This window comes from Poecile atricapillus, chromosome W (genome assembly GCF_030490865.1).
Source record: "Poecile atricapillus isolate bPoeAtr1 chromosome W, bPoeAtr1.hap1, whole genome shotgun sequence".
NCBI lineage: Eukaryota > Metazoa > Chordata > Aves > Passeriformes > Paridae > Poecile > Poecile atricapillus.
Window position 1 is genome coordinate 32,973,604 of NC_081288.1, and position 144,179 is coordinate 33,117,782.

General features: G+C 39.0%; 2 protein-coding genes across 4 annotated transcripts; one reads left to right on the forward strand and one right to left on the reverse strand.

The window, feature by feature from the left end:
- The first annotated feature begins 3,403 nt into the window (after nt 1–3,403).
- On the forward strand, nt 3,404–63,884 carry LOC131591622 (early endosome antigen 1-like). Of its 3 annotated transcripts, XM_058862506.1 has the most exons (29): nt 3,404–3,554; nt 11,164–11,256; nt 24,529–24,656; nt 28,185–28,239; nt 28,389–28,454; nt 29,296–29,335; nt 30,151–30,258; nt 30,345–30,466; nt 31,885–32,040; nt 34,461–34,577; nt 36,405–36,743; nt 39,901–40,050; nt 41,032–41,151; nt 41,374–41,577; nt 42,260–42,460; nt 42,665–42,778; nt 43,983–44,138; nt 45,879–46,018; nt 46,552–46,882; nt 48,305–48,406; nt 49,479–49,673; nt 50,916–51,098; nt 56,208–56,393; nt 56,832–56,963; nt 58,736–58,921; nt 59,224–59,462; nt 60,900–61,020; nt 61,364–61,462; nt 62,492–63,884. In XM_058862506.1, the coding sequence occupies exons 1-29, from the start codon at nt 3,531–3,533 to the stop codon at nt 62,612–62,614; spliced, it is 4,230 nt and encodes a 1,409-aa protein (XP_058718489.1). In that variant the 5' UTR covers nt 3,404–3,530; the 3' UTR covers nt 62,615–63,884. The 3 variants fall into 3 exon arrangements, with proteins under 3 accessions (XP_058718489.1, XP_058718490.1, XP_058718491.1); XM_058862507.1 differs by lacking the exons at nt 3,404–3,554; nt 11,164–11,256 and adding an exon at nt 23,728–23,805; XM_058862508.1 differs by lacking the exons at nt 3,404–3,554; nt 11,164–11,256 and adding an exon at nt 23,817–23,926.
- A 6,581-nt stretch (nt 63,885–70,465) lies between these two features.
- Nucleotides 70,466–92,711, reverse strand: LOC131592082 (pleckstrin homology domain-containing family G member 7-like). The gene is made up of 14 exons (XM_058863360.1): nt 92,474–92,711; nt 91,194–91,234; nt 89,254–89,349; nt 88,086–88,235; nt 86,008–86,103; nt 83,648–83,743; nt 82,278–82,391; nt 80,451–80,625; nt 78,949–79,064; nt 78,061–78,154; nt 77,507–77,586; nt 76,062–76,221; nt 72,088–72,185; nt 70,466–70,573 (listed from the first exon to the last, which is right to left on the reverse strand). Exons 1-14 carry the CDS (start codon nt 92,628–92,630, stop codon nt 70,466–70,468), a joined length of 1,581 nt encoding a protein of 526 aa, XP_058719343.1. The 5' UTR covers nt 92,631–92,711.
- Between the last annotated feature and the right edge of the window lie 51,468 nt (nt 92,712–144,179).

Here is a 144,179-nt window from a genome sequence, read left to right on the forward strand (position 1 = left end):
CAAAAATCTTCCAAATTTTGACCTTTCATAGAGTCATTGAGGTTTTTAAATGACCTTCAAGATCATTAAGTCCAACCTTTGACCAAATATCAGCATGTAAACTAAACCATATCCTTTTAACAAACTGTTCAACTGAGTTTCACAGAGCTCAGTTTGAAAGGACAGAGCTTGAGGAAAAGATATGGGTAAATTTGAAAGTTGCTTACTGAGAGTATATGGAACAGCACACAATGACAATCAAAAGTGTACATTTAAAGAGCTACAGAAAAGAAAACCAACCAGAGGCTGATACCTTTCATAAATAGGATATTTTAAAACAACATCTTGAAAAAATGGGATACTTTTCCAGTGCAGCACATCGTGAACCAAAGGAACTTGTGACCAACTGATTTTGAGGTCAGGAATTTTACATGACTGAAAATAGTCATCTGTATAAACACTGAAAACATGTAGGACAATAAATAGCCCAGAAACTTGTAGGCTGCAAGCGTAAGCAAGTATATGTACTGTGCATGTACCAAATGTGTTCCTTGCCATTTTCTACCAAATGACAGTTTCCTTGTAGCCCTCAGTTGGGGTAGAAGATTGTGTGAACACCAGTTCTTGTGAGCCATGGTCCAGACATAATTGCTTTTTATTTGACTATTTGCATAGACATTAAAACCAAAGAATAACTCCCCAAACTCCCAACAAAACCCTGAAGTTATCTATTGGAAAATCTGAGAAATGCTGGTGCACACCTGAGCCACCCTGAAAACTGCTTGTACAGTCAAAAGACTGATTTCAGTTCTGTACAGAAATAAAAAAATGCTGGCTTTGACAGATATGCAAGAGGCCGTTGTAGTTCAGACTCTCAGCCTTCAGCTTGTGTTTAAAGGATAAGGTACCTGTTCTCAGCTGGTTTTGGAAGAATCTTTGCTGTGATTGTGTTCTGACACTTTATACCAACAATCGACTCTTTAGAAAGGCAGCTTCTAACCCTCCAGTCACCAAACCCTTAACAGAGTTGATGAGCTTGCATAAAATGAAAGTTTACAGCTCCCAAGCCTGAGGACACAGCCTATTTACCAACAGCTGAATATTCTGTTGAATTTTAGGAGAGCACATGATATGAATTCATAGACATTACCATACACACAATACTTAAAACCAAGGACTTCCACTAGAAGCTGGACTTCTATTTTTTTTATTAAGTTGGACTTAATTTTTTTCTCCTGGATCTCTTTCCCAAAGGTGAGTTTTTATGTGCATTCTCTGGTACATAAAAGCAACCACACTGCAATCTTTCCTTACAGCCAGGATTCAGTAGGGTCTCTCCTCTCCCCGGCTACCTATTTAAATTTGTAGGAACTTAGTATCTTTGAGCCTCATCTGACTCTGCTGTATTTGAAATTGGCCCACAGATTAACAAGTTACTGAGGGAATGATGCTTGGACAAGGAGACAGATGCATGTGTTCTAACATCCACACAAGGAAAGGATCATGTATTTCCTTTCAAGTCTTGGTAAGAAAAGCCTCCTCTGATACAAGGCTTTTAACTAGTGTCCTCAAATTCTCATCTTCCTCTGAGCACTCAGGAATTGGTAATCTAGGAGAGTAAAAAACATTCTACAAAGATGGTTTGGTCAAGTTACTTGGGTCTGGCAAATTAAGCACTCTGGCAGTTTGTTGTGTGGGCTGTCACTCTTGTTGAAATACCTATAAAACTTGCAGTCATTTCTGTTTAGATTCAGAGTAAGTATCTATGGTTTGCCTAAATATTTAAAGATCTGTAGAGCTGTACAAAACCAATCTTGTTCCCATTATTAATCCCAAATACAAAATTCAGAAAAAAAACACCTAACTGCCAAATTTCAAAGCCATCTTGTACTATGGACACATGAAAATGATGTGATAGGTGTGGCCAAAGTCACCACTCATCAGCTGAAGCCATTACCAAGTGTGTGTGTGTGTGCTCTTAATGTGCTTCAGTTGTGGATCCAATGACATTAACTTGAAACACGCTGGAATCAAATTGAGCAAACTGAGTCCAGTCGCATAATGCTGCCATGCTTCCAGCCTCCAGCTGCAGCAGCCAAATTCTTCTGGTCATGTGCTCACAACTCATGCAATGTCTGAGGATTTTAGAGTACTTAGAAATGTCAGCTTCTGGGTAGAAAAATGTTTTTGATCTTTACAGCACAACTGGTGTTCTGCTGTGATATTTGTTCTGGTCGGCACAATTAGTCGTTAAATAAGTTTATTATTTACTCGTGACCCTTTGTCTGGCATCCAACATGTGAAAGTTACAGCTTTTGGATAGAACAGGGAACTGTAACTTGTTGAATTACATATTCTAGAGGGTACAGGTATTCCAGCAACTCTCCTGCCACATCTGATGTGGGGTTTTGCCTCAGCACCTGTGGATACTGATTCTTTCTCAGTTAAGCTTGTCAGGAAAATTAATCCACAAACACCAGCAGTTTATGTCTAAAAAGGAGACAGATGAGTGCTGTAACTTTATCCAAATAAAGGGAGACGTCATGGGGCATTCCCCATGGGGTTCTCTCAAAATTTTTAGGGGATGAAGCTCCTCCTTTTTATCCTAATTTCCCGGCTGCATTTTCCCTCTCCCTTTCCCCACTGGCTGAGGTACTTGAGAGGTACAGACTCCCTGAAACGCCTAAAGACCCCCTTCTAATGGGTTGTGCCTTTTTTTTTTAGGTTTTTTTTTTTAGGGGAGGTGTGTTTGTGTGAGTAAAATGTTCTTTCCTGATATTTAAAAAACATCTAATGGGTCATGCCACTAGGTCGTCTTTTCAGCTGAGGGCATATAGCAAGGAGTGTTCATCAGAATTAAAATTCCGGTTAATCATCCAAAGAAGTTTGGTTCAACATCCCTCACTGAACGCGAATATCTCAGTACTTTCCGTGCCACACTAGTAACAAAGTAACACTGCACTGCATTTGCGCTTCGCCTTCTTCAGTGAGCCCTCAGCATCACGCTCAGCCTGCGGTCCTTTTGCTTCTCTCTGCCGATGCCGGATTGGTGCCAGCAGCAAGGGGAGCCTGGGGCAGCCCCCGAGGGGAGAACGGCCGATGGCTGGGGCAAGACACCGCCGCCCTCTCCCTGCTTTCAGCAGCCAGGACACCTCTCGGGCGGCGGAGACCCCGGGCACAGCGCAGGGACAGGCAGAACTGCGGCGCTGGGCCCGATGCGGCGGGAAGGAGCCGGGCCGGGGCCCCGTGGAGTGATCGGTATTCGGAGCCCATCTCGCCCGGGCGGCAGCCCCCGGCCCACTCCGCACCTCTATCCCCTTCTACCTCCCCCGCTCCTCGAAGCCGGGCGGTGGCCACAGCCCCTTCCCCGCGGGACCCGCCCCTCCCCGGGGCGGAGCGCGGCCGCTGCCCCGCCTGCCCGTCCGCGGCGGCTGTCACGGGGCGAGCGGGCCGCACCGGGCTCCTGCGGGGCGGGGGCGGCGCTGCGCGGGGCCCCGCGGCTTCCCTTCGGCCTGGCCGCGGCCTCCCGGCGGCATCCGCGCTCTACCACCATGTTCAGGCGGATTCTGCAGCGGGTAAGGCAGCGAGACCCGCCCCAGCGGCGAGGGCGGCGTGTCGTGCCGGTGCCGCGCCGGTGCCGCTTCCTGGTGCCGGCCGGGCTCGGAGCTGCGCTCCCCGCGCCGGAGCCGGAGCCACCGACCCTGTCCGGCCCGTCCTGCGGTACAGTGTGCGGGTTAGGGCCGTCGCGGCTCCGGAGGCCGTGAGTTTGTCCGCCCCCGCCCTCTCGCCGTGGGACGGCCCGAGCCCCGACGGGACGGGACGGGCCGAGCCGGGCCCGCCGTCCCGGCTGGGGGCGGTGTCGTCGCCCGGGCTGGGCGGAGGTGCTGGCGGCGGGCGGTTCCTGCGGCCGGGCCTGTCGGAGGGGCGAGGGGCGGCCCTGCCCGGCGCGGCTCCTTTCCCTAGCGCGTCTCCGCCCGTCGTCGCGGCTGCGGCCGCCCGCGCATAGGGCAGGATAAAGGGAAGCCCGGCCTGGAGAGAGCCGCTGCCGGGACCTGCGGTGATTTCCTCAGGGCTGGCAGGCAGGCTCTTAACGCCGAGAGCCAGCCCGGCAGCCACCGTCCGGTTAGCTCCGATGTTGGGAATAGAAACCGGCTTTTCCGGCAGCTCCGCCGGGCTTGGAAAGCCAAGTTGTGACACTCGTTTATGAAGCCCTTCTCGCTTGGCCAGATCCCCGCGCCGGTGCTGGTCGCCTCGCAGTTGGCCTGCGGCTCGGCTGGGAGCTGCCAGGAGGCGCTGGCGCAGGGCGGGTGCCGGCGCGGTCCCGGCTCCGTGCGGCCGCACGGCGGGCGCTCGGCGCGGGGATGCACCGAAAAGGGTTGAGTCACGCCGGCGGTGGCAGGCAGCGCTCCAGATCCCGGACCGCGAGAGAGCGGTGTCGGTGTCACGCAGGAGGCACCCACGGATAGAGAGAAAACCCTCTGCTCTCCCCCTTTTATCTGCTGTTGCTTCTAAAGCGTGCTGTCTGTGACACCTCTGGGAACGGGTGTTTTATTGGAAATGCTGGCTTGCTCCCCATATCTGCCATGCAAAAAAGCGTTGCTACAAGAATTAGAGTTAGGGGAAATAAAGTAAGCATGCCACCAACTTTTTCAGTGTAAAACATACCTCGTTATTTTTTGGTCGTAGACCCTGAGCAGGTGAAGATCTCGGTCTGTTTGGAGCTTCGTGTTTACAAGGAACAATTTCCTTCCTGAAGCTTAATGGGAAGTCCTGCTAACAAGCAGGGAAACTTAGTACGGACCTAATTAAATATTGGCAGCAGTTTACTGGGTGTTTATTGATTCTGAGAAATACCAGGCCATCAAGGAAGGCTTCTATGAGAGAGGAAGAAGCTTCATACAGTGCCAAAGGATATTTGCCCTAAGTATGAATTCAGCTAAACATATCTTATGAAAATGTAAAGTCAGTCCAAAAGTTTTTGTGTGAGAAACAGACACCTTTTCCTAAAAGATTGAACAAATAGTTATTTTCCAGTTGCTCCTGAAAATTACAGGATTACAGGAGAGCTTATTGTCAAGAAAGGTGAAACAGACTTCTTCCTGCCTTAAAATTAAATAGAGAAATGCCAAGATTTTTGAAGGTGTTAACCTTTTAATTGCTGAAAATAACTATGCTTTTAAAAATTCACCTCATACATAAAGGGGCTTTAGGCATTTTGTAAAAATTATTGCATGCAGTACCTAGTACATACATACCATTTGGACTTGCACTCTGGTTGGCAAACTGAAAAATGCTTCTGCTGTACTTGGTATTTAAAAGAACCTTAGCTTTATGTCAGATATTTTAATAAAGAAAATAGTTATTAATATTTTTTGTGTGTCTCGTGCAGTAATTTGAAGGATAAGGAACCTCCTCTTGACCCTCTTATTGTCCATCGTTTGTATAGCTGGCAAAAACCCCCTGCCTTTCTGTCACTGAAACATAGCTTCTTGCATATGTTTGTTATATGATTGTAGGTGATGCCACCCTTTCTAGATAGAGAGCTAGTCATTAATGGTGATACAACTTGAGTTATAAAATTATGTTTTTGAAAAAGGAGTTCTTTATTACATTCCTTTTTATTGTAACTCAGCTGGCTGACAAGCTGCAAAGGAGGAACACAACAACTACAAAGATATGATTTATAGTTTCTGATTCCTGAAGTTTCAAAACATCAGATGTTTTGTTTTTATACTGCTTTTTTACCTTGATCACCTTTTTATTTCTTCCACAGTTGTAATTTCTGTTTTTAGGAGCATCTTCTCTGTGACTTTGAATGACATATTTTCAAAGTAGAAGCTATTATATACTGAACATTACTTACTTAGTTTTTGAGGTTAGTATCTCCATGCTGTCTTCAACTAGCTCCTCATTTTACATCCTTTCCCTACAAGCTTCTAAATTTTTTTATGAGTTTCTAAATTTTATGTGTGTTTTCAACATGACATCTCAGGGATCCACCAGTGTTGTATGTTTGTACCATAAACCTTCCTTTTGTACGTTGTTGCCACTTCCTGGCTTCATGCACTGTTCATCATGCTGATCTAGAAAAAGGTAGTTTTTCCCAAAAGGCATCTGCATGGAATGTCCAAGACACAACTTTCCTGCTCAAATAGTTTCATTTTTGTCAGTGGATTCCTTGGAGAGCAGTCTTTTCTTTATTGTGTTCAACTTTGATGCCCTTTGTGGGCATTGTGTCGTCTCTCTGTTGTTAATCTACTTGTGGGACAGTGGCAGTTGCCTCTGGCCTGTTAAAGCAGAGCTCATTTCTTGTATTTGCAAGGAGGAGGCTTTTATTTTCAACTGGTAGAAAACTGATTACTTTGACCTCCTTCTGAGCCTTCTTCCCATTGCTCATGATTGTTTAGTGGACGACTCATCTATTGGACCAGTGTGACTGCTATTTATGTTAGTACATAACATTTGTAATATGTTAATAAATAAGTTAGTTATAGAAAATAATGTCTCCATTATTTATCTTTAACTGAATGTCTACAACTGTTAGCTACTGTGCTGTGTTTGGGTGCTCTCTGTACTCTTCTATTGCTTTCTGTTTCTAACTAATGCTTGAGTTTTTGGTCTTGAGATCTTGGTGTCTGGGGGAGAACAGGGCTTTGCAGGCATTTCTATAGCTCAGGTACTACAGTCACCTTTTCTCTTACTCCAGACTCATGCACAGAGATATTTACTTGTCTGAAATCATTGCATCTCATGCCTGACTTATAATTTTCTTTTCATGTATACATGTTCACATGTATAAGTGCAGGGCTCGCTTGATAGCATATTTACTTGGAAGGATGCTGAACTGCAGCTGTGCCTCTGCCCTCTCCTCAGGAGTCAAAGGGGGCATGTGTGCCTCCTCCTGGGCACAAAAGTGTGCTTGTGTGAAACTGATGGCATGATGGGAAAGAAAAGCTTTATGCCCTCTGAAGTCAGGAGTCATTTCATTTTACACAGTCATAAAGCAGTGTCACACTGCTTTAAAGGTAAATGGTGTTACTGTTCTGTATGGCAAAATACACTGTTCCTGGCACTGAGACTTCTTTGGCAACAAGGGCTTTGGCCCTCTTACCTTCTCATTTTTGTGTCTTGTTTGTTGCTTCAGGAACTTTTCATGGTTACGTAGTACCCTGAGTAGCAGTATTTAAATCTGTGCTGAAAAAACTGTTAAATCTGTATTTTTTCATATTTTCTAAAGGCTTTACAATTTTTTTCAGTGGTTTTAATTTATTCTGAATTTAAAAGTGCAGAAAAGAGTGTTCTGACTGAAAGCAACGTAGCTATAGACAGATAAAAAGACTATGCAAAAATGGCTGTTAGTGGTCCGTATTTATACTCCCTCATCTTAGAGCATTAACTCAACTCATTCATTATATAATTTTCTATTCCTTTTCAGAAAACAAGCTGCAATCATTGTCATCCTTTTTGTTGTTAATGATGTTTCTTTATATTAGCTTGCAGTTTTGAGAAAACACAGAGAATGGCATTATGAAGTTTAGCATTTTACTTCTACAACTCTAGGGCTAGCAATAGAAACATATGCTTCTCTGCAAAGTAAACAAATGTAATTGACAGCTAGGAGAGAAGTATGCTGGATCAAAGACTAATTTTGCATTAGTCTTTCAACTCTGGCTATGCCTTCAGATGTTGAATGTTAATTTTGTAACTGTACATACACAGAAGCCTGTGTGGAAATTTTCTTTTTCTCTGGGATTAGTAAGTAATTTATTTGCTCCCCTGTATAGGCCATCTGAAAACAAAGAACATTCTGAGTCCTTTTGTAGATCACAAAGTCCAAATTGTTCAATATGTTGTGATTCCTTTTTTTTTTTTTAGTGGAATGTGATAGCACAGTGATACATGAGCATAGCATAACTGTGTGTGTGAACCGATTTGATAAGGCAGTGATAAATTAAAAAAAGACATTCCCTGTGCTCCATTCTTTATTTGGATGGTGAAGGATATTTAAATTACATTACAGACTTGAAAGATGAGTTAGTTTCATTTTTGATCTTGGCTTCCTTAACATTCTTCCAATTTTTTTATTTAATTTTTCTTGCTACTCTGTATATTTTGAAATTTATACTATGGACTATAACTAGAAAGTTACTTAATGTCCTCTTTCTTTCCTGTTTTTCTTTTCCTTGCGTGGCACTCACCAGAAAATGTTTCTAAATCTAGCTTGGAATTACGCTTTCTCTTTTCAAGAGCACACATTGATTTTTGAAAGGTTAAAAGGATTTTACCAGGTACTGTGTAATAATTTCTGTCATACAATGCATGCCGTAAGACATGCCATCCAGGGCATATTACTGTGATTATGGCATGTCTGGAGTGTTTCATAAAGTGAGTACTTTAAGCAAGCATGGAGTAATAACAGTGTACAGTGGAGCAATAACAGAAGAGCTTGCATCCTGGAGGTTGTAATAATCTCAAATTTGTAGTGCCAGAATTAGCAGAACTTAATGTGCAAATCTCATTGGAAAATGGAGTTGGCTCTGGGATGGGCAATTAACAGTGTACAGTAGTGTTGTATGAGGAGTTATGAGGTGAAGAAAATATTGTAGTTTGGGATGAAATGATTCATTAGGTATACTGAAAGTGTATGTTCAGATATTGCAAAAGTAGGGGTAGATGCTGACTGTCTAAAGAAACAGTTGGACCATCCCTTAGTGCCACTGAAATGTTATATGCAGTATTCTAACTTAGCTCTTTTCCTGGGAAACCTGGCTACAAGTTACCATTTGTTTTAGATACTATTGTTCTGATTGTCAATGGAGCACAATCCACATGTTCATTAATGGAGTTACTTTACTTGTATTTCAAAGCTTTCCTGTGGGATGTGTATTTCTGTGGGCAGCACTTCTTAGGCTACAGAACAATTGGGACAGGAAGGGAGCTCAGGATCTCCATAGTCTGAACAGTGAGCAGGGTCAACCTGGAGATCAAGAGCAAGCTGCTCAGGCCTATCTCATAGTGGAAAAGCTGTTCTTTACGTCTAGTAGGAATCTCTCATTTCAGTTTTTGTTTCTGGTCTTCCCACTGTGCACTGCTTAGACCAGCTTGACTTCCTCAGTTTGATGGCCTCTTTATGAGTGATGCTGTGGCTGAATTTTAGTACTCCCAAAGTTGTCTCTACTTCCAGGCTGAGCCAGCCATTCCCTCAGCTTCTCCCACAGGTTAGATGCTTCATCCCCACATGTGTTGGTGACCTTTTGCTAAAGTCACACTGGTTTCTCAGTGTTCTCCCTGGTCTGGGAGAGCAGTATCTTGACGTGGTCCAGTGGGGACTGTGGGCCAGTGGGGGGTGATCACATCCCTTGATCAGTTGGCTGGGCTCCTTGTTAGCAGAGTCCAGGCTTCTGGCAGCTGTCTCTGAAGACAGGGTACACTGCGGGCTCCTGCTCGGCTTGCTGGCTGACACGAGGCCTTGGTCCTTTACAGCAGAGAGACCTCTGTTACTGGCAGGAATTTTCCTTCCCTGGCACAGGACTCTGCATTTGTCCCTGTTGAATTGCATAGGGTTCCCCTTGGCCTGTTTCTCTTGGCATTTCTAGATCTCTCTGCGGCAGCCCTGCCCTTGAATGTATCAGCTGGTCCTCCCAGTTTGATGTCGTGGAAACTTGAAGGGTGTACACCTGTGGTCCATGCTGGGACCTTGATGTACCTTGTTTAGTGTCTGCATCAGTAACCCTGGGAAGAAGTACCAATGCCTTCACTTTGACATGTTTTGCACATGTATAGCATCTCTGCTTACCCCCTTTTTTGCCTCTCCTATTATTGATTTGCAGAGCTTGCGTTGCCTTGCCTGTTGCTTTTGTGTGCTGTACTAGAAGGAAATGGTGTTCATATTATCTTTTGATACAGCTTATGTGAAAAAGTCATGGAGTAGGAAAGCCAGAGTATGTTGATCACTTAACTGATGACCTCAAAGAAGGCTGGAGTGAGGAAAGATGGTTGTTTTCTCTTACTGTCACCAGCTCCCATAGCTTAGTGCTTCATTCCTCCTCACTTCCCTTTGGCCAGTCTTCAGAGCCTTTCCAAAACTGAAATGTATTTCAGTGGGAATTAAGTCCTCAATCAGTGAACCTGACCTGTTAGCAACATATTTTTTAGATTTGATAAATAGTAAAAGGCTGTTAGCTTTGTTGTCTGTTATCTTTTTTATCTATGAAAGTTGAAAATACAACTTTCTTTTTAAAACAAAGCAGGACATTATACTTAATATTCAAAGAACAGGAATAATGTCTGCTGTAGATATTTTATGAAGTTATAAAACTGATTTGTCTTAAAAAAAAAAGGATCTATTTGAGAAAGAAAATTCTCTAAATAAGATTTTTGAGGCACCAAGAACAAGAAACTAAAACTGCCCCTCTCTCTGTAGATTTCAATCTATATATTTAAATTCTTTATCCTCTTATGTTAAATCATAAAATCCTTTCTAGTGTTATAAGTATTTCCAGATGGGCTAAAATACAGCAGTAACATTATCCCATTTGAGATTGTCATACTGGAACTAGATAATGAACTGCTTGTTTTTTGTTGAAACTAGGATTGCATGTACATATTGATAACTTTACCACAGCCTTGATTATTTTTTTTATTTTTTTCCAAGTCAAGGCAGCTTACCTGTTTGTGTGCCTGTTGAATTGACAGGGTTCTCAAACTTTCGTCTTTCATATGTTTAAGAGCTTGTCCAGAACATAGACAAGCTATCAAGAAAGTAGGATGATACTAGTTTACTACTAATGCAACTTTTTAGATTGTAATTTCTGCTGTTTTCCTGTAGGATATAGTGATCTAATTTAATATCACTGAGAGTGATATAAGGGCAGAGTTTAACCAAAGTTTTTGTTTTGTGGTGAGCATTCATGAGAGGAAGTGGTTTAAAATCCTGGCCTTTGCTTCTGGTATCTGCTTGGTCTTTTATGGATGGAGAGTGTTGGATAGAAGCTTTTGTTGAAGTGTTGTGCTGAAAATGATATAGTTGCTTGTCAGCCTGTTCACTTCTTATGGAGGGAAAATACCTTTGTATTCCAACAAGTAGAAGAGAGGCCTTTGCATAGAATATGTACTGTGCTTTATTAAATATTTATTAAGTATTAAAATGTGGACTCTCATTTTTGTCTTCCCCATCTATTTCAGACTCCAGGTAGAGGTGGGTCTCAGAGTTCAGATTCGGATTCATCTGCCACACCTGGAAATGCCGTAGACGTGAACAACGAAGGCTCTTCAGAGGTACTGTGCACCATACACAGGACCGGTGTCTTAAATCCTGGATGCTGTTTCTTTGATCTGTGGAGCCGTTGCAGTAACTTTTGATGCCCTTCCTAAATATCAACTGTACTAAACAAATACTTGCAAATGTCATATTCTAAAAATTGTTTGGTATTTAAATAAAAAAAGGAAGACTAGGCCATGTTTATATGTAACTATTAATTAGGCTTATCTATCTAAGTGGTCACTAGCAATGCTTCCTGTAGTTCTAGAGATGAATTATTAAAATTGAGAGCAATGAGATGTAAGCTTAAGGCTCCTTGTTAATAAATGTTTCATGAGAGCTGCAAAAAACAAGGATTGACATTTTATCATGCTCATCCTCCAGTTTCACCTTGCTTCTGCTAAGATATAATGTGTACTGGAAGCCTCTTCCTTCTTGTGAAATACCAGATATATTTGGTTATATTTGATGTTGGAGTATAAATCCTATCAGTGTTTCATACTGAATACTGTTCCATACTTAATCAGCAGAATTAGTTCCTGGTGCAATCCTATATTGCAATGTCTTTGTTTTTCTACAGTGTTGCCTGACATTAAGTCTCAAAAGTGCAAACAGACTTCACTGGCTGTTGAAGCTCGTTTGTGCTAATGTAGCCTGATTACCTATCTTGAAAATATTTTGAGCTTAACATACAAATACAGTGCAAGGTTAATTACCCCTATTACAACATTAAAGGGAGCAAAGTGCCCTTTCTTACACTGAGTAAAATGTGTGATGATTCAAATACTCCTGTGTGTGATGTGATAAAAGATAAGGTAAACTTTCACTGTGCTGTTTAAAATCCTGTCTGTGCCTCTGCTTATTTCTTCTTTCTTGAAGCCTTATTGCCATCAATTTAATCAAACATTGCTGCATGTTATACATGTCACACATTTTTGAGTCCAAATCTGTTTTGTGTGCATAATTAACAATCCCTGAAGCAAATAAGTATTCTTAAATTGTAGACTAAAATCTTATTACTTTTGCAGTTGATTAAGGCATAAAAACATGCAATGAGATGATTACTTCTTTCTAAAGTTTGGCTAAAGTGATACAGTTCTGTTAACAACATTGGTGCAACATTGCTGACTGTACAGCTTGTGGCTGCCATAAGGTATCTCAATACTAATGGAGCAGTGTTTTCTTGATGTGGGAGCTTTCAGTGTGGTGGTGTGCCTGCACTATTGCCCCACTGGCTGTTCTTTCTACCGAGTCAAAACTGGGTCAGACCAAAGGCTGCCTTGTCACTCTTGATATGCAAGTGTTACATTAAAAAGTGTCTTTTAGTTGTCCATAATGTCTATAATTTCTTGCACTGAGTATTGTCTTTAACATAGCATTTCAAAGTCTGTTTGAAACTGAGCTCTGAACTTGGTGATGGGTTTTTAGATTCACATGTAATGCTACTCGAATCTGTTAGCCTTACTTTTCCCTCACAGTTTGCCTGAGGGCTTGTCTCTCCTGGAGCTTCTCTTCAGGAGCACCATAGTTGGTCTCTGCAGAATGTTTGCTGTTTGTTTTATGATGATATTCCTACCTGGTTCTCCATTGTTATGCAGTCAGAAGTCCATTAACTTGTTTTCACTCCAGTTTCTTGGCTAGATTTTTTAATTTGTATTGTTGTAAGATTCAAATGGAGAATAGTTATTAAATCTGTGCAGATTTTTATGTTTCCTTTCTCCTCAAGCCTGGTTGAAATAAATCCTGATTTTTAAGAATTGTAGTATGAAACAGAAGGAGTGAAATAGTCTGAATTCAGACTACTCAAACTGCTCAAGAAAAGGTAAAAATTTGCTCATGTCTTGTCTGTGACCATGTTGGCACTTCAGGTCACAGGTAGACCCATAATGAAATCTTATTCACTGTGCAATCTGTCCATGGGGGAAACATTTGAGTCTCTCATACCTTTTCAGCTTAGGTCCCAGTGCAACTCTGTCTGCAGTACAGGGTTGCTAAATATTCCATTCTTGCAGTGAGTCTACCAGTGATGAGATGCTCTCCTTAGTGTAATGTAACTGCGTTGACAGGTTTGCCTCAGCCTCTCCTGCTGCTGTTGCAAACTTGCTTATTAATTTATAGAGGCATTTCTGCAATCTCACTGCACCACTCCTCCCTCTTTCTCTGAAACATCCGAACACCCTTATGGGAAACCTTGTGATGGATGTGACATAATGCCTTGTAATGCTCCATTCACAATTTGTTATGCAGTTTGTTCCTCTGTCACATGAAGGGGGCACCAAGAGTGTAAGGAAAACACATAGTTGTATGCAGCACGGTCCTAGTTTTTAAGGCATGTTTTAGATTTATTTATTTTCATGTCCTCAATAATTCTTCCTTCTTGCTTTCTTTATGGTATCGGTATGGTTTGTGAAAGTTCTTTCTCCAAAAGGAAAACAGACTTTACTTTTGGTGACTGTAGAGAGCTTTCAGTATAAGAATTCAAACTTTTGATTCCAGATCTGCATTTTTTTTTTCTATATTAGCTTCTTAAAATCAAATATACATTTCACAGGGCTTCATCTGTCCATTGTGTATGAAAGTGTGTGTAACTTCTACTGATCTGTCTGAACATTACCAGAGTGAGCACCCTGGGATAGAAGGAAGACAGGAGCTTCGTGACCTCCCAGTTATTAGTGTGGGTCTTGTTTATTTTGTTTAAATAGCTTTGGTGATGGGCTGCTTCAAATAACTACATATTTTTCTGGTGTTAGCCTTTTATATTGTTTCTTTTTATTTCTTGCTTACACACAATGTGATTTCATATGCATGATTCCAAAGTATACACTCTTCAGAAGAATTAATTCAGGTCTAGTTTTCTGTTTTGCAGTTGTCTGTCACATGAGACATTTTCAGTATTGGAAGACTTGCAGTCACTGATATATACATTTTTTTTTTTTTAAACAGCTTTTTCTTGATTTTCTTATAAATAAGACTTTCCTTATTTGATTTTCTTCACATCAGACTTAGTATCGTGATAAGTATGGTGTTGGATCAGGTACATCCTTTGTGAAAAGAAATGTTTTGAGCTCTTAATAGCTAACTTTTTTAAAAAAGTGGATTTCTAGTGCAAGATAGATACCTTGGGTAAAAGAGAGCAGAGGGTGGTAATATAAAAACTCATAAATATCTCTTTTAGAACATGTTTAAGACCTTATGTATTGCAGCAACTTTATAAAAATAATTAGAAAAACAAATTTTTAATAGATAATCTTACTGGATGTTTTTATCCCCCCAAGAAAATGCAAAGGCTGTTTCAGCTAATAGATGTAAATTGTAGTGCATTTCTAAATTTTTTCCAGTTGTGCAGTGTAAAACTGCATGTTTAAACCAAAATGTGTGGTTTTATGCTGCAGAACTAGAAGAATTTAGATTCTGGAAGTTAACAGCCTCCAGCTGCACAAGGCTGTCTGATTCTTTTTGCTACAAACTGTGACAGAGTAGATTTGACTTCTGGGGGTAGGCAGCTTGCTGTGCACTAAATGGGTTTGTATAGAGGTGAAGTTTTGCATTATTTCTGCCCATGTTACTTTTGTTGAGTTTTGAAGTCTTAAGTGTTTATTCTAGGATCTATGTGTGATGTGATTTTATTTGGTTTGTTGTTACATTTGCTAGGTAGTGCTTTTTTCCTTCCTTATACTTGGTGTGTATTTGCACTGTATTTTTGAAGGGAAAACTTTAAGTTATTGGATGTTATTCTCAAAAATGATGGAAGGAATCAATACCTTGATTTTTCTAGAGAAAACTTGAACTGTCATTTCCAGTGTGAAGTGTCACCTGCTAAAGTGAGTAGGATCTGTGGTAAGACTGAGATGTGCCGCCCTCTACCAGTGGTGTGGGACCGACCTCCTCAGAGCCAGGGCAGCTTGAGTACGGCTTTTGATGGACTCCTCACTGCCTCTTGTTGAAGCAGAGGCTGTCAGTAGCGCTCTGTTGTGGTCAAGTCAAATTCTTATTTTCTTTATTATCTGATCACAATGCAAGTGCTGTACTTGAATAAGCTGTGGCATTCCTGATGTGCTGGTGTCAGTGGATCGTGGGATGTGAGCCATCAGAGGTGGTTTGATCACCTGAAGAAGTTATTGTTTTGTTTAAGCTGCTTGTGCTTAGCATATTTTATGGAGTTGACAGAAGGGTTCTTGCCCACTTTGACTTTTTGTTTTTCCACTGATTTTTTGTCAGTTCCTTGGTCAGTACTTTTCACTTGTCAAGAGCTGATTACAGCTTTTAACTTGATAAACCTATGTATTGACTGTAGTGCTTGAAATACAGATTCACTTGTTTCTAGCTGTTGTTGTTTCCTGCTGCTAAAGGAAGCTGTGTTTCTTTGTGCTGTGGTTCAGTAAATATCTGTAAGACGTGAGAAACAAGGAAAGCAAATATATGTGTGGGTTTTTTTCAAGTTGATCTTTTATTATATGAGAATGCCTAGAAGCATTGAAAAAGTGGGGAATTCTGTTAATAACTATAGTCAATACTAATATAAAAAGTTTAAAATGTTTGACTACTGAGAAGTCAACAAGCAAGCTGATTGTTTGCTGATGGGAAAGAATAGTTTGCATTTGTAGTGAGCACATTGAAACAGAAACACTGTCACACCTCAACCTCTGCCGTTTCTGGGACAGCATTATAACACTGATCAAATGTTGTCATCTTACATAGCAGACATATGAAACATTGTTCATTTTGCCTTATTTAAATTGTTTATGTTTAGTGGTATTGCTTTTGGATAGTACTGTGGGTAATATATAGTCCTGGGAAGAGTTCAAATACCTTTTGTTGGAAACTGCTGAAGAAGCTTGTGAATTCAGGATTTTTGCTAGTGAATTCTCCTTAAAGAAGGAGAGAGGATGTGTGGCAAGGCCAGTATTTGGTTACACTTTTTGAGACCTGAAAAATTGTTACTTAGTTAACAAAAGCCTTAGTACCTTGCATTACATGTTAGATTTTATGTGTAGTTTCTTTGTTAACCCTTCTTCCACTGATACACCTATTAGCTGATTAAAATTTTAGCAAGTGCCCCTCTGTTCTCCTTGGTCTTCCTTCCTCTCTGTCCTCCTTGCAGTGAGAGTTGGTCTTAGTTTTTCAGTCACAAGCATTCACACCTGCAGTGTCCTGTTGTGGGAAAGGTTTCTTGCCACTTGCCTACAGCCTGATTTATGGCCATCTTCTTGAACAGCTCTCTGCAGCCCTCTTTTTCAAACTGGGGGTTGAAACATATGATGACTGAGAAAGGTCATCATATGACCATATGACCAGTGAAAAGGTCAGTGTAATACTTCCCTTGCCCCTCAAGCTGTGGTGAAGCCTTGCTTTAAAATACAATGGCCTATTCAGCTGCAGGAATAACCACCAAAATGTTGGCAAATATCTGTCCTTGTATAGCCAACTTAACCAAACAAATGCTGTATGGAAGTCACACACATCACCCAAACATTGTTTCCCAACTTCCATGTATACAGTGGTGTCACTAACAAAAGCTGTGTGGTGGTTTCTGTTTTGTTTCCTTATTTATTTATTTATTTTTTTTTTAAGGAATGATAGCTTTCTAAACTGTGTAACTGTGTCCTGCATTTCCTGACGTTCTCTGTTGGATGTTCAGAACACCTAAACAATGAGTCAGTATAGAGGCATAGTTTGAGACTTCCTGTCCTGTTTTTATCTGAGGCATCCAAAGCAACCATTGAATAGTACCCCTGCAGCATTTAGAATATAGCAGCTGTTAATATCTGTTGTTGTATCTACCACTGGGCTAAATCTAAGACAATTTTCAGACGGTTCTTTTGGGTAGTCTTCATAAATTTCCAGTTGTTTAGTAAGAATGTGTTTCTTGGCTGATACAAGGAAGATATGACCTTGATGTTTTCTGAATAGGTTTTTTGTAACAGATTTACAGAGACTGTAAACTGGCATAGTAGTTGTGCAAAAATGTGTGGTTATTAAATCAGTCTTTGAAAAGACCACATTCTTCATGTTTTTTTTCCTGACTTGTCTCCTATTGTAGAATCTTCTTGACTGAAGATTGAATTGATTGAATCTTCTGTTTTTATGCATGCCCTTGGAATGTTGCAGACTGATACTGCACAGAACATCGTGTCAGTGCTTTAAAGCTGATATTTTATTCTCTTTTTGTTGCTTCTCCAATTAGGTTGTGATGCCTGTTTTCACCTCAACAGTACTTGCCTGCTTTACACATGAACAAAAATTATTGATTGAGTTACATTATCATATTAACTTCCTTCAACATCTGAACAATATTAAGAGGATGAAGAATTAGAGATTCTGATTTGATTTGACTTGGCCATGGAATATGACTTTTCCTTAAGAAATAGAGATCCCACCAGATTAGAATTTCTAATTCATGACACTATTGTATTCTTGTAGGTTGTGACACAATTTTAGTCTTACTCATCAATAGCAGTAAAAAACAAAAGAGAACTGAAGTAGAAAGTATGTTGGTTCTATTCTTCTTAGGAAGAGCCTAGCTTATTTTCTAGGAAGAAATCAATTCTAAATTCTGGTAGAAAATACTATATAAATACACCTTTGCTCTCTTTGTCCAGAAATTTAAATACTTGTAAAATTGAAATGGACTGCAGGTCTTAATTATATTCAACATGACCTTTTTACCTACTTTTCTAATGATTAAATAGAGATGTTATCTGAGAAAGCCACTGTCATCTTACTGTTTACATAGACAGAGGAAAGGGCTTTAACTGGTGAAAGACATGAAAAATGTCAGCTGTATTTTCTTTTTAACAGTATATAAAAGGAGTGACCTAATTTATTTATTCTTTAACTTAAAGTATTTAATGATTTTTTAAATCAATATGTAAGCCTTCTGAAATAAATTGTGAAATGCCCTTGCTGTCTAGGCAGACCATTTAATCTGCTTCTGAGAACTTCCTGAGGATTCACTTAATTGCTTTGATATATATTTGGAAAATACAATCTAGAAGCTACTTGATACATCTTTTCAGCTCTGAAATATCACTTATGTTTGTCTCCACTGGCCCTAACATATAGTTTCTGATCTTCCGTCATGTAAAATGTTTCAGACTTTAAATCACTGTGTAACTGGAGAATATATGTATTTTAGCTTGGACTTACTGTTTGAGTGCTGGTGAAGATGTGTATCTTGTGTTGAGGAAAATTGTGGAGGTTCACCTGCAGTGGAGAAGCATGAATGGTGAGCTTCCTAAACATGCTGGACTTTATTCACAGCATACAGCTTATTGTACCAATACAGCTGCGTGAGAGTTGCTAATGTAAGTCTGGATTCTGAGAGATGGGCAAACATAGGTCATGCCCAGAAGGTGTTACAGCCCTGGGCTTCAGACACTGCTATTGGCTTTTTGTTCATTCAGCTCACTGGAAACAGGCTGTAGCTGGGGGTGCTGGCCTGGTATTTCTGGAAGGTCAGTGGTATAAATTAGATACTCAAATCTATTTAAACTTAAAGCCTAGCCATGTGAATGCCAAGCATGTGTCATGAAAGTTTTCCATATGGTTAAAGTGTCAGTTATCCTGAAATGATTCTATGGGGCAGAGTTTTTTTAGTGTTTTTTTTTTTGTTGTTGTTTTTGTTTACCACAGTTCTTAAATATTTTCCGAGAATAGAAAACAGTAGAGCAGTGAATTTACATGGTTCTCTAAGCTTAACTCGCAATGTAAGTGCTGGAATAAAAATACAAGATGTTGCAGAAGCTTTGTATTAGTAAATGAAGTTCTGTGCTATATGAAGCTGTTAGTGCTATATGGCTCTCTACCACACACAGCTGTAGATCAGCAGCAATCATAGCATCCTAATGGGACCACTTATTCAATTCTATGCAGTATTAAAATGGGATTGAATACACTACCATCAGATACTGTGAGAAGGTGCTAAGGAAGCTGAGTTGCTACGGCTGTGACTTTAAAACTTATATAAAGTACCTTATTGGAGTCTAAGGACATGAGCACATCTGAATTCCATCCTGTAAAAACTGTTTGGTCCATGGGACTGTCCTTCCTGAGGTGTCATCTGTCTGCCAGGTAACTCCTGTTTTAATTTGTGAAAAAGGAAGTTTGAGTAAAGTAAGCTGTGCCTCTCCCTTATTAACTAATTAAGGAAAGATTTCATATTAACGCTAAAAGACCATTTCATTAAAGCTCAGGGTAAAAGAAGGGCAGAGAAGAAGAGATATTAAATGCATCTATATGTAGGGTGTCTCAGGCTCCAGTTACTGGTGATGGAGTCCTGGGAGTTGTTATGCTGGCCCTACCTAAGGTTATACACATTTTTTCAGTCAGATGACTAGTTTCTTGCTCCATTAACTGTGTTGAATAGCTCTGCATTGGTAGTGATTGGGGAGTAGACATCTACATGTAAATGTTGGGTTTTTTTTAAACCTCAGTTGGGAGCCTTCAGCTGATGGAAAAAAATCATTAAAAGTAAGACAATATTCTGAAAAGGCTGAAATTTTCAAAATACTTCACAGCCAACCCTATCGCCCCTAGTCCTACAGAGTAATATAAGGAGAAGAGAGAAACCCAGAGACCATTCAGTCCTACACATTCATTTTCTGGTTACATAAACTATTTCTGCATTCAGTTTAAAATTGTGTGAGGTTTAGTAGGACTCTATGGTATCCTGCAGCTGGTCTGGTTGTGTCTGCCTGTGGGGCTGGGCCCTGCTTTTGCTGAGCAGTCTGTTTTAATGTTGTAGGCCAAAGTTCTTCCAATAGTTAATAGCTCTCTAAATTATTTTAGTACAAAAAAACCCCAAACCCCACGCTAGTTTTTCTAGCAAGACTTTCCTTCTGGTGTTGCTTTTAGTATCCTGGCATAGTTCCCAAAGAATGCTGTCTTAATGATTCATACAAATATTAATGTTATCAGAAGGAAATTATTTACCTTGAATGGCTTTAAGGAGATAGAGCACTGAGAAGCTTAACTTTATCAAGCCTGAAAGTAAATCTCAACTATTAGAGGGGAAAAGTAGTTTTTTGTTCTTTGGGCTTATTTGTAAGTCTGTCTCAAGAAAGGTAAGTAAAAAAGCTTCTGGTGCTTTCATGGAGTCTGAGATCTTTGGTGAAATTTGGCATTTTAACTCAAGCTGAGTCAAGATGCTTTCTTACAACACTTTTTTTGTAGCAGTTTCTGTTCTGCTGTGAGTGAAAGCCATGTGTTTTAGAGTCTTGGCACTGAGGAAGGCCTGTCTCACTGCAAACAGCATGGTCCTCTGCTGATGCTTGATGCTTGGCATGGCTCATGGGCCTCCTGAAAGAGGAACATTTCCCTTGGGATCAGAAAACTGGGATTTGAAGTTCAGCGTCTCACTCATTTTCATTGGAATGCCTGGACTATTGGGTCAGGGACTATTTTGAGCTTTGTGTGCTGTCTCCTAGTTGGTTGTTTGTGCACATATATTGGGGTTTGGTTTGAATGCCTTTTTTTTTTTTACTGCTCTTTCTGTGTATTGCTTCAGAAATTTTGTGATGATCTCAAGAACTCTTTCATGATGAAAACTAGTGCATATAGTTGTTGTGCTTTATTTTTTATTCTTTGCGAAACTGACAGGCATCTGCAAAAATCTTTGAATTCAATAAATTGTCATTTCTTGGTGAGAAGATATAAAAACAAACCCAAGTAATCATCATTTAACTTTTTCTAGGTTCTTTCCTTCCTGTGTAAAGTGAGATAAAGCCCAACTAGAAACATCAGCTAGGGAATCTTGAATTATGGTGCAGTACTGAAGGGGATATAAGTGATGTCTTTGCTTTAATAAGTGAAGAATGTGAAATACCTTTTGCTTCTCTGTGGCTGTGCTTTATGCAAAGTAATTCCTAAGTACTATGTTAAAAGGAAACCGACCAAAATTCAAGATACACTCATACTTCTCTAAAGGAGTTTCTTCTCTAAAGGAGTCTGTTAATTAAGGTATCCAGGTGCAGGCTTACCGGGAAGGATGCCTCAGCTCCTCCCCCAGGCTGTGATGGCCAGTATTACATCTCTTGGTTGTAGCTACACAATCTCTTTATCCAAGACAGGTGTGGTCCTGATGTAGGAATATGTTGGACCTGATACTGATTCCTGCAAACTGACAGAAATATTCACAAAATTTAAGCATCTCAGACCATCAGGTTTCTTCCCCTATTTTTATATGTTTGTCTTTACAATAGTAAAATACACTTTAGAACATATTTACAAAGTTCATCTCAAGATGATTTTTTTTATTTGATAAAATATTTGAGATTTTTTATTTGGCTGTATTTAATTTTAATTTTTTTTTTTTAAGTGGTAAAATTAGTGACCCACCAACCCATTTTCCCAAACAAGATTGTCATTGGGGCTGATAGTTACAGATCTAAGAAACGTATACACTTCTGTCTGTTACTGTCTGCTGCCAGTAGGATCCTGATGATTCTGATTTTCCCGCTCTAAAGAGAACTGAATTAGTGCTGCTGACATCACAGTCGACACTGGATATTTTCGGTCTGGGAGGTGCAGCTGGTTCCTGGGTTCGTGCTGTTTGAGGCTCTGATGGATGAGTGGTAGTTGCCTGCATCTCTAGGAGCTGGTATTCCTGCCCACCTCTGTACAGGAAAGATGACATTTCCCATGGCAAGGGCGCCTTGTTGCTGGAGGGTGACGGCTCGCTCTGTTAGAGCCTGGATGTCAGACCTCTAGCAAAAGCTGCCTTAGATTAAGGGTGCGTGTGAGAGCTTATTCCAACAATGCCAGGTCCTCCAAAACTGAGGCCGGGCTTGATCATGACAGTGCTGGTGGAGAGCCTGGGACTGGTGGATGATGCACTCTTTATCTCTGCTTGTGTGAGATGAAAGCAGTTTCTAACAAGGAGAGAGGAGGTTTTGTCCATGTTTTCCCTCTCTGCCAGTGGCAGTATGCCTGCCTCCCCAGAGCTTCCATCCACCCTGCAGGCACATTCCCTTTGCTCAGCAGCTCTGTTCTGCCTCTGGCCCCTTGTCCTTGTGGACCTTGCCATCAAATCTGCCTGCCTGGGAAATCTTGGCTGGCTTTGCCCAATAATTGAGATGAATGATTGCTGTCCCCCTGGGCTAATTGCGCATGTAATCTATTCTTTCCTCTTCTCTAGGGCTCCTATTTGCACAGAATAAACCCCAAGCACAATAAAACCACAAAAAAACCCCAAGCAAAGAAACAGATTTTGCCGTTTAAATGAAAAGAGATGAAGGGCAAAAGGAAGGAGAGGCTAGAGAAATTTTTTACACTCATTCTTTCTAGATGCAGTTACTGGAACTATGAGGAACATATGCTTTTCTCTATGAACAGCAGACCTTCCCATCACTGGGAAACTAAACACAACACTGAGAACTGCTTAGTAGAGTTTCATCCCAAAAGGATCCTGTCATTGTCATTGTATGGAACTGACTGCTTTCTGTGTAAAGCTTACTAGGAAAAAAACCCAACCCTGTAGTTTATGACCCCCTATGGTTCATTGCCTTTTGCTGTGTGCCAGGAAATTCCGTCTGGTTCTTGCACTCAGACTCTCACTGGCATCCTATGCAAATTGTATCAGATAAATATTACTGGGAATCTAGTAGCTCAACAAATTTTCTGTATGCATACTTATATATTAATTAACTTGGTTTAATCTGAAGTGATACTGTGCTGATCAACTGTGCAAATAAATGGTTGTTAAGGTTAAATGCCTGTTTGCTGCTCAGAAGGAAGAGTACACTGTTTTGTTTGGTCTAGTTGTGACAAAACTAGTTTTCCATATGATATGTGGTGAACTTGACAAGTGACTGTATTTAGTCATTAACTTCTGAAACACTAAATAAGTAATAGAAGTTATGAAGGCTCTATTTAGAGCTTTGGCTACTTTTGAGTAGCTGAACATGGTAGTTTTCCTGGGTTAAAACCATGTAAATATTGTTCAATTCTTAGTGACTCATGAAACAAAATACTACGAATAACTAGTTAATAAATGAGTGCTATTTGTGGTTATCAACATGCACATCAAATATGTTCACTTCGTGCCAATATTTAAAGTGTTGTGGCTTGTCTGTTAGCATCCAAATGCAAAGTTAAGAGCAGAAGTGTCAAAACTCTTCATAAATCATATGTGAACCTGTGCTAGGTGAAGTGTGATAATCCCATTTAGAGGAGTGCTCTCATCTTGGATACTGGACAGCCTTGGTTTAATGTTGGAGTACACTGCAGTTTGTAGTGGCATAAGAAAGTTAAGGATAACATATAAATGTAAAAATGCATATTTGAAATGAATTAAAGAGACAGGGGGCCTTAAAAAAATTAAAGACAGGCTTACATGAGGTCCCTTTCACAGTGCTTAGAAGTACAGGGAGTCTTTAATGTGAGAAGAGGGGTTCAGCTCTTACTCTGGAATGTCCCAGTGTTGCTCCTGTGTTGTATTTTGGGCTGAAGTGTAGATGGGAATTGAGCTCAGAGCTGGCATGATAATCACATGAGCGAGGAGCCGGTGTAAAGTCCAGCAGTCAACACCAGATGTAATAAGCTGAAAAATTAGGTGGATGGTGCTTCTGGTAAGTGGCAGCTTGGACACTCCACAAATGTTTAGAGAAACATGAAGAGGAACATAACACTGTTTCCATTTGTGGCCTAATGGGTAGAAAGAGGGCATTGATCTGCTAAATTTCCACTCTGGTAAGCTTGTATATATGCTGGATAGAAAATGGATGATTTCTGATTTTTAAGGCTGTAGAGATCTGATTTTCTTGATGTGGTATTTATCTGAATGGCATTTATCAATTAATTATATGGAAGGTAAAAAGTGATTCTTAGTTGTCTGGCCCATATTAAAATCCAATATGGAGATAAATGGTTTATGAATAACTGTGCTTTAGATTGGGTCTTTATATCTCATTTTTCAAGACCAAACTCCAGGTGCTACCTTCTATTTGGAATAAGAATGTGATTTTATGGAAAGTTATATTGAAAATTGTTTTATTGGGGGGGTGGGGGGAAGAAATTGCAGAACAGTCCTTTTTATTTTGCTAAATAAAATATTGTTGCTAGTATGTAATGGTGTTGGGGAAAAAAATCACTGAATAATAGAATATACCTTTTGTAAGCATTTTTTAACTTTTTAATTTCAAAAACTGTTATTAGAGCATGAAAGAATTAGTATGAGTCTTCAAAATTGCATTTACTAGTCCTTAAATGTGCAAACAAACTTCTGTGTAAAAATAAGATGGAGAAGAAATGTGTCTCATATTTTTTTTGTTTGTTTTTCCTTTTTGTAATAGGGCTTTATTTGTCCTCTCTGTATGAAGTCTCATGGATCAGCAGAGGAGCTGTTCAAGCACTATGAAGCAGTTCACAATTCTGGCATTGATTCAACTCGTGGAGGGGAAGGTCATCTGTCACCGGAAAGGTGAAACAGTACCCATTTGTGCATGTGCTTTTGTGCCAGTGCTGCTTCTAGTTACACTCAAGGTTTTATTAATTTGAACTTATGCAGTCAAGTATTTATGTATGTCCCATTTGCAACTAGAACTAAAAGGCAGTTTGTAACTTATGTTGTCTGATACTGATCTGACAGTAGGTGAAAATCAGATACATGTGTTTATGGTACTATGCCACCTGTTTCTGATTCAGCAGAAAGTGCAGCATTACAGACCAGAATGATTTTTACAAGTGTGGCAGAAAAAATACAGGTTTCTCCTAATTTCTGACATAGACCTGAAATATCATTATTTGAGAGTGGAGCGGACAACCCTAAAGATAGAGAGGAAACCAAATTTTGTCCCTAGTTAATTAGGATATTTTCTGGGTAATTACAATATCAGTATTTGCCTAAATAGCTTCCCTTACTCTATATTATAACCTACTCTATATTATAACCTAGTTATTTGCAAATCTGTGTGTGCCAGTAATTCTCCTTCTGTGTTTCAGAAACTCCATGCTGATCTTCAGAAATCTTAACTAGTTTATTTATTTATTTATTTATTTTTGTCAAATCTGTATTGTTAAATACATCCCTAGAGGGAATATCAGATTGTTTTATTTTTGAGAGGAGGGATATGTAGGAACTGATAGTGTGGAACTTTCTCTAGAAATGTTTAACTGAGTAGTCTGAGCTGCTTTGGGAAGGTTTTTCTTGGGGGTAAAATTTACATAAGTTTCCCCTTGCTTCCTGCTAGTTCTTTTTCTGTTCAGTGCTTGTTTTTCACTATTATAAATAGCAGTCCATGGTGCTGTTTTGTCACAGGCCCCCAGACTCCCCTGGTTTGTACACAGGAGAGTCAGAGTGAGCAGCACAGAGACACACTGCACATGACCCTATGGCTTCTGCTGATCCTGGGAAGTAAACAGTTCAAATGTTTTGTCACAAGCAGAAATGTGAACCAAAATGACAAATAATTACATTGAAAGAAATACATATATTTATGTAGCTAACTCAAGAGAGAGTAGCTCTTTGGTGAGAAAAGAGTGTGGAATATAGCCTGTTTCAGTTGATACCCAAATACAGATATGCATCTCCCCAGTACTGAGTAAAGCTGGCAGGCCAGTAGGAACCAGCATTAGCAGAGAGCTTGGATGACTCCTTCCTTGTGGATAGCTGCCTTCTTTCTCTCCTGCTACCTCAAAAGAAATCAAAGTTGGGCTTTATACAGGATAAAGTGATAGGGTACTAGTGAAGTCATATCAGGCTTAATATGTGCACATTTATTCAGTAATGAATATTTCTTCTTTTTATGCCTGATTTAAGTCTTTTTGAAGTAATTTAACTAAGACTTGAAGTGATACTTTTGTTAGATAGTAGCATTCATATGAGGGAAATATTGGTCATAACTGTATTGTTTATATACTCTCATTCAACATAAATATGTTTTTCCAAGCCTTGGCATTTCATATTAAAAAAATACTGCAGCCTGCAGCGTGGAGCTACTCCACTTGCTCTCCATGTATGAAGCTTATGTGCTTAGGACCAAGATTGGGAGGTGAAATTCCATATGTAGTCAATAGGAAAAGTTAAATACTGGGAATTACACAGTTTCTTCTTCCTCCCACTCCCCAGTAAACTATAATAAATAAGTTCCGAGAGTAAGTCATGTAACTACCCCCAGTGTGATTCAGCAAGGCCATCAGTAGTCAGTGCTAGGGTGGAGGCACTGGCATTGCAAGTGGGAAACCTAGTGGACTGTAATGAAGAGACACTAAGGGTTTTCCAGATGGTAGGCTCAGATGTGCTGAGAGGAGAAAGGGATTGTTGCAGCACTAGCAGAAAAGGAGATTTGGTGAGGACTAGGATGACAGGAAGAAAAGCAAAGTTACAGTGTCTGTAGTGATCCCTTACACCAATTCCCCCCATGCATTTTCCTCTGGTTAAACTAAATTTAGGTTTCATTTTACAATGGTCTAGCAAAATTTTGTTGAGCTATCAAGGCAACCAGTGTAGAAGGCTCCTTACATTACAAACTCATTCCTTTCTCCTCCCCTCTGCCTTATCATCTACTAAAAACTAGCTTAATACAAGTCAAACCATTCAATCTATTGTGAAGACCAGAGCATCTTAAATGCTTTGGTATTGCAGGTCTGGTATATGTTCTGCCCAGCTTCAATACAGTTAACTGTTCCACCTGCTTTTTAATGTATAATCTTTGATCTGAATCTTTTCTCTCTTACTTGTACTGATGAGAAAGGGGCTCGCTCTTCACCCACAACCAATGTACAAGTTTTGGGATGCAGCTACACCTGCCTCAGTAAAGTTTTGCAAATCTCCAGTAAATATATCACACTGGCAGAAAAATGTGTACATAAAAAAATTTACCTCTGAAAAAAGTAAATCAATATCCCATGTTTGTTTTGTCATTAAAATTGGTCCACCTTGGAGCTCATGCTCCACTGGTTCAAACAGATGTTTCACTTGCTACTTGATGACCCTGACCTGATGTTAATATGCTAATGTAGATTGAATTTATTCCTTACCAGTTTAGATAAGGAATAACTTTCTTTGGTGGTTTCTTTTCTCCTAAGTATGAGATAATTTGATAGAACATCTGTGGAGGAGGGGATAAGGCATACCAGCAGCAATAAAACTGTATGATACAAAACAGAGATGATTTCTTGGCACCTCACATATATGCTCTTTGTAACCCTTAGTGTTGCCACTGTACAAACAAAGAGTATTTTTGAATAATTTTAATTACCCTTGTATTCTTGGTTTGGAGTGGCTGTGTCTGATTAATGCAACATTATCCTTGTGTGTATAGTTGTGCAAATCTGTAAGGAGACCTGTGATTTTGAAGGGTGCTGTGTGAATCAATTACTAGCAGTTATAGCCTTGGATCTTGTGTTCTTGCATGGCTGGAGAATTGAGCATGAAATTTGAGAATTTAAAATTTTAAGGCTTTAAATATTCAGACCATTAAGTGAATGTGTCTGTGGGGCAAACCAAATCATTGTGTGGATGAAAAATTATGTAACTGCATATTTCAGGAGTAAGATAGCATGCTGTCGCTTAGCATTGTTTCTTTACATTATATGGGAAATGGAGAAGAAACATGTCCTTTTTGTACAAAGGCATGCAAAGCAGTTAAATGTTCTGATGCATAGCTTTGTCATTCTGAGCTCATGTGGTAGAGCTGACACATTGGTTTAGATTTGCAGTCTAAATTCTAAATTCTAGATTTTCATGAGAATTTTTTTCATATCTATTTCTTTACTTATCCACTTAATATGTTTAGCATTTTTCAAGTGATGTGCAAAGTGATTTTAATCTGGTTTGTTCCAAGTTTAAAAGAAATCTAAAACTAAAGATTTATAATTATGTAAGTTATATTTATGTACTACATGGCTATCAGTCCAATTACTTAACACACATTGCAACTTGTATGTAACTGACAAAATATAACCCCTGTGTATTCATTTTCTCCACTCTGTGGATATATTTATTCAGAGATGAAGTATCACTGCTCCGACAAGAAGTCCAAGACTTGCAAGCTTCACTGAAGGTTGGAAATGTATTTTACTTGCACTTGGTTCTTTGTTTCAAATTGAAATGTTCCACTGTCTTAAGCAACCAAATTTATAGTCTCTCTCCCCATCTCCTTTTTTTTTTTTTTTTTTTTTTTTTTTTTTTTGTTATCATTTTACCCCTCAGGAGGAGAGATGGTATTCAGAAGAGCTGAAGAAAGAACTAGAGAAATTGCAGGGGCAGCGGCAGCAAGTAATTGCTTTAAAATACTTGAAGCAGGTTTATCGTCAGCATTGACATTGAAGATTAAAACCTTTTTTGTAAGGCACGTGGCCTGATTCAGTTAGTTCTGTAATTTAAATATTGATGTGTTCTTGAAAACAAAGCTAGTTATCTCTACATAATGTAACTATATATATATAAATGTAAAGAACGAAATCAGAATAGATAACGATTCTTCCATACTACTCACTACAAGTTCAGTTCAGACTTTTCCTTCTGTTGAGCTTATTCAGAATTCAGTTTATTAAACAAAATAAATTGAGTGTGGTGTTTCATCTTTTATGAGACAAGACTATGGAGTCTTTCTTGTAAGAACTTTCGAAAACAGCAGTGGTATTTCATAGATATCCAGCTGAGCTTAAAAAATAATGCAAGGCAAATTGTGATGTGTTGTGCCCTAAAGGAAACTCTGGCTTTTTTTTATTACTATGAGCTGCTTAGATGCGGGATAGTTACAAACCTCAGAAATTGCTTTCTGATAGAACTCCCTCTCAGGATGTACTTCTTGATGTCTGTAACCTCTGTTTTTAGGACAGATTTCTATCTTGAGGAAAGGGAGGGGGAGGGTATTCTTACTGGAACCTTATGAGTGAAAGCCTTTATAGTGTAGCAATATATGAAATGAAAAGTCATCTTGGCCTTTTCCAGTCTTCCAAATATAACTGTTTGAATTCAGGTATTTTTATACTGCTGTGCAGTATTTGAGCACAGAAGTCTTTATTTCCCTGTCTTTTCCAAAAAATGGATGAACTTTGAAAGTAGTAGTTTTTATTCCTGTTGTCTAATGGTGCATTTATTCTGTTTTCTTAAGGATTGTAAATCTGATGGATTGACAACAGCTACGTCTACAGGTGGCTAACATTTTATTATATTAATTTCTGCACTGCTTTGGAATTTATTTTAGTTTAGCTTTTAGGTAAATTAGCACTTCTGGTAAATTAAAGAGCTAGAAAGCTGGAATAGTACAATTACTGGCAAAAAAAAGTTCATAGTAAGATCTACTAAGAGCTATTCATGTTAAGCAGTAGTCTGTGGGAAATATCCAGGGCTCAGGGTTTGGAATTTTTAGAAGCAAAACAGGAGTTCTTCTGAATCTGAAAGCAGTTCTCATGAGACATTTTGAACACTTTTTTAATAATTTCATATATTCAAGAAGTCAGATGTATACTACAGCACTATACTATATAAAGTATAGCATTTTTCAGTGATGGCTTTGTGTAGTGTTTTTCTGTGCTCATTGCTGGCAAAGAAAACAGTGTTTTTGTTTGGTTTTTTTTTTTTTTTTTTGTTTTGAATTCCTGTAATTTTTCCTCTGTTTATCTCCATGAGGCATTCACAGAATAAAATTTTCCCTATTTGTACATAAGCTATCTAACTGATACTGAATAAAGTTTTTAATTGCAGTTCAGGGCTTGGAATTCAACATCATGTTGCAGTGATCTGAAGGGCAATTTGTGACCAATGAAAACCAATATGTACTTAATCCTACAACTAGGGACAGTGATGTCATGCTTGCAGATATTTAACTTCAGTAAAGTTTGCTAAGGTGATTGGATGTTAAGGGATTTTGGATTACATATTCACCTCTTGTGGTTAGTTAGGGGCATGAGGAACTGTATTGTCCTAATTCTTCTAGAAAATAATACTGTTCTTTTTATGGAAATAGAATCATTAGAACGGCAACTAGAAGAGATCCAAGTAGAAAATTTTAACATTAAGCAAATGAAAGACTTATTTGAGCAAAAAGCAGCACAACTGGCCACTGAAATTGTGGGTAAGTGTATTAGCATGGAATCTGATTCTCTTCTTTACTTGTGCAATTTGTGAAAGGGATCATTTATTCATCTTCTTTCTTATTAGATCTTAAATCAAAGTATGATGAAGAAATCAGCCTTCGGGAAAATGCAGAACAGAAAGTGACAAACCTGAGACAAGAACTGCAGAAAGAGAGAAGTACAGTAGAAGACTTAAAGACAGAGCTGGTATTCACATCACATTAATGTTTTCGTTGTTTTCAAGTCAAGGGAAGGGTTTATTTAAATGCTTGCAAACACAGTTTTAAAGCAGTCAAACTCTGTTGAACTTGAAGATGTCTGCTTGTGGGCTGAAAAAATTCAGAGTACCATTGTTTTTGATCCTCATTTTCAGTGTTTTTCCAGTGAGAAATTATATGTTGTTTCTGACATATATTGAAATTCACCCTGCATTACATTGTAGTCTTCCTACTTGATGCTCTACCCTTCAGCATTTCTGCAGTGTATTACATGTATAGATGTGCTGCACAGACCTAAACCTGGAGCATGCCATTGCTGACTTGCATGGCTATCTTTAGGTCACTCTTTTTCCATGAGGTGTTATGCTCTGACTATCCTTGGATTTTTAAGAAGTGCTCAGAGAGGTGTTTTGTGACACGGTGGCTGAAAAGTTGGCAACTGTCATCATCATGCCTATATTAATCTTGTCCCTCTTGTGCTTGGCTGACAACATCAATGTGTGTGTATTCCAGGATTTTGGCTGCTGATGACTTTTATATTCAGCCATGCCTCCAGGGAGCATTCCCTGTGACTCAGCAAGTTGGGCCACTTCTAAAGCAGTAGTGCAAGGAATTTACTAGTTTCTCCTACTCAGCTACTGCTTAGACTCTGGAGGAAAGCAGGATTTGTGTATCCCCCTTCTCCTCTGTAGCTGACTGCCCTCAAGGGCCTATTGGCCTTGCCCAGATGCTGAACCTATCCACTGCTCCCTGTTCAGTTGTTTCTTGTATTCCATTTCTCTTATCTTTTTTCTATTCCTTTTCTCTTCTAAAGATGCCAACACTCCTTTTCTCTGTTTTCTTTAGTGCTCCTAGTTGCCATCCCTCTCCTTTCCCTCCATACTGTTTCATGCTGAGGGGTGTTATGGTTCTTGAGATGCAATTAGCAACAGATTTTACCTGTGGGTTTGGTATGAGCCATATCTGATAGTATCTTCAAGACAGTGCCTTCAGCTGCCCTTTTGTTTTGTCTGTGGTGCTTTTCTGAAATAATTATTGAAGACAGGGACAGTATTCTGTACTGTCATCTACCTACATAAATGTTACAAAAATTAAATCTTTGAAACAATTTTCCATTTGTCAGATTTGGTTGAAATCAACAAGCTCAAGATTTAGCAGATAGAAACTGCAATCTAGCCCTTAAGTTCTGTTTTATTTGGGATTTATAAGCACTTCTCTGTGGTTCTGGGGATTTTTGGGGAGGTTTTTTATCTTTTTTTTTATCTTTTTTTTTTTTTTTAGCCTAGCTCTAATGCTGTATATGTTACCTTGTCTATAAATTGATGATTTGATAGATTTTTAGAAATGACATTGACACTGGAAGCATGTCTGCCAATGTGGTGTTGCTCACTACTCACAACTTTTCAGCTACAAAGGCCTGGTGTGGAAGATGTGGCTGTCCTGAAAAAGGAGCTGGTCCAAGTTCAAACACTGATGGATAAAATGACCCTGGAACGTGAAAGAGAATCTGAAAAGCTGAAAGATGAGTGCAAGCACTTGCAGGCAGAGCAGGCTAACTCTGAGGTAATAGTCATGCATAAAGATGTGTATCCTAGCTTGGCTGTGATTATCATATGAAAATGGAAAATAATAATTAATCATATTGAAGAAACATCTTTCTTCATTGAATCTTCTCACTTCTCCAAAAGTTTTGGTTATTCTGCTCTTCTATCGGTTAAGACTTCCACTTCCATACAAGCAGAGAAAAAGGTGTGCAGCATCTCAGATTTGGATCTTTAGGAAGAACTTTACTCCTCAAACTGTTTCAAACAGCTTCTGGCTAAAACACAGTTCTGCTAAATGTTACTCATAAGAAAATAAGAACTGGAAGTCCTTCATTGACACATTGGCTGCAGTGCTTGACATAAATTTTTGGCAGTGTTTCATCTCAGCTTTGCTCTTCAAGACCACATCAAGGACAGAAATTTTAAAGTGGTTTTTACTTCGTCCTTGGCTGTTTTTACAGGCTGGCTGAGGATACATGTATTAATATTGGGTTTCAAAGTGAGTATCTTTAAAATAAGGTAAATGCTCAGTATGGGTAGAAAGAACAAAATCTTATTAGCCCTATAAGAGCATCCTCAAATACTGCAGGAGAGGGATGTGAAGGACAGTGTAGTCTACAATTGCCACCTAAATCTCTTGGGTGTTTATACCTTTTTTCAGAGCTGTGCCTGAAACTGGCATCTACATCTTTCAGATGAATATTCATACTGAGCGGCTCCTTTCATCTTGAGGTTTTCACTATAGTGGCTCCTGCATAGTAAATGTGTTACGAAAACAGCTGCACTGCTTTGGAGCTAAGCACTGGTATAAATCTCTGCTTATTGGGATTTGCTTCAGTATCTTATAAATCTTCATTAAATGCAGCACCTAGACTTGATCGTTAACTTGAGTGTCCAGAGAAATAAACAAAATTAGTAGCCTCAATTGAGGGTAAATTTAATAAAACCAGGACTTGAGTCCTGATTTTGTGAGTCCAGTTTTTTGAGTTTTTTTTTTCCCTCACACTAAGCAAAGGCATTAGAAACACTGGAATATTTATAAAACAAATCAGAGGAAGTGTTCCTACTACAGCTTTTGTGACTGCTTATTTCCATCTTTCATCCATACATTTTATTTTTCTGCTTTCTAATAGAGACATTTAAATTTGGGTTAAATTTTTTGGAAAGCATTTAATTTTTATAGCAAATTTCTGTCATATCTAGAAGATTTCAAGATGTTATTAAATAAAAGCTTTCCTTTTTTTTTAATGGTTCATTATTCATACAGATGCATCAACAAGAAAATATTAGGACTGAATATTTACCTAGGATGTATTTCCCTGTTAAAAGAGAAATGCAGGATGGTCTTACTGAATTGTGAACAAGAAATGGATCATTATGCATTTGAATTATGATTCTAGTTGGAAAGGCTGCAGTGGTGTCCTTAGTTTTTGCACATTTTCTGCATTATATTCTCTCAGTATGAAATATCCATATTTTTTATCCATTGTTTTCTGATAACATCTTGGACTGTTTGGCCAAAGACTGATCTTAAGATGTGTTTTAACTAACAGCTCTGTTATGAAACAGCATTGTAAAGCACAGTGTTACAGAAAGTCAATTAACTATATGCAGTCATATACTGTGTTCTTATGTTCTCTTTGGTGTTTCTTTCTCTGTAGGAAGGTTGTAAATTGGATGGTCATTGTCTATTACTTCTGTTCTGCTTTTTTTTAAATTCAGTATTTATGCATTTGTGCTGAAATCTCTGCTTATGAGAAGAATATGAAAGAAAACTTCTTTATAAAGGTCACTGCTATATAGTGTATTTGAAATGAGTGCATTAATACATGACATGTTTTAGGGCAGCTGTGCCCTAAAGTGCTTTTTGTGTTTTCTTCCATTACTGTGTTCAAATACTGTGCAGTCATTGATATATTCTGTTCTGTACTGATCCTGTTTAATGGGGTAGTATTGTTCCTCTGATTATGCTGATCTGCAGGGTTGATGTGTCCAAAAGTCACACACCAAGTGTGCATCAAATGCCAGACTTGGCTTCTAGAGTCTTTTCCAGCACATTGCCCTTCCTAGAGTGTCCAAGATTTTGGCCATCTAACTGTAATGACTTGGAGAGATTTCACCTTTGGCTAGAACTGTGATAATTATCAGTAAATAATATGTTTTGATTTTCATCAGTTTTGGGTTCAATCTGGCATTTGCTATTAGATTGGGTCAGATTTTCATCTTCCAAAATAGAACATAAATGAATCTCAGCTGGGAAATTGTGCTCAGTGATACTTCTGATGGTGCTCTGAGCTTAGTTTACAGGTGATTTTTTTCCTTAGGCTTTTTATTTGTATAGAAAATTTATATTTATTTTGCTACCAGACACCTTGCTTTTATTGGATTATGCTTGCAAAACTTTGTTTTAAATGTGGAGTTTTCTGTTTGTCTTTTCAGGCTACCATTAACCAATTAAGAGCTGAACTTGCCAAAGGACCTCAGGAAGTAGCTGTGTATGTTCAGGAGCTGCAAAAACTTCAAAGTTCAGTCAAAGAGCTAGAACAGAAGAATCAGGTGAGAATGCTATTATTTCCTATGCTTCTCAGCTCACATTAAAATGGAAACACATTACATACTGCCTTTGGAAGCACTGAAGACTTAAATTCTCGCAGAAGTTGAGACTTCCTTTGCCATTTTGTTTAACAATTGGACTGTTATAGGACCATTAAGCAGAATTGCCATCTCACCCTCTAAAAGTAGTACCCCTGGAAATAATACATTTTTCTAAAAATCATAATTTGAAAGATAATCTGAGCTCTCTTCCTTGGTTTTCCAGTTTCTTAGCTTTTAGATTGTACTTCTGTCATATTTTTCAGGCCATTTACTTGCATCACGAATGGAAGAAAATGGAAATTAATTCCAGAAATTTCTCAATATATATTCTTTGAGAGCTGTTATCAGAGTTCTTTGAGCTTGCTGCATTTTGTATTTGTGTTTAGAAATCATGTGTTGTGGGAGCAAAAATGGAAATAAAATACATGCATTTACAAAGAGCCTTGTCAGCCTTGGAAAATAGGAAAAGGCAGGGACCAAACAGAGTCTATTTAATGTAACCTAATATTAAAGCATTTGCAAAAAATGTAAGAAGGTGCAATTAAAATTTGGTAAATGAAACTGCCTTTAGCAGGATGACTCGTTGCCTCACTAAATTGGGTGTGGAACTGTGAAGGTAAGAATTGTCAAGCTATAATTTTCCACAGACCAGCAACAATGAATCAAACTTTTGGCAGAAGTGTTGCTATACAGTATAAAGCACTTTCCTGAATCTGCTGATATTTCATTAGCAATGTGGAGTGAAAGAGATTGATGCATAAGTTAGCCACACATTAAGAGAGAGTCCTCTGCTATGTCAGCCAAACACCACATGAGGAACAGGAAGAGAAGTGGCAGTGAACTATGTTTCCTCTTTCAGTTTTAGTGACTTAAAGCACTTTACAGCCATCTCCTTATGCAGATTTTTGTAAGTTTTATAAGAATATTCCATAAGAATATATTCCATAAGACTAACATGCTAGCTAAGGAATTTTGGCCCTTGAGGAGTTGGACCTAGAACTGGAAAAGGTAAGACTAGCTTCCAGTGAGAGAAATTGCTTCCACTTTAAACAGTTTGTCATCCTTGCATCCTTGAAAAATCTGTCAGGGAGGAGCCATTATTTCATGACAGAACACATTGTATGTAGAATATAATACATTTGATATGAACATTGATTTATAATTCAGTTGCAAAGTGGGAAGATATTTCTGTGCACTGATGGGAAATTTTTCAAGTTCATGTACAACCTCAAGCAAGAAAGCTGTTTCTTACATTTTTCAGGGGGTTACTGAGAAGAACAGAGGTATATGTTAGTATATGTATAAGCATAAAGGATCAGTTCTTTGAGACCAACAGGAACTCTCTTTTTATTATTTTCAAAGAACAGTAATTATGGGGCTTGGCTTGCCTTGCAGAAGCCAATAAGGGCCTGTAGCTCAGAATGTAGCTAGCATGGAAAACTTTTCAGCTTTTCTCCAAGCAATCACAGTTGTAATAAAGTTAATTTGAACATTCAGGGGAAGCAAATTATTTTCAGGATATGGAAATAGAGTTTGTGTTGTGTTCTCAGTAAGAGGAAGTGAATTTATGTGAGAGTATGAAAAACAGTATTTCCACTTGAAACTGTGTGCTGTATGGGCTCCAGAACTGACATCTGTAATACAAGATACAGGTTAATATTTTCTTTAATGGTGTTTCTGAACACATTTTTCACTGATCAGCATCAACAGTTAGAAAGAAATTTGAATGATATGTTGAACAGCTGCAAGCAGAATTGTACTTGAATTGCTATGTAACTCTCTTCACAGAGTCTGACTGAGAAGCTTCTGAAGAAAGAACAGGACTACACCCAGCTAGAAGAAAAACACAATGAGGTATCTGTGAGTAAGAAGAATGTGCAGGCAAGTTTTCACCAGAAGGACCTGGACTGCCAACAGCTTCAGGCAAAGCTGTCTGTGTCTGAAGCCTCGATACAGAGATTACAGACAGAGCTAGGTGAGAAGGCAGAAGCAAGCCAGAAACTTAAAGAAGAGTTATCCGAAGTAGAGACCAAGTACCAGCATCTCAAGGCGGAATGTAAACAGCTCCAGCAGCAGAAGGAGGAAAAAGAGCAGCATGGCCTGCAACTCCAAAGTGAGCTCAGTCAGGTAAATTTCCTTAAGGCTCCTAGACCATCCTCTTTGAATGGTTCTTTAAAACCATCTCATAAGTTTTAAAACACTGCATATGCATATTTCTGATGAACATGCATTTACATTTCCTTATTTGAAGGAGGGTAATTAACCAGTACTTGTGTTTTACTACACTATAGGAAGTTTGAGAAAAGTGAGTCTTGGTTTTACATTAGAGCTGAACAGTGGTTGATTTGCTTTAAGTCTGAGTAGTGAATATAGTAGGAAATACCTAGTGTGAAAAGACAGGTCAACATGAAATCTTGATATTGCTTCCTTAGTGTTTCTCCCCAGACAACTTCACTTTATGTTGCTGATAGCTGAGAAAGCACCCAGAGCATACATCCCCCCCCCACCAGAACCTATTATTCTGCTGAGTCAAATGACTTAGAGGATTTTGTTACAACATTGAACATTTTGAAACGTGAGGCTGGTTGAATTTAGTTTGTTTTTCTATTTTTTTTTTTTTTTTGAGAGTAATGTGTTAGACTGGAGAAATATTTGGGTGTCAGTAATCATGTCCAGTCTTAAGATGTAAAAAATTTTATCTTTATTTGTTAGTATGACATACTTAATTTTAATCTTGCTAAAGCGTATTTATTTTATAGTGAGTGTTTCTGAGTTTTCAACCCTTTGTAAAATCTGAAACAGATCAAATTGCAAGCTCTTGTGTGTATAGCTTACCTTGGAAGAACTGTGACTTGGCTTAAACCACGTTTATGTGTGTATTACATGCCCAGAATGTCCGTCTCCCATTAGTCTTTTGTTAGGGTGAGAAGAGATATTATCTTAGTTATCTGTGTAGGAGTCTGCATTTTGTCAAACTGCCTTAGTCTGCCTGGGCAACAGAAGTATAGCCAAGAGGCTGAGCTGAAATCTGTCTTCAGCCTGAGAGGGGATTTTCAAGAAGGATTTTTGGGGTGGGAAAATGAAGGAGGAGGATGGTGAGTAAAGCATTGCTGAATGTATTCCTATTACTTCAGTGGAATTACCTTTTTATGCATGTAGTCCATTAGCTTACATTTAAAATATGAATTCTGTTTATGGAGGTATATGTACAGTTGTTCAATCAAATCTCAATTTTTAAGAATCCTTGTCATCTTCTCAAAATTCATTTGAATGGGTGCATCTCTGGTTAAGCCTGTACATTTTAGAATTTTGGCGATGTGGAAGAAGTGATCTTAATGGAAGAAACCTCAGTAATAGTGTTCCAGCACAACAGTAGGAGGAGGGTGTGGAAAAGAGAGTATGGACTCCTTCAGTTTTGAAGAAATGTTAATTGCTAATAAATTCTATTGAGAAAAATTGAATCTACTTGATTGTATCTTTTAAAGTCTAGATATTTTTTCATGATTTCTTTTGCATTCTGTAATATAGGTTAATCCTGGATTTTATGGTCCTGTTTACTTAAATGTCATCTTAAAGTTCTTAAAAAATACTTAACCATGCCTGTAATAAAAGTAACTAGTGTAAAATATTGTTTACTGATTTCCCTCTTTGCAAATATTTTCTCCTGGTATCAGCATAGCCATGAATAGTTAGTAGTTATCTTGTTGCACCCTTTCTTGAATAGATTTTTTTCCTACAGTTCTTTGTATTTTTGGTGAGGAGGAAATATTTATAATTTGGTGATCCTTCAAGAAAAGACAAATGTTCTTTGTTACTGGAGGAGAGATTATGGTCTCTTTCCTCACCCTGTCCTTCCTCTTCTCCTTCCTCTGTCCTAACTCTACAGTCACTGTTAGCAGTCAGCATCTTGGCCACATGTCAAACAGCTTTTCACTTATGATTTTTGTGGTTGTGGGCAGATAATTTAGCTTGACTTTTTAAGAAGGTAAGTCATGGCTACATTTATTTCCCTGTCTCCAAACCCTTTAAACTTTTGCATTGTGTGATAACTTGAGCTAAATTTTGACAGATGGCCCAAAGGACTTCAGTCCTAAAGTTAAATTCTTTGGGGAACAGACAGCAGGAGAGAGTCTTCACCTCCACTTAATGCCTGGGTGGAAAGTATAATGGTATCACTTTCCTTTTTCTGCTCTGCTAGGCAGCCAGTTGGTCAAACAGTGATTGGTTGCAATGACCAATAAAATTGGGCTGCCTTTTGCATAGATATTAGTAGGGATTTAAGGAAAGCAAGAGGGAAGGCTTAGGGGTATTGAAGGGAGGACCTGGAGTTAAAAGGTAAATGGTTCAAAGGCCTTGGACATAGATGCATAGGGGAGGAAGCTTCATTCATAGCTTTCCCACAACCTATGGAAAGTTCTTGCTGTGCTGCAAGGTCTTCATTCTCTGGTTTTGAACTGAGTTGAAAGGTCATTGTGTCCTTGAATGTGTTCATGTAGAAGTAGGCAGGAGGCAACCCAGGACCTGTTGTGGCAGTAGAGTAAGCTGATTTTATGAAAAGAGCTTTTTAGAACAATGAATTGTAAAAGGCAATCCTTGCACTTTGAAGACGGTGCAGTACTGCTTTTGATGACTGATAAAATCATGAAGCAGATTTGTGTGCAGCTGGAAGAGCACATCCACCTGCTTTCTCTTTGCTGCTGGAAAGTACTGGACTGTAAGCCACCAAAGTTGCTGTTCTTTTCAACCCTACACTGGCTGTTCATGTATCTCTTCTCTGCAGAGAATGAATGCCATTGATGTAGCCAGCTGAAGCTAAAAATTACACTCTTAGTATCCTAGCAGTGCAGAACAGTATATTGTGGGAGGCAGTGGAGCAGATAAAGGCAGGGTGCTGCTGGATCTACAGGAGTCAGTCATTGAACTGGATAAGCCAAGATGGCTCAAAGCATCACTATTTTACATGATAGTCCTTATGCTTTTGAAGGATCACCCTCTTTCTGTTAAATCTCTGTAACTTGTTTTGAAGGGCTCCTGTAGATAAATGAGAATGTTTCTGGGACCTTCCGACCAACTATTTGAATATCTCTTTTTGCGTGTGCAGTTGATGCTGTCTTTTAACATGGTTTGTGTTTCTGAGATGTATGAGGTACATGCATGACTTCAGAAGGTCATGGACTTGTTTTGCTCTGGGTTATGAAAACTTCACATAAACACTGAACAAAATGAGTCTAAATCACTGTTGGCTAAGGAATGACTGAAAAAGTGGATGACTCTTTTTTTGCAGTTGCACAGTAAACTCCTAGAAACAGAGCGCCAGTTAGGGGAAGCGCATGGGCGGCTCAAGGAACAGAGGCAGCTGTCCAGTGAGAAGCTGATGGACAAAGAGCAGCAGGTGGCTGACCTACAATTAAAACTTTCTCGTGCTGAAGAGCAGGTAGGAGTTTTTATGCAGATTCTATAGCTTGTTCTGGTTCTGGTGATAAGTCTGTACACACACTTGTGGTGCAGTTTATAAAATTCGTTCTTGTGGGAATTTATTTTGACTAATATTGTCAAGGACTTGCGGTAAAATCTGCTTAGATGCTACTTCTCTTTACAGATGTACATGTGTTTGTCATGCTTAACAAATGAACAAAAGTGCATTTTGCACTTACGAGCTTTGTCTAAAGGTCTTGTGAAAAAATTACTTAGGTGCACATTTGCCCATATGGGTAGTTTCATTTTTTTTAAGATAAAGCCCTACATGAAGAAAAAGTGAACATGGCACAGCAGGTCATTGATAGTTAATAATCAGTGTGGGGTGGATGGGCAGAAAACACTTGTTTTATTAATTTTTCATTTGTTTTAATGAATATCTTGTGTATGTTGCTGATTTTCTGCTGGCTGTAGGGGGATTGGCCAAATATCTGAGTGGTATGTTGTCAAAGCTTTAAACTTTTCTGTAGCTAATTTGCAAAGCCTTGATTAGTATAGAAGTGGAGAGACTGCTAAACTGAGTTGCTACTAAAATAATGACTGACAGTTGCTACTGAAATTGCCAAAAAAAGTAATAATTATGTTGTTTTACAGGTATCTATATTATCAGTCATGTTACATCTTAACAACTATTGCAAAAAACATACTAAAAATCTCTTATGTTTTAGATTATGACAGCTAAATTACATGCATCTGATAATTGTTTCATAGTTCTTGCTTGTGATAGAGAATCTCACTGATTAATTGTAATGAATGCTTTGATTAGATTTTGATCTAGCATTACAGGTTTTTGTTTTTACAAGTTTTTAAATATCCATGTTTACACTAAAATCTTTTATAGTTAGAGTGAACATTGAGTACAATTGGCATACTGAGTGGTGCTTTTTTCCCACTCAGTAGTCTGGTTTGTTTGGTATTTGGTTTTGGGTTTTTTTTTCAGCTAAAGGAAAAAGCAGCAAATTCCACAGAATTGCAGCATCAATTGGAAAAGGCAAAGCAGCAGCACCAGGAGCAGCAGACACTTCAGCAAAATACGACAGCAAAACTACGAGAAGCCCAGGTAATGTAGTTGTGTATCTTCATGTGAAAGCGGGTTCCAGGTTTTCATTGTGCTAAATACTTTTTCTTTCTAAAAGTGACTTTCAGGAATTATGTTAGTTTCAATAAATTAACTTACAGATCTGGAATAGAATATACGGAAAGTGATAAATTTATCCAATATTTTATGCATTAGGCTCAACTTTTAAGGTCCTTATAATTAAACTATCATATTCTTGTCTAGAATGATCTGGAGCAAGTACTACGACAAATTGGAGATAAGGACCAAAAAATTCAAAATCTTGAGGCTTTGCTTCAAAAAAGTAAGGACAACATCTCTCTGCTAGAAAAGGAAAGGGAGGACTTATATGCAAAGATTCAAGCTGGTGAAGGAGAAACTGCAGTTCTTAACCAGCTACAAGAGAAAAACCATGCATTACAAATACAGGTAAGAACTTGGAGATCTGTTTCTTTTTATTCATTCTCGTTATTGAATCTTGTTTCCTTTTTTTTTTTTCCTATCTCATCAGGTATGACTCTAATCTTTTCTATACTGTTCCATTTCTTTAAAACTTACTTTAAAGATCTTACTATAAATTTCACACAATTTGTGTTTTGGTGACTTCCATGCTACCAGCATAGGGAAACGAATTCCTAGATACTTCATTTGTACATATGTTAGTGATATGTACTTACAAATTGTTATATTATATAGCTATATAACTATATATATATTTTTGTATATGTATATACTTGTAAAAAACTATATATATAGTTATATATAAATAAATATAATATATATATTTGTTTCACTCATTTTAAAAAGAGGTTTGATTTCTGTTTTCAACAGCAAACTTCAGTTTAGCCTGTATCTGTTATCTCCTTAGTATTTTGTTTCTGTTGCATTAAGGCCAAGTTGACAATTTCCTTTTGCTTCTATTTTCAGCTGGTAACCTATTTAAATCTGGTGTAGTGTACCATATAGCTTTATTGTAATAGTTCAGGAAAAGAAATGTGATAGCATTTGGTCTCCAGAGCCATAAAAAAACACACTAAATTTTTTTACTTCCTTGGACATGCTGTTCCAGCCTTCTAATGTTTTTATTTTTTGTTTTTTCTTTCCACTGCAGGTAACACAGCTGACAGAGAAGCTGAAGAATCAATCAGAAAGTCATAAACAAGCCCAAGAGAATTTGCATGAACAAGTGCAGGAACAAAAGGCACATCTAAGAGCTGCTCAAGATCGTGTGCTTTCCCTGGAAACAAATATCACTGAACTAACCAGTCAGTTAAATGAAAGTAAAGAAAAAGTGTCACAACTTGATGTGCAGGTAATGGATCTCTGTGTTTTATGGTGATGAAAAATTCTGGTTGTGATTCCCCATTTGGGAAATGGTGCATTTTTCTACAAGGAGATACATACACTTACACATGCATACTGCTGATTTTACTATTAAACTTACTGGTGGCTAACAAAAAATTAGAATGAGCTATGATAAAACAGATGTTTTAGTGAAATACAATTTGTCTTTCAGGTAAAAGCAAAGACTGAATTGCTACTTTCAGCAGAAGCATCGAAAGCTGCTCAGAGGGCAGATCTACAGAACCATCTGGACACTGCCCAGAATGCACTTCAAGATAAACAACAGGTATTAAGTGACACATAAAGTTTCGGTGTTACCTAAAAACTGCTTAAAAGACTAAGAATAGTCTTTTTACATACTCAGTAAACATGTGAATAAGCACTGGGAAATGATTGTTTAGGATATTTTAACCATTCATTCGTTTCCTTTTGCGGCTCCAGAGCAGATATATTTTGCAGTGTAAAGAATCTACTTGGGGATCCATTCCTTGCTATAGGGTTATCATTCAGAATCTAAGCTTTCCTTAGGTATTCTGTAGGTATTATTCAATTCCTGTATGTATGGTATGAAGAAAAGATTGTAGAATGCACTCAGTAGAAGCAAAAACTCAACTCCTATTGTTGACTCACATAAATTTACTATCAGCTGCCGGTATTCACAAATAAGTCTCTGTGTGCCAGCTGACATAACAATTCAAAAAGCTGGTGATAAAAATTAAATGTTTTTTAATTTGTTTTAGTCCTAGTGAAGCATTTTACTGTCTGTTGAATCAAATATTTGCATAGTTAAAATCAGTGCTGCTGTGGTCTTTGTGGAAACATCCAGCAGATGTTAATGTGGCATTTTGTAGCATGGGAATGTCATTATTTTCTGTAAACAGGAGACAACTTTTTGCAGCCATTACATAATTAATTGATAATTACATCAGCTTCTTGGAGAGCAGTGAACTTTGATGTAGCTGTCATCATAGTGGTTACTAGGTGAATGTGCTCATGTCTCTTGAAGAATTTATTTGTTCTGTGTTGAACAAAATGTTTTGAAATCATCTCTGGTATTTGGAGAACTGAGCACTTCCATTTTATTTGCTTTCCTCTTTGATGGTTGATTTTATGACAAAGACATAAAAAAATTTATCTAGGTTTTTAAAGATTATTTTCTAGTTACTGCTGTACTAATTTGAGGATCTAGCCTTTATTACCTACAGTTCCTCTTCCATTTATGACTTGAAACACCTTTGTTAACATTTAGCCCAGAGCCTGTAAGGTTTGAGAGAATATTGAGGCTTTAAAATAATTTATTTCAATGAAACAGAGGGAATTTGCACGTGTGTTTGTGTTTCCCCTTTCAATTTCCTGCTCCTGAGAATAAAAAATAAACCATTATTTTCCTTGTTAATTTAAACACATTAGATCATTTAAAGCATATATGACATTAGTAATTTTTGAAGTTATTTAAAAGGTAGCAACCTTTGTATTTTTTTGTCACCCAGGAGTTAAATAAGGTCAGTGCTCAGCTGGATCAGGTTACAGCTAAGCTGAATGACAAGCAGGAATACTGTACTCAGCTGGAAGCCAGTCTTAAAGAGTACAAAGAAAAATGCCTTTCTTTAGAACAGAAAACTGAAGAACTAGAGGCTCAGCTTAAGGTTTGTATTGAACACAGTATCTGAACTTACAGAAACTGATCTCTGCTGCTAGGCAGCATGTGGTAAAAGCTGTGCTCAAATTAGGGGGGAAGGATTATATCAATACCGCTTCTGTTGGTTTTCTTTCTCACTAATGTTTCCTAATTTATTCCTGTTCTTCCATATCACATTAAGATAGGCCTATGACCATACTGTCATTTTCCTGTGTGGGTGCTTCTACCAACCATTTTGCCATGTAGAAATTGTTATGTGAGGGAACATGAATATGTCCCAAAATGAGAGTTTTGAAGTTTGAACATAAACACTTTACAAGTAGTGGCAGGGAATATGTGTTACATTGGCTAGCCCTGCTTAACACCGCCTGTCTGGTTTAATTTATGTTTGAAGCCTTTCAGTAGGCTTTTTAGCAAGATTTATTTATCACTATTTCATCTCTTATCTTGATCTGGAGTTTTGCATTTCAGTTCTGAAATCATTTTCTATTTTAAAGTCTGCATAATTCTGGCAGAAGGTTTGCAGAACTTTTTGGTGTTTTGATATAATAATATTTTCAGTTAAGGATGTTGATTAGTCCTAATGCTTGAGAGCTTTAAAATTTGGGCTTTGACCTTTGTTGACTATTTAAAAAAAATTCTTGGTAGTCAATATTCATAACACACCAAAGCATTTGATACAGGACTCATGGGAGCAATGCAGAACTGGTTTTGCAGTGTTGTCTGTCTGTTCTGAGGGAGGTTAGTAGTCTTTATGCTCAAGACTGAGTTGGGTGTTTTCCCTAGCTTTTGTGCTCTATAGGAGAGAAGAGAGATTGTTTTCCGTGTATGAAATTTTAAATCAAATGCTATTAAAAATTAAAGCTGTCATGTATTTAATTATCAACATAATTATTTTGTTCTTCCATCTCTTCTTTTGGACACTTGGGATTTTTTCTGCCTACTTTGATTTGTGTTTTTTCTTTCCATTCTTTTGCTGAAGTTTCACAACTAGCCAATAGACACAAATACTTGGGAGAAATACAGAGCTTCCTTGTGTATAATTTTATGAGGTTCCTACTAGCTGAAGTGTGAAACTGAGCAGGGTTGTTGATGCTGTCAACAGGAATGCAATTCTATCTTGACATCATCACCATTCTTTGAGATTATTCCAGTTGAATGTGTGGCATTTAAAAAAAACCAAAAAAACCCAAAAAAACCCAAAAGGCCCTCAGGAATTTTTTTTTAGAAACTTGGCCACTTTGTTTTATGGCCTCTGTGTGAAAGCAGAAGTGCCTGTAAAACAGCCAGTATGTTGAAGAGTCTAAACGGTGCCCATTTGCTGAAGGCTTCTGTGTTCTTTATACTCCATTTGAGTGAAAAAGTAACTATGGAAAAAAACAGAATAAAGCCCTCTTCCAAGCAAGCATAGAATTTCTTCACTGCTGTAGTTTGTGTCTTAGCTTTTGCTGTAAAGCTTTTTATCTATTACTGTGCAGTAAAATGCTTGCTTGGCCTTTAATTTAAAGATTCTTTCAGAATGTTTTACAAAACCAAAATAGTTCAGTCTGGAGGAGCAGGTGATGAGCAGGAGCTAAGTAGTGAAAGATAAATCTCAAAGTAATTAAACAAGTAGAAGATGTGTGAGAGTTGTGACTGCTTTCTACAATTAATGCTACTCACAGACTACATGACTCTGCTTTTTATTGCTATTTTTATTTTGTTGGCTGTGTTCTGATGGCTCTATCTTTTTATTTTTCTCTCTCAGAAACTTGAAGGTGACATTCTTGATGCTAGAGCAAGTAAAGACCAAGCCCTTCAGGAGTTACAGCAACAGCGACATCAGTCTGAAGAATTAGACCTCCGGACAGCAGAACTGAATAAGCAACTTGAAGCAGCAAGAGAAGCGTATGCATTTCCTGTTTTACAATACTTTTCAAAGTCAGACATAAAACTGGGGCAGTTTGGACTAGAGTTGAAATTTTCTGCTTTTCTCCTGTGATTTCATAAAGTCATAAATAAGTGCTGAGTCCCCTATGGTGCAAGAACTGTGTTGTATCCCACTTGTCTTTCATTCCATCTGCCATGTTGTCTCACAGGAATCACTGACTGCTGTGATTCACTACACTTCTTTATTTGATTCACTGCTCTTGTCAGCTAAATATCTGAACAGTTTGATGTAGTGAGGTTCATATTTAAATATGCATAGCTCTGTAACCTTTTTCAAATACAAATTTGAAATTTATGCATAAGCAGCAAAGGAGTAGTTACTGTTCATTATAATTGAGGAAGAAAGAACCATCTCAAAACTAGTTTCTGAAGTTGCTGTTCCATCTTAACTGGAGAGATGTAATGCCCATGAATGAAAAGAGAAACATTAAGGATACAAGATGACCTGAGAAAAAGAACTTTAAAAAAGTTTTATCCTTTTGTATTTGCAGGATGTCTAATGCTCAATTGGATTTGCAGAAGAAATCTGAGGCTCTTGACCAAGCAAACCAACAAATTTTGAAGCAGGAGGCAGAAAAGGCCGGTCTCAAACAGAACCTTGAGAAATCAAATCAAGATGCAAGTAAACAGCTCAAAGAACTTGATTGTAAAATGCAAGCAGCCACATCAGAGCTGCAACAAGTGAAATTAGAGAAGGACGCTCTATTAAAGGACCTTACAGATACCAAAGATAAGCTCTCAAAAAGTTCTGAATCCTTCAAAAAAAGAAAGGAGGAATTAGAAAAAGAAATTAAAAAAGGAAAAGCAGCTATGGCAGAAATGGTTAGTAGGTTCTTTAATTAGGCATTAAGTTTGGTGTAAATACATTCTGATAAAATGATTTTACTTACTGTTTGAAAACAGTGTACATATGATGACACTGCATGAAAATTTATTACTGTAAGGAAGACCAAATTGTGATTTTTAGTAGTTCATACATGTTTCCCAACTTAAATTTTTGCCTGGATATTTACAGTAGTAAACATCAGTCATACCACATAACAGGATCCTTGCTTTTTGCTGCATGCCTTTAACGTGGTGAAGAAGCTAAATGGAGATGACAAGTGGTGAAACAATTTGATGGGAAATGTCCCCCTTTTAAAAAAATACATCAACCATATTATAACAACACAAAGTTTTAGAACCTTTGCTAAAATGCTGTTGCATTGAAGAAGTTATTTTTCTGAGGCCATTTTCATTTCCTTTCTGAAGTCTTCATATATAGAACTTCCTGTGCACTTGCCTGGACATGCTGGAAAGCTGCATACTGCAGGCAGAGAGAGTAACATCATCTGTCATTTGGGGAATGCCTAGCTTAAGGTATTATTGAATTTTAGAATGGTCTTACAAGTGACAGTATAATAAATGCTTGACCACCAGAGCAACCTATTATGGTAAAGAAAGTAAACTATTAAAATAGTAGGGTTAAAATACACCTTTTTCTTACCTCTTTTGCCTTGGTGATATGATTTGGCACTATATGAATACAGTTGTTCTGACAGCCTTGTCTCAAATGTGGCAAGGAGTGTCTTTCTCATAGTCTTCTCATCTTACATGTCACCATTTTCCAGAACCCATTCAGACCTGCTTTTATTCTGATCTTAAAAAAAAAAGAAACCTGCTCCTAGTTATAAAGAACATTTGTATCTTACTCATTCACCTTTTGAAGAAAAGCTCTTTTGTTTGCTTTTCTTAATTACTGCTGTTTAAAGATCTGTTTCTCCTAATGACTTGAAGGATTTTCTCCCCAGTTTAGGACTTAAAGATAGTAGTCCAGATTCTGCTTCTAGTTCTGTAGTCTTTTGGAGGGTCTCCACTGGCTTAAATGCATAGTATTTGGGCTTAACATGTGGTTGCATATGCATGGAGGTCTGCAAATGTACTTGCTTGTGAGTTTTAGAACATGAGGAATGAACCTACTACTTCGTCAAGAAGGGGTGCCAAGCACAGCACAGGGAGACTCTCCCTAATCAGAAAAACTCTGGCACATGCCTGAGTTTATTAGTATAGGGCATCAAATGTGTGGCTTAGATTTGCCACATAAAGTTTTGAGAACTTTTGAGCTGAAAGTGTCTGCAGATGAGAAGGTATGATTTTTCATTGAAAATTAAAATGTTGCTTTTAAGGATATGTAACTCCTGCAAAAATACTCTGTATGTGGTCTGAGAAGCTAACAGGAATATTTCCTTGTCTTATGTTTTTTAGGAAAAATCTTGCCAAGAATTAAAACACCAACTTCAGATACAAACAGAGTCTGTAGCTAAAGAGAGGAATGAATTGAAAAATTCGCTGGAGAAAAAGGAGGGGGTAAGTTGTCTGCTTATTTTCAAAAATCTAAAAACAAATAATAAAAAAATGTTTAAAAGATTGATTTTCAGTCCCAGACCTGCTGGGACTGATGAGAGATAAAGAAGTTTCAATTCTCAAATTGTAAACTATCTTTGGCACTGAAATAAGGTGATACTAAAACTTTCCTAGAGGGTAATGTGAAGCTTTAAAATATAGGTTTTAGTCTTAGTTTTCTGTGCTCCACATACCGTAGCAGGGGATTTTAGTCCTTCAGGTTTTTTCATTAGTGAAACGGTTACTTGGTATTACTGTGCCCCCATTTTCTTTTGTACTTCCATACAATAAAAGTTGTTATTTCATATCCTTAGATCAATTTTATTCTCAGTCTTATTTAGCATGTTCTCAGTGTAGTTGACAGGACATTCTCAGATACCCTTCAAGGACTGAATTGCTTTTCCAAACTTTTGTAAGTCATTTTCTTGTGACTACATGAGGACCAAATGTACTTCTTTTTCAAAGATGAACATTCAGACCATGCAGTGTATCTGGCAGCCTGAAGGACATGTCTGCTTTCATGGATTTCTTTACCCAAGCCATCTTCTGTTCCCTAAAGGAATCAGGAAGGATTTGATCAGTGGACATAGTTTGATAGACTGTGATGGACGCTTACTGTCTGAAAGGGGTTTGCAGGTGTAATGGTAATTGCTCTGTGACTATTGCTGCTGCTTCCCTGGCTCCTCACTCATTCAGCTGAAGTGCTGTAGTGCTCAGTGGAAAGTGCAGAAGGATGAGCTTGGTGTGTGCTGCAGTTGGCAGCAGGAGAGCCCAAACCACTGCTGGTGTGAGAAAAGTTGCTGATCTTAATTTAGAATGGATAAAAAAAGACTGCTCTTGATCTCTAGGTAGTAAATTTGGAATAACAGATTATTTGAATGTGTTACAGTAGTTCTGAAAATCGATTTGCTAGTGTTCAACCACATATCTCTGAAACAGCAGTGGCACTGTGGGATGGTCTGATTCTGTGAACAGCATGTACAAATAGTGATTGAAGTTTAAATTATATACAGTTACTTAATATTTTTGAATACAGATTTCTAAGCAGTTGTCTATAGACCTTGATTCAGCAAGAGCACAAGTACTGGAAATCCAGGGTCTTCTGAAGGAAAAAGAAAAAAGCGAGCAACATCTCCAGGGAAAGCTGAGAGAGTTAAAGGAATCTTTTGAGCAGAAGAAAAAACATGGTGAGACACTGCAAGCTGAATTAAAAACTGCTCTTTTAGAAAAGGTAAGACTGTCCTTTCTTACTCTTATAAGAAAATGAATGTAAATTCCTCTGATAAATACTGAGGCTTTTATGTTAATAACTTTGTGATAAACTCTGTTTGCTGTAGTCTTGTTGGAAATGATTAGGTCAGGATGTGGAAGTAAGGTCTTCAAATGCTGTTGGAGATAGAAACAACAACATCAACAGCAGTAATGAAAAGAACTAGTGCTGAAATATGAATTCCATAGGAATTTGATTTTAATAAAGGGATAAAATAAGCTAGACTGAATGTGGGCTTTTTGCTTCAGGAGCAAAGCAAGACCTGCCATTTTCTTGTAAAGCAGTAGAATTTTGTGAGAGTATTTTTAGACAATCTCTGCAGCGTTTCAAAATGTCCATGGCAGTTTTAAACCAAGACTTCTCATATTATACCAAAAGAATTTATCTGACTAACAGTATGAAACTCATAAACCATAATGGAAAGAGTTCAAATGTCTAACGACATTAGGGAATGTTGTGCTGTGTGCCATGCACTGTTAAATATGGCTCCAGCTTTGGCTGCCCACTGCTACATATCCATATTTGTGCTTTAGACAGCCTGTGGAAACCTTAGGTCTTGGTGTTGTGGTTTAACCCAGCGATCAACTCCGCACCACAGAGCTGCTCAGTGACTTGGGAAGACAAACGCCATCACCCCAAACTCCCTTCCCTTTCTTCTTCTGCCATCTCCATATGCTAGGCATGATGTCATATGGTATGGAATATCCCTTTGGTCAGTGGAATCGGCTGTCCTGTCTGTGTCCTTTCCAAAATCTTGTGCATCTTCAGATTTCTTGCTGGTGGGGTGGTGTGAGAAGCAGAAAAGGCCTTGGCTCTGTGTGAGTGCTGCTAAACAGTAGCTGAAACGTCCTTTGACAACAACACTGTTCCCACCACAAATCCAAAAGACAGCCCCCATACTAGCTACTATGAAGGAAATTCTACCTCAGCCAAAACCAACACACATGGAAACACTATTCCAATATTTAGTGTTTGTTCTTAATATAACACACTAATTCATTTAGTCTTTTGTCATGAATTAAATTTTGTTGTTAAATTAGTTATAAAATGTTCCTGTAAAATCACAAATACAAAATTACTGACCTGTTACTCCACAAGAAGAATAAAATTCTCTTCTTGCAGTAGAAATGCATTTTATTGAAATACTTAAGCTAACTTTACTGTCTGTAACTTTAACTGAAACTTTCTATGCTTATGTTTCAGGCAGAGCTGGAGAATAAACTACAACAGCAGTCTATTTTGTCAGCACAGGAGCTTAAAGCAGAGAAGGGCAAGCTTGCAGACTTACAGAAGGCCCATGATAAACATAAAGAAAACATGGAGAAGCTGCAGCTGGATCTTTATGGGAAAGAGTCTGAGCTGCTGGCAACCAGGCAAGACCTCAAGGTACTTGCAGTCATTTTAATGTCATGTGTGACTTAGTGGGATGTTTTCATTTTGAAGACCAAGAAACCATGCAAGAACTGTATAAGTGAAAAAAAAAAAATCTCTTCTGCTATATATAGAATTTAGTGCTTTAGTTTAATCCCTTTCCCCAAGACAAAGGAAATTCTGAAACTAATTTAAAGGCAAACATATTTACCAGTTTACCTGAAATACCCTTTGAATTTCTGCAGCAGCAAAGTGAAAGGTGATTTAGTTTTATATTCATTAAAGAGTTATTTCTTTAATGTTGCTTTTTCTTGTTATATACTGTAGCTTTCAACTAATTTATATAGCATACCTAATTAGGGCAAGGTCTGACACCATGTGAGTAACTGCTGTCTTCCAGATGATTTAAGTAGAATATTCCTGGCTGATGGTAGATGTTAGGAGATGTTGAACTAATAGAAACAGTAGTCTTACAGACCTCCTTGGAATACAAGTGCCAGAATTTAGTCCTCGAAGTTTTTGCTATTCCTAAACTGAAGTTATCTGATTTTGGATTAGTGTGCAGTGCCTTCAAAGAGGTATTGCTGAGAATTGAGCCAGTCAGGTAAAAAAGGTGTTTTTTAGCCCTTTTTTCTGCCCTTCTGCTTTGTGTCAGTACTAAGGCGGTACTTCAGTTAGTCCCAGGACATACTGTGCCACAGAGACTGAACTCCAGGCTCAGGTTATTTTAAGAAACAGAGAAATACCTCCTTTACATATAGGCCACTGCAATTTTATTAGACTCGCTCCTCTGTAGTATTAAATTACCTGCCATGTTTTCCTGCAGGTTATTGAAGCTTTACTTTCTGTGCACCATGGTTGAATTGCTACATTAAATTATGGAGAATTTCCGCATGATTAACAAGCAGTGGTGGTTTAAGCATATTTTTTCTTTCAGTGTATTACTATTGCACATATACATCTGTGAGTTTATTTCCTGCAATACATTTAAATCACCATTTGGTAACGGAGTGACCTGTAGGAGCACTGCATGTGTTTGGTAACTTGGGTTTTTTTTTGGTATAGTTTTCATTAAAGAATCACTTGTTGCAAAGTAGTTGTGAATAAGTATTGTTACTCAAGTACTTTGATGACCTCTGCTTCTGGCAAGTACAAAATAAGACAGTAAGTGTCTCAGATGTATTTAGACCCGATGGAGATGGTAGCAAGAGTGAGGGAGCACTCTGTGCAAAAAGGTCAAATAAGGTGATGGCAATGGGGAAACAGGATTTTTAAGGTTTGCAATCAGGTAACTTGATTTATGATGTTTCTGTGGAGCCTACAGAACCTGAAGAAGACTGGGGTCCTAGGTACTGACTGGTGTACCAATTTGGAAGGTGTTTGCTTGATCTAAAAATTTTGTAAAAAAACATATGTTAATTAGGATTAGTGAGGTCTAATTGATGCCACTTTTTTTTTTTCTTTTATTCTGTAAGAGGGAAAAGGTGGGGAGCTGAACTTTAATCATGGCTGTGCAACCTCAATACAACCAACAATAACTTGTCTTAGAAAACCACAAAAGAACAGAGCACATTCAGACAGCCTCAGAGTGACAATGTTAGTCTTGAGAGGTGAATATCAAAATGCCACTGAAGGCAGAAGAACTTTATAGTAGAATTTAACAGCCTATTCAAAATCAGTTGTCTGCATGATTTTTTTTGCCTTGGGCAAGTTAATACTTAATACTACTGCTTAATAAAAGTAGCTCATTTGAGCCAGGGCTGTGTGTTTTGACTGAAGTTTGGAACCAAGGCTGATGGGCAGGCTGAGCTTTAGATTGATCTTAATCTTCTTAGTAGGCAGCCGTAGAAGTTTTAAAACTTGTCTGTATGTAGGGGTCAGCTTGGGGGTCTTTCAGTGCAGGATTTTTAGCAGAGATATGAACTCTGTGCCGAGCAGTGTTGAGCCAGGAGCCCAGCATTGTCCAGAACAGGCCTAGCCAGGCCATATCGTGACATCCTAGCAATGCTAGATTTAGAAGGGAAAACTTAAACGTCCTTAAACACAACTTAAACATGGTGCTGTGGCACCGTGCTGTTGGCGGGGCCAAGGTTCCAGGCGTAGGGATGGATCATGAAGGGCTGGTGAGGCGGCGTGGTTCCTGGGAGGGCACGGCGGGAGTTGGGCCGTGCTCTGAGCACCATCTGCTGGCACTGTCGGGAAAATCCCTGCTGGGATCCACGGCTCAGCTCTGGCTGAGCGGAGGTGGGCACTGAGGTGAGGATCGGGGCACTTTTGCGGTGGGAGAGCCGGCGCTGCCCGAGGCAGAGCCGCTGCCATCGGCACCGGCAGAGAGCCCGAGCCGGAGGGCTGCGCCCAGCTGCGAACCGTGAAGCTCCGAGTCCCGCAGAGGAAACTGGAGAAGTCTCGTCATAAAAAAAAAAAAAAAAAAAAAAAAAAAAAAAAGAATAAAGAATAAAATCAGAAGTGGGAATGGAGTTATAATTTTATGGATACTCTGCTGCAAATTTAGTTTGATTTAAAAATGTCTCTTAACGGTAACTTTCACACAAGCTTTTGTCTTTGTGACTGCAAAAAGAAATAGGGTAGAATTTCAGTGTTTGTTAAAGCTGTAGTTTTTGATAAAAAAAGGATATATATAATTAAAAAAAACCTAAATAATTTTTGTACATACACACATATTTATACAAATATCTGTGTGTGTGTGTGTATATTCACATAATTTCTTTTAGTGGGAAAAAGATATTATTTATATAGAAGAGTTAATAAAAATATACAAACTGTTATTTTTGCCTTGATTTTGACTTAGTGTGAGAATACTTTCTGTGAATGTGATCTCCTGAGCTCTGCCAAGTATTCTTGAGTTTTGGCATTTGTGCTTTTTGTAGTCAGTCCTGGTTTCTTCTGTGTTTTTGAAAGAACGTTTCTTTGTCTCCAATGTTGGCATTGCTGTCAGCATATATTCAGTGGATGTTCTGGAACAGAACTCACACTTGCCAGACCTCAGTTCTGAGAACCCCAAGTTAGATACAGTCAGTCAAACTCTTTTTCGTAGGGAGTGAAGAGAAATCAGGTTAGCATCTGTGAATAATTTAATGTTGATCCTTGTGGACTGGGATGAGGGAGCACAGAGTCAAATGATTGTTTTTGCACTTCATGTGCAAAATGAATGAATCTAGGTCCTACCACTCTGCTAGGACCAGTTGTGATGCTGGTGCTATGATTTGCACTGGCACAGCCCAAGCTTTAATGAATCAAACTGTAATTTTTTAATATTTTTATTTATTTAAACTCTGTACCAGTCAACCTAGCATTTCTCTTTTATTTACACAAATAAGTACTGAATGACCTCTTTTGTTCTTGTCAGCCTCAGTACAGATGCAGTGAGATAACCTGTACAGTGCAGACACTATGAGGGGTGTGTTGAGAGCGAAGTACCCACTGTGTGTGGATGTCACTATCCACTTCATCAAATTTCATCATCTGGTGCTAGCAAGTTTGATGGAACCACATTTCTTCTGCTGGAAACAAATTTGAATAAAAGCTGTGGCTTTACTATATTCTTTCTAAAACTTCAGAGACTGTTGGGTTTTCCTGTGAAGATATTATATGATGATGCTGGACTTCCTATCCTTCCTCAACATTAGGAAAATATGGTATTCCACTGCACACAATGGAACAGAGGGAGATAATTTTGCTTTCTGAAATACTCACCCTACTGAAACCTCAAAACTGCAAAAGTGCCTCCCATTTTTTTTTTTTAACAAAAAATTCTGAGTCAACACCTTTAAAAGTATTAAGTAGTAAACTCTAATATCTCAGAAAGCAAGTAATTTGTCTGAAAATTAATTTTAAAAGCTGGTGTGAATTTTTTAGAGTCATGGGGATTGTTGAAAATGCTGTTGAATCAGCAGTGTTCCATCACTGCTGTTTCAAATTAAGTCTGACTCTACAAGCAACAAAGGAGGGTCATGAGGCATCAGAAATGAATTAGCTTTTAAATCAACATGGGAGAGACTTAAGCATATGCATAATTGAATGAAATGAAAATTCTACTTATAGTTCCTTGTAAGACCACTAACCTTCAACAAGAGGTTTGAGTAATATTTAAGCAAGAACTTGAAGAAAAATGGAGCTTATCTTGAAAGAATTTAAATCTTTACTGCTTCAATGAAGGCAATACACTTATTACTAATAATGAATCTCAGCTCACCTTCTGTATCATAGCATCAAAAATTTCCATAAAATACCAGTATTTTGGGAAAGTGGAAGATGAGTTTTTTTTTTTCTTGTTTTCAAGTGGAACTAGTCTTTAACTAAGCTAGAATGTTTAAAATACCTTCAGAATATCAACTCAAAAAGTCCTCCAAAGTTTGGCTTTGCTGTAAGCCAACAGAATGAGCTTTCGCTTTGGGTGCAAGTCTTGGTTTGTTTCTTGGGATTTTGTGACCTGTTTCAGAGAGATAAATCAAGGTTCTTTTTCTAGCTAATGGTGAGAGTTAGAAGCAAATAAAGTATCATCTCTGGATTTTAAATGAAAGTTTAAACTTAATGTTTACAATGCTTATGCAGCAAAAACTGTGAAACATTTTATCCTGATATTAGCATTTTTATCTTAAACATTTCACTTCAGAATTTAAAAAAAATTTACAGTTGTCCTAGCACTAACATTATTAAGTCATTGGTGAAAAGTAGCATTGAATGATTTTTGAAATCTTCAAACTATAGCTTCACTGCTTCCTAAGTAACAGCTGTCTAGAGTTATAGAACACTTGATTTGCCTAGATAATAAAATTAATTTGTGTGAGCAAATTCAAGTGTATTCTCTTTTTGTCAGTTACCTTTTGTTTTCTGCCTTTCTGCGTGTTTTCACCTTTTGTCTGTGTAATGATGCAAGCTGGAATATGTACAGTAGGATTTTGTTCCTGGAAATGATGCTGGCTTAGTTTCTTTTTACTTGGGATAACCTTGTAAACCAGAAGTTTTCGTAATGTTCTGTCAACACAGGAAGCTAAATGTTGCACTCTAGTTAACAATTTTTCTACTTGGAAATGTTTAAGTGGCTGTTTAGTATCTGAAATTTTTATACTGACAGATAACTTGCAGAACTCTCTTTTTAATTAGTCCACAGAAGAAAAACTTGCTCTAGCCCAAGAAGAATTAGTTTCCAGCAGGAATCGAATTGCTAGCAATAATCAACAGATTCAGGAACTGAAGAAAGCTAAGTCTACACTGGAGCAGGATGCATCAAAGAAAGAGCAGCAGCTGGGTGAGAAGACCAAAATGCTACAAGATCTTCAGAATGACAGGGTAAATGCTTCTGCCTTTTAAAATCTCAGCACAGGAGATTTCACATCCACCCCATGCAGGCACCCTTTATTATTTTCTATTACATCCCTAATATGAGAGCATAACAATGTTATAGCGCATAACAATGACAATTTTACTGAACCTCTGGTGAAAAGACTTCAAAAAGAGACAATTGTAGTGACTTTGGTTCAGAATATGCTGTTAATTTGTTCTAGGCAAGTTTGTGGCTAGATAGGTGGGAAAACATTATTAGTTTTAAATCTATAACTGCAATCATGCTGCTAATTGCTTTACAAACTGTGGATGGATATATGGCAGTTGTTTCCCCATAATTACAAAGCCACTGAGTAGTTTTTGGGCCCTAGATGTTTTTTAATTGGTTGGGTTTTGTATTTTGTGAACTTTGTAACTTTTCTAGCACTTCTGTTTCTCTTCAAGATTTTGAAAGACAAAGATTTGGCTAATGAAAAATGTAAAACGGCAGAGCTCCAGGAAATAAGGAGTAGACTTGAAAAAGAAGGTGCCAAGCTGGGTGAAGAGCTTAGAGTCTGCAAGCAAGAATTTGAGAAGGTACATTGAGACAAACTAAGTTTTCCTCATGTGTTTGGTTATCTGATGAGAAGTATGTGTCCACTCACTCGGTAGATGTTATCTGGAATGGCTTTGCAAAGATGGTTACTGTAAATATTGGTATTACAGGTAAGGGAACCAAAACCCAGATTTTATTGAGCTTCCTCAGCAATGATATCTTGGTTGGTGATGATCCTTAAGCACCAGGCCTAGTGAGCCAGGTGGGCTGCATAGCTTGTCTTAGCTTCAGGATGGGTTGTATGTCCTGGTTTTTCTTCAGTTCTACTGTATATTCACTCTGCATATCCCTGCTTGACTATTCTGAAATGAAAAGCTGTCCAAAAGAGTCACAATGGTGAAGTTTTCCAGATATTCTAGGCACATCTGGGACTTCTCAAGGATGCATGGTGGAGTTGAAACTCCCTTCGTGTTGTTTCTTAAAATGTCTTAAAAAGTCACAGCTGGGGAAGCCTCCTAAAAGGCAAATGTCAGGAGCCTCATAAAAGACAAACTCTCCTTCAAGATCATAATAATCAGTTGAGCTCTCTAAAGGATTAAAGTTGGGAGGCTTTAATGAAATAATTTTTAGTCTGCAGTAAAACTGCTTCTTGCCACACTCTACATATTCTGGTTTTTAATCTCTATAGCATTCCTAAAAGGCTGCAGTTTGTTTTCCATAATGTACTATTAGCAGTTATATTTGCATCTTAAACACACTTAGTTAAAATTGTTGCAAAAGTATAAATACAGGTACAATTCCCTATACACTAATAAAAAGAGAATAATATGATAACTCGTGACCTTCAGATGTTCTTTTGTTCTCCACTGTTTAGAAAATGGTCTATAATTTTTAGGTGTAAGTCTGCACTTTGTTTCTCTCGAGCACTCTGTGCTTGGGGAAAGGTATTTTAATTCTTGTTATCCCTGAAATCTCTAGCCTAAAGAAAAAAATTTATAAAAATGTAAAAGGTGTGCAAACCAATATCAGCTTAATAGTAATTTCTTCATCTCCCTACAAGCAATCAGACTGAAAGTCTCCTAAAGACTTAAATTCTGTTTCCCATTTCCTAGCAAGGAATGGATGTGTCTGTAGGGCATCCTCTTGTTCTGAAGATATGTTCTTTTCACTGTCTTTGCTTTGCTTTTAACCTGTATTGTGAATTTTGATTTATGGAAAATGGTCCATCCCTATTAATCTTTTAGTAGCTATATGCTTGGCTGTGTAATTTTAAGGAAAATGATTTCTATGAATTAAACTTACTATTCTGCTTGAGTTCAGTCACAGAAGAGCAAGTAAAGCCATTATTTATATCATCCCACTTGCTTAAAACAGAGTAATTTTTTATACATTGAAGACTGATAGAAACTAACTTTCTTCCATCAGCATCGAGTTTTACATTTTCATTTATGTAGTTTTTAACCTCATTATTGCAGCCAGAGAACAATATGAAGTAAATTTTTGAACAGCACCTAGGAAATGACAATGGATGTGTCTTTTCAAGGAATGGTAGAAAACAATTCAATAGATCTTCCTCTGTACTTTAGCAGAAACATACATTAAAAGTATTTTTAAAATTTTAAAATTGAATGTTTATCATAATATAATCAGTGATCATGAAGATCACTGATACTTTGCTCTATAAAATCATCCTTTCTTCCAGTGATAAAACTAAAAATTATTGCTGTCCTCTCCTAGGAAAGGATTACAGTATTTTTGAATTTAAATCCATTTACACTTTCAGTACTGCTACTTTAACTTTGTATCCTAACAGGAGGTGACAAATCTCAAGGATGCAAACCAGCTATTGATTCAACAGAAATTAGAACTGCAAAGCAAAATAGATAATGCGAATTCAACTCTGGAACAGGAGAAACAAAAACATCAAGCTATCAAAGATCAGCTGAAAAAAAGAGAAGAGGAGCTGAAGAAAGAATGTGGTGAAATTGAAGCCAAACTGGTTAGTATGTTAAAGAGAATAAGACTGCTGTTTTGTGAACATGCCTTTGGATTCTTCCAGGGACAGAAAAGAAGCAATGGGTTGACTTTAGTTTCACTTTACATGAGTTTTAAATTACAAGATCAAAAATCTTTGAAGCCTTTAATGGTATAGGAAAATTGAGTGAGGCGACAGCCTTGTCTAGTAGAGCATGTTGATTAAAAGTGATTCTATTACAGTAAGATTCTTTGCCTCAGTTAAATGTAGGGAAGAGGGAAAGAATGTTTGGAAGCTTGTTTTTCATTTTTCCATTGTTTTTATAGCACACAGAGAAAAAAGACAAAGAAGAGGAAAAACGGAAACATGAGGAAAAGGAGACTAAGCTCACCATGCAGGTCACAGCCCTGAATGAAAACCTGGCTACCATGAAGAAAGAGTGGCAAAGCAGTCAAAGACGAGTGAGCGAGCTGGAGAAACAGACAGATGATTTACGTGGGGACAATGCTGTCTTGGAAGCAACAGTTCAGAATAATCAGGATGAGAGAAGAGCATTGCTGGAGAGGTAAGCTGTGGTCATGATGTTGTGGAAGTGTAGTTTGAGAAATTAAATGAACCAAGAATGAAAACTTGTTTAAGTTGATTTGGGATTCTATATTCATGCTTTATTTAAATCTGTATTTGTTCTTAGTGGCTATGGGTGCAGGTTCCAGAGTGCAACCTTCTGTCATCCCTGCCAAAGCACAGCAAGAGGTTTTGTGAACCAGCTGTGCTTTTTCTGATTGTTCTGTAGAAAATAAGGCAGGCTTATCAGGATCTTTACTTATCACCAAAGCCACAGCTCTGTGCTTGCTCTCAAAGATTTATGTCTACCACTAAGAGCCTTCTAAATCCACTGGGCTCCTCTGAGATTTCAGGTATATAGGCCATGGCTTCTCATCTGTTGTGTCAACCTTGTGAGGCCTGGCAGAGAGAACTTTTCTTACCTGACCTAACTGTGCTTCTCCATCACTCTGAGGCTCCCATGCCTTGATTCAGTTCAGATACATGCCAGAAGCTTGGAAGAGACCCCTTAAGTAACACAGGGTTTACATAGGAGCTCCTAGGTGGGCCCACTTCTTTGTGTTAGGAGGCTGAATATGTAATTGGATTAGATAGACTAAAGTTCACAAAGGAGGCATTTTCTCCCTCCTGAAAACCTGCAGTCTCATTTTCTCCAGTCCTGCTGTTGTCTCTACAATATATTTAAGTCTTAGGTAAGCAGAGTGCTTTTCCTTCAGGCAGCAGGAGGCCTTGCAAGGCAGCGGGAGCTACCTGAATGCAGTGATTTCCAGGGTAGAAGAAACACCTGTGAAACAGGAAGCTTTCTTTATCCTTATTTCCTGATGTGTTTGGTGAAAGCAGAGGGGAAAACTTTTGTTGGTACTGTCAAGCTTGTTGATTGACTTTTGAGCAGTAAACCTTGAAAAAGCATGGGATCAGTTCAAGTGAGATCCTCTTTCTTTGGCAATCCCTTCCCGTACTGAGTTGAACTCATCCAGTAGCTGTTTACAGCTTGGCAGAAAAATACCCTTTGCAATTTGGTTTTGAGCAGTTAACTGAGTTTCAGCTGATGGGAGGTGGCCTTGATAGAATAAAAAGGCTTCTTTTCTGCTCTGTTGCCTGACCTGATCTGTGGTAGCTGGCTTGTGAGAGTCTCCTGTTGCACAGGGGTATTTATCAGGGCTTGCTGTTGAGGGACAGCATTCAGCACTGTCCCTGGTTTGGGGTGTAACTCCAGGTATTGATAAACTGCAGATACTTGGGAGCAATGACAGTATAATCTTTAACTGATTGTTAAACAGATACAACAGAATGTGTTCCTAATTAAGAACTTTTCAGAACAAGGATTATTTTGGCTGGATTTTAAGCAGGTAACTTCTCAGAGTGACAATCAGCCCAAGGGCATACAGTCTACATTGTCATAAATGCTTTGAGCTGACTAGTTATTATTTTACCTCAGGTGTATAAAAAGTGAGGGAGAAATTGAAAAGCTTCAAGCCAAACTTGTAGAAATGAAGAAAAAGCTGGACAATACAACTGCTGCAATGCAGGAACTTGGCCGAGAAAACCAGTCATTGCAGGTATAATTTGATTTGAAGCTGTTAAACCTCTTGATTCTCTGTCTGGGACCTTAGGAGAAATTCAAATTTGTGTCAGATCGGTGGTGGGTTGCCTTTCTAGATGAATTAAGGTGTTATGTTTGTGATGTGTGAGGGTTATACTTCTGTGTGTTATTAAATCTGCTTATAGTTTTGAATCTTGGAAGGTTTCCTCTCTGAACAAACATAAGCCCTGAGTATCATGACAGAATTGGTGCTTTTATTTTGCAATGGGTAGTGCATGCTGTGGAAATAGAGGATATTAGATGGAATTAGACATGCATTTTTTAAAAGCCTGATGCTATTTTTTACATTTTCTGTATAGATCAAACACACACAAGCTCTCAACAGGAAGTGGGCAGAAGACAACGAGGTGCAGAATTGTATGGCCTGTGGAAAAGGCTTTTCGGTGACAGTAAGAAGGGTAGGTGTGTTCTACTCTGTGTCTGTGGCAATTTTCTATTTTTATTGTTTTCAAATTCTTCGATTGAGAAAATGGCCTGAATAGTGCTGTGATTCTCAGGACATCTCAGAATATTGTTATTGTTTGAAATGCTTTAACATATTAAAAATAAGGGCTGTGGAACTTACTTTATTCATGATTCTTTTTCCATTTGAACATCATCAGTTTTTATAAACAGTGTTAAAATGCTTCCATCCCTATTTTGCAAGCAGGCAAAACTACACTGCTGTAAGCTTATTTACAGAAAATATATTTATAACCAATCTGAACTAGATTTATGGGTATAAAAGGAATGTAAATTGGTTGAAATTAAGTATGTGTGAAAAGATGAGGCATCACCATGATCTGGTGCTTTGTGACTTCACATTTATAAACATGGAACAGAAGAAACAATTGGATGTGTTTCAGGTCTGTAGTCAGACCTTGCTTGAAAAACTGGTGGTCAGCTAAGATGTTAGCTACAATTGGCAGGGTCTGCCCTTCATCCAGAGATGAGCACCCCTCCAACAAGTGATTTGGCAATGAAGTAGATGAGGGATATTTGTGAGGTTCATTTTTGCAGAGCTCCTTGATATAGTCTTAGGTGATTCTCCCTGGCCTGCACTATATTGGTGATGTTCTTTGGGTAATCTCTGAACAAAGGCTGCTGGATCCTTTGATTCAAGGATACTTCTCAATGTGAAAGCAGGTAATTACATATAAGAAAACCATTTTTATCTGACCAGAACGAGTTCAAGAGAAAATTTCAAGAGAAGGATGAACTTAACCCTCTGTTTTCTGAAACTGGTATATTCTCTTGACTCAGTGAAGCACTTCTGAATGGTTTACTCATATACCCTTTAGAAAGGATGCCAGTTAAAAATTAAGACTAATTTTTGAAACATGAGAGTTGATTTGGCTGAGAGTTGACTTGACATGATAGTGAGATCTCTATTGGTGATCACTCTCTGCCACTGATATTCAGCATGTATGTTTCTTCTTTTTTTGCAGCATCACTGTAGACAGTGTGGAAATATCTTTTGTGCCGAGTGCTCAGCAAAGAATGCCTTAACTCCTTCTTCCAAGAAGCCTGTCCGAGTGTGTGATACTTGCTTTAATGACTTGCAAGGATAACTGGCTATCGTGAGTGACAAAGAAATGTTACACTAAAATTTACTATTTCTGTTGATGCACTTCATTCAGCACTCAGACTACTATTCAGTTTGGACAATGATTGTAACACTTGGCAAAATCTAGTATATTTTAAAATGTTTATTGAAACCAAGCAAAACTATTGTATTTTTTTGTGAGACATGGGCTCAGATCATCCATAGCTTACTAACATTAATCATGGAAAGAGCTTTTATGTCTAGATTAGAGATATCCAGCTATTTGTAAATAAAGTTTAAACAGAGGAGTAACAATGTATTTTTTTATCTTTTATTTTTTTGTTCAAGAGAAACAGCATTTATGTGATATTGAAGTTTATTCTTGTTTCCTTCAAAGAAAAAGGAAGATGCAAAAACTTGTGAGGATTTTATGTATCAAATGTTGCTGTAAAAACATAACTAATTGTTGCATTTGATTGCATATCTGATGGTCTTTATAAGCCATTTTGGTTTCTTTTTCTATCTCTCTTGTTCTTGCATTTTTCTCTCTAAAGTTTGAACTCCACAGTGAGGGTAATGGCTGGACTCAACTTCAACTCAGTTTTATTTGCCCACTTGTAGTGTCAGCAGCCAAGTCCTTATCCAATACAGCACTGGGGTGCTGGAACATCTTTACACATACGGTATTGCACAGTTGGTGTGCGAGTGCATCTGTCTCTCTGAGAGAGTATGTGTGATCAAATGAGGAGACAAAGTTTATCTGGCATTGTAGCAATATTATATGATGCATTACAATATTTCATCCCACAGTGATCTATTTCACTTTTACTAATTTGGTTGACACATTTTAATATTCAAGGCACCCTTACATGTGGGTTTTAAAAGGCAAATAATGCTGGTAGAAGCCTGTAGCACATCTCTGCCCCTGCCCATATCCTGGGAAGCACTGGGAGTTCACTGCTGTTCTAAGGGACATTCAGACCTTCAAGCCAGGTATCCAACTAAGAAAAAGTATTTTTTGAGACAGCTGTAGTTTTTCTGGCCTTTTTTTCTCTCCCTGCCTTCAGCTTTTGGTGGAAGAAGCTGAACTCCTGCTACACCTAACAAACCTCACTTCTCCATTACTCCATCTGACCCTCCATTGCTCTGAAGTGTTCTGTTAGTTATGTGATTTAGTCTGCTTAGAATGGAAGACTGTCTTTATTATAAGCCAAACAGCTCTAACTAAGAGGCCAATATATATTACTATAAATATTTATTCATATTTTCTGTACTGGGACAGAAAGTTTCTTGTACAGTTCATGTAGGCTCCAGACTTTTTTTTTTGTTGTGATTTTGTTTGCATCTCTCCATTTTTGCTGGCCTCTCTCTAACTTTTCTTCCCTTTCTATCTCGTATTTCAAAGATTATTTCTTCTAAGCAGGAATTATGCCTTCCAATATTTAGGAATTTTTTGTCTTAAACACCCTAATAAATTCTCCACCCCTCAAATGCTTCAGTATCTTACCGAATTTTTCCAGCTGTTCAGAGAAAAAGGTTGTGTCCTGAATTCCTCTACTTCTTTCCTGAGACAAGGAATCAAATTCTGTCACAATATGGTAGCTTAGTCATCATTAGGAAGATTTGTTTGCTTTTATCTAGTTACAGCTCTATATGTGAATGAAGAATTGTCTCCTTTATAAAAATGTCTTGTCTTGATTAACTGTCAAGTGAAAAAACTTCATCCCTCTACTCCAGAAGTAGTGATCTATGTTTCATATTCTCTTTTAACTAACCCAGGAAGTTCTACATTTGCATTGTCATGGAGTTTTCTTAAAATTCAGTTCTTATTTCCCAAAAGCCAACTAAATGATTTAACTTGTTCTTGTCACTGTAAAAGGCTTTGGGCTACAAATGTGGTTCATACAAAGCACTGACCTGCTTTTCTGGTTTGAACTTGAGAGTTGCTTTCTCAAAAAAAAACCAAAAACAACTGCTGCAACAATTCCATATGAACAGAGCCTCTGGACTCCCTGTTTCTCCTCATCAGTGTAACTGTTTGGAATGAGAATATTTTGAATAGAAAATATGAACAGAATCAATCTCTGCCTCTGGGATTTTTTTTTTCCTTTTTGTTTGTTTACTGAGAGAAACCAAAAAATTTGCTTCAGAGTCTTTCTATGTCTGACTTGAGAAATGTGGGAAAAGTAGAAATGTGACAGTCGTGCTCCAGCCTAGATGCATTCCATCCTTTTCTGTAATGTACAAGAGCCTTGTGCTGTTCTTAGAGTGAATGAAAACCACATAGAACAGGAGGGATTTTGTGTGGGGAGAAACTTCCCACAGCTGCCTAAGATCAAAACACATGAAGCAGAGGAAGATGGAGATCTTTCAGGGGAGCTAGGAAAGTGGTTAGAAGATTCAGTTGTGTTTAGGCCTTTTGGTTGGGAATATGTGAAAGCTCAGGAGAGACTTCTGCGTGGTAGAAACTCTGGAAGGGTTGTTGTTAATTCAGCCTCTTGGGATGCTGCTGTGTAAAGACAAGCAGAGTCACCTTTTTTTTAGCAGGCTGCTAAAGCAGTGCAGTTGGTTGGCTGCAGACCACACCTTGGTGTGGAGCTCTTCAGCTTCAGGGGCAAAACCAGCTTGATTGTTGAAAGTTGCTTTTTGCTGGCCAGCAAAAATATAAGCAGCTTTTTGAGGGGATAGAAATGCTTTTTGAACACATTTGTAGAAAGAATCAGATCGTTAAAATCTGGAGGAACGGTGGGGTGGAAACTCATGCTTGAACTTTGATTCTGCAGCAACAGGTCATGATTTCTGCAGCTTTTCACTGGAGTGAATTTATGACTCCATTGCTGAGTCTTGGGCTCCTTCTTTTGTAATTCTTAGTGCTGGTCTGTATTTGTTGATGAATTTATGGTATACTGACTCTATAATACTTGGCTTCACTGCCAGGTTGGAAGCTGTGTTCAAGCTCAAGAAAATATACCATAATAAGGGAAACTGGAAGGTGAAAAGATGTGTATTTACAAATATGCTTGCAGAGTCTAAATGTTTTGATGGGCAAGTTTCAGTGGGAATGTGGGATTTTTGTTCCACTGCCTTAAAATCTAAGTAACAGGAAAACCAAGTAAAAAGCCTGGTGACTTTTACCACAGTAAAGGATTCCAGGCAAAACAGTTTAATTCCCTGATTTTTCAGACTGCAGACACAGGAGCAGAGGGGAAAAATTAATCAAATGGCAGAAGAGACTGAGTCTTGGAACTGGAGGATGAACAGCAGTGTGTTTTTACAGCCTCGAGAAATAGGCAGATTGCTCTGATTCACTGAGGAGTGGCCATTATAGAGGAAGAGGTGAAAATAGTGGCAAAACCAGCACTCAGACCAGTAGGTCTGTGGGATCCTCAAGCAGCCTTTGATTACTAGTCATTGCTGTGGCATCAGGAGTGGGACAGTGAAGTGTGGGCTTTGTTCTTCAAACTGTCCCATCTGCAGGATACTCCATCCACGTTCAGAATTCTGCTATGAGAGCAGAATGTGAGAGACCAGCTGCTTCATGGGCAGAGACAAGCTACAGAAGCTTTTGTGAATGTGTAAAGGATGGTCTTACAAAGGGTGGGGAGAGGTTCTTTTAACTTCCTGGAGACAGCACCTCTCTTTGAAAGACCCACAGTCCCTTGCAGTTTTGCTTCACAAGTGCCAAATCCTACTGTTCCATTCTGGCCTCATGTCAGCAGTACATCACGCTGGAGACAGGTAGCATCGCAGAGGTCAGTGGCAGGCTTTTGATCTTAGATAGCTCTGCTTCACTGTTATTTATTTCTTCTCCCCATGTACTCCCTAATGTAATCTTCCCCCTTCTGCAAAGGTTGAATGAAGAGGATAAAAGTAATGAGTCACAGTAGGAAAAGTTGCTGTCTGGAGATGAAGAGACAGAAGGAATTTTCTGCTGCAGCTTCCAACAGAGGCAAGAGGTTTAGAGGGATCTCATTTTTCAACTGGCTTCACTCTCTGGCACAAGAGTCCAAGGCTGTAAGGTGAAATGTGGGTTTTTGCCTCTGTTTTTGGAAGGTGTCAAGTAACAAAGTTGCCATGGAGTGTAGAGCACAAGGTACACAAGAACAATGAGTAACTACTTTTGTTGGCTTTGGGACATGAGGATTGTTTGTGAATCCTCACTGGAAAAGCTTTCTTATTAGTGAAGCAAGAAGGGATTTGGGAGCAGAAGCATGAAGTAACCTCTCTGTGTTTGTATCACATGAGCCATAACAATTGAGCTTCTCATGCTAGATGTAAGAGAAGTGACATTCATAAAGGGACCTAGAAAACTCAACTGCTTTTCTGGATTGTTAAGTGTCAGTTGACCATGGAATGGGAACAAAAGCTTGTGGCAAAACTTAAAAAAATGTATGGCCAGTACTCAGTGATGGACAGAAAAATGCTGGAGCTGAAGTTCAAATAGAATCTAAACTATGCCAAGAAGAATGATATCATGGTTTGAGCATGTTGAAACAGATAAATTACTCTTCCAATTACCACCCCTCCTGCTCTCATATTCTCAGAGAATTAGGAAACACTGTCATTTGCACTGTGCACTTTTTGCTGTCTAAGAGAATCTACAGTAAGTGGAATGGCATCATGTGCATTGCATGTGTTAGCTGTAGCCATTGGACAGCAGGTTTTTAATCAGCTGGATTTTTCACTGTATACATTTGGCCCTAAGGAGAATTGCACTCACTGTTCCTTTTACCAAAAACACAATCATCATCTCAGAGCACATGTAACAAAAACCATGTTAGTCACACACATGTCTTTGTAGACTTTATTTTTAAGATTATAAAATGAGAAAAAAAAAGAATTTTATGTATTTACAAGGATCTTGCCAGTTGTCCATTTCTTTGAAGTCTTAACCTCAGCATTCCTTTTAGAATAAGTTTAAAATTATTATCCAAACACAGCCTCTCCAAAAGCACTAATTGATGTATTTTTCAAAACCAGCTACAATTGCATATAAGTCCTGCCACAGAAATGTGGTTTTTGAGGTATTTTTATTGTTTGTTTTTAAAGGGACACTGAATAAAAAAGTTTGCATGTTTAGAGAGAACATTAGACACCACTTAAGTTCACAATAATGAAGAGTGTAGGTACTAGGTAATGTAATAAACTCTGCCTGTTGTCTGTAGCTCCCCACATACTATGCTCTCACTATGCACAGGATAGAGAAGTGTCTGTGCATTTAGAGATTGATGAAGCCCTGCTACCCCTTTGGATCAATGTTAACTGAAAGCAGGAACCTGGAGGACATATTTTCCAATTTCCCTCCCCCTGTGACTGAAACTTAACACTAAAACCAAATTTGTCTGTATTTCCTGCTTTTTTTTGGGGTAAAGAGTGCTGGGAAAGGATGTTCATTGTTATATGTCAACAGGTCAGTGCTGGCAGGTCCACGCTACTGCTGTTGGCTTCATGGCAAAGTCCTCCATTGTATGATGCTGGAGCTTGATTCCTGGCACAAAAGGGATGTTTGAAAGAACATCTCACTGGGTTAGCAAATACCAGAAATTTTTTATAGTAATATGTCCAAAATGCTGCTTGTATAGAAATAGTCACTTTCGTAAGAAAAAAAAAGTCACACCCCCTGACTCCCCATTTGATGCCATTACATAAGATTTAATTTAAGCTACCTCTCAGTGTGAAATTCAAACGTTAGGTAAGTTTAATAAGATTTTCTCACCGTTATTTTATGTGAAAGTTATAGTGAATGCCAAAATTGCAGAAGTTTATCACCAAAAAGGAAAAAAAGTTAAGTTTGTTTTTTTTTAAATGTGTATTTGAGAATATCTAACAGTTTCAAGTTATTGTAAATTCTCTTAAATTCTTTTAACTTCTGTAGTTTCAACCTTGCAAACTCTAGCTGCTGGACAGGAAATAAATTATAACCACAAGCTTTCATAACTATGGTCTGCTGGGTTAAATGAATTTTGTATGGAGCTTTGTCGTTTGGATACAGATAGCGTCAGTCACCAAATGTACCATTCACTTCGTTGTGTTTATTTTTCTTCTTCTTCTTGAGACATGAACTTGATGAATGGTGTGTTCTGTAATGGATGAGTGCTACAAATTACATGGTCTCATTTGCCTCTTTTCTGACTTTTAATGATCAGTTTATTATTGCAGATGTGAATATTGTTCATACAGCTTAATTTCTGTATAATTGTAAAAAATATAAATGGAAAAAATATAAGTTTTTACTTGTTATTTAGAAGTAATGTATTATAAAATACTTATGTTGCAGTTTTACTTACAGAGTACTGTACTTCTAAACTGGATCCTGCCATCTTGGTAGGTGTAGATAGATCTTTTGCATGAGTCTTAGTTTTAATTTCTTTTTAATTGAAATTTTATTCTCTTAAGTTCTGTTTTCAGTGTTTGTATTTACTACTTGTGATCATGTAGTTGTGCCTTACATTGTAAAAGAGTTTAGTCCAGTGTGCACTGTAATTCTTAAACTCTGTGATCTGGAAGATGGCTATGGATTTGAATGGGAAGGTGACACCATGCATCAGTGGGTTCTGTATAAACTATGATGAATTGTTTCTGAAATGTCATTTTTGTTTTCTAATCTGTTAAAGGAATGATTATTAATAATAATAATAAAAAAAAATTAGACCTTTCTAATAGACCAGGTTATATCATTCAAAACTACCTTGCCCCATTTCAGACAGCAAAGCTACTTTGAAATGATGGATATGTAGTTTTACAAATGAATTGGCAGTTTGAATTGGGAAGTCAGTTTCTGCCTCAACTGCTTCCTGAGGTGTCTTTCTCTGGATACCACAGAAAAACCTATTGAGCTCTCCATGAAGAGAGGCCCATGTGTAAATACTTCCTTCCCCTGGGCTGTCCTCTTTGGAGACATGCTGGTCTCCAGGAATGATTGCTTGTCTGGTAAAGTGAGTAGACCTGGCTAAAGATTGTTTTGGTAAACAGTATACAAAGTGAAATACCCTCTCCCTTCTGCCAGCACACAAAGCACAGACTTTAGTCTGTCAGGTGTGACGACTCTGGGCTTGAAATATCTTTGTCCTGTCAGCACTGGTTTCAGGATGCTGTGAGGTTTTGGTGAGCTCTCGGTGTGATGTGGTGTGCAGCTGAGCATGGGATCGGTGGGATGGAGCACAGCTATGTCAGCCAAGCTTTGGTGAGGCATTGGCAGCTTGTGCGATGCTCTGGTACAGATCTGTCTGCACTCTGCCCTCCTGCTTCACACATTCACCACTTGGCATGGAGCCTGATGGCTGTTCCTTTCCTAGAAAGCCGTGACAAAAACTTGCCCATGATAGACATGGGGGAAGAGCAGGAATTTGTCTATAACAGTGGCCAGGCTGTATCTGAAGAGCACTGAAACAGGTAAGTGCATACATATGTATAGATACATACACAGGCTTAGTATTAATGTAAAAACCATCTCGTGATATTATAGGTTAGTGGGTAGAGACACATAAATATCAGGAGCTATGGCTACACAATTCTAATTTAATGGAATTTATTAATACAGTTTGAATGATGCAATAATCCTTCTAAACTTCTCTGGTGAATGAGTCGTCCTTATCAACACAGGGGTTTTTTTTTCATGTCATGCTTTCTAGGAAATGACAGGCTCTATTAAATTGTGGCAAAGTGGCAAGAGCCTTCCCTAGGTGAAACAAAATGATACATCTGTTGCATGCTTCATTCCCCTCATCCAATTTATTCTCACTTGATGTCGTCTATGCGCCATACTTTTGTCAAGTCAGAAATCTGTTAGCTTCAGAGACCTAAGGCATTTTGAAACAAATAGCCATATTATCACCACAAGTCTTCCACTGGCTCTGTCAGTGCAGTGCTGACATTATTAAATTTCAGAGGATGCAGTAGGGAAGCAGAAAGCAGTGCTTTTCTTGGTTTGATGTTGTGTGGTGTAATTGGAGATTGCTGTTTCTATCTGTGACATCCATGTTTTCTGTAACAAGAAAAAGTGTTTGTAAACCAAGACAATCTAAAAAATTTCCAGTAAGTTAGATGCATAAACAGTTTATTTTATTTAGTTTTATTTAGCCTCTCTTTAGGCTTGTGCTCATAATTGCTGAAGGAAACATGAATTATCCCACAGCTGAGACTCTCCCAGTTATTCAGGCTGGAATATGCTGCTGGAATCTCTGTCTGGGGCCAGGGATTTCCAGTGAGTATTTCCATTATTGGTTGGAAGGTAGGATTTTAATGCTCTGCTTGCAATGGTGTAGTTTGTCGCAGGCTATTTCACCCCTTTCTGTGTAATGTTTAGTAATTAGCTTAATGCTGTCCTTGCAGTTTGGGCTCCTCATTTTTCTTTTTAAGACAGCTCCAGTCCTATCAGCATCACAAGTTCTGTCCCCTTCCAAGATCTGCCATGTGCTGCCAACTGAATTTCAGTTTCTATTACCATGCTGACAGCATTCAGGTCTATGTTTTCTGTCATCCAAGTATGAGGATGGGGGTGATGGAGAGAGAATTTCAAATATATAACTTCCTTCTCTCTGCTAGTCCAGATAATCTGGTCACAGAAGTTGAGTTGTCTCTGAATTGCTATGATTAGACACTGGACTAAACCTAAAAGGATTTTTCCTTTGGACTAAAACCTTTAAAGGGCCATTTCAACCCAAACTATTCTATGATTCTATGACATTGAGAAAATGGCAGCTGTGATATGAAGGCAGTTTTGGAAATGGAAGGTCATATTTCAGTAACAGGAGAAAGTAATGACTTGAGTGGATAGCTATTCCAAGTACCAGCCAGTGACTTAAAAATGGAAAGAATCCACTCAATGTTTCTCTTAGAAAAAGTCTACCGCCATTTACTTGTAAGAATTTGTATTAGTGGTGGTCAAATTTCTGTGCATTAGGTATTAGAGACGGGAATTCAGCTTACATGAAAAGCAAAATACTGCACAGTGCCTGACACGCTTTCAGATGTTATATGCAGTGCTGTTACTAGAAATGTGTCATGGTGTGAAAATGAGGGGTAAATTTATATAGCAGTGGAATTAATCATACCATCTGTTCAGTCTGAAATTGCAAAATACATGTTGTGAATAGATGAGCATGAGACATTTTCTGATCTGAGTACTATTGCATGTGAGCTGGGTTTAGGGGGGGTTGTTTTGGTGTTGACTTCTTTGGAGGGGCTGACCATCTTCTGTGATTCAAGAAATGGATCTATTTTTTTTTTTTTTAGCAATCAGAATGGATAATGTTTTTCAACAAGACTATGACCTGCTATCAACCCTGATAGAAAGCTGGAACATGTTCAGCAGCAAAAATTCTGTAACAAATATCTGAGCCAGAGCGCTGGTGTGTTATTTTGTTTTGTTTTAGTTTTGGTCAAGTGTCACAACTGTAAGAGATTCTTATCACAGCATGACCACTTTTAGGCTGCCACTCTCCTTTAGGGGAAGCATAGTTGTGTAATCAGAGAAGAAAAAAAAAATGTGTTCCCTACCTTGGCAGTTTCTGTCTGAGCTTGTAGCAAGAAGACTGCTATGCACTGCTGATACCTGTTCTCATGCTGAATTAGAAAAGCATTTCGCAGGCTGAAGACTGTGGAAAAATGTAAAAAAGTGATATAAATGCACCTCATACAATCGTCAGTCCAATTTTATATCACATTGATTATGGTAGAAGAAATGATATATGTAAGCATCTTTTCTATTTCTAAAAGGGCAGTTGCACCTCATAGGGTAAGTTGATTTTGTTGTGTAGGAAGCTTTCTTTTTTCAAAACTTTAATTCTACTTCCTTTTTCTTTTATTTTTAATTGTTTCATCATGGTGCAGCTAAGATGCTTTTGAGTCTGCCTGAGGATCATTAAGAAATATTTCCCTTCAAAGTGGCCTAAGTCATAAGTGAAGTTAGAGAAAAACAAGTATCAAAGATTAAAAAGAGAGGTCCCATTTTTATTTTATTTAAGTAAGTCCATATGATGGCTGGCACATGGCAAAGTGGCTGCACTCAGGCTGGTGTTGCCTTTGGGTTCTCCCTGGGCATGTGCCTGAGCTAGTGTTCCTGGGGATGCCCTGGTTGGCTGCTGCAGCCAGGCATGTTGCCTCTGTTTCCTACAAACTTTTGTTCTGAGAATGAATGTGAGCATCATGTAGTGCTTTACTCTGCAAGGGGACAAAGTGAAACCAATGTCATACATCTGGAATAAAAGCGGGGCTCAAGTTAGTGATTTTCTAATCAGAAAGTGTGTTGCTGCTTGCAACCTTCAGAGCTGGGTTCCTACTATTATATTTACATGCAAAGTTACATCTCTTGTACAAGGTCATGGTGTTTGCAGATAGTTCTGCATTTAGGGCACCTTCCTGTTGTTATGGACACACCATTTTATCTTCTATCCTTTCACTAATGCATAGAAGGTTTTGGACAAGAATTATCCTACATAATTATCAGCCTCCTGCCTGCTGCCAAAAGAGTATTTCTAGGATATTGCAACATATATTTTTTTTTCAAGTACTTGCATTGAGCTTTGTTTATTTTCAAAGTGATGTCAATCCTCAGCAAACTATCAGATGCAAAAGTACTTGCTAGATCAAAACCCAGGATTTAATTTTTGATTAATGTGATGGATCACATGACCTTTCTGAGAACATGCTTACTAATCTTTTAGTGCCACCAGTAATAAAAGTCTCTTTGAGACTGCAGATATATTGGCAACATTCACCAAGGTCACACATTCCAGACAATATTAAATATTTTTTTTTTCTCCTGCAAAGGGACATTTTCTGTTGACATTGGAATGTTTGCTTGTTGTTCTACACAGAATGTGGGAATCTGAACTGCAATCTCCCTATGGTAATTTTTCTCACTGTTTTTATTGTACCTCACCCCAAGGGGTCCTGTATTAGCATGGGGCTTCCAAGGTGTTATAAGACTACAAGTGAGTAACAGGGACTGCCATGGCTACAGATGTAATAAAGCTGGTAAGAATATGTGGGAGAGAAGCAACAGGGACAAGGGTACAGGGAAAGGTCATACCCAGTGGACAGAGCCTAGGCTGGAATGCAGGAGACAGATTTTTCTATTATGATGATTGCAGCTGGATCATAAAGATTAGAAAGACCCTGGTTAGGAATCTCTAATGGGAAATGCTGGCTTGGGGAAAAAAAAAAAAAAATAAATTATTTCCATCTCCATTATGGTTTTTATGGTCAATCTATTAGGCATAAACTGGAGGATGGCTGCACTGCCTTCTCCAGTACCCAGGAGCCGTTGGCCTTGCATTCAGCCTGGGCTTATGCAGGATGTGGTGCTGCCCTCCTCACCACCCTGCAGCCAAGAGGTGGCTGATACATTTGCTCTGTTTCTGTTGGTTTGGTAGGGAGTCTTACAACGCAGGCAGACAGTGCCTGGAACATGTTTAAAAAAAGATTACCATTCTTTATGTTCATCCCCTTATCTTGTCTTTAGTAATTTGCCTTTTATTGCCTACCTTTATATCCTCTCAGCATTGATGCTGAATGCTAAATAGTGTGAATGTATTTCAAAGTTATCATACATTTTACAGACTCTAGGTTTATTTTCTATATCTGTTGCTTTCTCACAGAGCACTGTAGCTCCCTAAGGTTTTCCTCTCAGTCTTTAGGATTAGGATGACCCTGGAGCGCAGAGATTTGTATTTCTTTTCATTCTCTTTGATATAGGAGGCTCCTGTTATCTTGGCAGTGTTAGACTGAATCACTAAGGCTTGAAAAGACCTCCGTAGTCTTTGAGTCCAACCTCTGACTGAACACACCACCATGTCAGCTAGACCACAGCACTAAGCACCACCTCCAGTCATTTCTTGAACACTTTCAGGGGTGCTGACTCCACCACCTTCCTGGGCAGCCTGTTCTAATCCTTAACCACCCTTTCTGTGAAAAAATTCTGGGTGTCCAACCTAAACTCCTAGTGCAGCTTAAGGCCATTTCCTTTTGTCCCATTGCTGGTTGCCTGGGAGTAGAGGCTGCCCCCCATGTGGCTATAGCCTCATTTCAGGTGACTTTAGGGAGTGAAGATGTCACTCCTTTTCTCCAGGGTAAACACCCTCAGATTCCTCAGCCACTCCTTTTAGGAGTTACTCTTGAGACTCTTCCCTAGGTTCACTGCTTTTCTCTGGACACACTGCAATGTCCTTCTTGTAGTGAGTGGCCCACAGCTGGACACTGTCTGTGGTGTGGCCTGACCATGGCCAAGTGCAGATCTCTTCCCTAGTCCTGCTGGCCACATTATTGCTCATACAGGCCAGGATGCCATTGGGCTGCTTGGCCACCAGCGCACATGCTGGCTCATGTTCAGTTTGCTGCCAACCACCAGCTCCAGGTCCTTTTCCTCTGGGCAGCTTTCCAGCTGCTCTTCCCCAAGATCATAATGCTGCTTGGTGGTGTTGTGACTGAAGTGCAGCGCACAGCACTTCACCTTATTGAATCTCATGCAGTTGGCCTCAGCCCATCAATGCAGCCTGTCTAGATCCCTCTGCAGAGCCTTCCTACCTCCAGTGGATAAACACTCCCACCCAAATCAATGCCATCCATGAACTAAGGGTTCCCTCACTCTCCTCACACAGGTCCTTTCTAAAGGTGTTAAACAGGACCAGTACCAGTACTGAGCCCTGGGGAATGTCACTAGTGTTGGGGAACACCAACTACACGTGGCACCATTCACCCCTAAAGTGAGGTGTGAGAGTCTGCTGCTGAGACCAAGGCAAGGCCTGATGTTTCATGCCTGCTCCCTGACCCAAAACCTGATTTGGTGACTTCAGGAACAGTGTTTTGGCAGGGTAAGGCTGTTCATTCCCTGTGGTTCTCTTTCACTCCACACCCAGCTGCACAGCAGCAGGGATAGGAGGCGTATTCCCCAGTGACACATTTGGATGTCTGAGAGCAAGGAAGCACTTGTACGGTGGGTGATTCCATCCTCTCAAGAGCTGGCGGGGCTGTGAGTAGGAGCTATAGCAGGAGGTAAATCTCTTCTCCAGCTTCCTTGAGCATGGCTGCATTGTATGTGGGAGGACACCCAGGAGAACAATGCTGTGGTGCAGCTGAAAAAATGCTGCGTAACTAGTATGGAACTGAAAATGTTCTTGGGAAAGATGCCCAGGCTTTGATAGAATGTATTAGGACAGTTAGGACAAGGGAATACTTGGCTTGTAGTCGGAGTCTTGATACCTCCTTTGGGGTGAATGGATAATATGTGACAGTCACTGGTGTGTGAGTCACTGCTGGCAGCAGGGGCTGTGAAGTCTGAGGCTCTGAAGAGGCTGTGAAGCTCTCACACAGGAGCAGAGCTGTGAAGCCAGGCAGCGCTGAGGCACCAGTGTTTGCACTCCAGGCATCTGGGGGTGGTTTGTGGGCAAACAGCAGCTTCTCCTTATGCTACCTCACACACAGTACACTGACATGGGGTTTATGAAGGCATTCAAGTGCATGCAGGGACATACCTGTAACTTGGATGGGTTCAACATTTTTCAATACAAGTCTGTCTAGTGGGATGGGCTGGTCTAGGACTGTGCAAAATCCCCCCTCTTTTATGAAGGACTGCAGCTCAGGAGTGAGGGAAGGAGAAACAGGGATTAAGCTGATGTCTGAGCCTCCATATTTCTGGGAATAGAAAATGAAGTTGGTTAGCAGGATGTCTGCTATCTGCTCATGAAGTATAGGCGCTAAACAATTCTAAATTTGCTCTAAATGTGTTTTCTCTTATGAAAGCTACAGCGACAGCTTGTTTTCCTGAGGAATCTTATAAAAACTGGCTGGTACCTGGAGTTCACACTTCACATTAAAAAGTCACACTTCACATTAAAAAGCTACAAAAGAAGCACAATACAAGGCCACAGGAAGAAGACAGATATTCCAAAAGTATTTTTCCCCCCTTTCCTCCTTACTTTAATAGCAGGTTTTTACCTCCATCCCTTGGGAGTAAGTTTCCTCATCTCCCCTCATGTATATGCACAAGACAGAATTCACGGAGCTCCAGATGAGTTGCAGCCCTTCACAGAAGTTTCATCAACACATGTACATGGGACAACCCTCAAAGAGATTTGCCTAAGAGTACCGGATCCCTTGAATTTCTGCTTCCTTCACCAAACCTGTTGCTAAGGGATGGTGCTGCTAGTCTAAAACCTCTCACTGCATGCTTTCTCTATCTCCTTTCTCTCGAAAGCAGAACACCTGCTTCTTAAACAAACAAACAAACAACAAACCTAGGAGATTTATCACAGGTTCATTTAGACTCAATTTACATCAGTTTCATAAACTTAATTAGCTAAATGCACCTACACTGAAGCTTTAGGAATTTTAGGTCATCCAGTTTTTCTGTTGGTGTCTATATAAAGATATTTATCATCTATAAAACTCTGTAGCATCATTCATCATGAGACATTTTCTTAAAAGGAGTCATATCCCGATTTTAAACTTGGGGAAATCAAGACAAAGAGAGTTCAACAAGCAGCATAGACAATCTTCCATCATTTTAGCCTTTCCCTATTTTTTTTTTATATACGTTTTTCTTCTTTCCAATAATTCTGATATCTCTGGGATAAAAAAAAATTCAGGTTGCAGGGACTATTAGAAAAAGTCTTACATTCCTGAAACTTTTCTGAGCTTTATGAATCCAGCACATCACAACAACATCAGGAAGATATTAAGGTCTTGTAATGTAAATTCTGCCTGTAATAGTGTTCCTGTACCATACTGAGCCTAGAAGCAGGCTTTTGAATCAGTGTTATGGTTTGCTAGTTGCATAAGGAAGTATCAGCTGTTCTTCATGCTGATTAGTCATCTTGTATTTTTATCATTAGATCAATATTCCAAAGTACATTCAAAATCCATCCAAAATCTAAAAAATATAACAACTGCAACCATATATATCTGTAGACATTATTACCTTTTTGTTACGTTTAATTTTGGTAATTAGTAGGAAATCATCAAATAAAAAGAGATAGACGTCAAGGAGTCTTGTGCTTTCTAAGAAGGAAAACAAAAAAAAAAAATCAGTTTTATGGTGTGATTATTTGAAGGAATTGCTGCTTCTAAGATGAGGCACATCTATGAATCACTGCACCTTATAGAATGCTTTTAACAAAGAAGCCTTGTTTCCCATATAGTTCATGACTACTCATCCTCTAGTCTCCGTTCTCAAATGCACTAAATCTTACATGTCAGTCATTTTGGCTACTAAATTTGTACCTTGTAGCAGCTACCTCATTCTGTTAAAACTGCTACTTGCTTGCCAAGAAAAAGGACAATAAACAATCATACAGACTATTCATCCTATTGGCAGCTTGGCTGTATCTTAGTCTCCCTCTGATAAACTATACAGTTGCTTTTTCTTTCCTGCACCTGCCCAAATGCTGTTGCAGAGGTTCATTATGGACCTTCCATAACCATGTACAATTCTGTTAAGCCATCTCTGGACACCAGGAGATTCAGGGACATTACCTGCTAGCATCAGCCTCCCTTCATGAAGGAGAAGTCTGTTTGCTGAAGACAAAATGTTCTCACTGCTGTTTTCTCTTAAGTTTGGCTTCAAACACTTGACCCAAAAAGAGAGAGAGAGAGAAAACGGGGAATCAGTCTTGCATAATGGATGATGAACTGGAAGGCAACCAGCAGCTAAACAAGATGAGCATATGTGTGTTCTTACCTCAGGCTAAGTACATCACACAGCTGATAACTGAGCATGCCTGTGTTTTTACAGCAGTGCTATCGCTTAAATGTGTTTATGCTTTTGAAATGTTAATCTGGGTTTTACTTTTCCAAATTGAGTTCAATAGTGTTTGCAGCCATGCATATGAACAGACATAATCCCTGAGATGAGACCCACTTGATGATATTACCATAGTGCTGCTTAAAGTCTGTCTGGGTAACAGGGTAACTACAGCAGAAATGTGCACACCCAGGTATGCTGTGTAATGTTTTGTAGTGTAATTTAAGTGTAAATGGAAGGTTCTTTGGCTCAGCTTGAGAAGTGAAAGAGGCAAATAATTTCTACTTTATTGAATGCTGGTAATACTTACATCTGTTCCATTTCATTCTGTCCCCTAAAAGCAAGTATGGTGGAGTCCTCCTGGACTGTGTATCACTGCCCTCTCTTGGAAGCTGACTGAGAGCAACCCATGCTGCCATCCAAGGCCCTGTGTATGTTCAGCTGCAGTGCCCAGGCTGCAGCTGCTCCTGTTAGAGCAGAGCCATCCCCACTAACTAGAATACAGACAACCAGCCAAATTTAGACCACACTATGAGGACAGATAGGAAACTAAAGCCTCCTCTAGGAAAAAAAAAAAAGAAAAAAAAAGGAAAAAAAAGAGCCCTTTAAAATCTGCTTACCTCTGGGACAAAGAACCTTTTGTCACGATCCCAGACCTGAGGCCAAATTATGACCTCTTGCAGCTGCCTGAACTTCTGAAAGTTGTCCAACCACTTGACTTTACCTTCCAGATCCCCTGAAATGTGTGAAACACCAGTTACTGCCAGGGCTGACAAAAGCAGTCCTGTTTCTAGAAGATGCTGAATACTGATTTTCTCCAGTGAAAGATGAAGTACTTCACATGTGAGGCCCCAGATGAAATCTTGATCTCATTGTAAAAAATGCATAAACTCTACTAAGATCAGCAGGGACAGAATTTCAATTCATGCATTCAAAGATGCTTAAATTCACTGCTAAATGAAAAGGTTGTGTTTACTAATCTGTCTGGGGAACAGGAATTCATATAAAACTCAATTAAACTGCAATCTTAAAAATGTCTTCAAAAAAAGTCCTGTCATTCTAAACTGTCTGGTATAGTGAGAGAAAAATAATTTTCATTATATACAGCTTGATAAAAATACTGTTGAAATTAATGAGAATTAATTTCAGAGGAAATGTTGCCAGAAGTGACTGAGGTGGGGGTCCTTCAAAATGTGAAAAAATGGGGACTGTGTCTTTGCTGATTCAAGGCCATTATGAGGAATGCTTTAATGGACCTGCAACTTAAATTTCAAGTCTTTGGGTGGAGTGATATTGCAGATAATGGTTTCAGACACATACCTCCCCACCAGAAGGGGAGTGCTTGGACTACAACTGTTCTTTATGTTACTGGTTCACTGATCAAAAAATGAAGGCAGATCTTTGTCAGGTGTCTGTGACTAAAGAGGGGTCACCCTTCTATCTTTGGTTTCCTTGATCCAGAAGTGTCTAATTTCTGGAAGGACCTATTTATTCTGCCAGTAATACTCTCCAGACATCCAATGGTCTTTTAGGGCCACACCTAAAACTGCTGTCCTTATATATGTTAAATATACAAATATTTAAAACAAAATGCAGGGGAAAAAATAATATTCAGACCATCCATTTGTTTTCTGCAATAGCTAGAGAAAATCTGTAACTGAGACAACTTTACATAGTAGGACTCTGTCATTAATGAAAGGTCAGGGACATAATATTCCCCTTGTGAGTGCAAATCTATCCTATTAAGGATCAGCCCTAAAAAAAATCCTCCTTAGACATAAATCCAACTGAAAGACTTCTTTGTTTGAGATCTTTCTTGATATGTTCCAATTTGAGATCTGATTATAATTGTTTGCCTGTCACTGCAGATGATTCTGAGAAAATACAAGTGACTCACTTATTTGGGAGTCCTGTGACATTTCTCTGAGAGGCTTTGACAGCACAAGGTGGCCCAAATCATTCCCTACAGAATGAGGGTCAGGACTGTAGAAAGGCACACACATCTTTGTTACTTTTCTCAGGAGACACTTGACCAATTCACACTTCAAAAGACACGCACAAAAAAGCCATGTAACTTTCTAATTTGTAACTGCATACTTGACTTTTAACCTTTGTTACATACTTATAGATTTTTCCACCTTCTCTTTAAGTGACTGGATAAAACTTTTCTCTGTCTCATCAGTGCTCCTCTTCCAGATGTTGTTGAGGAGGAGGGGATACCGTGTCAGTCGATGCAGAGGAGCAACCAGCAGCTCTGGCAGATGCAACCTCTTGCACTGTTCATTTTGTTCACACCACTGTGAAGACAAAGAAAATCTGCCTTAGGCTTCAGCTTCCTTCTGGCTAGGAGGTAGCAAACAGTTTTCTGCATCATTAGCTGACTGTAATGAGACAGGGACTAATGAAAGATGAGTTTCTCACTCAGTGAAACAAGGGCAATATAAAGGATCTTGTCATAGTTTAACCCAGCAAGTATCTAAACAACACAGCCACTCGTTCATCCTTCACTCCTTCCTGTGGGATGGGGAAGAGAAATGGGAAATAAAGAGTAAAGTTTGGAGTTTGAGATAAAGGCAGAATAAAAACAGAAGGGGAAAACATAACAGGACATATAAAACAAGTGGTGCACAATGCTCACCACCCACTGGGCAATGCCCAGCCAGCCTTCCCTCTAGTTTATATACTGAGCATGACTCCATATGGTACAGAATACCCCTTGGGCCCGTTGGGGCCACCTGTTTTGGCTATGTCCCCTCCCAACTTCTTGTGCCCACCAGAGTCCTCGCTGGTGGAGGTGAGAGACAGAAAAGTCCTTAATTTAATGCAAACTGCTTAGCAACAAGTAAACATCAGTGGGTTATCAAAGTTACACTCATCTTAAATTCAAACCACAACACTATACCAGCTACTAGGAACAAAAATAACACTATCCCAGCCAAGCCAAGGACAGCTCTCTACAGGGGAAATTGCATTGTCCCTCCAGATTCACTTTCTGCATTGCTGCTTACCATTCCAGATGCTGTGGCCATGTTATCATATCAAATAGGGCTCCTATTTATCTGCTGCTTTAATTTCCTCAGGAAGACCTGAGAAAGTTAACCTGAGTTAGGTTTGAAAGCCACCTTATATTTTAGGGTCACTGCTACTTGTTAGAAAACATTTTTCCTAGGTGTGAATGTATGAAATCCTGGTCAGGGAGCAAGCAATGTGAAACTCCAAGGTCCAAGCTGCAGAGCTTGCCTGGCGCAAAAAGATGGCCTTCCAGTTTTGGGCTGCCTGTGAGAAAAGCCCACTACTTCGGATTTCTCTTTCTAAGCCTGTAATATTGAAGATTAATCTTAACTATTTAGGGGGCACACTGGTCTGCTAATGATGCCAGAAAGAGCAGAGCCTGAGATCCCCCCCACTGCACTGGTGGAGTTGGTGCTTCAGGCAGGTGCAGTGTCAGCAAATACAGAACCTGCTCTAGTGCTGCAACTTGATAAAGAGTCCACTGATAGCTCTTTACAGCCTTAGAGGGAGGTAAATTCTCCCTTACTGGTACTGTTTTGATGCTGCAGTAAAACATTTGAAATTGATTTTTGTGTCTTTTTTTCCCCTGTAATCATTTCACTTTGTTAAGGTGGAGTTCACTGAGTCAAGAGATTATGTGCAAAACATATGAAAGAGGCTAGTAGATTGTATTTTCTGCCTGCAAAAATGCAGCCTAGGTTTTCCCCCTCTTATCTGTTCTAAATTACAAGTAGGGACTTTCACACATACACTCAGAAGGTTGACTTCCAGTCAGTGATAGGCTCTGCAGTTCAAAAAATCCATGTTAAATGCTATCTATACAGTTTTGCTTCTCACGAACATTCCTAATTTGCTGTTAAAATCCTGTCATAAGGTAGGAAGGCTGAAGACAGCAACAACAAGAAGAGCAATAACAACAACAAAAACATCACTTTACCTTCAGGTAGATGCCAAAATCTTCTCTCTGTCTCAGTTTTTCCAAGTAGAAGATAGCAGAAGTATAATTAAGGCAATAAATCTGGTGTGTCTGGCAGAGGTCACCCTGGAAAAACTGCAGAAAAGGTTTGGAGATTTATCAAGAAAGAAAAATATGACAAAGGAAGAAACAGGAGTTTTGGGTTTGTAAGGTTCATTTTATCTGAGATTTCTTTGTACCTAGGAAAATGGGGAAAGAGAAAATTAAAAAAGTCAAGGGCAGTTAAAACAGCAAGAAAACTGTAGTAAAAATGCCACAGTACTTCAGTGATGCCTAGGAGTTTTAACAGCTCTGCAGAGGTGTGACACATTCTTAGACTTTGTTCTCATTAGAAATAAATTATGTGAAATTCATATGGAAGTTGAAGATGAAACTATTTCTGAAACAGCTTTGATGACTTCATGTAGCATTGTATTTTATTTCTGAGTGTGCTCTTTGAAATAACAGAGTAGCCTCATTTACATGGAGATGTTGAATGTCATGCATGAAAAAAGGCAGCTTTGTCTGGGATTTTGCCTGTCTACACAAACATTATCAATAAGAACACCTGAAGTCAGTGGTCACAGTGGCAAGAAACCAAGCTCTAGCCTTAATTTCTCTGTTAAAAATCTCAAGACGGAGGTAGAGTCTTTTAGTATTTTCCAGAAGTTTTCTAATGGCCTCTACTGGTAGCGAAGGCTCTGATAAATCAGTTGCTTTTCTGTCTTCATTAATATTTCTAACTTTACAAGCACTGAGAAGCTGAGCAGGAATTAGAGCTCCTGTAGACTGCTGTTCAGACAACTGCCTTGTTTACCACACAGACTAACCAAAAGGGAAGCAGGGCTTGGCAGTGGTAGGACAACTGTGGCTGCATCTCTCTCTTGCTTAAGAGAGATCGGCCAAAGTGTAATTTCAGTTGCAATGAGCTCTTAATTAAGCAATTATAAACACTTGTGGGTCTGGTGCATGGAGTAAAGGAGGATCAGTGTGAAGGAGTGGAAGGAGGCAGTGATGGGGCTGGGATCTGGTCTCAGGGAACATCTTCCATAGAGTGGGAAGCTTGCTTCTGCCAGTGGAAAAGTCTCCTCAGAGTCTGGGCTGCTGTTCCCCAGGAGGAGAAAACCTTTCCACACTTGATTCTACATACAGAGCCCTTTCCATGACTGCTTCAAACATGCCAATGAATAAAAATAAAATCATCCTTCTGATAGGAGCAACTTGAGGCTGAGACCAAATTGCCTGGACAGATGGCATGAATTTGACTGACCTGATTGCTCTGGAGCACCTGTGTGCCATGATGAACGGTCTGCTGCTTGTATTAAAAGCAAGAATACTGCTAATTAAGTTACCGCTCTGAGTATGGAGCTGAAATCCATGGGAGAGTCTGACTTGCTGACATGCTTCTTCACAGTTTCAAAAAACATTTTCAGAAAACTGAGACTTATCTAAGTAAGGAGGAAAAAAAAAAAAAGCATCAGTAATCCGAAGCTAAGATTAAAGCAATTTTATTTCCCATCCCTGGCCTCTCTAAAGGCTCTAAGTGTAATGGGTGCCTATACTTATCTCTAACATTCCCAGAATTGTCTTCAGAATTATGCCCAGAATGCTTAATTATTCAGAAGCTAAGACAAATATATACAAATACCATATGCACCATAAGTGACTATGTTGTAATAATGCCTGATGACAAAGGCTTTGGAACAAGATTAGCTAGTCCATTAAACTTGTCTTAGAGTAGCAGCTGTTTTTAACATTAAACATTAAAAATTTTAACATTAGAAATGACAATGGGTATCTGCTGAAAAACACTGATTGCATATGACAGAGCTGTGACAGTTAAGGAAGCCTTCATGGTCATTTGAGGAAGACATCATCTTTCATGGTTTGAGTTCATTTCATACAATTGAAAGTGAAGGAAGTATCCATAAAATGCCACAAAACCTCACATTTTCCCCATAAGTTAACATGTTTATATTGGATTCAAAAGTGCCTACCTTCTCAGATAGGACTGTAAGCCTGCTCCTAAGCCCACACTTTCATCCTGAACACAGTGTTTTCACAAGAATTCATGACTGGGCTAAGTTCTTGGCAAAATGTTAGGCCAGAAGGGCATATCAATCCCCTGTGATACTGCTACAGACTGCAGTAACTGCAGACTGCTTTGTTTGGTGTATTTATGGGGGCAAGGATGCTTATAGGATGATGCTTATTCTTTAATTTTGACCTTTACAGTGTTACAGCATGCATTTTTTCATGGATTTAGACTGCTGTCAAGAAGATATGCATACTGTAAAATGTATGAAAAAAGGCACCAAAGGCATGAGCAGATTGTTTTTCCTACATTTAATCAATATTTAAAATATGCATAACAGATTATAATTTATTATTGTCATCAATAAGGACAATAAAATTAGAAAGCAAAACAAGACTTTTTTTAGGATAATTTTCTTAAGACATGAGCAAGCTCCACTCCAGCCAAGCTCAAAGCTAAGTGAAACACACACACACACACACACATATATATATATCTCCCACTCCCTTCTTTGAACAAGAACAAGAGAATCAAGAATCACACGCCTGCTGAACTCCAGTGGTTGCCTGCATGTAGTCTTAGTCCACAGTAAGCCAAAGATGAAACCTATCAGCTAAAAATCTTTTTCCTTGTATCTCCAAACCTACTGGTTGGTCATTTAGCAGCTCACCAGGTGTGAGGTCTGTGACTGAGCAGCAGTGCCCTGCTCCTGTGTTTGAGTTCTGGCAAATTGTCCCTACTTTGAAGACCTTTCCCAATTTTCTTGTTTTGGCTAAAAAGGGAGAAATTCAGAGTTAGGGCAAGGCAATTACAGTAAGGGAAGTAAATGGAACTCAGCAGCTAATTTAGGGCATGTGATGTGATTGTGAGTAGTTATTCAATTAAGGCAGCTGCAGAGTTCTTTCCAAAATTCACTTTGCAATGAAGGGTGAGGTGTCCTGTAAAAGGGCCCTCTAGCTAAGAAATTTTGTTTTTTTCTAAAGCAATGTGAAAGCTATTTTTGACTTAGGGGTTTTTAACTTTCAGGAGCTGAAAATGGTCTCCCAGCAAATGGCCAAAAGCAGCAAAGAGCTGGAGCACATCACAGCCAAGCCTTGTGGCCTCCCTCCTTCTGGACAATGCAGAGTAAGTAGTACATGAACACAGAACATCCAGCCTCTGTGGGAGAGATCCTTACATTTGTGCCAAGGGAAACCTCAGCTGTAGAGAGGGGGGTCAGCATTTTGTTTGGACTTGCTCTTTTGGAGTGGCATAACAGGCAGCAAAGTCTTTGTGTCCGTCTGTTTGCAAAAAGGGACTTGTTATGTAGTTATTTTCCCATGCTTACTGTTTTGCTGCAAGGATTGTGTTGTAGTTTCTCCCCACAAATCCTTTTAAAAGGTTTCTGCTTATGAGAATTCCTCTCAAACTTGAGTTTTCTTCAGAAAGATCAGCCAAATGAGCTCTCTCCCATGTTTAAAATGCCATGTATCTTTGGCTGGTGATACAAGAGAATGATTTGTGCTGATGATATTTGACTCACACTGATATCCCACAGAGAGAAGAAGAAAAGATGAATTATATGAACAAAGTTCCAAATGTAAGCATTGAAACTGAATACAAGCTTTTGGTTTGTTGTCTTCTTTTATTGGGCTGATTAATTTCTGATCTGAGAAACACTTCTCTTTTTCTACCTACCTTGTTTAACTCCTCTAAGTTTGCGAAAAGTCTCCACAAATCCACGTCCAAGAGAAATTCATTACTATGGAGGTATTTTAGAGTGTTCATAAATACCTTTAAAACCAAAACAAATCCGTGTTAATTACTGTTTGTGCCAATTCAATAAATATTCCCCCCCCCGCCCCCCCCGAAAATAACCTTTTTACTGAAATTCTTATGAAAGGATCGTTTGGTTAGGGAGGGCAGAAGATGGCATTGTGAGAGAAGTTTCCTGATCTGCCTGAAGGTTAAATACTGAATTTTGTGCATAAGAGGGTATGAGTTATGTCTCTGGGGTTTCTCTGTGGTTACCATGGAGGCAGCTGTGTCCCTGCTGTGCCCTTGGGCAGAAGAGGGGCAAATGAGCCCCCTGCAGATCCCTGTGTGAAGGACTTAGTAACAGCAGAGTCACAGTTACACATTTCTGTGACCTTTCTAAATGTTTTCCTTCCTACCCCATGAATCTGCTGCTATCTAAATTGTTTAGAGTTACTATGAGGAAAAAAAGATATTCTTGGATTAAGGTAAGTAGAGGTCCTGTGGAGGTTTTTCATCTCTTTGGATTATTTTATTAACCTGCATTGAGTGAAAACTGCGTGTGTATTTATTGGCTGTTTAAGATTTTATATTTTTTAAGCTGATTGAGATGTACTGAATCTGACCTAAATCTGAAAAGGGCTTAAAATTTACAGGTTATTGAGTAGACTTTTTTTGTTTATGTGTATAAAGCGTTATGAAAAAAATCCCATCACCCAGGTCCAAGACTGAATAGCTAGTGAGAGTGTTTGCTTAGCCTTATGTAATTCTTTAGTTACCATGACCAGGTTACCTGAGAGCTTAAATTTATGGTGGATTTATGGTGGTCTTAAAGCTCCCTGTGGAGATTCATTAAAATTAGTGGAATATTTCTATACTTGGAATTAAACAGGTACCTTTAAAACTGGTAACCCAAATGCAATGGGTTCATTCTGTAGTGGGAGAATTTGGGAAGCCGGCATGGACTGAACAGTTCATCGTTCGTGGGCCATGCAGGGCTGGCTAAGGCTTATCTATGGGTTCCTACATCAGACTCACAAGGAGCCTGCATGCCTGCTGTTATCAGCTTTCTTCCCAGTATTCCACTTTTTAAACTTTCAAGATTTCTAAATAAAATGTAGAGAAAGAAGAATGCTCTTCTACCTTGAACCAATAGCTGGTCCTGGTATCCTGTTTTCTGTCCCTTCCTGTTTTGTCCCACCAAGGAGGAATTCAGCCTACTCCTCTATTACTTCCTATACTTTGCAGTAGCTCTTGTATTGTCCAGGCTAACTTTTCAGCTAAATGGAAAGTGCTTCACAAATCTCTTTTCTTTGACTTAATAAAAAATCAGAAATTGTCTATGCCAAGTAAGAGAAAAATGGTAGGACAATATTTATGGAAGCTTCCATTCTTTTAAATGGATACATTAACTTTTGATGTATGGTGAATATAAATAGTGCAGCTATTCTTCTAACAGTGTTTAATGTTCCTGTCCATGTTTCAAGATCTTAAAATTCACTTTATTTGAGGTAATATAGAGTTTTTGGGTGAGGAGTTGTTTTAAGTATGCTTGTTTTCATGGAACATTAAAACTACAGATTTTCTGAATTCTGAGGTTTTCTTGCTCCAGTCAAGATAATCTAACCACAGCTCTCTCTGAAGTTAAATGACAAATATAGCGTTGCACACCAGCAACATTAGCAATTGGGATAGTCCAGTACAGAAATTACATTTGGAGCGTGGCTTCGGTACAGTGTTTGTGAGAGGACTAATGGAATATCAGTTGAATATCCTGGAAAGCTCTGCAGTCAGATGGTAATTGCAAAGCACTAGATTGCATCACTTGAAAGTGATGCTCAGAAGAAGAGATGGAGACAGAAAAGGGAGCTATGGAAACAGGATGAGCAGGCAAGGGGGGAGAAAAAACCAGGTGCTCATTCCCCCACGGACCTCTAATGAGAGGTTTCAGGTGGCTTTGTGTCCATCACAGCAGAACAAACAACGTTTCATTATTTTTGCGAAGTGAAATCTGACGTTACCATCTTGAGAACCAGCAAATGATCCAGAAAGTATGTGCATTCGCTTGTGAAAAGTTCCCACACTGCTGCTTCTTTTTTCACTTCTAACCGGCTGTTGGCATCTTTCTGCTCAGTTTGTTGCTCATTCATAAATTCGTGCCAAGATTTACTCTATTGATTGAAGAAGAAAGAAAACTGCCATTGGTTGCATCAGCTTCCTCAGACCTTATGAAAAGAATTTATGTCCTATTTACTGTGTAAAATCTACCATCTACCAGTATTAGCGATTTTTCTTCTGAAAGCTTGAAAGTTCCTTTAAATATTTTAAAACCTCCTCTAAAATACAATATGAACACACAGAATTTGAAAGTAACACAGCAGGATAGTCTATGTTTAGGTAAGTTGTATCAAAAATTAGTGGGCAGCTTGCAAATGCTAAGGAATTTGATCTGTTGTGCTGCTCTTGGGTGGATGGTATCTTATTTTCTGGATGATAAAATCAAGGTACCAAAGGACAAAGTCTTTATAGTCACTCTTTATAGTCACTTGGAAATTGTTTTGTTTAGTCCTATGGTGGCCACTATCACATTATGGATTTGTTCCAAAGTCAGATGTGTATGTATATATATATATATATATATATATATATATATATATGTTAGGCACTGACAGGAACCCTCAGCAACTGTGTGTGGGGAGCTGTAGATAGCAGCCTGATAACAGTTAGGTGGCTAGGGGCCAGAAGCCTTGTTTTTCTGGCAGACAGGCTTTGGTGCCTTTTCTGCAGCCAAACCTTGCTGTTGGCACTGACCTCCATGTACTGCCTTTGAACACAGTGATGGGGGTGGCTGTATCCCATTTGACCTCTCTCTGATGCTATAGCTTCTTTTCCCAGACCTGTAGGTGCTGCTGAGAGGGTTGCCTTGATACCTTTTTCTGAATGTGGTACCTCCCTGATCTAGGGCAGCCTGGAACCCTGGCAAAATCCACAAGTTTTTGGGGGCCCTTGCGAACCTACTCTGACCCTCCATTTCAAATGAAAAAAATATACCATATACTTATGAATTAATTCAACAGAAAGGTCTCATATCCAGATTAATAAACTGAGAAATGTTAGCTTATAAAGAACACAAAATCCATCCTTCCATCCTTAAGTATCCTTGATACAGTATACTGGGTATTTTGATACCTTAAAGCAGAAGAATTCATCTGTGCAGCAGTCTATGATCTTAAGAGTTGAAAGACAATTTTCCAGTTCAGATGCTTGCTTCTGTTTGTCTTTACCCTGTTGAATGACAAAAAACCACCCTGACTCATACAGTGTTTTGAAGCCTGTTAAGAAATTTACCCAGCTCTGTAACCTTGCCCTAATCCGTAAGTAGTTTGCCCTTAAATGAGCGATTTCTTTATATTTCCAGGCTCTTCTACACAGAGACAAGGCAGTGATGGCAAGTTTCTTTGTAGCTGTGGGTGGGGTGTGTAAATGCATCAGGTTTGGACATGTAAGACCTTATTTACATAATACACAAGTCTTTGACAGGGAAATCATTGGCATGGCAACAGGCAATGAGCTGCCCTTGGAAGACAGAAAAAATGAAATGTTTTGCTTCCCTTAGCACTGTCAGAGATAGGGGACAACAGATTCATAGTTAAAATCCTGTCATAGGTATACAAATTTATGTGTTTGTTTATTTATTTATTTTAATTTTTTGAGCTACTTATGGAAAAAGCTCCTTGGTCATCTGCAGAGTAGTGCAGTGTAAAATGAGCTTTCAGAAAGCTAAAAGAGCAGCAGGAGTTTGTGAGAGAGACCATGAAATAAAAACAATTGCTTTTGTTTCAGCCTTGTTTATTCAGGCCTTGTAAAAAATTTAAACATTATTTATGAACTCTCATTTAGTGCTGTGGGCACAGAGTTATAAGGTGCTTGCCTAAGTTTTATCTGTTCTCTGGAACAGTATATTCCCACTTCATGGATTTCTATTGCCTGAACTTTAGGCACTGAACTCCAGCCAATTTTGAAATATGTGTTTGATTAAAATATTTGAAACTTAGGGTTTAAGTTCAGCTCCTAATTTTGAAAGATAGATTGAAATGGAGCAGAAAAAATTAATGCAGTTAATATATATGCACACTGAATCAGTGTACCAGCAAATGAATCTTCATGAATTAAACTTTATGACATTTATTAGTCTTAAAATCACTTTTGTCTAAATATCAAATGCTTTTTATTGCAGGTTTAAAATATTTTTCTGAATTAAAAAATCCTCAGGTTTAGATCATGTTCCTTCAAATGCTATGAAACTGCTATCAAATGAAGATGGAATTCTTGTACATATTAACCTGAGTACTTGCATTGGTTCTGTATGCACAAACTATTTGATAAAATGGAAAAAATACTGGGAAGGGACTGTTCTTAATCGCTTGCTTAGGGAGAAAAAGTTATCAAGACACTTATAAATAATTTTTTGAATGCTGAACAGTACACAGAAAGGAAATTCAGATACCTTAGTAAGAGAAAGTTTTCATCAATGGAAAAGACAAGAGTTGTATTAGACAAGGAAATTCCCTGAGTTGTGCTTTCAGTGGTGAGTGTGAGGGAACCCATGAGGACAGGAAAGGTCTAAGAAAGTGTCCTGGAATGCTATTTTATAGGTAAAGCTTAGATCTCTTCCATGTGAGTGGGAGTTCATCACATTCTCCAAAGCCCTAAGGCATGCAGAAAACACAGGATACACAATGGTCAAAGCAACGATGCAAGTGATTTGTCGACCTTATGCTGCCTTCACCAAGGGAGATGCACTGGGCCTGCTGCCACCCCTGAATGACAACCCATCCCACTCTGTCCTCCTGCTGCCAAGGACACCTCTCCTCCCACCACCCACAGGGATGGGGAGCAGTGGCTGTGTTTTCATGTGCATCACATGCAGTGGCTGCTCTGGAGCCACCCAATCTTCATTGCAGATCAATGTGCAAGCAGTCCCAGGGTGGGCTGAGAGCTCTGAGTTCAGCTCACCTGCTGCTGCCTTTCTCCAAGGGCAAGAAAGTCAAGAAGCTGTTTTCACCCAGGTAAGTTGTGGAATAAAGCAAGATCAGTGCAAGAAAAAATAAAATAGTACAAATACTCACAACTCCTCTTTTGGCAAATGGCCACTTTGACTTTTTGGACTCTAATGGGTAAAACAAATGTTATCAGTACGGAAACAGATAAAAAAAGAAAACTGTTATTTATATTATTTATATATACAGCTTACAGACTATACCCTACTTGGCTCATATTTAATACTTGAGTTTAAGTAGTTTGTAGGCACCAGACTTAAAACCCATTAAGCTTGTTGGGTTCCTCCCAGCAAGAATTATGACTCTTTGTGATGGGACCTTGGATGGTCCCCTCCTACTTGTTGCAGGTGATCATTTTATGATTGCAGCTCTTTACCTGGGAAAGCCATCATATCTCAAGCCAGTTTTTAAAGATGTTGTTTTAAAGCAAGAATTAGTCTATGCCTTCTCACTATGATAACTTGGAGTTATGCAGGTATTTAAATCTCCAGTGAATAAACCAACCTACAGGCTCTAAGCCTCAGATCTGTCATGGGGCTGGCACAGTCAGGCGGACTGTAATTTGTATCCTTGGTGAGGCACAGGGGAAGCTGGGGATCTAGATTTAGGAATGCACTGGTGACTTGTGAGGAACAACTGTGTTCAGCAAGAAATCTGAAAAGGTTTTCTTTATGTGGCATCCATCTTCAGGTGTGTGACAGGGAATCACAGTCAAAACTTTGTGTTTCTGGATTTTGAAGGTCTCGGCCATTCTGGGAATGGCTGGCCTATTTGCTGTCATGAAAATGCTGGCTGTGACCTTGGCTGACTTGCTTTTTGAGAAAGTTTTGATCTCTGGCCACCAGGATCTCTGCCAATCACACTGTACACTATACTATATTCTACAGTAGCTGTTTGTGGAAATTGCTTGCAGGTCTGCATTTCAGTTTTGGAATGTCTTGTGAGCAACCTCTAGCCATGAATTGGGTTTGCTTTCCTTGTGATCAGAACACTGCTGCAAAGGGCAGCATGGGCCACTTTTGTCTCTGCTTGAAGCTGTGGAGGTAGGAAATTGTACCTCATCTGCTTCCAGATGGAGATCTTGGCCTGGGATCTGGTTGCTTCTAGCGTGTGGAGGAGCAATGTGATCTGTGTCCTATCCTCTCCTCTACTTGCATTTTACATCAACAGTAAAATACAGGGAAGGGGGGGAAAGGGGGAATTTTAGAATTGGCATTGCAGTCACTTTGGTGTGGGATCCCCCACAAAGGCTGTCACCTTCTCATTGTATCCATCCTCCCTCCCATCCCTCATGTTCCAGTCCCAGCTTTTGCTGGGCTCAGAGGAGCAAAGCCCATGCTGTGTCTGACCTGCACTGAGCAGGAAGGATGAGCAGGGCAGGTAGTCCATGGCACTGTCTGACACCAGGAGGTCTCCAGGGAACACCTCGAGTCCCGGCAGACTCACCACCAGGGAGCTACGCCTGCGCTCGGCTGATCTGTGGGATGCAACAACAACACTCGTCATCTCTGTCCGCTTGAGGCTGCAGGGGAAGCTTCTGGAGGGCTCCTTGCTGATATGGGGGGAATCAGCTAAAAAACCAAATCACAGGAGCTGTGATATAATGTGTTAAAAGGACAAGTAGAGAATTTCAGTGATTGACAGCAAATACCTAATTGTCTTTCCAACTCCACATTGTTGCTGAGAGCAAGGTTCTTATGGTCATGGCTTGCCTCAGATAATAAGTAGATAATAAGAGCACTGAAATATTGAAAATTCCTGTTTTTTTCTGAGGTTAGACAAAAAGTAAGGGGGGATTTTAGAATTTGTGTTTTGGCGGTGGAATTTAAAGGAGCAATTAAATAGTGTTTTTAGCTGACATGTGACTTGTTACTTTTAACCTTCCTGTAATGCAGGTGATTTCAAGAAAAGACAGCATATTAGTGAAACAGTTAAAATGTTAGGTTTTAAATAAAATTATTTAACCTTTTGATAGTTTGTTCTATTTTCTTTCTAAGTATTTTTGGCATTTTTTCCTGCTATTTCAAATATTTTGAATGTAATTTGACTCAGCGGTCCTACTGATTGAAAACAAATGTCTCTTTCCAACTATTGTTGTTCCTAATGGAAAACATTTTCCAGGATCTAGGTCGAGTAAGAAAAGTGACACAGGCATTCTGTATCCAGCAGTGTGTTTGTGCCAGAGGCTTCTTGCATTCACATACAGAAACTGTTGGTTCACATTAAAAACATTTTTGTATTTTGCTAATAACTCACACTGATACCTTATGAATTGTTTTAGTATATGCTGCAGAGGGACTGCTGTCTGCAGCTGCTGTTGCCTTCAATTGACTGATAGATGAATACTGCATTAGGGCTCAAAGGGTCAGTAATTCAGTAGCTGAGGGAGGAGGCACAAAATACATGTATATATATAAAAATTCTATTTTTCAGTCACCCCTTATTGCGCATGGTATTTTTGGTCAGTTAAGCATGATTCTTACTGAGATCTTTCTTTGTCCAGGCAGCTATCTTACTGTGAATATCTAGCCATTTGCCACCCTTGGTGTGAAACCTGGCAGGTATATTTTTTCTTTTAAGTGCATGAATAGTTACTTGACAGCTTATCAGCTGACAGATGAGCTCTGAGGTAGAGAACTGGGATTTGATATGTGTAGTAAGACATGGAGATTGTGCCTTTTTTATGACCTGACGGTGACATTGCTTGCAATTGCCTTAGCTAAACAATTGAATGGTCTAGATGAAAGCTGCTCCTAACAAGAGAAAGGTCTGTAGGCTATCAGGAGGGCAACTTTAACACTTGAACCATGGACATATCAGGGCTTAAAAACTCTGTCTTGAGGAGCTTACAATGTGCAATGCAGGAGTTCTTTGAAAGTTTTCCTGCTAGTTCTACTGAATGGAGAACATAGGATCTATTTATTTGGCTTTGGGGTTTACAATGAAACTCTGTGGTTTCTCATGAAATTGATCCCTCAGTATGTGGTTTGAGAGCTTTAACGGATGGGGGGGGTCTATTTCTTGGCTGTCTGCAAGACCATACCTGTGCAAGGGAGAGGAGTTCCTCTCAGGAGTACCTTCCTGAGACATGCACTGAGTGCTACCCAATGCAAGTTTTCAGTGTTGGTAATGATTATAGTAAGATGCCACTGGAATCTCTAGTTATTACATAACACAATCTCTCGGACAGCTGGGCTATTCTACAAGTCAGGTGCTGCAATATAGTACAATGATAATCCTCAAAGGTGTTATTACTGCACTAGGAAATTCAGGAGATTTATTTAAGCTTGGCTTAACAGTAAGATTTTCCCAGTATATTATTGAATTTTAAAGCATCTAGCCTACTACTATTTTCACAATATATTTGAAGCTGCAGGCTAGTGGCTTATGAAGGCTAATAATGGAAGCACAGAGTCACTGTAACTGAGTTAAATGATATTATTTACGAGATCAAAAAGGCCTTAAACTCAGGCACACATATGGCTAAACAAGCTCTTCACATGTGAAATGTGAAGAGCATTCAAGAAAGTTCACAATGTGAAATGTGGGGGCATGGCAAGATCACTGGAGTCTCTGTCTACAGTATAGCTTTGCAATCTGATGAGCCTGGGCTGGTTAAAGGCTTACATGTCTAAATTATATACTCATGTTTCAGAGATGGAAGCACAGGTATCTGTGGTTTCCTGGCCTGTAGACATATTGAATACATCAGATGCTTCTGTTGTTTTTTTGTCTGGAGAAATTAAATTACTGGAGTGCTAGTCACTCAAGGAGGGTATTTGGACTCCATGATTCAAAAAGTTAGCATGGAAAATGGCCCATTGTCAAGAATAAAATGTTTATATGATTGCATAAGGAGTTAGGTTTAGTGTAATGGACTCCATCCTGTGCAATGGGCTCTAGGATGACCCTGCTTGAGCAGGGAGGTTGTAAGAGACAAGCCACTATGGTCCTTCCCAACCTTACCCACTCTGTGGTTCTGTGATTCTGTGACACTTTACAGCTGTGTGAAACATTAAAAGAGGACTGGGAATACTTCAAGATAGATGAGCCCAGCTCCTTCAAGGCATTGAATATGATCTGTCTTGGCAGTTACTGTGAAGGCTCTTCATCAGCTGATTTGCTGTAGGAAATAGTGAGATGCAGTTTTCCACCCAGCCTCTGATAATGCTGAATGGTGCAAGGAGAAAAGGAGATCAGAGTAAACCTGAGGTTTTTTTTTTACCAATGTTTTCTTGCATGACAATGCTGGTTTAGCATCTCACCTTCTCTGTTGCCACATATACCTCTGTGCTACCCCTCTTGCCCTTTTTGGTTATTTATTTTGGATGGTTCTTCATAAACATAATCAGTTCAGCAAATTGCCATGCTGACATGGATGTGCTGGCATTCCCTGCTGTTCAAAATTACTATGAGTGCATTAAGGAAGTTTTTTGAAAGTACAGCTTGGGAGAGGGGAGAAGAGATGTTCATTAAAACTGAAGGACAGAGGTATGATTTTACCCAGGACAGTATGTCAGTCAGTCTTGGAGAAGGGTTGCCAGATGTCCTAATGTGCTTCTAGATGGAGAGAATAATCTGGCATGTCAACAGTTTTTGCTGGCTGTGATAAGAAGGGATTAGCTGTTAAGGAGTTAGACTAATCTTAATAAAGGAGGAGCTGAATACAGACTTAACCTAGACCTTGGACCAAATTAAATTTGACAAAAAATGTTTAAAGCAGAAACAGATGCATTTTTTAATATATTTTTGCACATATGTATCTAGATAGAATTCATAAAATTCATAATCCCACCCATCTTTTGACAATCTTTCCTGCTGGTGCCTATGGAAAAAATCTTGGATTGTTTCCTTGGGTTGTGTTTTCTTGATTTTAAAAGGTGTCTGGATAGAAATCCAAAGTCAATACCCTAGCTGGCATATAGTTACTTCCCTCTTGAAGCCACTATAGGCAAGCAGCACCAAGAGAAGGTGTGTGAAATGTTAGGTGTTCTCCTGTTAAACTGTCTACATTCAGTATCTTCAATTTCTCCCCTGAAGTTTGCTGCACATCATGCAAATCTTCATGCTGACAGTGAGTTGTGTTTATGTATTCCTCTTTTGAGTTGGATCAGAGCAGAGCCTTCCCACAAAAGGTACAGATCTCTTGTTTTCACATCCAGATAAAAAGATCTTTCCCTCCCCTGCTTGCTCCAACTCCATTGTAATTTCAAAATGCTAGAGAGTGGGTTGGAAATTGCAACAGTTCAGAACATCTAGGAGGCCTCTTCTACAATGAACATGTAATTTCAAATGCATGCACACTTCTCTTGAATCTCATCTAGGGAGCTGCATTGTGTTAAGGACTCCTAGACTGTATCATCTGTCTGCTCCAAACCACCCATTCCCAAACATCCTTGAGGGGACCATGCAGTAAAGTGAGCACTACTCCATCAACGAGAAAGGGGTGGTTATTAATGGAGGTACTATCTCTGGCTTCCTTGTTGTGTGGGGAGAAAAGAAAACTTCCCTTTTCTGTAAACATTTGAACATCTTAAAGAAAGAAACATATCTTAATCCAAATAATTTCTAACAGAACTTTTACTTTCTGATAATTGTTTCGAAGGCCTTCACACAATTCACTGCACAGGTCTATGGTATGCAACACTCTTGTCTGCACTAATGTATAAAATCCACGTATTCTATGTACCCTTAGTACCCTATGTACCCTATGTAACCCTATAGGATTAACAATCCCCCTCTCCAGGCCTTCTTTGCTCATGTATAAGAACAATTTTGAGCTGTTATGCTAGCTCCTTTGCTCCTTTTTCCTTTCCACAAACTTCTGAATAATGTCACTCAAGATTATGAGATATTTCACATTCTTCAAGCTGAAATTTGGCACTGCTAAGCCAAACAACCGGACCTTTTGGCATTTAGTTCCTAGTGCAAAGCTCCCCGATAATCCGGATGAAATATTGCGTGAAATGTAGCTAAATGTGCCACAAAGGAGAGGGCCACCTTTGAAAGAAAATCTCATTAAAAAGTTTAGTGAGCTGGTGACAGGCATTTCACATGGCAAATCTACAAACTAAGGTTGAGTTATATGTACATGACTTAATGTTCAGTTTTGTCTTAGAATGAAGCAAATTCATTAAAAATGTAGGAGAGTCAAGCTTAGAATCAGATAAAATAAGTATGTGCATACCTTTGCATGGACAGTCCACTCTCCTGAAAGAAAGTGAGATATTCTTAGTTACTTGGTCAGCAAGCAAGCAAGCAATCAGATTTTTTGTGAAAAAGGAGCTCCTTTGTAAAGGGAAGTGTACTAATAATGGTGTAATAGGCTTGGGCATGGGCTAATTAATTTCACATTTGAGGAACAAGGAGAACTCATTTGATATTCAGAATGTTTTCTATATTTGAAGGGAGGAGAAAAATAGCTTTTGGTTTGTAGTGCAAAGCTAACCAGTTAGTGAAGAACTCTACACCTATTTGCCACCATCCACCCTCAGTAAATGTGTGCGTAGGCAGTTTGCATAAGGACAGAGCCAAGTGTGTGTGTGTGAATTCCACCGCCTCTGCCGTTAACAGTGGGAGGTCTTTGAGAGCAGATCTGGTAGCAAACATGGCTTGTACAAAAAGCCTCTCCTTTTGTCCTTGTAGAGAGCTGAATTGTAGTTTCCTGCCCTTGAAAGATGCAGGGTTTGCTCCTCCCTTGCTTATTTCTGTTTACTGATGTTGACGCTCACTGGACCAAGGTTTCTTTCTTTTCAGAAGAGATTGCACAATTGCTTCTTTGTTTATGGAGCTGGACATAAAAAGGGAGAAGTGCCAGTGAGCTAGGTAAGTGGAAATAAATAAAGGGAATGGTACCTCTTCCTTTGGTAGTGTCAGACCTTAAGTTTGACTCAACCAACTTGACTCTTGGTTTTATTATGGTTAGTAAAGCCATTCAGTAAAACAGAATATAGAACTTCCCTGTTTTAGGAATAATACTGCAGAAGGGTTAAAGAGTGGGTTGAAAGAAAAGAGTCTTCTAAAATGCAGTCCTAAATAGGATAAATTACTTCATCTTGCTCTTCCATATCCCCACCAACAGTTGTACTGGTGAATGGACAGAGGTGGGAAAGAGTGGCCATGTACAGGAGTGGACTAAGATAACCTGGTCACCAAGGAACAAGGCTGGAACTGATGTCTATTGCTGATTTGAGAAGAAAAATCTCCTTTCCCATTAAGTGTAGAAGTTGGTCTGCTGTATTAAAGGATCACGGTCCAACTTGCAGTTCAGGTTAAGAACTGCGGTTTTATTTGTGCATTGGCCCATGATGGACCATCACTGAAAATGAAAGATGGAAAAAGAGGTTGCATCCTCCTATTCCTCTTACCTGGACACCTACCCAAAGTGTAGGGCTTGGGCGGAGCAGTCTCGTAGGAAGTGTAGCAGAGTTGGCTCTCCAAGAGTTTCTGGATGGTGCATTGTGACTGCCATTGCTGAGAGGATCCTCTTGGCTTGGAAGCTTTGACCTGGGTAGGTCAGACTCTGGAGCTGCTATAGTTCTCTCAGACTTGGCTTTGGATGACAATAATTTTGCATGGACACAAGAAGGCAGTGACAATGAAGAAATTGTAATGCACCGAGGTGGGCTCTTACAAATGTGATGGAGAGAGCCAGTGTATTCCTTCTGATTCCCCAGCTGAGCTGTGTCAGAACAGTCCTGAAATGACAGTGCTTGTGAGGCAGAGGCCATCCTTAGACGCCTTAAAGTTGGAGAGGTGGAAATTCTGGCGCGAGCATGACGATCGAACTGGAAAGGCGCATGGTGGAACCCAATGCACTCCTCTGTAGGAAGCCTCAGAAGTGAAGGCTCCGTGTAACCTTGTCTGAGAATGTAGTCCCCTGGAGGCAAGGTGGTGTCCACACAAACTGGTACTGCCTGCTTTTCAGAGGAACTGAAGACATCCTCTGGGCTGCTGCTTTTAGACAAAGCAGGATTTTCCTTATGGAGATCAGCTTCTCTGTCTGGAGGTTCCACACTGGTGCAGGTTTCTTTGACCAGGTCTGGAGAATAATCAGAGCTTGGTTGTTGCATTCTGAATTTGCAGCATGAAGATTTATGTCTATGCGTACCTAGGAAACATGATCAGAAAGAGTTCTTACAAACTTGCCATATGAATTTTCAAGTGGGAAAAGAAGCAAATGGAAAAAATATCCGATCAAAACAAGGCAGATACATGCACCTGTGCAGAAACAATTACCTTTGCATTGAATCCTGCTTAAATGCAGATTTCAACAGGTTCAGGACCCAATTTTGGCAAGCAGTTTAAACAGCTGCTAACTATGAGAATGCCAGCAGTGTCAACATCAGTCAGTAGAATTAATTGGATGGTAAAGAGCAACTGTGTTTAGAAGCTCTGCTCATCTGGTACTGCAGCCGCCTGATTTCTGGTTGCCACTCCCCCATCGATAAATGAGATTGTAGCACTGCTGTACGTGGGATAAAAATGAAGTCACTTGTTCTCAGGACTTGTTGCAAAATTCTTTGTGTACAAATACTAATTTCCTGCTAAAGAAAAAATTGCTAGTCTTAAGAAAATACAAATTTAACAGTTAGGTAATGTATGTCTCATCACTCTTGTTTTCTTTTCAGCCTAAAGGTACTTTGTAGTAAACATTATGTATATGCTGCAATCAAATAATGAAGAAAATTATTTATATTAATAACTTTTTGGTTGATTAATCAGTAAATAATCTTATGTTCTTTTATTTATGAAGCTTTGTTTTATCATATTTTGATGTTAGTCTCTCTAAAACTGGACTGACATTTCAAGTAATAATGAAGATTATGAATTCAACCTCTTTAATTTAACTTCTTTACTACGAGGAATCTTAAATCTGTTCATCATTGTGAGCTTATTTGTGGAACTCTCATTTATTAGAATTAGTTTATCCAAACCTATGTTGACTTCTTTCTTGAATTATTGAATATTGCACATTTAGTATCTTTTTAAAATCTAATTATATAATTCCATCAGATTGATTTACAAAGTGATTAGAAAGAAGCTAATTTATCAAGTTTGCCAGTTCAAAGTATTGCTTTTCCAAAAACCTTCAGAAGGCGATCATTGAGAATATTACAGAAAGAAAAGCATATCTTTATGGTAGAAATAGCTTCTTTCACAACTGTAGAGAATAGCCACAAATATATTAGCATCTATTAATTTCTCTTTAATGGGAAAGAACTAATTAAAATATATACTTATTAAAAATCTCATTTAATATGTTGCAGAATGATAAAGAGAAATTACTACTATTTTCCCCTTTTGAATGAAGATATTGCATACCATTGCTCTGAGATTTGCTGTTATTGCTTTTTAATATTTCAAGACTTTTATTTTGTGATGTAATCATGTCTCACTGATTGTTGTTTGGCCAGGCATTCTTATTGCTTTTTCATAAATTATTTTTATTAATTTTTTAGTAACCCTCTCTCAGGCAGAATTTTACAACTTGGCATGCAGTTTCCAGATATTCATGTGAATAGTGATCTATTCCAGAAGTAGAAAAGTTTAAAGGCATCTTTTAATGGAAGCCTTATACTGAAAATAGGACCATTTTTTACTTTTCAGTTTAGCAAGCTTTTTTTCACAGAAACAAAAATTTACGTATTTCTTTCTGGGTATTTCTCTGTTACTTTCATGAGTAGAATCTCTCAGCAGTAAAATATTTGTAAAGAAAATAAACTGTTAAGAAAAGTGCAGAAATACACCCACACATGCAGAAAAATTACGTGATCAAACTTACCAAGACAGCCAATTGAAAATATCACCTCCTTTTAAATCAAATTTTCAACAAGTCCTTGATTAACTGATGCTGGTCTTAAAAGTAGAATTTTCTCTCTTAAAGCCTCCTTTCTGAATGCTGGTATAGAGAACAAGTTTTTTTGTGGATTTATTTCTAGGGGATTTGTTTATCAGGTCAGATGGAAGTGGATTCAGGATCAATGCACCTAAACAAAAGGTAACGTGATCCATACATTGCATTGCCTTTTATATTTCTGGACTTTTCACATTGAGGAAAATTTGGGATGACAGATCTCATGCAAGCATATAATAATTTGCAAGAGCAGTTTAAATGCTTCCACTCCTCAGAAATCTTTATTTTTTTCCCCCCCCTCTTGTCTTGATTCATTCAGCTGGATCTAACTACGCATTGTTCATCTTTCATGGAAGTATAATAGTGGTATGTCCCCTAGTTTATGTTATTTACAATTAGTTTTTAATTTTAACAAGTATGGTAAGTAGTTAAGTAATTTTGAACACAGAATTTAGTACCAGAATATTTGAGAATTCATCCAAATATTGATAATTCATTGTTTCCTTGTGCTGTAGAACTGACTGGAAAATATCAGAATTGATTAAAGCATTCTTTGGTTACATGAATTGAAAGTGAAACCTGGGAAAAGATGGTTTATTTGATAGATAACTTATGAGGAAACATGAATGTCTACAAATGTTCAGCTGTTGTGTAATTAAGGCACATTTTCAGAGGGCTTAGTGAACTTGCAAATGATTGCTTCAAAATAAATGCAACCTTTGCAGTACAATGCTTTCATTTTCTGTAAAGGTTTTTTGTGTCAGAACTCATCCACAAATCAAATCAAGATACCCCTAAACTGGTGTAAGTGCCTTTCATTTTGCATAGCATTGGACATGGCCGTGGATTGAGGGAGGATTATTCTGAGAGGAAGAAGTGAGAAAACAAACTCAGAGACTTTATGTGCAAAACCATGGCAGTATTACATCATCTTTATTAGTATTTATCCAGTTTGGTTACCAGGAAAAAGGGATGTGCTCAAGCTGTCTGATAGTTGATAGCACAAATGTATTTGCTTTAAGAAGAATTTTTAGGAATGTAAAATTTTTTTCTCTCACCTTTGTCTTCTTTTTATTTTTTTTTGGGGGGGGTGAGGAAGTGTGTGCTTGGGTTTTTTTTTGTTTGTTTGTTTTTGGGTTTTTTTGTTATTTTTCTTTGGTTTCTGTTTTGTTTTGACTCCTTATGCTGCTCTCAAGGTAATATTAGTTTCAGGACCAGATGAAATGGAACAGACCTTGTTGCCTGATGCAACATGCAAGTGTCTGCAGATTTTAAAGTGTTCAAAGCTGTCCCTTCCTACCCCTCAGGACAGACCTGGGCACACTGAGGTGGTGATTATCTCCAAGTAGTAGTACACTCTCAGGGGAAAGGGGTCAGACAGCCAGCACGCAAAGCCATTCCCTTCCCCAAAGAGGGAAAAACTACCTCTTAGCTGGGGAGAGTCAGCATGTGAAAATATGATCTATAGAAGAAAAACAAAACAGAGCCAAAAATACTCCCTATTAGTTGCTATTAATAGAAAATCTTTCTAAAATATTATGAAATTTTCCATGGAAAGACAATTGACTTTGAAAGGATTTAGGAACATTTGCTCAGCTAATGATACTGGATAGAGTAAAGCCCACAAATTTACAGTGCAAAAGGTGCCTCATTTTCTGGAAGAGGAAAAATTAAAATTAAAGATTGGAACGAATATAGAAATAGCCCTTCCTGGACTGCAGGGCACCATATTTTTTTGCAAACTGATTTTAATTGATTAAGGTCTGAGCATTAGGAAAACATGTAATTGAGGGTGAAAAAAAGCTTCTCTTTTGAAAGAAATAGTTTGTGCTTGCATAGTATAAACCAAGCTCCCTGAACTTGAAACCAATTACAAACTAGATAGGATATAACTAAAAAAAAAAATAGACCAGGGAGTAATGAAAGATGCTATTCACAATTCACTTATCTATTACTTTAAAGGCAGCTTGGTCACGGGGAAGTAGAATAAAGTGATAGAATTGGACTAATGTAGAGTCAAACACCAACAACGTTTCATGGTGTCTGTGTAATTATTGTCTAAGCAGCATAACTTCAAAGCAGAAGGGATGAGGCTTTTGAAAGGTTATCCTCAACAGAAAATCACAAACAAACAATTCCAAGGGAAATCAAATACAAAGGCTGACATTAACCACTAAACACCAGGAAATGCCACAGTTCAGTCTGACTGTGTCATTGTGCTGCTGCTTTTTCCTGTGCATTATCTCACAGTCTGATTACACAGATGCCTGAAGTCCCTCAAACAGAATCTACCAGATATAATGACCTCACACAGATATAAACCTATGTATGTGTTCAGTATTTCTCACCAATATGTCTGTAGCCAGTGACAAATTTGTGGTTATCACGTGGATCTAAGAATGCATTCAAATGATGACTTAGAGGACTCTGATAAAATAAAAAACATATCTCCATCATCTCAAGAGCCACAAAGAACTCTTTAAGGGGGATCTCAGATCTGGAACAGAGCCTGAATGCTCATACAGAGGAGTAGAAAATAATATGTCTGGATGCTGCAATTTGACACATTGCTTTTCCTAGAAATATGAAATCCAAGCTGAATGTGATATGGAACCATGAAGTCCTGCTTCAAAAGGAGACCAGTAGTTGAGATTTCAGAGCTGGCCTCCAGCTGGGACCACTTGTAAGATTTACAGGTAATGTTCACCTGTGACACAGTCTCTCAAGTCTTGCAGCCATTGTTGACACCTTCTGCTATGCTGGTCTGTTGCTGGTACATTGAATTTTGGCAGGCTGCACAAAGTCCCCTAAGCTGAATCTCTCATCTTTCCTGTTTCTCTGGTAACAGAAATGTAACCTGAGCTACAAGACTCAGGTAACTATAGCAGAAACATTTTGAGTGTACATGTATCTATGTATGGAAGAAAAAACAAAACAAAAAAAAAGAGAAGATGAGAAAATTCCCGAAAAGGACAGCTCTCTGAGATACCAAAGGATCATCCCAGGGGTACGAAAGGGGCAAATGAAAATTAAGTCAGCTAACTTCCTGAGACAGAAGAGATAAATGTCATCTTCTTATGGACTTGCAGGTCAAGGGACAGATATGCCTCATTTCTAAAATGAGTTTTGGATCCAGACACAAAGTTCTGTTTACTTGCAGCCTTATACTGTTTCCTGACTAAAGAATGAAGCAGAACAGCTGCTGTGTTTTAATCAACAGTTGTAGTGTCCCAGTATGTGATGTGATTTCTAGCTCTGCTCTCTATCTATACCATCTAAGTTCTTTTAGGAGCCTAGAAACTGTCCATAGCACCATCCCAGTTGGGCTGTTTCCCTCTCTTCTCGTTCTAGTCAGATCAAAGTAGATGGGCTTTTCAGGGATTTGCATGAGATTCATGGAGTGTTACAAGCACTGGCATGGGGAAGGGGCTTTGTAAGATGTAGTGGTGTCAGTCACAAACTTTCTGCTCTTGCTCTCCTTGGCCTTGTTTTTCATGGCTAGGTCTGAAGTGAAGCATGCTTGAGAAGCAGAGGGAGCTCAGGTATGTGCAACATCACCTAGGAGGGGGTGGGGGGAGCTGAGACGTTTTGTAGGGCAGCTGCAGTGAGAAGGCAGGGGAGATAACACTCATAGACTGGGGACTACGAGAAACAGGAACCTGTAGCAGTAGTAGCTGTGGTAATCATCCATGTTCTGAAGCAAGTGACTGCAGGAAAATACATCCTTCAGCCATGTGCTCATTTTCTCTTTTTTTCTGAATTTTCTTATTGTCAGTCTTTGATGTTTTATTGTCTTTGATGGAATGAGGGCTGGGCAGGTGTAGCAGCAGGCTTACAGGGCTGTGCAAAGTAATGCTTTCCTGAGCTGCATAAAACTGGATAGCTTCATCCAGTACTCTGTGACTTCTCACCAAACACCTTGTCAAACTTAATATATTGTTTACCATCAATTTCTGCATATGGTACTGCAGCCAGATTTTACATTTTTGTAACTGGTTTCAGTGTAAACAGAAAGGAATAAATAGTCAAATGAAACTTTCCAAAGCAGTGTAGAAGTACCTTACTGAAATTTGGATGAAAACTTTCATTGGCACAATTCTTTCTGCCTTCCAGCTGTTGACAGCACAAAGCGCTAGATTAAAGAGTATTCCTGCCTGTGTGCTCAAAATAAAAAGTTGTATGAGAAAATAATCAATGTTTCATATGAAGGCAGGTGTTTGGTTCAATGGGGAACTTGTAAACCATGTTTGTAGTAATTTCTGGAATTTGGAGTTGGGTCAGTGTGCCCTACCTCCGTTTTTGTCATCTTTTCCCACTGCCACATAGGACTCTACATTTTCCTAGAAGACTGGTTTTGATGTCAATTGGTTTGCCAGCTCCATTTCGAGCTTCCTCCTGTCAGAGAGACAGATTTAGAGAGAGTGGGTCATAGTTACTCTCACGAGAAAGAATGGTGGAGGTCTGGTTGATGCAAGCAGTATAAAAATACAGTCAAGGACTGGGACCATTCACAGATGGGATGGTGCAGATGAGAGATTTGCTCTGTCATGGATGGAGACAGCATGCAGAGGAGTATCAGAGCCAGAGGTACCATCCTTCATTGCTCCAAATCCTCCCCACAGTATTTGGTGGTAGAGATGCTCTCCAGCAGTTTTATTCTTGCTCCTAGACTGAATAGGGAATGCTCCTTCTCATAAGACATAGGACATTACTTCACCAGATACTTTTTTCAGCAGATCAGGAGTTAGGGGGTCTGGAGACAAGTAAGTTGCCTGGGAGGATACGGGAATTCGGCACACTCCTCAGCAGAGGATATACCAGGCCCAGGGGAGCTGTTTATACCTTGGTTTATCTTGGTAAGCCAGAGGGAAATGCTCTTTCAAATATATTAAAATTCATTAAAGCTTTAGAGAGGAAAACAGGGTCTGGATAACCAGATGTTTGGACTGCATAAACAGGGTAACTCTGGCAGTCGGTAATTAGCTGTTATAGGACAGGAACAGACAGTCTGATCACAATAGAAATAATAATGTGCTGATCTTTTCTGTTTTTCCATGTCCCACCCTTCTATGACTGTGTTCCCCAGAGATATCAAACCTTGACCATAGCAGTTAGAAATGTGGTTTAAACAGCTGTCATTTTGCATCCTGCTGGCTATTTAGCTCCCTTTCATCTTCTGTCCCAGATGCAGGACTCTTTTCATGAATGATGTACTTGCATAACCCCTCTGCTTGAAATACTGACTCTTTCCTGGACAAGTTCTTTCTCAGTGTTATGTAAGACAAGTAACCAACTGCTGTCCCAATAGTAGTTAAATGTATTGTCAAACATTTTTGTTTGTTGATGCTTGTTTATTGTTAAATACTGGCAGCTGGGCACCCATTGTCCTTGATGGTGTGGGTGAATCTCCACAGGCACAAACCATACATTTTCTCTCGTGTTTTCTTTTTCACTGGCAAGTTAAAACAATATAGAGCTATTTCAGACCCAAACCCTAAATAAAGGACTAAGAATTTTGCAACTAAATATTTCTAACTCTTGTAAGAAAAAGCATCTGAACTTCATTTCTGTAATAAAGTGAATGACTTGTCATAGAATAATACTATGGTCTGAATTGGCAGGGACCTCAAAGATCACCCCCTACCATGAGCAGGGACACATTCCACTAGACCAGGTTCCTCAGGATCCCATTCAGCCTGGCCTTGAACCCTCCCAGGAATTGGGCATTTACAGCTTCTCCAGGCCACCTGTTCCAGTCCCTCATCACCCTCCCAGTAAAGAATTTCTTCTTAGAAGCTAACCCTACTGTCTTTCAGTTTCAAACCATTCCCCTTTGTCCCATAGACTTCTAACCCTCTGGATTTACAGACAGAAGTAGGATAAAATACTAGTCTACTAGAAGTTTTACTAGAAGTTTACTACCATCAACCAAATCTGACTCAAAGGCCTCCAAAGGCATAGCTCATATACCAGGCTTTCCAGATAGGCTTTTCCAACACCTTCAAGGCTATGGCACAGTCAAGAGTCTGCCGGGGTCGGATGACAGCAGTTAGATTTCTCATGGATTTATAGTCCAAATCCATACTGCACCACCTTGATATTGATGGGTATTTCATGTGAGTTTTCTCCCTGCAGTGTGAAAGGGACATTTTAACACCTGTTTTTAGTAGGTTTTACTATGCTCATGTCCTGCATCTGGATGAGCACTGCTAACTTGACAGTGCTGCCACTGAAGAGACCACCTCAATTACTTCTCTTTTACACTTAAGGATATTTAAATGAATGCATCTCTATTGTCTTCCTGGCTTTTGACCTCATCGTTTTTTCAGGATCTAGTATGAGGCCACTGAGCATTTCTGTGAACATATATGGAGTGGGTTCTTCAGACTAGGAGAGATTCAAACATGTTACCTTACTACAAATTTAGGAGTCCCAAAATCAAGTGAGACTTAGAGTGACAGAATGGAAGATATCCTGGGAAACAAAGCCTGATAATCTCTCCATGACTGTTATCTTTCTTACTTATATACAAGAGGGGTATCAGACTTAGGTGATCCTAGCACTTTTTGGGTTTAAAAAGGCATATGTCTTGCTTTTTAGTTTTGTAACAAAAGGGGAGGATAGAGAGCAGAAGAGAACAATAAGGAAAGGAAATGAAATTAATGAAGAAAGGAAAGGCCAGTAACAAATACAACAGGAGTAAGATGAGAGCCACCTTCCAACATCTTCTTGTCCAGCAGAAATCTTAATATGCCTTAATCTTAAAATTAAAATCTTAATATGATTGCCTAAAGCAGATTTTCCTTGTTACAAAAAAATAGTAGAAGATAAAATGTTCTTATAATGAGCAAAGGGTTAATATGTCAGTGGGAAGTTGTTGAAGACCTCAAAATCAAAGTGGTAATTCATATGATACATATTTAATTATTATTGTTTGATTTTAACTTTTTTTTAATTGTTGCAGCAGCACTTTGACAAACCCTGCACATAATGCCTTGAGGAGAGGCTGCGGTGACTGAAGTCAGTGGAGCCCTGAGAGACAGCATCGTGCCTTTGTCAAGTACATTAAGCTAGATCATTTTTATGACTTTGGGTAGCAGCCATCATAAATGTCTGAAAATAGTCTTTATTGTGCTCAGTTAAATAACTAAGTTCAGTTCATCCATTTATCATACTAGATGAAGCTCTGTAACTTCCATTCTTTTGTGCTGGGAATGCAGGCACTGCAGACACTGACTTTCTGGGAGGTGGAACTGGCACACTTTTAGTCCACCACCATTTCATAATGCTCATATGAACTGTTGATGACGATGGAATTAATGAAACCACTTCTCACCAATCAATATTAGCACCTCAGGATATTTTCTAATTTACTGAAGGCTTGTCTGATGATCATGTTATCTACTCTATTAAAGAAATCCATGGTCATGGTAGCATGGCAACCTTGAAAATCCTCAAGAAATTTATAACTTGCTTGGCACCATACTAAGCAGTTAAGCTGTTAGTAACATTTTACTGATTTCAACAGGTCTGAAGGTAAAAGTATGTGGTGTCCTTAAAAAAATGTCATTTGAGTGGTGCCTAAAGTTTTGAGATCAAGTCTGAGCCTTAATTCAGTGCTTTCCTACCTAATGGACCTATAAACTTTGGCCCATGGAGAAACAAAATCTTCTGAAAACTTTGCATAAACAGTTAATTACAAAAGAGATATGCTTTCTTAAAAATGTGCTCTGTAAAAAAAATCTGGTTTTGTGGGTACCTTGGAAATATCTCACAGGACTTTGAGAGATCTGCAAACTTGAAGCTGAAAGTTCAAAGCTACAGGTTTAAAACATAAGGAATGTTGTTCAGTGAGCCATCACAGTAGGGACGACATTATTTAGTAATGACGAATAGAGAGGAAACTTTTTGTAATGGTTGCATCTCTAATATATATTAATTAACTATTTTCTTTTAATATCATTCTGCAAGGTCAAATGTTTGCTGCAGCAGAGTTTGCCACCTCTTATCTTGGCCTCTGTGTGTATGCTGGTGTGCAATGATTTCTTCACAAGGAAAGCTAATGTCTGTGGAGCTACCAGAGGCCAGATTTTCTCTAAGCATTGATTTTGTACATTGTTCAAGTGCAAGAACCAAAATTGTCAGCATCAGGTGGATTTATTCCAAACTCCAAGAAGCAACAGCACTGTAGGAATTTTTCATTGCTTGGATGTGTGTGAAAGACATTTGCAATGTTTGATTAGTAGCCCAAGAGTAGGATAAAAATTTCTCTGGCTTCTCAAGAAATCCCATTTGTCATGGTATAACTGTAAAATTTGCTGCTTGCTGGCTAGGAAAAATTCGAAATGAAAATAATAATTTTTCTCTCTTTGTGAACTCTTAAACCATTTGTAAAATATTACATATGTATTCATATATTCACACACACCTTCGTGAAAGTTTTTGTCCTTGCTTATTTTCTGTACAGTGTTGTTTTTGATGTTGTTTAAATATCTGTGAGATATGAGCTATTCATACTTTTTAGTCAACACAGGGTGGCAGTAAGACATTGTCTGGTGACATACAATAGCTTGGGTTGCTTGTTTTCCCTCCTGTTTACTTAGCCTTCAGATAACAAAAGCCATCCTGATGTATGAGCATTGAAAGCAAAAGAGGTTGTAATAACAACGATTTAAAAGGTGCACAGATAAAGCAAATGCTGCAGATAAGGTCCCAACTGATTTGTTGCATTACAGTAAGCTGTATTGTATCATGCTGTGGACAGTTTCACAAAATGGTATATTGCTCTCTTTTTTTCTTTCTGTTGTTATTGTTTTCTTAGAATTCACACGTTAAATAAAGGCTGCTACCGCAAAGGTGGAAATTTACCTGTTTTTCGAGTTGTATTTTAAAAACAACCCAATATTGTTTGAGACTGTACATGTTGGAAGGGACAAAGCTTCCTACCTCAGTTGTTGGTTGTCTGGAAAACACTCCAGTATCATTGCATTGAGCAGTAGCTACAGCAATAAGCTCCTTTTCAAAATGAAGCGAGAGGGAGAAATAAAGAGCAATGTGCCAGAGTATTCCACTGGCAATATTAAGAGAGGTTTGTTCCTTGTTTTGGTTGGATATAGGTCATATGCTGACAATCCTGAGTGCAGAACAGCAAGTTGCCAATGTAGCTGCTGTTTCCTTTATTCTTGGTAGTCATATTCCAGCAGGCCCAAAGCAGATTCAAAGCATGGCTGGGATGCTGGATTTGCTAATATGATTAAAATTCATCCTTGTGGAACAAGTTATGGTATTTTAGGTCCATCCAACTCCCAGCTTCCCAGAACTCCATGAAGCATTTGTACATGATGTTTTTGACAGGATATTTGCCTGAAATGGAGTTCCGGCAGCACGACCCCAACCTCCCAGCAGCCGCTTTGTTTGTCTGTAGCCTCTGTACACACCAGTGTACTTGTTGAGAACAAAACAGAAATTATAGATGTTTCAGACAAGCTGATTGAATGGAAACTCTGCCTCCCTGTTTCACAAGTTATGCACGTGCGGTTTATTTTCCAAGAACTGCCTGGCAGAGATCATGTTATTTTGTTTTCCATCAGAATGATTCACTTATAGCTTCTAAAAGCCAATCCCACTGTTGATACTGTGAACTCCTGTGCATGTGAATCGCTCACACACAACTTGGAATATGCATCCCTTTAGTACCTATCAAAAATCTATTAGCTGTCTGATTTAGAAAATAATAAATACCATTATAAATACTGTTAAATAGCAATGTAGACATACTTCTTCTTCTGCTTACCCCTTACAGTTTTGCCCTTGAATTCTTGCCAGCTGGAGATGAATTATGGACTTTGAGACTATACAAAATAATGCCGTTTTCAAGAAGGAAATTCCCAACTAGATAATCTTGATTTTATGCTAAGGGCTTTCATAATGAAGAGTAGCCCCTACAGAGCACCTTTAAAGTGGTGTTTGCACTATTCTGAATGTGTGATTTATGCATGACCACGGGGTTCTGTATAATAAAATTATATGCTGTAAAACTTATCATTTTTTTGGCTATGTATGACTGCTCAAGATAATAAAATGGAGTGTCATAGGGACTCTTCTGAGAGTCTTCTTAGGATTCAGCTGTTGTCCAAGGACTCCTAGCTAAATGTTTTGTGTGAGTTTCATGATTCTGCATCATAAAAATCAAAAAAGTGTTGAAATATTGTTATTATTATTATGTGCTGTGCAGGTGTCTTCATTTTATAGGACTAAGGATAACAATACTTTGCTGCTAAGTAATAATTATTTGCAGAAAATAGGGACATCTGCTTCAATATATACCTGCAGTTTCCTTGGGTGGAAATCCAACAAATCTGACACTACTCAAAATGTGACTCTTAACATAAAACAGAGAGTCCACTGTAAAGGAATCTTCTCTGAAAATCTCTGGCTACTCCTGATGTCTTTCTAAGAGAATTTTAATATCTGGTAACGTTCCTTTGAAGTTTTTATATTAACTTTATTTTAACCATATATCACCAACCGTGCCATTGATTTAAGTTTGTAAACTTGAAATAACAGTGCATTTTTGACACTCTCATATTACATTGGAATGGCTGAAACTCTGGTAAACAGAGCTATTACATTGAATGTCCATGGGAGGGACATGGGGGGGAAAAAAAAAGTCAGTAGCATGCTCCAAGAAAGAAATCTGAGGTCAAACAGTGTTCATGGGAGACAAACAACGTGGCCAGGATTATCCTGGCTAATTGTGGGTTACAAGATCTCTCATGAGAGTTTATCATGGCCAATTGCTGTATTAGCTTTCCTTTTCTACATCTGTTTGTGGGTGTGGACAGCACTCAGAAGTGACTCTTTCCTTGAAGGCTTTTTGTACAAGGAGCACGGATGAAGTGCTAGGACAGAGTGTCTGAATGCTGTGCTATTTGTTGGCTTGCTGACCATGTTCACGTAGGCAGCAGCCAGGTTCTCTGCCTTTGGGCTTCTCCACACACTGCACAGTTCTCTGGCAAGAACCATGCTTTGTATGGACATGAGAAACAACATGATCTCTGCTGAGAAGCAGGATAACTTCAGGGTTAAAGATACCTTGAGGAATTTGAAAGCAAGGCTGTCTGCATAAACAAGGGCATCCTATCAGTGAAGTGATTTTTACTTTCTGCTTCTAATTAATACACGCAGTCCCATCTTTTTCATACAAACACGTGATTTCCAGCTCTTTTCCCAATCCTACTAAAACTGGTACAACAACCAGTGGTTTCAGCTGGGTTAGGACTTGAGCATCTGTGATTGAGGCTTGCTGTGCAGTTTCAAGGCAAACCAGTCTGAAAAGCTTTATGTCTTAAATACTAGCAATTTCTGGGACTGTATAAAAATTATACCTCTTTCTTTTCTGAGTATGCAATTAAATAGTTTATGTGGTACAAAGTCTGGACTAGAGTATGCCTGTTATATTTACTTCGACATTCATTTCTTGTACACAGAGCCAGGACTTTTGCAGAAGGGAAAATTATGGACAGCAAGCAGCTGAATAGTAGTTTGATGATGATGCTTTTTGGGAAATAGCTACTATTCTGATTTATAATTCTATATTACAAAAAAGATCCAGGTGTTACGGATTCAAGCTTTAGTCAGAGGTTCTTCATGCCTTCATGCAGAGAAAAGAACAAAATTTTTAAATGTATCCTGGATGAAAATTGAAGAGATTGTGATGAGTTTTAATTCTCACAGTAGGTCAAGAAGCCAAATATAGCCCAAGCAAGTGGAGACAGATTTTGGAGCGGTGCAGATCCTGGTATTTAATCAATCCGGGATTACAAAAGAGACTTTGTAAGTGAATTGTAAAAATTTAGCATACTATGAGCTGCATGCTCTTCTTATATCATCAGTTGTTCATAAGCTCATTACTCATCCCTGAAGGCTGGACTAATTTTGTGAGCAGCAAAGTAAAGGAAATAATTTTTTTCTGATTTCATAGCAGAAAAATCTTAGATCCGCACTGAGTGCCATTTGTATCTTGTAATTGAGAGCCAGCTTGACTCTGGGCATAAAGTATGAGAATTAGACTCCCGTTTCTTTGATTTTAAGAATAAACTGTTTTAAGGTTAGATTGTGTCTTATTCTATGAAATCTTTGTTTCTATTCCTAAATGCAGAATTATTCTCGTGTGTTGGTAGTACTGTCTAGCAAATACCAGTTCAGAACCACAGAGCAGACTCTCAGAGATTCACAAGTGTGGAATGTGAAATGGTGACACTTCCACCCTCTCTATCCCTTTTTGTTCCCTGGTCTGGTACCAACAGCTCTAGCTTAGAAATCAGTAATTGCTATACACAGAAGCAGAGATTCAGGTGTGCCCAACTGTTTGATATGGTGTTTGTCTGAGACAAAGTAAGTGAAACTTTGTATTTGATTTCATGTAAGGATCAAGAGTTGCATGAAAAGTCGGCCTGACACAGAGGGCAGAAGAAATTTGGTTTGGGGCCAGGCTAAAGAGACAATACTTCCTCAGCTTTTCTTGCCTTTGAGTCTTTGGAAGAAAATCAGGTATATGAGGAGAACAGTTTATTTGTGTCAGGGAGAGTAATTAATACTAGCCTTGACTGAGATCACAACTGATATTTTATATGTGGACCAATATTTTATATGAGATGCCCAAATCTGGGGCTAAAATTTCCATTCTACCAAACAAAACAGTCTATGATCTACTTCATTAAGCAGCTCATTCCTTGTTCAGGTTAGCATTTCTCCATATTTGGGTCCTTCACCAGAAATTATTGACTCCCATAGATTTATTTCCTGTCCATGTGCTAGCGGCCCCATACAATTTTTGGTTCTCTTTTTTTACTGGGCAGAAGTAATGAAGTTTGCTCTTTTGTAATGCAGAGTTGTTAAAGAGTTTTTTGTTGGCTTTACATAAAGGTCATGCCCATAAGTTGAAAGTTATGGTTTTAAATAAACCAACAAAACAGAGGGAGAGGACTAAGGCATCCTAAAAACCACACCCACTCAAACTGGTAATTTTCCAGGTACACGTGGATTGTACATCCATACTAGAGAACTAAGAAACATGGGTCCTTGTCTCCCCTGCTACTGGTGTTCCAAAACTCTACCTTTAATTCTGGCCCATTTAAAAAAGTGATTAAAATAAGACATTAAAAAGCTGGCCAAAACAGAAGTTTTAAGTTTTCTAAAGCTTCAAAGATATTTTTGTATTATTAACACTTCAGTAGCGGTAGCACACAGAATTTTACAATTATTATTGGTATGTTATTTTAATTGGTATATTGGTATAAATATATATATATATATATAAAATAAATATGGGTATATTTATTATTATTATAGAGAGACCACAGAAACACCATATGAGTCCTTGTGATTACTCATAATGGGTCACTGCAACAAAACTTGCCTGGAGTAGGCTTCATCAGGCAACACGAATGAGTAGCTTTGTTGACAATTTTCTGAATATTGACATCCTGGTTCAAAAGTTCAGCTCTTTCTTGGCTGGAAGGAATGTCAAAAACCTTCCCTAGGGAAGTGATACTACTAGACATTGAGTTAAAAATACTTATTTATCATATTTGATACGTTAAAAACAAACAGAAAGTGTATCTATGCCAGATTTAAAGTGCAAGTTTCAAAGTAGTAATGAATGTGATTTCATGGATATATGATTGGCAGTTTCCTAACTCTACATCTTTCACCATGCAGAAATGGGGTCTTCTGGATCTGTAACCAGTAATACTCCCCCTACCTTATACTGGTGATGTGAGCAGTAAACTGTGGGTTCCAGATCCACAGAGGAGACCCACCAATTTTAGAAAATGCAGCTGTTGTAGTCTCAAGCTTGTACGTCTGGATTGACAGAGTAGGGAAAGGGGTTTCTGCTCCCGAGCTTCCTGGTCTTTCCCCACCCTTTGGTACTCTGGATATGGTACAGTGGGGACTCCTGCAAATGCAGTCCACATGGGGTGCTGTGGCAGGGGAAAGGAGTGGCAGCCACTTGCTACCTTTATCTTCCAGGCACTGAATCTTGCTCTGCAACTGCAGGCACAAAGGACAGACTAATGGAAATCTTTTCCCCATACCGTTACTCATGCATTATGACATGATCACTTCTCCTTTGAAGAATTTCAGAGTGATTTGCTTACCAGTCTCTCTGCAAGAAGAGCTTTTCTTAAGACCAGGCTTTTTTGTAACCCTCTTTTGGATTCAACATCTTTACAATATCTAAAGGACAGACAGAGCAGTTAAGAATACATTTAATTCTGATTTTTTGTTTTTGGTTTGGGTGTGGGAACCCTCACAACTCCAGAACTTGTGTGATCTAATAGCAGCTGGAATATGCTTGTATGTGTCAACTCTGCCACAGAAACATTGGTCTGTATTTGCAAAAGCTGGGTAATGCTTGGAGGATGAGCTTAAAATGCTTGTGAGGTCAGAACCTGAAAAGAACCTGGTCCTAACAGCATATGAGGGATATATCCACATATAATTTAACAATAGCACTTTCTACTAAACCACTTTCTTCTGTTAAATAACGTTCTCCAGCATGATCTCATTGAAAGGATTAAGTATAATCTCAGAGTCTGTGGTTGAATTTTCTTTAGGCATCTTTAAGTCACAGCAATGGCAGCATCAAAGAGACTGATTCAGACTCTTGGAACTGTGATATTCAATAAAGAAATGTCTTTAAATGCAACACTTCCTTCCTAAGAGACTTTGAGAGTTCAGGCCAGGAAGCACCTACCTTTCTTCCTTCAGTTTGGAAGGGAATTCAATACAGATTCAAGGTGCAGGCAAACACATCTGCAGCTGCCTGAAGATGGGATTGCTGTGCTCCGTGTGAAGCTTCAGGAGGGGACTGAAGGCACCCATGTGCTCAGGAAGACAACAGTTCTGCATTCACTACTCTGAACCACAGCTCCTGTGAAAGCATCTTGCCCTGTCTGAGCCTGGTGGTACAGCTGAGGACTGACTTCTCTGGGGGAGGAAGGGGAATAAAGGAAACAACAGTGAAAGAAGAAAGGCTGTTTTTGTCACAGTTTAGTGAGCTGAGCTGCCTCACTGAGACAGTGCTGAGTGCCAGAGCGTACTGAAAAGGAGAAGAGCTACCCAAAGTGGAGATTTGGGAGGCAGAGCCACACCCTTGGCAGCTGTAAACTGTAACGCTGGCAGCTGTCTTTCATTTTTGACTCTCTGCTTTGTCACCTCTCAGGTGGCTTCCTTCCCTGTTGTAGCACACTGTCTCATCTCAATTTGCTTTTTGCCTCCTCCTCTGTCTCCAGTCATGTTTCCTTACTGTCTCCTCCTCTCTGCCAGTTCCTGTGGCCCATACATGCCCACCCAAAAACACAGTGCCTTTGAGGATAGTTTAGCTTCTGAAGCTAGTCAGCTTCAGAAGAAATTATGGGAAATGGCAGATGGATTTGGCGAGACCATTACCACTCTTCCAGCAACTCAAAGATATTTCTCTGCTGTGATCTACACTGGCCTGAATAACCTTTCCTGACTGTTGCTGTGCTGCACCACTTTAGATCTCCTGGTTGCTAAAGACCTCTTGCTCCTGATAGATGTGGGTTTCCGTAGTCGTGGTTACGTGAAGCTCAGCATTCAAATTCCTCCTGTTTGTGCAGTGGCCTGTGTCATGGCCATAGAATAATTGCAGGTGTGCCCTGTCTCCTCCCCAGGGGAATGCTTTGCTATAAAAAGTGCCAGCACTTTGACTTCCTCTGGGTCAGCTGTTTTGACACAAAGGCTGCAGTGATCTGGCAATCAGCTCACTGGGGCTGAAGCTTCAGGGGCAAAGGTCCCTATTCGGGGCTATTCGTAAGAATTCAGAATAAATAAGAAGTGAATAATGATTTCAGCTATGGGACCTTACATCACTTTCACAAAAGAGGATGAGCCAACAGAAACTAAATTTGCAATTACCCTTTAAATTTTAGTCTATATATTGGCATATCTCTTCTTGTTCATCACACACATTTTTACTCATCATACACAGAAAAGTGAGCAGCGTTTCATGCTGCCAAATATTCTTCTGTATAGGATACCTCCTCAAATGCAGAATGTCTGGTGAAGAACAAAAGTTGCTCAGTGGCAGCAAATATGTGCCATAGGATGTACATCATAAGTACCCAGTGGTCACTAGTTGTGACTTTCTCACTGCTCTGTACCCTTCAGTGAGGCACCCAGCCTGTCTTCATCTGAGCTCATCACATCATACCCCTAGAGCCAGTGTAACAAGGGTGATGATTAAAGGATGAAAAATATATGAAATGACATTATATTGCTTTTCCTCTCAAGGATTACAAAGCGTTCTTCACATTACCGCACATTCACCACTAAAAGCTGCACTTTCTAATGGCTCAGTTTAAAACCTTAAAGTACAACACGTGTGTGTGTGTACACAATGTGTGAGCTTTTACTGCAGTCACTGACTTTTGGGGAAGTTCTCTCTTGTTTTAATATGTAGCTTTGGAAATTTGCTTTCTCTGGAAGTAAAATCTCCTAGAGAGTTAATTTTTATTGTAACAGTCCTCCCAGCATTAAAAACAGCAACAACCAAAACCAAAACATGGATCCAGCAACCTGACACTCCAACTAGGTTCAAAATTCAAGAACATGTCAGAAGCAGAGGTGATGTCACAGCACCACTGTAAGAGAAAAGTTACAAATCATTTGCAAAGCAGAGAAAACAAGCAGAAAACATGCTAATTTAAAAGAGTATCTTTGCTATGTCTAAAGTTTCAGGTCCATACAGTAGAAAGTGTCTTGGCAAGTGTTCTCAATCTTCAGGTATGTCTCTTCAAAGATACTCTGAAAGTTCTCTTTCATCTACTAATTCAGAGTACATCTTTTTCATGGTAAAAAGATGACGTGTAATAAGCTCTCCCTCCCTCCCTCCCTACCTGCTGAATGGAAAAAGCCCTGTGTCTGTTGGATCAGAGCCCTTGGTCCAACACTAGGAAAATGCTGCACCATTTCTTTTGGTTTATGAAACACATCTGCTCAAATGCCTGGTTCAAGTTGTCTGAGACTGCCCCTTCCTTCTTTTTCTCTAGTAAAAATGTGTGAGTTAGGAAGAACATTGGGCATGAGAGTCACTTTTCCTTAGCTTATACATTTTCCTATGCTTCCATATGCTTACTTTCATATGATAAACATTGTCAAGTTTTAGTAGCTGCCTCCTAACAAAATAACTCTTTATGTGGGAGTGTACCAAAGCAGTCATTGTTTTATTTGCCTTTGAGCCCATGCTATTCTCTATAAAACTCCAAACCAGGGTCAGAAACACAGCCATATAATGAGGTGAAAAGGCACTCAGTGCAAACAGAAAACCTTAAATAAATAGCATGTTTTCAACTCATAGACTGACCTATTTAATAGGTCTTGTGAAAACTGCCTGACAATAATATGTTATTATGACCTTGTAGAAGCCTTACCACATGAGGAAGGCAATATATGTTTAATATTTTATTTTAGTTATTAGTAATGAGATCCCATGGTAAGTATTGTCTTAGAGGCAGAAGACCAAAGAATGAAACAGATTAAGGCTGATGAGTAAGATGTCCAGTTTTCCAGTGTACTGAGGAGTGGTTTTAATGCATTTTCCCAGGTGCTAGTCTCTTGATGAATCTAATATTTTTATAAACTTGCTCTAGACCTCCTGATTGCTCTGTAAAACCTTTCTCTGAAATTAATCACTCTATTTCTTGGAGTTCTGAGAGCCAGGCTGTGGCAATGTCTGGCAGCGCCGCGTGTGCCCGGATACTCCTCGCGGGGAGCTGCTGGCACCTGTGAACTCTTCCACTCGTGCTGCCACCTGTGCCCTTGAACTTGGTCTCTTCTGCCAAGTCACAAACATCCTTCACAATTATAGCCGTGCAGCTCCTCACACATCACGGCCACCTCTTTCCAACTCAGGTTACAGTCAGTAAGGAGTCATGAAAGAATCTGAAGGAAGCCAATGGAAGATCCAGAGGAGATCACAAAATACTGGAAGATGTAGAGTTAGTTGGCAGCAGCGTGGTACTTTGCTGGGTGAGGAAATGAATGCTTATGCTCACATCCAGTGATGACAGACTGTTCTTCCTTTCCTGACCTGAGGGAACTGAGCTTCCGCCAGCTCAGGGGGAGCACAGGGACAAAAGGAGGTTCACAGGAAGGCATCTGAGTCAGAAAAAGAAGAACCAGAAATCTGGGAGAGGGTGGGCATTTGTTCAGAAAATTTGGGAAAGGTGGCTTGAAGTTTACCATGCTTTTATGTATCCCAGAATACTGAAAATTCCCTCACTGCTTATCTTTATTCCAAAACAGGAAAACTCTCACAAATGGGAAACAACGTATTAATCAGAAATAATTTTCTATCTATCATCTGATTTCCTTAATGTACGGTACCGTTTTTCTGCTTGAAAAAGTCAAGCTCAGCATGGGAGGGTCCAGAGGCTGCAATCAAATAGCCCTCATAAATCTAACAATTAGCACTCTTAAGCAGATCTAAAAAATGAATTAATGAAGTAAAAGTCGTGGCTGTGATCTTGAACTGTATGTTTATGACCTCATGATTTGACTTGCCACATTCACCTGCAGTAACTCACAAATCCCAGACTATTTGGGGGGTTTATAAATATGGTGCTGGGGCAATGACTATCTCCCACTCCTTGTATGAATCCATACACTCACAGGAGAGAATGTAGAACACTATCCAGTCCTCTGCTCCTGTTGCTACCTACAGAACTAGCTGCTGCTACAGATTCCAGAGTTTTATGCAGCATTTTTAAGCACCAGATTCCAAGGTAAGTCCTGAAATACCATTCATCTTCCCCTTAACTGTACTATTTCATTGATTTATCTTTAAATACAGTTCATTCACTTGAACCTCTCTATTAATTCCATTGTTAACAATAATGGAGGCAAATATTGGCACAGACATCTACATCTACCAATGAAGTTCACATCATCTTTTTTGATTTTGATGGCACTTTTTCTTCCTTTTCCTTTTTTTAGTGGTATATTTGGATAACCTATATTTATTCTTTGAGCTGTGACAAATACCTGCCAGATAACAATGATAATTAATTAATAAGTATTATTAATCATGTAATTTGAGCATGCTCATTATAAATTAACAGCTATTTTGCTGGTAGAATGAGAAAGTGAAAACAGGGAAAAACCAGCAATGCATTCTAGTGATAGAGGAATATATTGAAAGGGTAGTTTGAAACCCACCATATTCATGGGAAAAGATGACTTTAAACTGGATTACAGGTAGTACAGCACAGTAGCAGGAAACACTGGAAAAAAGAGAAAAATTTTATGGACTCAGAATTGAAACTGGGTAGTATTCAAGGAATAAATGATTAGTCTGAACCTGAAACACTGATCTCAGAAGTCTGGAGGAAATGTTGGTCTCCATTTGCCACTTGGGATCTCATACCTCCTAAGAGAGATCTTTAGTTCAGCAGTGAAATAAATTCTTATTGTCCAAATTAAGGACCAAATGAAAGGAAGTAAACTTGTCAAAAATCAGGAAATTTTATAACATTAGCTCAGTATGCATCGTAAATCTAATGTATCTAAGTGAAATAATTGAATTTATGTTTTAGCTGCACATAAACCCCTGTCTCTGGATAAGCAAAAGAAAAACTTGATCACATTTTCCAGAAGGGAACAGAAAAGATTACTTTGTTCCTTCTTCATGCACTTTTCAGCAGCCCAGACTGCTCTGGCATCTTTTGAGATTGGGCTGAATGAGCTTATACTGTCAGTACCCAACTTACCAGTAGCCAAAATAATAGAGTTCATTACAAATACTTGTGCAGACTTTCCTGTGTTCCTGCAGGCTTAGTAAGGAAATTTTTCTTTTACACTAAAGAGAGTGCTTGGAGCCGAAGATAAACAGAAAAGGCACTCCTTTGTTGGAAATTAAAAGGAAGAGAGCTAGCTCAGAAAGATAAACTCTCATTGTTATTATATTGCCTTCTTCAAAAACTTATTAACTTAATAAATACTTGAGTGATGGGAGTGAATCTGTGTTTCCAGAGTATCTGCAGCTTATGAATCAGTGAGAATATTGCTTCCTCAGCTGTGATTTCATCAGAAGCAAAGCAGAGGTAAAAACACCTCACTGCAGATCCCCTGCTGATCCATTAGCAGCAAAAGCGCATTTACCTCACTCACTTCCAGCTTTCACATCTTTTCCCTGCCAAGTCTTTGTAGTGTTTTTCCACTGTCTGGTGAATACAACCCAGATATTGATTGTGGCCATGCACATTGATGTCTGTCTCTCTGCCCATGGGGACTCCGTGCAGGTACAGCGTTCTTGGCTTATGCCTCGTGGGTGAGGCAAGATCATTCTTGCTGCTCTGCCTGGCTGGCTGAAGGAATAATGTCTGGAGCACCTTGCTTCTCTGGGAAGTCTGCTTCCAGCGCTCTCCCAGGAACTCTGCTCCACCCTGGAGACAGATTCCTCTTCTTTTGGGTTGTGGCCAGGGAAAGGAGGCAGGATGCACACCCAGCTCTGTGTGCAGTAACACTTAGAGATCTCACATGAGCATCCGGACCCTCTCGGACGGGCACTGCAGGGACAGAGGCTGATGTCTGCATTGCAGATCAGAGGCTGAGGCAGGTGTGAATCACCAGCTGTAAATCACCACTCCAAACTGGCTAGGAGCAGCTATAGCAAGAGCAGGCTCAGCTCTTGCAGGATTTCTGGCTGACAGAGGGCTACAGGACCTGAATTTCCTCCCACCTCACATATTGGGGGGCTCGATTTCTGGCTGTGCATTGCACATCGTGGCTTGTGTCCACTAAGCTGATGGCGGGGAAAGCATGCATGTCAAGGTGAAGGTGACAGAAGTAGGCTCAGTAAAGCTGAAAGCAGAAATGGATGAAGTTTTAGAAACAAAAACGAAAAATAACATAAAATCACCCAACCGCTGTTTTATGGACAGGCAATAACAAGGAAAGATGTTGTTCATAACAAACTATAAGCTGGCTTTCTCTTAGGCAGCTCTTTACAGACATGCTCCCAAAGTTGTGAAACATTGCACATGAATATCCAAACCTGCTGCTTTGAGGTTTTTTACAAGTCTTCCCACCTTCAAACTTCAGTTCCTCTATCCCTCATTGCCACAGCTGCAGGATCCTATTGTGAAGGAGCACGCTGCATCTTTTTCATTTGCCTTCTCTCATAATTTCCTGCTTACTTCCTATCTTTGTTCATTTTCACAAAATGTCTTTCATCTGAATGGAAAGCTATGGACTAAGAACTACAAACTGTAGTTTTATTTGTAGCATTAATTCTCTTGTGGTAATGCTTACAGAAATAGTTATGAGAGGAGTGTATAAGTTGTACCAAGCCTTAAATAGAACATGAAAATTAAACCATATTGAAAGTATTCAGTAAGTGTGTTTAATTAAAATTTTTAAATAAATATAGCTGTTCTTGTAACCAAAAAAATTAAGATGTTTTCTTTCCCTGAGAGAACCTTTCAGTTAGTTTATTTTTCAAAGCTTATGTTTTATATTTCTAGTGTAGGGATGACGTTGGTTAATTTAATGAGTTTTTGTCTAAGTCTGGAATTGTTTAAGGAATTGAAAATATTTTTTTTTTTAAAGGAAGCTCTTGTCCTTACCATGAAGGGAGATGATTTTGTTCCTGACTTCATCCATTAAGTTCCATGAAATCAATCTGCCCATCATGGTCTGTCTGGTGCAGGTAAAGTAGAAATTCCCCATGTTGGCATTTATGTAAAGTGGGTCAAAATATTTTTGCTACATTGGCATCTTGGTTCCAGTGTGACATATGGTGGGGAGGGAAAGAAAAGATATCTTCAGATGTTACAGAGCAGAAAGGAAAAACTCCACATGAGAAAATCTTTAGACCGCTTGAAGAATACAAATGGCCAAGCTTGAGTGCCAGACTGTGTCTTTGTTTGACTGTGGATATAATCCAAAAACTGCCTGAGGCAGCAGGGCAATCCACTTACCAAGCAGAGAGAGGGAAGGCACTTCTAAGGCACATAGTTTTTCCCCCTTCAAGCAAGTGAAAATGTTTAAATTAGAGAAGGGTGAATCTGGTGATGTGAAGTTTTGCAAACTTCTCCAGCATATCTATTTCTTACTTCACAACCAAAGCCTGAGTTTCAAATTCTTCTATTGTATAATTTAAACTCAATGTTAATTCTACCTAGAAAAACAGGCTGTTTTTCTTTCTATTTTTTGAGAAGGGTGGAATCTATGCCATTATATACTCTAACTGAGACCAGCAAAAGTGAATGTCTGGTAGATGTCACAACTGTATTGAACATAGATTTCAGTTCCATTTTCTTTTCTTCCCTGTCCTTTTGAGATGAGATTCCCTATTGCTTGTTTTAGAGATGTAGCTTAGAATAAGAAACCCAGGATGAAGCTACATCTGTGTGACAGCAGTATATAGTCAAACCACTGTGATGCCAGCTCAGACAGGTTCCTGTGTGTGTGTGAAGGCAGCTGTGGAAGTGTCTCTAGATACAGCAGTCCTGTGTAGGGGCTGGCTGAACCTCAGGGCTTGGCCTCAACTCGCTGACAGGAGGCCCATAGAGCCTACCAAAGTGCATTTCCAAGTCCTTTTACAACCTCAGCCACAACAAACATACCTAAGCCTGTTTCTCTGTGCCCTCGTGCTTCCCTGTGCTGAAGGAACCAGCTTGAGGGGAAGGAGAGTGGAAGAAAGAGGACTTCAATTTTACTTGTTTCTTTCTTTACCTTCCCAGTGTGTGCACCAGAAAGTGAGCCAGCCCACCCACTGCTACCTTGAGCTTCGCTCACAGTAAAAGCAAATGGGAAGTTTGTTTCCTTACTTATGCTAGAAAACCATTACTAAGATTTACTGGGCTCTGTGGAAGGTTTTCTTGAGTCAGGAAACACCCACATTCTTGACAGTAGTTTCTTCAACATTAATCATTGGGTTCAGTGTTCTAATAGCATTGCCCTGTTCTAATAGCATTGCCCAATGCTTAGAAAAAAATTGCCATGAACGTGGAACAGCTGGATGACAAAACATTTCAATGTTTGCTGAGTATATTTTATAAACTAACTTGGAAAATCCTGTTCATTGATTTGGGGGCATGTGGGGAGAATAGGAAGGGCAAAGTCAAGGAATGAACTGATCTCTGCATTAGGGGTTGTAGTTCCAGCTGCCAAAGCTGTAATGAGATACTTGAAAAGCAGTAATCAGTGGTGTCAATGCTAAAATTCATTTCAGTAGGGATGCATGGTAAAAGAATCTAGAAAGGATTAGAGTCCTACATTTCTCTGTTGTTTCTGATTGTCATGAGATAATTCAAAACTCATTTAGAATTGTTTTCCCAAAGGAAATATTATGTTTTTCTGACTAAAGTACTTGACATTTTGGTTGATGATGAAACATATGATCCCCAGGGCTGAACAGTCTTCTGTCTCAAACTTAGATTCCTGGATACTGATGTTTTCTCTCTGCTTTTCACTTTGCTCCCTTCATCCTTGGTATTATTTATAAATATTATAAGTATTTATTTCATTTATGCCCTCACAGTAGCTTTCTTAAGACTCTGACCTGACCAAAAACCCCAGCTGGTCTGTAACATCGCCCCTGTTGTTCTCAGCAGTGAGCAGGCTGTGGATTTTACCCCAGCTCAGCCCTCTGCAGTACCTGCTGGCTCCCAGTGACACTGCAACCTGCCCTTCAGGGCCTGGGCTCCAGGTGGCCATTGCCTCTTCATTCTGTCCAGGAAGGTGGAAGCCGCTAAATATCTCCTTTTCACCCTAATCCTTATTTTAAGATGGTAAGGATTTTCAAGAGAATTAACAGTCTGGAATTCAGCTTGTAGTGGGTTTCAGAGCTGCTGTGTCTGGCAAGTCTGATCTACTTTGGATCATTTCCTATAGAAAGGTGATGAATAGTTCACTATTAGCCCTGAGGACTCAAAAAGCTCTCCATGTTTACAACGTGGCTGCATTTTGATGCAGAACATCTCAGTCTACCTCACTTCCTCTGGTCATACCAATTACCACTCCTTGCTGTTTGTGGCACCTGTGTTCCAAAATCTCTACTTTCAGAAATGAGTTAGGAGAGCTACACCATGAACCCACCAGGATGTGGAAGTTTTCCCCTGATTCAAGGCTATTCCTCCTCTTTGAGGCACTTCCAGATCTCTTTCCTAGGTGGCCATAGGAGACACTTCCATGGGTGAATGACTCAGTTCCAAGGAGCAGAGGGATGTCTGAGAGCATCCAGCCCAGCAGTGCATCCAGGACGTATAGAAAGGTCTGAAGCAGATCCACACAGACATGCTGGGGTGATCCAGTGTGTACCTGCTGCTGAGACAAGAGCTGTGCTCACCTCACAAACACTGCACTTGCCATTCCATTTCCAGTCTTGGCCCCTTCTTCTTTTTCATGAGCTGGTCTCTTAATGCATTGCCACAAAACCACTGTGCTGTGCTGTGGACTGACTGGTGCAAACCAGGCCCTGGTTTTTGTCTCACCTGCTGTGCATTTATCTCAGAGAGACAGAGCAGAGAGCTGGAGACTGCTAATGTGGTAAACCACTGCACTTAGCTCCTTCAGAACAAGAGCACTTTCTGCTCTTCAGGGTAGTTTATATTACTTTGAAAGGAATTAATAACCAAAGAAAGCACTGTAATACCAGAAAGGGAATGTCCACATTCTTACCTGTTTCAGGGAATGCATTTTACATTTTCTGTATGTATAAATCTTTCTGGTGTGAACCTTGCTTGCTTTGGATTTTAAGGAAAAGTGCCAGGGTCCTTTTCATTTAAGGGAATGTTAGCAAGTGCATCAGAAAGAGTCCTTTTTTGCAGTTATATTAGCTAAAAGAACCTTTTCCCTCATCCCCAAATTTATTTCTGTCTCTTATCTCCCTCCCATCCTTTTCCCCATCCTCACTTGCAAATTGAATTTCCTCCAAGCTTCTTTACATCTGAGAGCACTTCACCAAGTTCTGAACTCCTTGTAGTGAAAACCTCGAGTTCAAGGCTTCTTAGAAACATCCCTTGTTGCAGCCAAGAAAGGCTCCATTAATGAGACATACATACTGATAAAGAACCTAAGACAAAAACTGATTTTCTGACTCCTTTTACTCTCTGAAGGCAAATGCACACAGGACTTTTTTATGTAGAAGGTATTTTTTACATTAATATCCCCAGCATGTAGAAAATTATTACCTCTTAAGGGTATAGGGAACTAACAGCCCTATACAGTGTTAGTGAGAGTCTCCTTTGACGAATTTGGAAATTGAGGAGATTCAGTAAAGGTGTACCACCATCCCAAAAGTCTTGGGGCTGTTTCAGTTTTTGTTACAAACTGTATATGATTCACTGTAGTCTGACTTTTCTCTCTCTAGACTACCTCAGTTTTTGAAAAATTTTTTTTTTCAAAACCACTCCACAATGTCATGCTGCTGGATGGGGTTTTGTTTTGGAGTATTTCTTATTTCTCCTCTTTGCTCATGAAGGGGGTCAGATATGATAAGTTTAGATATGATCAGATGTTTAAATCCAAGTAATTTTTTTTATTCTGTACAAATAGCATGCCAAGAAATATGGATTATATGTTTATTTACAAAACTGTGTCTGTGTGTGGACAAACATCTTTATGCACCCTTTGTGCATAGGAAGTCAACACAGTGAAAATACGCTGATATTGGTAACAGGAGGAAAGAAAAATTGTTTATGGGAAACTTAAATAAGGCAGTGAACAGCTGGATGTTCAGAAATTAAAACCTAATATACAATTCTATTTCCAAAATTATTACAGCTTTTCAGCTTCTCACCCTGGTTTCTGTTTGGGCTTTTTTTACATATACTCAAGTAAATATCTATATATTATATTTATGTATAATTTATATAGAATGTATAATCTATATAGAAATGTATATATGCATGTAATATATATTATGTATATATCAATATATCTATGTTTGCTATATATGAATATATGTAAAAGTATATAACAAGTAACACTTTTCAGGTTTTCAGGCATGCATGATCTCAAAAAGAGTTATAAAGTATTTTCAAGCATCCCAGGAATTTACATATAAAATTGCTTATTGTTTATTGTTTATGTAATAAATTTCAGTCATCACCTTTCCAGTGTCTGTTGGGGCAACTATTAAAATTGACAACCAGGAACTTATTTCATTACAATACATTGCAGTATATATACATCCTCCCTTAGCAGATAGTAATATTCCAGTGTGAGTGTTTATCAAAATTCATCAGAATTCAAGTCGAATTGGGTGGTGCTACTAATGTGACTGAAAATTGTTATGACTTTGCAGATCATTCATACATCAGTCAACATTTGGATATTAACTATAACATGATGTTGTGTGTGATGTCTCAACAGAGACCTTTATAACATTGAATTGCTGGTGACCTGAGAGAGGTTGTCACCAGTAAATTCTTCAGGCTAGGAATTACCTTGGTCATCTTAGAAGTTAAACTCTTCTTACAAAGACCAGTAACTATCCTTAAAGAGAACTCAAATTACAAAAAAAAAAAAAAAAAAAAAAAAAAAAAAGGAAAGAAAACAGAAAAACTCAATATCTGTGCATTGGGGGTAATGCTGTTGAGCACAGCGTGTGTTGAGCTGTATAGTACCCCCAGCCTTAGCTGTGTCCTAGAACTTCTTTCCTGTTTCCACCTTAATGAAGAAAGAACCAAACAGAGCATATAAAACAGCCATGGCTGGTCACTTAGCTGTTCATGAGCAGCTGTTCTGCAGCTGCATTCACATAGGTCTTGGAAGATTTACTGGGAGAGGAATTCAGTAAGCAGAGTATAACGAATTCTGAAGTTGCCTTTCAGATATATCTGAATTTTTCCTGAGTTTTGTGATTCTTGGATTTAAAGGAAATAACTCTTTCTGTATACTTTCTTTGTTAGGAAAAAACAGTTTTTCCTATTTTCCTCCTATTTTCTAAGTTTCTAGGTTTTATATTGGTTATTGTGCAGTAAAAGAAAAATAATTTATTTTCTAAGCTTTATCACAAATGACAAACATGGAAGCTTGAGTGATTGCAAATGATCATATTTATTTTTTCCACTCTGGTTATTCCTGATAACTGGAACATGTTTTTTTTTTTTCCTGATCAATGTGAATGACACCTCTCAGTTGCTTCTTTGTAACTCCTTTGCGCCATCATTCCATTTTCAACAAAGCTTGACTTTTGAGCTGAGATTGAAAAAGTTTAGATCAAAACAAGTATATCTGCTATCAGATAAATTCAAGAGGTTTTTATTTTCTACTTTGTTCAACACATTTCAAAACTGAATATCCTTTGCTTTGTAATTTTTTTCTGGAGTTATGCCAGCCTTCAAAGACCATTGTTTTGACTATGTGTTTGGTGTTTTACTCAATTGTACTTCCCAGATAGAAATAGGCTTTATTTATTTTTGGTTTAATTGTTCATACAGAGCAGCTCCCTATTAATGGAAAAGTGTTCAGAACACCTACTTTCCTCTCCATGGAAAAAATAGCCTTTTTCATGTTCAAAAGGTGAATGTGAAGGCAAACCTACAAAAGAAAGTAGAAATCTGATTGCAGTGCCATGACGTCTATAACTTCTCAAATTAAAAAAAAATCCTGCTGGACTAGCCATACTTCCACACTGATTACTTATGTGGAATAATCTACATCCTTTTGGTGTAGGTAATTACATCTAATGTGGAATTGGATTACTGTCTTAAGGAATGAAAGAACCAATTCTCAAATTTGCCTCTGGAATGCCGGGCTAATATTAAGAGTAATACAAATGGTATTAAAATGTTCAATTGCAAGCCATAAAAATATTTATTTTTCTTGTATTTACTTAAAATATTTTTTTTCTGTTGGTCTCAGTATGGGGGTAAATTCTGTAACAATTACTGAAGTCAATGACATATCGCACCTTCATCAAGCCAGGCAATTTTATTCATTTTAAATGGTGATGTCAAGTAATAAAAAATGAAATATATGATTTGTCAGCGAGTTACTTAACGCATCACTCTAAGTAGTCCCACAAATTCCTGAGGAGTCTGATTTTTACTGCATGTTAAACATTGAATTTGATGGAGTATTGAGTTTATATTGATTTATTTATCTTTTTTGTGATTTCTTAGGTCTGTCATTCTGTGTCCATCAGGCCCTAAAAGCATTCCTCTTGCCAAGCCTGTCTGCCACCTGTAATACATAAGGATGAAAAGCCAAAGAGAAAGAATTCAGTCTCCTTTTGTTTTCCTGAGAGAGGTGTTTCAGAAGCAGTTCTTGGCAGCAAGGATAAGGAAGAATTTAGCACTAACCCTGATGTTTCCAAGGCTTCCAGAGGAACCCTCTCAAGGAGAAGCAGTTGTCTGATTCCAAGTTATTTGGATGACGCATATTGATGGGGGAAAATCTCCTTCTAGTCAAGGCTCCTCTTCACTCTAATAGAAGTTTTTAGGACTCTCTTGATGAGCAAATAGAGGGACTACTTAGAAGGGCCACCTTAATTTGGAAATGAAAGCAGCAGCTTGTCCTGTAACCTGGCTCTTAGGTTTTTCAGCATGTGTGGAGATCAACTTCAGTCTCCCTTTATGTGCTGTCAAACACTGATGCAAGTGAAATCACGATTCTTTTCTTGAGCCATCGCTCAGCATCATTTAAATCCCCGTTCACTCAATTACAGCTTAAAATTGCGGAGTTTCTCTTTTACTCTGTAAGAATGAGGAAAAAAAGTGATTTTCCCTCTCTCACTCAGATCATATTTGTGTTGACCTAGAGGTGTAATCTGGGCTTTGGTAGAGGTAAACTGTGCCTAGGACCATATTTCATGATGACTTCTGATGTTGAGTTCATTATGGATACACTTAGAATTCCAGTCCCTATATTCTTAAGTCAGTAAAATCCAGTGAACTGGAACATTTTGGGGAGTTTGCTTAGATATTCTAGCTTTGTCACCCTCATAGAGTTTTATGTGCCTTCAGAGCTCTGTTCTTTCTGTTGATTTACAAGGACATTTTTTTTTTTCCATGAAAAATATTTTATTCCTGCCCATTTCTCCAGCACCCCATGAGTCATATGGGGGATTCCCCATGAGGGAGAATGTCTGTCCTGCCACCTCTAAGCCAGCAGGGCACTGGTCTGTCTGAAATGTAAAGCTATATCCTATAAACACTATAAGGAGAAAGCCCTCCAAATGCCCCTATCCCCTACTAGAATTACTGAATTCCAATGAATATAACAATATCTGTTCATGGAAGGGGAGGGAGAAGGAAAATTTTTCCCTAAACCTTTAGACAGTCTTGCAATATTTAAGTTAATACTATGAAAAGATATCACAGCATACATAAAACATGAATTACCGAACAGGAAGACTTCTAATATTGCAGTAGCTTTGCAAAGACAGATGGTGTAGCACAGACAAGACACAATATTGCTTAGGCATTTGGTAGCTCACAGTTCTTCCCTAAACAACAGAGTTAGTTTAAAATCTACTAAAAACAAAGGAAATTCTGACTGTCTCCTGCCCAGGTTGGAAGTAATCAGCTGTTTCTTTTAAAAATGCCTTGTAGCTTATCCTGTGCAAGATATCTTAATGCCCTCATTTCACAAGAGTCAGACATCAGATTTGCCTCCAAACAAGTACCTTTTCCCAAGCAGTCAAGCAGTCCTCATGATCAGCATTTCAGATGCCTGAAGGAATTTAGTATCTGGATGGATCTTTTAAAAAAAAATCTTTTAAATAAAGCATATCAAACCATATGTTCAAGGCTACTTTAAGAAACCCCTCAAGAGAGCTAAGTCTAATGCTAACATATGAATATTTTCTACACAGGAGCATAATATGGCTGTGGCATTTAAAAAAAAAAATTGTTTTCCTTGTGGAATGGGGCAGTCTGTTCAAACCTTAGCCTTTTCCTTTGTCTTGCAGATAAAATGACTGTTCCTGAAATGTGGAAATATCCAAACATATTCCAGATGGATATTATAGCCTATATAAAACCTGTCAGCATTTATCCTGATGAATGTAAACAGTCAAGTGATAACTTTTTCCATTAACTCCATCTGAAAAAATGTAAACCAGTTTGTTGTATTTCTGTATTTTCCTTCCTGAGGAGTTGGTAGAGTTGTTCCTCTGCTTGCTTGTAATTTTTTTAACAAATGGTTTTAATAAGAGAAGGTTGGGCCCGCAGTCTCATATCTCTTCAAACACAAGAGCACTCAGATATAGCTGGAAAGAATTTTCTGGAGAAGAATGATTAGGGATCAGTTCTGATAATACTCACTGTCATGGAACCTTCCTGGTCTATATGTGTTACATGGAAAAATTGTTCCTTAAAGGCAGCATCTTGGCTCTCTCTTCCCTCACTGCTGCCCACTCAGGGTGTAAATGTCTAGATGAGACACCAGTTCACTGATATCCTGCCAGAGGAAAAGACTTAGGGAAACAAGCTTTCAGCAATTCTGCATTTCTGAAGCACAAGGGAGAGATGGGGTTGCTGAGGTCTGGTTTAGAGGAGCGAGCTGTTAAGAGAGCAGCTGGGTCCCAGCTCCACAGCTAAAAGTGGTTCAGCAGAGCTCTGTGCCTTTCTGATGCGATTGCCCCTTGGGAGCTGTGCTGCTTAAGCTCCTGGTAGCTGGCTCTCTTCCACCTCTCTGTCAGTCTCAGATCTCGATCCAGTCCCTGTAAGGGCTTCTGGTGGTTTCAAAGTGTGCTTTTGGCAGTGGGTACAAGCAAAAGCAATTATTTTTTTCTAGAAAAAAATACTTGGGGACTAATGCTCAGCTGCTCTGAGTGGCAGCAGGCTTACAGCTTTGATGGCAGCATGTGTGTGCAGGTAGACAGCTGAGCCCTCAGTTAACATCAAGTTGGGAAAAAGCAGCAAACCTGCTGACATGTTGGCTGGTGGGAGAGCACTAAGGCTAAGTGTATGCTTGTGGATTCCTGATGAACAGTTTCCCTGCTGACATGACCAAGCCTCCTGAACCACAGTGCTCCTGCATTTGCTGCAAGGCACAGCAGCTCTCTCAGGAATGGCTGTCTCATGTCCCCAGGGCACTGGGCATCTCTTGCTGGTCACCTCCTCAAAGGAGAGCCACATTACATTACAGAAACATAACACAGGAGAAACAAAGTTCTGCTGGTACTAGAATTGCAGGCTCACCTCTCTTTCATTCCTGTCTGGTTTAGACATTATGATCCCTCCATAGGCACTGAGCCTTTCCTACAGACATCAATTTACCACTTCCCATCACCTGCCTCCCTCTGGGCAAAGAGATAAGCCCACCACCAGCATGGTCAGCCCTCAGCCCAAGGCTGCATGCTTCCCTAGTGTGAAAAATTCAGGGAAGAGGGCAATTTAAGAAGACCTATTTGCATTTAAATATGCTTTTAATTATGTAATATGTTTTCATAAACTTCTTTAAATAGTCATAGTACTTTATTTTTTTTCCCATTGTTATTGAACAATTACCCATACATTTGTTCATAAGTGGAAGTGTTATCCTTTCTATAATTAGAGAATGCTATAATTATAAAGGCCTCCAGTTCTAATCAGCCTTGGGCAACAACCTCCAAGATCAGCCCTTGCATATGCAGCTGTACAAAAACCTCAGCACTGCGATGCTCAGAGGCATCTTTTCTCCTCTTTAATAAAGCTGACTCATTTTGATTTTGTCATTCTCGGTAAGACAAGATCTGTTATGCATAGAATGTGGGTGAGGTGATCATGGGTTTATTTAGTGAAGCTCTGCACATCATCTCTGTTCCTCCAGTTACATGATGCAAAAACTGACTGGGAGAGGGAAATGAGATCAGAGATATGTGGGTTCTGCTCTTAACTCTGCAACAAATTTATGGAATGATTTTGCACCCTCAGATCACCTCTATGGCACTAAGGATAAAGATTTTTATTGTTTTTATGAAATGCTTTGGTCACTTTGCCTGAAAATACATAACTTTTAATATTGGATATGGATTACTGAGGGAAAACAGGCCAATTAGTAGCAAGTCCTGGTATTAAAGCATGTTTGCTAACCTCAACAAGAAAAACAAAATATTAAGAAGATGAATGATCATATTTTTACTTGATGAGACTTTATATACTGTTTCCTTAAGTGCAGCTGAAATACTTATAACACTAAGTCAAATTTTACAATTTGTCTGATTTGTTGTAAGATATTAATAATTAAAATATCTCCATCTCTGCCTTAAGATAGTAAGAAATTTCTTTTTCCTGATGAACTTTCCTGCCACTTATCAGTGTGAAACAATCTTAGGAAATGAAAGAAATAGACAATACTTCAAGAGGAAATAGAAACTTTCCAATAATGACTGAGAGAAAATTTTCTAATTAGATTCCCTTATCAGTCGCTTCTAATGAATATGACACTGAAAAGATTGTTCTTTGTAATAACAGCATTAGAGAGAAATTAATGAAACCAATTTTTGTAAAGAAACACTAAAATACAATCTCTTCCTATTCCCTCATGAGTACCCACGTGTCTCCTGATAGATGGGTGTATTTTACCAATAGCAAAATTAACTTAGGGAGCCTTTAAAACAAGAAGATTTTGGCTGGTGAGTTAGGCTGAAATATTTCTGTCTCGATGCAATAACAGTATCCAGGCTGAAATCTTTATTGCCAGCTAAAAATCCACTCTCTTTAATGTGTGTGCTGAAGTTTGATTTCTGTCTGTCAGTGAAGTGAAAGGTAAAGGTGAAACCTATGACACCCTGGGTGGGGGAGGATGTGAGCATTGTATTGGGAGGCTTGCTGAGACTAAGTGAAAATATCTGAGGGTATGAGTGGGAGCAGTTTTCTTCTGTGTCTAACTCAGTCTTACACCAGCACCATGTGTGCTTAGAAATTAAGTCTAACCTAAAGTACATTATAAACGAGCAAAACAATAATTCTCGCATTTTTCCATAAAAGGTCAACAGAATAAATTTCTTGAAGTGTTTTCATACATTTAAGTCTGTAGATAACTCTTCCACAGGACTCTAGGAGTTTCTCTGTGATGAGGATTGCTTGTCAATGCATTCAGGAGTGAGCTGGCTCCTTTGCTTTTCTGCTCTCTGGTGTGTCACACAGACACTGAGACACCAAAGAAAGTGTCTTCAACCAACCTTGCTGTATTTAGTACAGTGAACATATCTCAGATGAATGAGCACTTGGACTGCGTTGTCCCTGAGATGGGTTTCTGTCAAGCACTGGGTGGGGAGATGGGACAATTTTTAGACTACCTGTGGCAAATATATATTGATAACACATAGGAAACATGCAGGTGCAACACTGAGTGACCTCTTTGGTAGCTGTGTGAAGTGGCAGTCCATTGATCAGCTGTTTAGGCTATTTAAACTTTCTGGAAACACTTGGAACAAGGAGTGGGCAGGAAAAGCTGATCCTGTAGTGAGGTGCTGCAGAGTGCTGACATCTCATAGACTGCGGGTGAGTCACCACGAGTTAAGATTCAGCTCATTTACCAGATGCATGCTTTCTCTCCCAACTACAGAGATTTCAGCAATATTTTTCTTATATTCAGAAGAAATGTTATAAAAAACTTGTATTTAAAGTTTTCTTTAAAAACTCATAATTAAGAACGTCTCTCAATTTTGTTTTCTTTTCTATTCTTATTATAAGAAAAAACTTTGTTCTCTCTTTGTAGCAATGACCTCATGGCCCTGCTGTAAAAAGAAATAGTTTTAAAGACATTTATCTCTATATATGAAGGTTGACTTGAAACCACTGAAAAATGACCATATTGGAAATGTTGACCTTCATTTTAACAGAAGTAGTTGCTGATACTACCCTGAATAGGCACTGGAAAAATTCCCTCTTAGACCAGACATGAAAAGTATATGAAGTTTACATATAGATACATCTTCAGGATTACCAGGAGTTTTTAAGTGGGCTTGCTTTGTTTTTCATAAGGTGTTTTTCATAAGGTGTTTTTCATAAGGTGGACAGAGCTACTTCAGTCGTGTGAACTAGAGTAATTTACTTCTAACCTTGGAAGATTTCAGTAATGTGCATTTCCACATCAAAGGCATAAGGAGATATGCATAAAGGCACAAAGGAGATATGGCCTTGCAGTTGTTTTTGTGGGTCATGCTAAAATAGGTAATTTCAGAAATAAGAAAACAGAAAATGTGCAGCATTATTTTCCAGTGGCTTCAAGACAGGTAAACTAAATTCTAGTTACATAATTTCTCTAATGATGTTTATTCATTTCAAAACTTCTGACAGTGTAGGAAAATGGCTTAATCTTGCAACATATCCTGAAATCAACTGTTTTGTTTCAGAATAGTAAGGATAAAACTACTTAGGCCTAACAAAAAATCAACTGTCTTCCACATGTAAGTAAGCTTTCTCTGCCTTCATAGCCTCCCCTGGGCTGGAGAAGAGGCTCTTGGTACTTAAGTGCTGCTGTGTCAGATCTTTGTATGAATAGACCAGCTCCTTGCATGCTCATAAGCTATTGGCACAATTTGTGGCTTGCTCTCATTATGTTTTCTGTGAAATGTGGCTCAAGAAGTGCGCAGTGGCAGAGTGCAGCAGTTTCCCTGAGTGAAGGCTGTAGAAAGTGCTTTTCTTGGGGGTTTACTGTTTGGTGATTCTTGAATGCACTGTATCTGAAATGGTGAACCAAAATCACTGCTGGTCAGAAATTCCACCTCGTGCATTTGCTGTTTGAGAATATTGATCACTTAGTGCTGATGTGGTCCATGGGCATGGCTTTATTTCAGCTTTGGGAAACAAAAATCTTGATATCCAGCTGCTCATGTCTCCAGCAACCAGCCTCTGCTCTAATGAATTATTATCCTCAGATCATTTGCAGCAGTGCCTGATTTCTTTCTAGGAAAAGGTCCAAGGAAGCATTTTTAAAAGCTTACAATTTGCTGTGGTCATTAAGTAGTATGTGGCTTTGGAACAATTTACACACCAAAAAAATACAAGTTTTTTAAAAAGCCACTGGCTGTTGTAATGGCTTTTCATCCACTGCTGTTAAAAACACTTTCTTAGATTCTTTTTGAGAGAAATTCAAGTAGGAAAGAACGATTATGAGCATTTTTTTTATCAAATAACTTGGAGCAGAGGCACAGACATTTTTCACAAAAGTATTCAGTTTTCTTTTAGCTTGAAATTTGCACATAATTCACACAATGGAACTTTTTACGGCTGATTTGTTTTTCTCAATACAGCTGCAAGAAGTGAGCTTCTTACATAAAAACTGAGAAGGAGATTTAAGTGGGTAATGGAATAGATGCTTTTCCAGAGGTTAAAATATTGAACTGGGTGGGATTGTCCACTACCTGTGTTATGGATGCTTACATTAGAATTGGCCAAGTCACACTTTTCTGCCCTTGAATTTGGCACGATTGTGAAGTGCCAGAAGTGTGTTTCTTACAAGCTGTGTTTATGATGGCCTGTATTTTTCCAAAATCTCCTCAAATCTTCCTGGCATTTCTCTAATGTCAACAATAAGTCACAACTGTCATATAAATTTGCACATGGCCTGTCTTATCATGTAACTATCGCCTTGCCAGTATTGTTGAGTGTCAAAGGAAAACAAAGCCAAGCCCCTAACCTGCCTCCTTTGACACTGGACCCTATTCATGTCTCTGAGCCCAAATGGAAGGCGACAAGCACTTCCTCACAACACGCTGGCTGTATGAACAAGTGTTGATAGCACGGGTTGAAAGACACAGCCTGGTGCCACCATGCCCAGCTGTTTCTTCACTAGTTACCATTGTGCTGCCTCTCTTCAGGTTGGCAAGTGTCTTTCTAAGTAGCCTCACATTTTGTCTCCAGGGTACTCTATCTTTGGTGCTGCTTGCCAGTACAATAGATGAGCCTCTTTCCCAATGCTGAATGTGATGCTTTTGTGTAGACTTAATCTTTGGTGAAGCAGGTTCATCCCTGCTGCTTACAAAATTTGCAGAACTCAGTGCCAAGAAGTGCATCTGCTGTTGGCCCTGTCACTTTGCTCTACTGAAACAGCATTCATTTTGTTTCTGGGCTCTGCTGTCCTGATTTACTAGATGCAGTTTGAGGAGAATAGCTTATTTTTATGCTTTGTCATTTTTATGCTTTTTTAACTTACTTAGCTTGTTGAATTTTCACTACACAAAAAGCCAGCTTGATGTCCTGATAAAGAATCCTTCCTAACACAGCATTCTATCCCCAGCCTTGGGCAAAGCAGCATGTCCTTTGCATGCAGTGACATGGACAGGGGTCAAGCTCTGATTTTTGCTATTGCCTTTCCTATATTCACCTTTGGCACCTGGGTCTGCTGTGCCTTGTATGGCAAATGTGTTCCTGAAACCAGCCCCAAATATCTTTGTTTCCTTATGGATTCAAGCTATGTACAAATCCTTTTTGATCCTGTGGGATTGGGGTAGTGGGTATTAGACTCCTGGAAAATATAATCTGCACAAGCTCAGACAGGAGATACCATTGTAATATGTGTAGAAACCCGATGCCTTGTATCAAGTCCATTCCTGGTAGAACATCTGGCAAATCTGATTTTGTGCCTATCATGAAGCAACTTCTAAAAGTTACCATACACGTGGGGTGAACCCTTTCCTTTGTATTCAATGCAAATTTGCATTAGACATAGTAACCAAGTGAACTGATTACTTAATTACCACAGTTGTATTTAATTCTCCCAAAATTTGCAATCCATAATTTTCCTGTCAAAGGTTTATTGCACTACCTTTCCACTGGCATGAAACATGCTAAAGATCCATTTGTAGGCACCTTTAGAAGCTCTTACAAGATAAGAGTTCGGCATAGCTCTTTCTAATTCAAAGTTTAACCTTTTTCCAAGCACTAGCTGGCTGAGAGCTCTCCCTTTAACATATTCAGTGCTAACAAACCATCAAGAAATGCTGAGGCTGATGTCAAATGCTATGAAGCAGAGGTGATAATGAGAGGAGAGGATATTTTTTGTGGTGAGCTCCTCCTAACCTAGGCTCTGAGTTTCAGTTATAAACAAGGATATCCATGTGTTGGCTGAGCTTCAGTCTTTGCCAAGGACAGTAATCTGAGAGCAGCAGATTACTGTCCTAAAATAACAGAAGTCAAAGAGGGAAAAGGTTGCTTGTCAAGTCCAAACACTGCAGAGTCGTCTTCCACTCCATGCTGTCTGGTGCTTTGTGCAGACTGCTTTTTAAAGCCTCTGGCTCTTGCTAAGTCTCTTGAGAGACAAATCTTTGCTTTAAAAACCTCAGCTGACAACCATCCTGAAGTATGACTCCTTGCTTAGCTGTTATAATACTTCCCCTCTCTTCTGCTGTAAATGTTTGAAAGGAAAGCGCATCACATTGAAGGTTTAAGAAGGAAGTGGGATAAACTGCTCCTCGCAGTGGAACAGGCACCATTGTTGCAACATTTATTGAAGACCTGGAATTTAATGGAATTTTATGTCTCCTCCCTCACAGTGCAACTGAAGGAAAATTTTGCTTTGCTGATTCCTATGACCACAGTATCCCTGAGCAACAGCAGAGCATGATGCAAAACTAGCAGGTCTCCTGAGATACCCTTCTGAAATAACTGCAGCAGAACTGCTCATTTGCTTGGTTTCTGAGATGACCAGACTTCGGGTTTTTTTTACTGTGTCTGGCAGCAATAAAAGAAAGCCTGCATCAGCTCCTGCTTTAAACCTTGTGGAAAGCTTAATCTGAGGGCACAGCCACAAACATGATTATGTAGGCTGCCACCCACTGTCTTCTGATAATCTCCTCAATTTCTCCCTGGAAGTGCTGGGAGTGTTGAGTCCTCTGTAATGCTGTTGTGAAACTGAACTTGAAGCCATGTTCTCCCACTCCAGTAAATACCTGTTTATCTCTATTGGCATGTATAGAATAGTGCCATATTTATACTAACTAAAGTGAGATCAGAAGAACCTTTGGTAAGGTTTTAATTCTTTTAATAGAAATAAAAATTAAAATGCCTCCTTCTCTTGTGATAATGAGTAATTACCATAGACTGAATAACCATATTTTATCTGTTTATTTCCCTATCAGTCAGCTACACCTGTTAGTATACAGGTGTGTTCTTCCATTCTTTATCTGGTGCCTTTTCTTATGACATGCTTGTGCTAGCAGGTCCCTTTGGATTGTAGGCCTTGCAGGATAGGGTTTTCTGGGTAGTATCAATTCTTCCCAGGTGAACTGGCAAAAAGTTAGGCATGTAGTTCAAAGCCTATCTAGATTCCCTCTGTAGACAGTGAAGAAGGATAGATACCAGCATGGATGTGCCATCGCAGCCGTTTTACACATTGCAGCGAGGGTGGGCAGACTCACCTCTCTAGAGATGAATTTCTCTCTGTATTACATAGCCCATTTTTGTATGTTTGAGACCAGGGTCCAAATTCTAGTATCACTCTCTAGATCCCTATTTGGGATCTACCAGGTAAGCTAGCTCTGAGCAAGTGGGAACTCTTCTGGTTCTTGAGTCATCAGTAACTCATTCTGGGCATGAATTCAGTAACAGGCTGAGCTTTTAATGATGAATGTTGTGTTCTGTTGCATGCAGTGGTGGAACAGGATGATTAACAGTATGGGGCAATGATATACTCTAATAAAAGGTGTTCCTGGCTGCAGTGTAACCTGAGGTAAAGAACTGCCTGACCTATCCCAGTGCTTTTTACCCATCCTCCTAACCTGGAAGTTTGATGCGCTTTCCCTGTGATTGTCAGTGGGATGTCAAATAAAGGCCCTTGTACTCTATGCTTAGACACCTTGAGAGACTTTTAGCACCTGAACCTCAAATATATCCAATGGTCTAGGAAGGCAGATGTGCTTTCTAATCCTGTGGCTCACATTCTACTGGCGATGTCCCGCTGACCTCATTAGAGAGGATCTCCTGTTGAACTCAGACTAGCAATGCAATCAGGATTAAAAGTTTGGCCTTAACAATTCATCAGTCTGCCATTTAAAAAAAATTAATTTCTGATCTCATTCAGATTTACTTTTTACTTTGGCATTCTTCCCTTGAATTATTTCTGTGTCCACTGTAACTCAGACCAACAAGGAGTCAGACTTTGCCCAGCACTGTTGCAGGAGTTAGACAGTAGAGGGTGCAATGTGAGCAATAAATTTGTCTTCTAGACATTGTCTCTCCTTTGCTCAGTCAGCTTTCTGACTCACTGACTGAGTCCACAGTCAACACCTGAGCTGTGGCACCATGAAGATAGTCCACGGCCAGCTCTGAGGCTGATGGAATAACTAAATAGCCAGGTTTCAACAGTGTTTTGCAAGTGATAAATTGTATATTCTTTCCATATCTTACTCGGCATAGTCCTTACCATATAACCTCTGGATGCTAAAGTGGATAAACTAGGTAGAATGTGAATCCTGGTCTTTCTCTCATCTTTCCAAATCCCGAACTGTTCCAACATTCATGTGCTTTTTTAAATTCTGGCTGTGGATCAAGATCATGAATCAACCTGTTCTTTGTTTTGTTAAAGAAGGATCATGAATTATTCATACTCTGGCAAAAGGCACAATGAAATAATTAGGCATTAACTATGCACTGTAAATCAACCATGAAAGGAGTAACTTCCAAACTGAGACTATATTTCATAAAGATTTGTATCCATATAGATCATAAATGTCTGGCAGTTAGTTTGCTGGGTTTCTGAAATCCAAACAAGGCTCATCTTTTTGGCAAGTTATGATGAGATGAAGAATGTGAAGAGAAGCAGTAATTATCACTATTCTGCATCTTTTCATCTTCATATAAGTCCTTGGGTTAGAGACGATCAGATTTAGACTGTCTGACAAAATCATACTCTACTCTGGCAAATAAAAGATAATAACAAAAGGAGTATATTACAATTTTGTGATTAGTTGGTGCACATGGCAAAGCAAGACAAGAGTTAAACTTTCAATATGTGTAATAGACATCATCAATTAATCTGTTAGGCATCTTTCAGACCAGGTCTATGAAGGCACCCAACATACAGTGGTTTCCTTCAGCTAACAGAATTAGTGCAGTGTGACAATACCTGATTTTTATTGGTTTGGTTTTTTTTCCCTTTGTTAGAGGAATGGGAAAAGATACAGTTTAATGAAGACTTACATAGGCATTTGAGGGAATAGATTTTTAACTCACTGGTCCTGTGGGCTTCAATATCTTCAACCAGCATTTTGTTTGTTTAGAGGTGATCAATGCTCTCTGGCCTTCACCATTATTAAATGAAAGATGGATCACAAAAAAATTGTAAAAAGCCCACAACGAACCCAAAACACATCTCATTCTAGAACTTTATGTTCACTAAACAGCTTTACATAAAGTGGAGTAGTTATGACTGTTATAATACAGTTTCCTTGGGATACAAACACCAGCCCATGCAAGGAAATGGACGCTGGGCTGAATCAAAGATGTTGATCCATTCTAAATGCCTTAGAGTAGATAGTGTAAGCATTTGTGTTTGCTTATTGCACATGTCCAACTTACCAGACTTCAAAATACATGATGAGCTGTTAAACACACTCATTTAACTGACTCAAACCCGAGACATCCACACATACACCACAGATATCTTTAGACTGAAATCACAGGCTGAAGCTTTCTTGTCACAGTGCAACTACTTTGAAAAATCCAACATTAGCCCAGACAACTGGACACACACCATTCACAGCTCTGTACAGTTAGTGAACAATTGGAAAGGAAGGATGATCTCTCCTTGTGGGAGAGATTTGAGCCATCTCCAATGTAAACATGAAGGCACAAAAAATAAGCGCAGAAATGATGTTATTATAGCAATACAGTTGTGTGCTTATGTTAGGAAACATGTATCTTATAAACTTATGAACATACATGCTCTTGGAAGAGCGCTGTTAATACCACAAAAACTGCTGCAGGCTGTAAATGGGGTCATAGGCATGCTTCATTTGAAAAAAAAAGTACAATTGTGCTAAAAGGACATGAGAAGGGAAAGCTGTTCACCTTAAGCAGTATTGGAAATGAGGAACTCCTACTGATAAATTCACAATGGAGTCTGAAAACACATCCTTTTAAACAGGAAAAGGAAGCTATTGTAGGCTAGCACAGCCACTGGGGGAAAAAGTGCAATCAGAGGATCAAAACGAGTGTGTTATTTCTGGATATTGGAATCCAAAGCTGGATTAAATCTGGGAGGTATGATGGGAACAGAGATTGCTTGGAGGTATCCTGCTTTTGCAATCAGACAGTTTTTACAGATACCTCTACATTGCCATGTCTGCTCTCATACCATTTGTACTACTTAGCTAGAATTCAGTCTTGATTAATAGTGGCAATAAGTATCAAGCAGACTCTGTCACTTGCTCAGGATTTTCCAGAAATACTGCTGGCTAGATTTTTAGCCAGAGGTGAAATCAACAGCAAAGCCTTTCCATTATATATAAATTCCATTTCTAGTGCCATAAGTACAGACTGAAAGATCAATATTGTTTCAGAAAATGAAGCTACATGGCATACTGGCAACATTAGGGCATTCCTAAAATCTTTGAAATGCCTTGCTCTTGTTTCAGTCACAAGAATCACAGCATTCATCAGCACTGATTTTTCAGAGGACCATTTAAAAACTATAAACAATGTCATGGGCCTGAGACTTGACTGAATTTTAAGACACTTTTTTAGGTTGTTTACAAGGCATGTAATGTTCAATCCCTAAATATGTCAATCAAAATCATATGACCTTATGTCTGTAGCAGCTATAAGTATCTGAGGCATTTTCATTTTGAGATTAATGTGTATATTTGTGTCTTGACTTCAGGTTCAAAGGTCCGGCCAAGTTTTCCTCATGGTCTTCTCTATCACCTAATAGATTTGCACTGGTTTATAGCATGATTGACTCTGCCCTTCCTTAGTCCTCACCTCTGAATCCTAGTGAAAGGGATTGTGTCTAGTACCTTCCAATCAGTTCTTCAGGAAGAGATGATAACAGGTCTCTGCCATTAGTTGTTGTTGCATGATTGATTTAGTTGACTTAGAGAAAACAGTGCTTAAAGAGGAGCATGACTGAAATGACCCAAGCAGACCACCAGCCGTTTTGGCATAGTCTAATATTGATCTCTTTTAGGTAAGAAAGATGCTTTGCTCCACTGCTACCCCCAAACCCTCCTGCGTGGCCTGGGTGGTGTGTGCCAGTGGGTCTGGTGCCAGAGCAAGGGCCACTGTAAATCCTCAAATACACATCTCCCAAATGAAAAACTGAGGCAATCTCCTTGGTAAGCAGTTTCAGGCTAGACTGCTGAGTCTTGCTTTGCTCACATGCAGAAGAACTGATGCTGTTAAGTCCATAATAATACATGCTAAGAAATGTTGGTGTTTGTATTTAATGTCAATCCACCTCTAAAGTAATTGCTGGTGGATTTCACATGGGCTTGCCTTCTCCAAGGCAGACTTGGTCCTGGGCACTGTTGGCCCATGACATGCAGGAAACAAAAGCCAGAGTTTACAGAACAGGAAACCTCCCCACAAGTCTGTTCCCATTGGAGGCACACACTGGTCTCAAGATAGGAGTGCCCAAGCTGCGGGCTCTCTAACTTCTCCTCCCCCCTGCTCTGGGGAGATGCTCCTGGCATGTACATCCCATCACACCATGAAAAGTAGCTTCCTGCTCACAGGGGCCCCTAAATGCCCATATTTGCAAATGTGTATGTATGCACACTCCCCACAAAGGCTCACTGGAAGAAAAGAAAAAGCACATGAAATAGTGGCAGCTGTCTGGTTTCATTTCTGATTGTTTGCCAACATTATGGGCTGTGTCCAGCAAGTGTTTTGTGTATGGCATTCTCTGGGGAGCTACTGGAGTGACTGAGCATTTGCCATGCCTTTGGAAATTCACACACCTGTCAAAGGCTTTCTTGGAAGAAGAGTTTATCATATACTAGTGTCTAGGACTGTGCCTGGGCTTGATGGGTATTTCTTCTTTAGAAAGTTGTACATGTCGAAAAAATAGTTTTTATTTCTCGATTACATTAATTGCTGAGGGGAGCACGTATGTCTTTACAACAAATACAGAAAAGGAAGAAATAATATTTGGTGGACGTTAACCACAAGTCTGTTAGTTCTGTTTACACAAAACCTTTATAAATGACCAAGGGGGCAGGATGAATTCAAAGTCCGCTGCCTAACTTGGAAAAGAAGTGACAATTGCTCCTTCCTCCCCACCCCTTGCAT

Coding starts and splice junctions, on each gene's coding strand:
- LOC131591622 (XM_058862506.1), top strand. CDS start 3,531: ATGTTCAGGCGGATTCTGCAGCGG. Junction 28,240..28,388: donor ACTTGCAAGCTTCACTGAAG/GTTGGAAATGTA, acceptor TTTACCCCTCAG/GAGGAGAGATGGTATTCAGA. Junction 51,099..56,207: donor CAACCAGGCAAGACCTCAAG/GTACTTGCAGTC, acceptor CTTTTTAATTAG/TCCACAGAAGAAAAACTTGC.
- LOC131592082 (XM_058863360.1), bottom strand. CDS start 92,630: ATGACGAGTGTTGTTGTTGCATCCCACAGATCAGCCGAGCGCAGGCGT. Junction 82,392..83,647: donor TCAGCTCCATACTCAGAGCG/GTAACTTAATTA, acceptor CCTTTTCTGCAG/TTTTTCCAGGGTGACCTCTG. Junction 78,155..78,948: donor AAAGGTTCTTTGTCCCAGAG/GTAAGCAGATTT, acceptor TTTTGGGTCAAG/TGTTTGAAGCCAAACTTAAG.